The sequence below is a fragment of the Salvelinus fontinalis genome, chromosome 5 (genome assembly GCF_029448725.1).
Source record: "Salvelinus fontinalis isolate EN_2023a chromosome 5, ASM2944872v1, whole genome shotgun sequence".
Taxonomy (NCBI): Eukaryota; Metazoa; Chordata; class Actinopteri; order Salmoniformes; family Salmonidae; genus Salvelinus; species Salvelinus fontinalis.
In genome coordinates, this window is record NC_074669.1 from 5134535 (window position 1) to 5278713 (window position 144179).

Genomic DNA, 144179 nt, shown 5'->3' on the forward strand with positions numbered 1-144179 from the left:
TCTAATAAAACCCAGTCAGATCTCTAATAAAACCCAGTCAGATCTCTAATAAAACCCAGTCAGATCTCTAATAAAACCCAGTCAGATCTCTACTAAAACCCAGTCAGATCTCTAGTAAAACCCAGTCAGATCTCTAATAAAACCCAGTCAGATCTCTAATAAAACCCAGTCAGATCTTTAATAAAACCCAGTCAGATCTCTAGTAAAACCCAGTCAGATCTCTAGTAAAACCCAGTCAGATCTCTAATAAAACCCAGTCAGATCTTTAATAAACCCAGTCAGATCTTTAATGAAACCCAGTCAGATCTCTAATAAAACCCAGTCAGATCATTAATAAAACCCAGTCAGATCTCTAATAAAACCCAGTCAGATCTCTAGTAAAACCCAGTCAGATCTCTAGTAAAACCCAGTCAGATCTCTAATGAAACCCAGTCAGATCTTTAATAAAACCCAGTCAGATCTCTAGTAAAACCCAGTCAGATCTCTAATGAAACCCAGTCAGATCTCTAATAAAACCCAGTCAGATCTCTAATGAAACCCAGTCAGATCATTAATAAAACCCAGTCAGATCTCTAATGAAACCCAGTCAGATCTCTAATAAACCCAGTCAGATCTTTAATAAAACCCAGTCAGATCTCTAGTAAAACCCAGTCAGATCTCTAATGAAACCCAGTCAGATCTCTAATAAAACCCAGTCAGATCTTTAATAAAACCCAGTCAGATCTCTAGTAAAAACCCAGTCAGATCTCTAATAAAACCCAGTCAGATCTCTAATGAAACCCAGTCAGATCTCTAATTAAACACATTCAGATCTCTAGTAAAACACAGTCAGATCTCTAATATAACATTGCGTGTGCGTGTGAGCTTGTCTAGGAGTGTGATGTATGTGTATATGACCTCGAGACATCAACATTGTTTGCTGTTGTGTCTACAGAGTCGAAAACACAAGCATTTCGCTACACCCGCAATAACATCTGCTAAATATGTCTCCCAGGAAAATCCAGACGGAAAATATTTACACAAGAAGCCACCTAACATCACACAGTGAAACTCTATATACAATTTGATCTGATTGGGTGGAATGACCTTTGAACTTTGGAGACTGACTTTAGTGGGCTCTGATTTACTCTGACCTCCCTGTAGACTTTAACTATCCTCAGCGTCGTGTCACTTTCCTCAGGGTTGTGAATATTATCCTCAGGGTTGTGGTCATTATCCTCAGGGTCGTCGTTATTATCCTCAGGGTCGTCGTTATTATCCTCAGGGTTGCAGTTATTATCCTCAGGGTCGTGAATATTATACTCAGGGTGGTAGTCATAATCCCCAGGGTCGTAACAGCAGTAAGGATACTGGACGTAAAAGAAGTAAGGATACTGGACGTAACAGCAGTAAGGATACTGGACGTAACAGCAGAAAGGATACTGGACGTAACAGCAGTAAGGATACTGGACGTAACAGCAGTCAGGATCCTGGACGTAACAGCAGTAAGGATACTGGACGTAACAGAAGTAAGGAAACTGGACGTAACATCAGTAAGGATACTGGACGTAACAGCAGTAAGGATACTGGACGTAACAGAAGTAAGGATACTGGACGTAACAGCAGTAAGGATACTGGACGCAACAGCAGTAAGGAAACTGGACGTAACAGCAGTAAGGATACTGGACGTAACAGCAGTCAGGAAACTGGACATCACAGCAGTAAGGATACTGGACGTAACAGCAGTAAGGATACTGGACGTAACAGCAGTAAGGATACTGGACGTAACAGCAGTAAGGAAACTGGACGTAACAGCAGTAAGGATACTGGACGTAACAGCAGTAAGGATACTGGACGTAACAGCTGTAAGGATACTGGACGTAACAGCAGTAAGGATACTGGACGTAACAGCAGTAAGGAAACTGGACATCACAGCAGTAAGGATACTGGACGTAACAGCAGTAAGGATACTGGACGTAACAGCAGTCAGGAAACTGGACGTAACAGCAGTAAGGATACTGGACGTAACAGAAGTAAGGATACTGGACGTAAATGGCACAAAAGATTCACAAAGTAGCTTGGGAGTTAAAACCTATTTAGTATCCACTCTCAGCCCGCACATTTTGTGGAAGGTTGTCCTCTATCCTATCTCCACCCTGGACATACAATAGGCAGGGTCACATATGAAGACCTCGTATGATGTATAAATTCAAGAAAAATATATATTTTTCCCCCGAGAACCTTTCCTGTGCCAGGGACAGAGGGGTTTTATTCATTGATGAACATGTGTGTGGTATTTGAGAATGGGAGAGTGACTTTTGACATCATGTTTCCACTTTGCGCAAGGGGCTGGTATCACACAGTACACAACCAGTCTATACTGATTTACAAGGGGCTGGTATCACACAGTACATAACCAGCCTATACTGATTTACAAGGGGCTGGTATCACACAGTACACAACCAGTCTATACTGATTTACAAGGGGCTGGTATCACACAGTACACAACCAGCCTATACTGATTTACAAGGGGCTGGTATCACACAGTACACAACCAATCTATACTGATTTACAAGGGGCTGGTATCACACAGTACACAACCAGCCTATACTGATTTACAAGGGGCTGGTATCACACAGTACATAACCAGCCTATACTGATTTACAAGGGGCTGGTATCACACAGTACACAACCAGCCTATACTGATTTACAAGGGGCTGGTATCACACAGTACACAACCAGTCTATACTGATTTACAAGGGGCTGGTATCACACAGTACACAACCAGCCTACCTCTCCCGAGTGGCGCAGCAGTCTAAGGCACTGCTATCTCAGTGCAAGAGGCGTCACTACAGTCCCTGGTTCGATTTCAGGTTGTGTCACATCCAGCAGTGATTGGGAGTCCCATAGAGCGGCGCACAATTGGCCCAGCGTCGTCCAGGGTTTGGCCGGTGTAGGCCATCATTGTAAATAAGAATTTGTTCATAACTGACTTGCCTAGTTAATTAAAGGTTACTTTAAAAAAAAAATACTGATATACAATGGGTTGGTATCACACAGTACACATCCAGCCTATACTGATAGACTGGTAGACTTTTGCCTGTGTGAATAGGGTGGGACTAAGGGGGGAAAGGAGCTGTGGTGTATGGGAGCATGAATAGTCTCTGCTAAAACTCTTCCCACCAGACCAGCTGGAATCATTCAAACACAGAACAGCAAGTGTTTGTTGTCTAATTAAGATTTTTACACACCTTTGAAACCCATCAAAAAAATATCTAGCCATTCGCAAATTAATAATATTTTCTTTATAGTAAATGTGTAAGGTTTTGTCATTTGGTCACAATCAAATCAAATCAAATGTATTTATAAAGCTTTTTTTACATCAGCTGATGTCACAAAGTGCGATACAGAAACCCAGCCTGAAACACCAAACAGCAAGCAATGCAGATGTAGAAGCACCCAGTGGCCAAGAAAAAACTCAAATGTTTTCATTAATTTGCTTCATTAATTTAAAAAAAAATTTCATTTCAGTCAACCAGTCAACCATTTCAGACAACCATTTGTTTTAGTGACAGTTCTTTCTTCCATAACAGGTCAACCATGATCACCTTGCTCCTGCTGTGTGTGTGTCTTCCCTTCATCACCTCAACTATATCATTTGAAGACCCCGGCGGTACGTGTAATCTGACATCACTATAATTGATCCCTGATCAAACACAGATAGATGGGTGTAAGAAAGGTTTCGCACTCCCACTGCTTTCATCCAATCAGATCCAATCCACATCCAGGAAGGACCAATGGAAGGATGCGTTGCATTCAAACAGGGGAAGGTTGCAGTTCTAGCTATTCAAGCGGAGCTCCTGTTATAAACTGTATGTGTACTGTCCACCACCGACGGTAAATGTAAAAGTAGCAAGGTTTTTAGTCTCTCCGGATAGGGTTTGGGATAATGTAGGCAGATGACATGACTCTGCTTTACTGAAAAGAAACAGCCACTACGTCCACCATATTATTATTATTATTATTATATTCACTTCGGCAAACATCTTCCTGCGTGAGCTACTCATGAGCAGTGTGACAGTTAGAAAGTATCTTCCATCCAAGTAGATGCAAAATATGTTGTAAAAAAAAAAAAGGTATCTCATACTCTCCTCCCCAGATCTGGACAGTAACCTGAGTGTCAGCATTCCCGTGGAGGTGCCGCTGCGCCCTCTGATGGGCGCCAAGGTGGCTGTGCCCTGCTACTTCCAGGACAACATGGTCAACGACCCCGGCGCACACACTGTCACCCCCCTGTCCCACCGCATCAAGTGGACCTACGTCACCAAGGGCAAGGCCACCCTCATACTGCTGGCGTCGGAGGGCAAAGTTCACGTGGAGACGGAGTACCTAGACCGGGTCACCATGCTCAACTACCCGCTGGTGCCCACCGACGTCACCATGGAGATCACAGAACTGCGTGCCAAGGACTCGGGCACTTATCGCTGTGAGGTCATGCACGGCATCGAGAATAACTATGACTGGGTGGACATCCAGGTTCAAGGTATGCACCCTAACCAAATATAAGGGTTATTGGGGTCAATTCTCTTTCGATTCAGTCCATTCTGGAAGTAAACAGAAATTCAAATTCCATGGTTTGCTTAATTTTTATTATTTTTTAAAATATTATATGGGGAAGAGTATTGTATAATTAAGCAATAAGGCATGAGGAGGTGTGATATATGGCCAAAGTACCATGGCTAAGGGCTTTTCCACGGCTGTCAGCCAATAAGCATTTATGGCTCAAACCACCAAGTGTATAATGTGCTATGAAAGTGTGTAAAACTCCTCCACAGTGAGTACACATCTTATGTAAATCAGTAGAAAAGGATTTTGACACGGTTGGGGGTCAATTCCATTTCGATTCAATCCATTCAGGAAGTAAACTGTTTCCAATTCCAAATCATTGAGAAAAATTTGAATTTCAGTTTACTTCCAGAATTGATTGAATCAACATGGAATTGATCCCAACTGTGTCAAACATCCTCTTACTCATCCTGTTATACACAAACCAATCCTCTGAAACGGAATAATACTCCGTATAATATGACGGTGAGGGCGATGTGTTCTCTCCTCTCCAGGTATTGTGTTCCACTACCGAGCCATCTCGACACGCTACACTCTGAACTTTGAGAGGGCCAAGGCTGCCTGTATCCAGAACAGTGCCACCATCGCTACCCCAGGACAACTACAGGCAGCCTTTGACGATGGCTTCCACCAATGTGACGCCGGGTGGCTCTCTGACCAAACAGTCAGGTAATTGTGATATACTAAATTGTGTACTGTCGTTACTGTTTTAGGGAAACCATCTTTGATGTGTTGGCGCCCAGGGTGGATATCCAGTACAGTAAAAATTAAGAAATGAGTTCAGCCCTGAAGGGTTTAACGGGGAATGTTATTCTAGAGCATGGGTTAGCATTAATAAGAAAAGACATGTTATAACCATTTGGGATTAAAAATAAACAAATTGACGGCGTGACGTGTATGCATTTTTTTTCTCTTTGCCATCTTACGCGATCTACTCAAGGTACCCCATCCATGAGCCACGTGAGGGTTGCTTCGGAGATAAAGAGGAGTTCCCGGGAGTGCGAACCTACGGCTTGAGAGAGGTCAACGAGACCTATGACGTGTACTGCTTTGCACAGAAGATGTCAGGTACAGTACATTACGCTGTAGCTGGTCATGGTCATTATACAAGCTGTTTTGTGGTGCACATAGATAAACATCACTATTAAAGTAGAACTGACAGCATTTTAGCAACATGAGATCTTATTAAATCTGTTCCTATACACCTCCAGGAAGAATATGACACCTTAAAAAAAAGAATCTAACAAGCAAGCACTTAGATAGTCATTTTTCATACTTTCATAGAATGCTTGGCAATGACATTTGCCAATGAAAATTCTAGCGCAACATAGTGTAGAAAAGCGGCCGTGCGTTTGGACAATTAATAGACACTGCAGTAAATAAAACCTAATAAAAACATCTGTCTTGTCCAGGATCGGAGTCTACGCAGACCGGTGTGCCATAGCCAATCAGAACTAGTAGGCCTATATGCACATTAACCATTATTAAAGGCCTACATGTTTCTCTGTTGCAGGTTTTATTTTATTTGATAAATTATGAATTAATTGTCAAGCTTTGAAAACCGAATCTAGACTGCAACATAGCCTATTAGCCACGTTATGACTAGCCTATTAGCCATGTTATGACTAGCCAATTATTACATAAGCTAGCCTATTAGCCATGTTATGACTAGCCTATTATTACATAAGCTAGCCTATTAGCCACGTTATGACTAGCCTATTATTACGTAAGCTAGCCTATTAGCCACGTTATGACTAGCCTATTATTACATTAGCTAGCCTATTAGCCACGTTATGACTAGCCTATTATTACGTAAGCTAGCCTATTAGCCACGTTATGACTAGCCTATCATTACGTAAGCTAGCCTATTAGCCATGTTATGACTAGCCTATTATTACGTAAGCTAGCCTATTAGCCACATTATGACTAGCCTATTATTACGTAAGATAGCCTATTAGCCACTTTATGACTGACTTGTGATCATTGTCCTTGCTATTTCGATTGTATTGACATTCCCAGCCTTAGTTAAACAGTTGTCCATTTTCGTTCAAAATATTGAGTCATTGAAACTGAAACTGTCAGGACCCGGTGCGAGAAACAGTCACTAATAATCTGCAGAACCCAGAAGATGAGGCAGACACAGCAGTACTAGAGATTGTGGTTTAATTAAAGAACAAAATCTTCAGGCAAAGAATCTAAATCCACAATGTCCAAAATAAAGCAAAGAGGCAAAAAATGGATATCTTCCAAAATACAAAGAAAATCCACAAAGTGGTAAGAACAGCAAGGGAAAAAACAAACCTCAAAAGACTAATCCAAAAAACACAAGAACAAAACCAGAGAACCTCTGGAAAATCCAACAAGAGAAAACATATGTTCAGAACAAGGCTTGGGCTGGGGCTGGGTGCTAACATACAAACACTGAGCAAAGAACTGAGGAACACACAGGGTTTAAATACTAACAAGGGAACGACACACAGGTGCAAACACTAATTAGAGCAAGGAAAAAACAAAAGGTACAAAAAAGGTGCAATGGGGACATCTAGTGACCAAAACCTGAACAGTCCTGGCCAAAAGCTGACAGAAACTGTGCATCCCGAATGGGTGATGGCAGCAAAGAATGTTCCAGGCCAGCTGTGATTTACAACCTGATAGCAATATTTTGGGACCAAGAAGAAATCTATTGGTGAATTATATTAATCATACATTGAACTGCATCCATCTATTCTGCCAACAATCACAGTATTTTTTGTCAAACCTCATAAAAGTTGGTTTTGAAAAATAAACTGGGAATTTGATATTTTTTACTGATATTATGAATAACTGATAGTTTCATATGTGCAAAGTAGTTAAAACCATGTCAGTTCCACTTTAAGGGATTTATAACAGCTGTATTCAATAGGTGGACCGCAGTCCGGCTCCGTACCCACAACAGGGTCAATACGAGAAAAATACAAAAACAATAGGACTGTTTCATATATACTGAACAAAAATATAAATGCAACATGTAAAGTGTTGATTTCATGTTTCATGAGCTGAAATAAAAGATCCCAGTAAATGTTCATACGCACAAAAAGCTTATTTTGCTCAAATTTTGTGCACACATTTGTTTACGTCCCTGTTAGTGGGCATAATCCATCCACCTGATAGGTGTGGCATATCAAGAAGCTGATTAAACAGCATGATCATTACATTCGCATGCGGACCACAGGAATGTCCACCAGAGGTCTTGCCAGAGAATTGAATGTTAATTTCTCTACCATAAGCCGCCTCCAAAGTTGTTTTAGAGAATTTGGCAGTAAGTCCAACCGGCCTCACAACCGCAAACCACATGTAACCACACCAGCGCAGGACCTCAACATCCGACTTCTTCACCTGCGGGATCGTCGGAGACCAGCCACACGGACAGCTAATAAAGCCAGACTAAAAAAACAAATTCTGATTGGCTGGCCTGGCTTCCCAGTAAGTGGGCCTATGCCCTCCCAGGCCCACCCATGGCTGCGCCCTGCCCAGTCATGTGAAATCCATAGATTAGGGCCGAATGAATTTATTTCAACTGACTGATTTCCTAATATCAGCTGCAACTCAGTAAAATCATTCAAATTGTTGCATGTTGCATTTATATTTTTGTTCAGTATAGTTGCTGTGTGTGCTGTGCTGTGGATGACTCTGCAGTTAAATAGGGATGAATTTTGCTTCTGCTCAGTGTCAAGACAGCTCCCTCAGCTTTGAAGAACAGAGTACAGTCTACTCTCCTCAATTAGTTATCTGTTTCTGAAATGATTTTACATTTACATTTTATTCCTTTAGCATATGCTCTTATCCAGAGCGATTTACAGGAGCAATTAGGATTAAGTGCCTTGCTCAAGTGCACCGATTTTAACCTCTTCCCCTATTAACAAGTATTTTTACTGGCATTAGTTACCGCAAGGACAATTGCTGCACTTTTATATCTGTCTGTTTGACCGCCTACGTCTGTGTTTCTCACTCTTTGCCTTCCCCAGGCAGAGTGTTCTACTCCATGTCCGTGGAGAAGTTTACCTTCTACCAGGCAATGGACCAGTGTGCCAAACTAGGGGCCAAGCTGGCCACCACTGGGCAGCTGTACCTGGCCTGGAAGTCTGGCATGGACGTGTGTAACGCGGGCTGGCTGGCAGACGGAAGCGTCCGCTACCCCATCAACATTGTCAGGCCCCAGTGTGGTGGAGGACTACTGGGAGTGAGGACCGTGTACCTGTTCCCTAACCAGACAGGCTACCCCTACCCGGACTCCCACTATGATGCTATCTGCTACCAAGGTAACCCAGTCACCAGATTATATCTGAAGACTGCATATCAAATCAAATCAAATGTATTTATATAGCCCTTCTTACATCAGCTGATATCTCAAAGTGCTGTACAGAAACCCAGCCTAAAACCCCAAACAGCAAGCAATGCAGGTGTAGAAGCACCTATCCCATAATACACCATCGTTGCTGTCGATCTCTTCAAGCTTGAACGACTGTACTTGGTCAAGGCACCAAAAATAGTTTAAAAAGAAGTCACAAATAAATTGTTGTAGTGTTAAAAAAGGAATCACTTCCTTATACAGCAAAAAGGCACTGTGGATTACATGTGGTGTGTTAAAAAGTTTCCAGTATGACAGAGTGTGGCTTTAACTTTAGCTGTTGCCAATGATCTAATTCATTAGAGGACGACGGTGCAGTCAAGACCACCCCGTTCCCAGAGGTGGTCACCATCACAGCCAGTCCTATGGTCTATCCAGGGCTAACCACCACCCCTGAAACTGAGGCAAGGGGGGAGGTGCTGACCCAAGCCCCCCTGGACACCATCACCATGGCACCGACCTTACCCATCCCACCCAGTGTGACTGACACGGTTACGAAGGTTACCCCGGTCGTGGGGGAAGAGATCATTAGCAGGGTGACAGCTAAACCTGATGTGGGCTTCGAGTTTCCTCATGACAAGGACACTGCCATGGCTCCTACAGGTTAGTGGATTGTGCCCCCCAGGTGCACGTTTTGGCTTTTTCCCTAGCACTACACAGCTGATTCAAATAACCAACTCATCATCAAGCTTTCATTATTTGAATCAGCTGTGTAGTTCTAGGGCAAAATCCAAAACAGGTCCCAGCTTATCAAGAGCAATTTATAAGTACAATTACAATTAAGTGCCTAGCTCAAGGGCACCTAGTCAGCTCTGGGGTTCAAACCAGCAACCTTTTGGTTATTGGCTTAACGCTTTTAACCACTAGGCTACCTGCCAGCAGTGGTTGCCATTTTCATTTTCAAGTGTAATAACTTAATTTCTGTCTTTGGTTCGGTCTGTCTCTTCCCTGCCTTCTCTCCCCCTCCCTCTCTCCGTACTCCTCCCTCCCTCCTTCCATCCCTCTCTGTAGGTGTGGTGTTCCACTACCGTGCTGACTCAAGTCGCTATGCCATGTCCTTCGTGGAAGCCCAGATGGCCTGTCAGAGTGTGGGTGCGGTCATCGCCAGCTCCCAGCAGCTACAGGCAGCCTACGAGGCAGGGCTCCACCACTGTGATGCAGGCTGGCTCAGGGACCAGACCGTCAGGTGAGATAGATAGTGTAAATATCAGTAGTCAAAACGTGGCCCTCTCAGTAGGGTTACAAAATTCTGCAAACTTTATTCAAGGTCCTTGGTTTTTCAGAAATCCCTGTTGGAGAAATCATTGGAGAAATCCTTGGAGAATTCCTTGGAGGATTCCTTGGAGAATTCCTTGGAGAATTCCTGCATATTCCCTTATGATTCCAGACATCTTCTGACTGGGATATCTGAGAAATGTTGGAACTTTGGGAACATTTCCTGAATGATTAAACTCTACTTCCAAGACTGCTTTTCTTAAAGAGGACAGAAGTGTAACTGTTTTCTAACCACACATTTACCACCAACCCTGACCTGCAGGTACCCCATCCTGTATCCCAGAGATAAGTGTTCAGGAAACCTGGAGAATGTCCCAGGGGTGAGGTCCTATGGCCTGAGACCTGCTACTGAGCAATACGACGTCTACTGCTATGTGGACCGCCTCAAGGGTGAGAGACATGGCCCCTCATGGACCCTTATTCTTCTGCTGCTTCTTCTTCTTCTGCTTCTTCTTCTTCTACAGACCTTAGCTGCAGATGTAAAGTGATTTATTCTTCTTCTACAGTCCTTAGCAGAAGATGTAAAGTGATTCCGTCTTCTTCTACAAACCTTAGCTGCAGATGTAAAGTGAACCATCACTCCTGAGTAAAACCACCTACTCTCTCTTCTCCCTCACTTCCCAGGGGAGCTGTTCTATTCCAGTGACTATGACAGCTTCTCCTATGAGGAGGCTGTAGCCCACTGCCAGAAGCTCAACACCACGCTAGCCACCACAGGGCAGCTCTATGCCGCCTGGAGACAGGGCTTCGACAAGTGCCGTCCAGGCTGGCTGCAGGATCGCAGCGTCCGCTACCCCATCCATGTCCCAAGGCCCCACTGTGGAGGCGGCAAGGCCGGGGTACACACCATCTACGCCTTCCCCAACCAGACAGAAAACCCAGACCAGCACTCCAGATACGATGCATACTGCTTCAGAGGTATGAGTTTGGATCTGTTCAGAGTCATGGAGAGAGTTGCGAAACGCACCAAAGTGTGTGATAATTACAATCTGTGACAATTAGAGGAATTCTTACCAGATTGTGTAATTTACTTAGAACTCTTGTTACCAAAATGGTTCCTGTTAAATCTCAACTGATTAAGCATACATTTATATAAGGCTTTGTGTCAATCCATTGAAAAATAATAGAGACAACCATTGAGCCATAAGCTTTAATAATGACAAATGCAGCCACTGTTAAAAGTGTGAAAATGATATTGTGTTGGTTTTCTTTGTTTTGTAGCTGAACGTGTGATTATTCACACTGAAACCAGACTCAACGTTACTCTAGTTGTCGAGGAGGAAATTATCAACATGACAACCAGAACAGACCAATTGACGCCTGGTAATATATATTTTTATTAAGAGGTCTACAGTATTTCTATTTCCCCACTAGTATTTCCTGTACATGTATCCTGCCGACTACAACAAATGTAACAGTTTTGGTAGCCTAGTGGTAGCCTAGTGGTAGAGTGTTGGCCCGGTAACCAAAAGGTTACTGGGCCAACGAATCCCTGAGTTGACAAGGTAAAAATCTGTCGTTCTGCCCCTGAGCGAGGCAGTTAACCCACTGTTCCTCAGGCGCTGAAGACGTGGATGTCGATTTTTTATTTTTATTTTTTATTTTTATTTCACCTTTATTTAACCAGGTAGGCTAGTTGAGAACAAGTTCTCATTTGCAACTGCGACCTGGCCAAGATAAAGCATAGCAGTGTGAACAGACAACAACACAGAGTTACACATGGAGTAAACAATAGACAAGTCAATAACATGGTAGAAAAAAGAGAATCTATATACAATGTGTGCAAAAGGCATGAGGTAGGCAATAAATCGAATAATTACAATTTAGCAGATTAACACTGGAGTGATAAATCATCAGATGATCATGTGCAAGAAGAGATACTGGTGTGCAAAAGCAGAAAAGTAAATAAATAAAAGCAGTATGGGGGTGAGGTAAGTAAGTTGGGTGGGTGGGTAGTTTACAGATGGACTATGTACAGCTGCAGCGATCGGTTAGCTGCTCGGATAGCAGATTTTTAAAGTTGTTGAGGGAGATAAAAGTCTCCAACTTCAGAGATTTTTGCAATTCGTTCCAGTCGCAGGAAGCAGAGAACTGGAAGGAAAGGCGTCCAAATGAGGTTTTGGCTTTAGGGATGATCAGTGAGATACACCTGCTGGAGCGCGTGCTACGGGTGGGTGTAGCCATCGTGACCAGTGAACTGAGATAAGGCGGCACTTTACCTAGCATAGCCTTGTAGATGACCTGGAGCCAGTGGGTCTGACGACGAACATGTAGCGAGGGCCAGCCGACTAGGGCATACAGGTCGCAGTGGTGGGTCGTATAAGGTGCTTTAGTAACAAAACGGATGGCACTGTGATAAACTGCATCCAGTTTGCTGAGTAGAGTATTGGAAGCTATTTTGTAGATGACATCGCCGAAGTCGAGGATCGGTAGGATAGTCAGTTTTACTAGGGTAAGTTTGGCGGCGTGAGTGAAGGAGGCTTTGTTCCGGAATAGAAAGCCGACTCTAGATTTGATTTTGGATTGGAGATGTTTGATATGAGTCTGGAAGGAGAGTTTGCAGTCTAGCCACACACCTAGGTACTTATAGATGTCCACATATTCTAGGTCGGAACCGTCCAGGGTGGTGATGCTAGTCGGGCGTGCGGGTGCAGGCAGCGAGCGGTTGAAAAGCATGCATTTGGTTTTACTAGCGTTTAAGAGCAGTTGGAGGCCACGGAAGGAGTGTTGTATGGCATTGAAGCTCGTTTGGAGGTTAGATAGCACAGTGTCCAGGGAAGGGCCGGAAGTATACAGAATGGTGTCGTCTGCGTAGAGGTGGATCAGGGAATCGCCCGCAGCAAGAGCAACATCATTGATGTATACAGAGAAAAGAGTCGGCCCGAGAATTGAACCCTGTGGTATCCCCATAGAGACTGCCAGAGGACCGGACAACATGCCCTCCGATTTGACACACTGAACTCTGTCTGCAAAGTAGTTGGTGAACCAGGCAAGGCAGTCATTAGAAAAACCGAGGCTATTGAGTCTGCCGATAAGAATATGGTGATTGACAGAGTCGAAAGCCTTGGCCAGGTCGATGAAGACGGCTGCACAGTAATGTCTTTTGTCGATGGCGGTTATGATATCGTTTAGTACCTTGAGCGTGGCTGAGGTGCACCCGTGACCGGCTCGGAAACCGGATTGCACAGCGGAGAAGGTACGGTGGGATTCGAGATGGTCAGTGATCTGTTTGTTGACTTGGCTTTCGAAGACCTTAGCTAGGCAGGGCAGGATGGATATAGGTCTGTAACAGTTTGAGTCCAGGGTGTCTCCCCCTTTGAAGAGGGGGATGACAGGGGCAGCTTTCCAATCCTTGGGGATCTCAGATGATACGAAGGAGAGGTTGAACAGGCTGGTAATAGGGGGTGCGACAATGGCGGCGGACAGTTTCAGAAATAGGGGGTCCAGATTGTCAAGCCCAGCTGATTTGTATGGGTCCAGGTTTTCCAGCTCTTTCAGAACATCTGCTATCTGGATATGGGTAAAGGAGAAGCTGGGGAGGCTTGGGCGAGTAGCAGCGGGGGGGGGGCGGGGCTGTTGGCCAAGGTTGGAGTCGCCAGGTGGAAGGCATGGCCAGCCATTGAGAAATGTTTGTTGAAGTTTTCGATTATCACGGACTTATCAGTGGTGACCGTGTTATCTAGCCTCAGTGCAGTGGGCAGCTGGGAGGAGGTGCTCTTGTTTTCCATGGACTTTACAGTATCCCAGAACTTTTTGGAGTTAGAGCTACAGGATGCAAATTTCTGCTTGAAAAAGCTGGCCTTTGCTTTCCTGACTGACTGCGTGTATTGGTTCCTGACTTCCCTGAACAGTTGCATATCACGGGGGCTCTTCGATGCTATTGCAGTTCGCCACAGGATGTTTTTGTGCTGGTCGAGGGCAGTCAGGTCTGGAGTGAACCAAGGGCTATATCTGTTCTTGGTTCTGCATTTTTTGAACGGAGCATGCTTGTCTAATATGGTGAGGAAGTAACTTTTAAAGAATGACCAGGCATCCTCAACTGACGGGATGAGGTCAATATCCTTCCAGGGTACCCGGGCCAGGTCGATTAGAAAGGCCTGCTCGCAGAAGTGTTTCAGGGAGCGTTTGACAGTGATGAGGGGTGGTCGTTTGACCGTGGACCCGTGGCGGATACAGGCAATGAGGCAGTGATCGCTGAGATCTTGATTGAAGACAGCAGAGGTGTATTTGGAGGGCAAGTTGGTCAGGATAATGTCTATTAGGGTGCCCATGTTTACGGATTTAGGGTTGTACCTGGTGGGTTCCTTGATGATTTGTGTGAGATTGAGGGCATCAAGCTTAGATTGTAGGACTGCCGGGGTGTTAAGCATATCCCAGTATAGGTCACCTAACAGAACAAACTCTGAAGCTAGATGGGGAGCGATCAATTCACAGATGGTGTCCAGGGCACAGCTGGGAGCTGAGGGTGGTCGGTAGCAGGCGGCAACAGTGAGAGACTTATTTCTGGAGAGATTAATTTTTAAAATTAGAAGTTCGAACTTTTTGGGCATAGACCTGGAAAGTATGACAGAACTTTGCAGGCTATCTCTGCAGTAGATTGCAACTCCTCCCCCTTTGGCAGTTCTATCTTGACGGAAAGTGTTATAGTTGGGTATAGAAATCTCAGAGTTTTTGGTGGCCTTCCTAAGCCAGGATTCAGACACGGCAAGGACATCAGGGTTGGCAGAGTGTGCTAAAGCGGTGAGTAAGGCAAACTTAGGGAGGAGGCTTCTGATGTTGACATGCATGAGGCCAAGGCTTTTTCGATCACAGAAGTCAACAAATGAGGGTGACTGGGGACATGCAGGGCCTGGGTTTACCTCCACATCACCCGAGGAACAGAGTAGTAGTAGGATGAGGGTGCGGCTAAAGGCTATCAAAACTGGTCGCCTAGAGCGTTGGGGACAAGGAATAAAAGGAGCAGATTTATGGGCGTGGTAGAATAGATTCTGGGCATAATGTGCAGACCAGGGTATGGTGGGGCACGGGTACAGCGGAGGCAAGCCCAGGCACTGGGTGATGATAAGAGAGGTTGTATCTCTGGACATGCTGGTCTCAATGGGTGAGGTCACCGCATGTGTGGGGGGTGGGACAAAGGAGGTATCAGAGGTACGGAGAGTGGAACTACGGGGTCCATTGCAAACCAAAACAATGATAACTAGCCTGAACAACAGTATGCAAGGCATATTGATATTTGAGAGAGACATACAATAAGGCATAAAGTGATTGCAGGTCATGATTGGGATAGCTAGCTAAAACAGCAGGTGAGATAACAGCAGCTAGTCAGCTAACACAGCAACAGAAGGTAAACATGGCGACGACTGGGCAGAGAGGGTCGGATTAACTACACACAGATCCTGAGTTAAGGCACAGAGCCGACAGATAAAACACAAATAAACAGAATGGAGTACCGTGAATTAATGGACAGTCAAGCAGGCATCAGCTATGTAGCCAAGTGATCATAGTGTCCAGGGGGCAGCCGTAGATGGAGTAGTGAGGCCTCCACTAAGCTAGCACGCGTTTAAAGTTAGTAGCCCGGGGGGGTGGTCTGCTCAGACGGAGGGGGTCTGCTCAGACGGAGGCCGGTTGAGGGCACCGGTTGAGGGCACGTCTGCAAACCAGACGTGGTCGTGTCGACAGAGAATCCAAGCCGGATAGCGATGGCGAAAGAGAGGTTGTGAATTGTAGAATTGTGTTTGCTAACTGGTGCTAGCTTCCTGGCTGCGCTAGCTGCAAGATAAGCTAGCAGTTAGCAGACCGGGGCAAGCAAGTTAGCCTTTGGGGGACGTCGCGATGGGGGGGAAGTCTGTTTTTGCCTCTTCGTGCGGTGACGTCGATAGACCAGTCGTGGAATTAGCAGGGTTCCAGGTAGCTCTAGGTAGCTAACAGGCCTAGTAGGTTAGCAGAATGGGCCTTCAGCGGGCGTCACGCCTGAGGGGCCTGTTGGAGTCCCCGGGCAGATTATGTCGGTATTCCAGTCATAGAGGATAGGCGGGGTTCCGTGCTCCGTACCGGCAGTAAATGGGTCCGGGTCTTGTAGCCCAGGAGTGGGCTTCAGTGGTAGCACAGGAGCCCTAGCCAATTAGCTTCAGGCTAATTGGTGCCTGCTCCGGTGCCTGCTCCGGGATGGAAACGCTAGCCAGGAGTGGTCACCCGGGATTGTGGTTAGCTAGTTGCGAAGATCCAGATGAAAATGTTCAGAGTTTGCGGTAGGAATCCGGGGATATGGAGAGAAATAGGTCCGTTATGCTCTGGTTTTAGTCACGTTGTTCGAACTAGCGAGAGCTTTCCGAGCTAAAGGTTAGCTGATGACCGCTAGCAATGGTTTGCTAACTGATAGCTAGTAGGCAGTTAGCTGGCTATCTTCAGTAGATGGATTCCAGATCAGAAGTAAATAGAAATACTTTAGAAAAAAGCAGATCCACGCCACATTGGGTGAGGCGGGTTGCAGGAGAGTATTTAGAAGTTGAGGTTTAAGAAAGTATTTTTAAAAGATATGCGAAGAAAAAGATGTAAAAAGATATATACAAGGGACACGGGACACGACAGGACAAAGACGTCTACACTGCTACGCCGTCTTGGAAGATTAAGGCAGCCCCCCGCACCTCTCTGATTCAGAGGGGTTGAGTTAAATGCGGACGACACATTTCAGTTGAAGGCCATTCAGTTGTACAACTGACTAGGTATCACCCGTTTCAGTTTCCTTTAGCCTCTATTTCAATCAGAATGCACAAGCTGTATTGTAGTCAGTGTGTAAGTATTACATGTTCTTCTTCCTCTGTGGTTTCTCAGGGAGCCCCATCGAGCCACCTGTCTCTGTGGTTGTGTCTGGTTCAGCCTCAGCTGATCATTCTGCCAGTGGTTGTGGCAGTGGAACTCCTGGCCATAGTGGATACACATCTGGTAGTGGAAGCGGCGAGGGCTCAGGGTCTGGCTTCCAAGTCACCTTCGAGGGCAGTGGACCCGTCTTGTCCGGCTCTGGCTCTGGAGATCCTCAGGAGGCGGGAGAGGGGAGTACCACTGTCACCTATCCCCCGAAAGTCGGGTCCGGGGATAGTGGGTCTGGGGTGGGAGAGTTCAGCGGGTCTGGGGATAGTGGGTCCGGGGTGGGAGAGTTCAGTGGGTCTGGGGATAGTGGGTCCGGGGTGGAGGTGGGAGAGTTCAGTGGGTCTGGGGTGGGAGAGTTCAGCGGGTCTGGGGATAATGGATCCGGGGTGGGAGAGTTCAGTGGGTCTGGGGATAGTGGTTCCGGGGCGGGAGAGTTCAGTGGGTCTGGGGATAGTGGTTCCGGGGTGGGAGAGTTCAGTGGGTCTGGGGATAGTGGGTCCGGGGTGGAGGTGGGAGAGTTCAGTGTGTCTGGGGATAGTGGGTCCGGGGTGGAGGTGGGAGAGTTCAGTGGGTCTGGGGATAGTGGGTCCGGGGTGGGAGAGTTCAGTGGGTCTGGGGATAGTGGGACCGGGGTGGAGGTGGGAGAGTTCAGTGGGTCTGGGGTGGGAGAGTTCAGTGGGTCTGGGGATAGTGGGTCCGGGGTGGGAGAGTTCAGCGGGTCTGGAGATAGTGGGTCTGGGGTGGGAGAGTTCAGCGAGTCTGGGGATAGTGGGTCTGGTGTGGGAGAGTTCAGCGAGTCTGGGGATAGTGGATCCGGGGTGGGGGTGGGAGAGTTCAGCGGTGGGCTACCGTCCAGTGTCCTTCCCCACTCGGGTAGTGGCAGCGGTGTATCTGGGGACCTGAGTGGTAGCGGGGACTCTGTCATCATCATTGTGGACAGAGAGATGGTGGACATCTCCAAACGGCAGCCCACCGGACAGGAGTTTGGACAAGGAGGTGTGGACATCAGTGGCTCCGGAGGAATGTCTGGATCGTATGGCCTCTTCAGCGGGGATGTTACCAGCACCTCTGGTTACGGAAGTCCTGACATATCTTTCACGCATTCAGGTCTTATCGACCTGACCGATCAGCCCACGGGAGAGCAGGAAGTCTCCGGCTACCAGACCTTCTCTTCTGGTTTTCCAAGCGGTTTCCCCTCCGGTTTTCACAGTGGCTCTGGATTCCCATCCATTAGGGACAAATCCCATTCAGACCACGAGGTCATCTTCCTGACAGATGACGGGATGATGGAGGTGACGGCACGTCAAGGGGAGCAGAGTCCGGAGCAGGGACGGGGTTACGTAGAGGTCAGTGGAGACAGCAGTAGCCAACATGAAGGGAGCACCTCGGCCAGTGGGCTCTCCCTGGGGGAGTCACCATTTGCAGAGGGCCTGTCTGTGGTGCTGCTGCCTGGTTCAACCATGACTTACCCAGAGAATATCGGCAGTCTTGGCAACACAGACCGAGGGGATGACCTGGATCTGGTGGAAGAAGGCCAAGAGCAGAAAGGGCTGGGAGGTTCCACGGAGACAATCTATGTCACGGCACCATCGGCAGTCTTCTCTAGCATGACGACAGCACCCGCCGTCTCGATGGTGACCCCTGCTGTGGTGGAGGAGCCTGCTGTAGTGTACGGTATGTTGCTTAAAGGGATAGTACAGCAATATTTTATCACTTGGTCATATCTTACTTTAGAGGTGTTCTATAGGTTAGTAGTTACAGCATGTATACTAAACAAAAATGTGACATGCAACAATTACCAAGACTTTACTGAGTTACAGTTCATATTAGGAAAGCAGTCAACTGAAATAAATAAATTAGGCCCTAATCTATGGATTTCACATGACTGGGCAGGGGTGCAGCCATGTGTGGGCCTTGGAGGGCATAGGCACACCCACTGGGGAGCTAGGCCAAGCCAATCAGAAAGGTTTTTCCCCACAAAAGGGCTTTATTACCGACAGAAATACTCCTCAGCACCCGACCCCCCCCCCCCCCCCTCAGACGATCCCGCAGTTGAAGAAGCCGGATGTGGAGGACCTGAGCTGGAGTGGTGACACGTGGTCTGCGGTTGTGAGGCCGGTTGCACATACTGCCAAATTCTCTAAAACGATGTTGGAGGCAGTTTATGGTAGAGAATTGAACATTAAATCATCTGGCAATAGCTCTGGTGGACATTCTTGCAGTCAGCATGCCAATTGCATGCTCCCTCAAATCTTGTGACGTCTGTGACATTGTGTTGGGTGACAAAACTGCACATTTTAGAGTGGCCTTTTATTGTCCCCAGCACAAGGTGTACCTGTGTAATTATCATGCTGTTTAATCAGCGTCTTGATATGCCACACCTGTCAGGTGGATGGATTATCTTGCCAAAGGAGAAATGCTCACTAACAGGGATGTAAACGAATTTCTGCACACAATATCAGTTCATGATAGATGGGACCAACACTTTACATGTTGTGTTTATATATTTTTTCAGGATACCTGAAATAGCACAGTCCTAATGTATATAATATGTCATGTAGTCTACATATTCTACCACAACCAGTTATTATTCTTATTACCATGATACTCCTTTTTCTTTTACTTGTTCTATTTTTGATTTGACATTTCTTTATTATTGATATATATTCTGCACTGTTAAGGAGAGCTAACAAGTAGGCATTTCACTGTACCGTTTATACCTGCTGTATCCTGGGTATGTGACAAATCAACTTTGATTTGATTCTCCCAGTAGGCTCCACTCTGTATAAACTCCATGAATAAAAAGACAGGGCGAGTGGCTGGCTCCTGAGACTGACTGGCCAGCGGCTGTATAATACTATTTAGCTATACGCCATTGTTTACTTTGCTTTATCCACCTCATGCTAACAGCTAGTAACTACTTCCCCCCCCCTGGTTAGCATATTTATCTAAATCAACCCATTATTTATTTGACCCTTGCCCTCTTTCTAGCTACTACTGAACCTTGTGAGCCTAACCCGTGTGGAGCAGGCACCTGCTCTGTGGAGGATGGCGTCGCTTTGTGCCAATGCCCACATGGATTGGCTGGAGAGGAAAACTGCAGCACACGTGAGTGCCACCGCCATGTGTTAAGAGATGTATTGACATGATTGTAAGCCCGCATATCTATTAAAGATGATCAAGTTATTCTTTTGTTCAGTGTTTGCATGCAAATTAAAGTTGCCATGTGCCACAACGTAAACCTTTGGGGGGGGGGGGGGAGTTGTATCAAAATCAACAAATGTAGAACATTCTAAAGTCAATTTGTTAATGCGTCGATCTATCTGTCCGTGTGTGCAGCGGTGCAGGGCTGCGCCGAGGGTTGGGTGGAATTCATGGGGAGCTGCTACCTGCACTTTGCTGAGAGAGACACCTGGCCTGACGCTGAGCAGCGCTGCCAAGAGCTGAACGCCCACCTGGTCAGCATCACCTCCCAACAGGAGCAGGAGTTTGTCAACTGTGAGTAAAGAGATAGGATGTGTGCGGGGAGGGGGGGGATTACTGTTGAGATTCAGAATAGTAGAATTCAACAATGTCGAAATGTGTTTGTGCCTCAGCAGTTTTCCCTCTTTTGTCAGTCACTCAATTAGCCATGTCAGCTAACATTTTAACATTAGTAAGTTAGTCTAGAAAAATCTACCGACCGGGCATGCAAGGCACAAGCCAAGAGGCCCTGACCTCCAGGCGCCCTGACCTCCAGGGGGCCCCCATTGATTTTGTTAGTCACTCTTACTCAGATATCATACTAACATGGCATAAGTCATGGAAAAATGTGTAGAATTGCAGGAAGTCATGGCAAAATGTGTAGAATTGCATGAAGTTAGTTATACAATTGCGAAATGTTCACTCAACATCTTGGCAAAATGTGTAGAATTGGAGAAAAGGGTCTACAAAACTGCAACATTTTCTCTACGCTCATGCATGGCAAAATGTGTAGAATTGCCGGAAATGTACGTAAAAACGTAAAAACTCTCCGCCATCGAGAGGGGCCACTAAAATGTTTTGCCTGCCAATCTCGCTTAGGGCCCCCAAAAGGCTAGGGCCGATCCTGTGTGTGTGTTTCAGTTATTTTAAGCACAGACATTAACATATCTGATACATACATGACAGTTCACTGCTCTCTTCACCATCTAGCTAACGCTCAGGACTATCAGTGGATTGGACTCAATGACAAGGACGTGCAGAATGAGTTCCGATGGACAGATGGCAGTCCATTGGTAAGTTTTTTGTTGTTGTCCAGTTCAGGTATCGCCCTACTCTTATCTCCTAGTTTACTTTGATTTTATGTGCATTGCAATGGGAAATGTTCTCTGCAAATGAAATAGAAGAAGAAGAAAGGAGGAAGAAGAAGAAGAAGAAGAAGAAGAAGAAGAAGAAGAAGAAGAAGAAAGGAAGAAGAAAGGAAGAAGAAGAAGAAGAAGAAGAAGAAGAAGAAGAAAGGAAGAAGAAGAAGAAAAAGAAAGGAAGAAGAAGAAGAAAGGAAGAAGAAAAAGAAAGGAAGAAGAAAAAGAAGAAGGAAGGAAGAGGAAAAAGTAGAAGAAGAAGAAAGGAAGAAGAAGAAGAAGAAAAAGAAGAATAAGAAGAAGAAAGGAAGAAGAAGAAAGGAAGAAGAAAAAGAAGAAGAAGAAGAAAGGAAGAAGAAAAAGAAAGGAAGAAGAAGAAGAAGAAGAAAAAGAAGAAGAAGAAGAAGAAGAAGAAGAAGAAGAAGAAAGGAAGAAGAAGAAAGGAAGAAGAAGAAGAAAAAGAAAGGAAGAAGAAGAAGAAAAAGAAAGGAAGAAGAAGAAGAAAGGAAGAAGAAAAAGAAAGGAAGAAGAAAAAGAAGAAGGAAGGAAGAGGAAAAAGTAGAAGAAGAAGAAAGGAAGAAGAAGAAGAAGAAGAAGAAGAAGAAGAAGAAAGGAAGAAGAAAAAGAAAGGAAGAAGAAGAAGAAGAAGAAAAAGAAGAAGAAGAAGAAAGGAAGAAGAAGAAGAAAAAGAAAGGAAGAAGAAAAAGAAGAAGAAAGGAAGAGGAAAAAGTAGAAGAAGAAGAAAGGAAGAAGAAGAAGAAAGGAAGAAGAAGAAAGGAAGAAGAAGAAGAAAAAGAAAGGAAGAAGAAGAAGAAAAAGAAAGGAAGAAGAAGAAGAAAGGAAGAAGAAAAAGAAAGGAAGAAGAAAAAGAAGAAGGAAGGAAGAGGAAAAAGTAGAAGAAGAAGAAAGGAAGAAGAAGAAGAAGAAGAAGAAGAATAAGAAGAAGAAAGGAAGAAGAAAAAGAAGAAGAAGAAGAAAGGAAGAAGAAAAAGAAAGGAAGAAGAAGAAGAAGAAGAAAAAGAAGAAGAAGAAGAAAGGAAGAAGAAGAAGAAAAAGAAAGGAAGAAGAAAAAGAAGAAGAAAGGAAGAGGAAAAAGTAGAAGAAGAAGAAAGGAAGAAGAAGAAGAAAGGAAGAAGAAGAAAAAGAAAGGAAGAAGAAGAAGAAGAAAGGAAGAAGAAAAAAAGAAGAAAAAGAAAGGAAGAAGAAGAAGAAGAAAGGAAGAAGAAGAAAAAGAAAGGAAGAAGAAGAAGAAGAAGAAGAAGAAGAAGAAAGGAAGAAGAAGAAGAAAAAGAAAGGAAGAAGAAGAAGAAAGGAAGAAGAAGAAGAAAAAGAAAGGAAGAAGAAAAAGAAGAAGAAAGGAAGAGGAAAAAGTAGAAGAAGAAGAAAGGAAGAAGAAGAAGAAGAAGAAAGGAAGAAGAAGAAAAAGAAAGGAAGAAGAAGAAAAAGAAAGGAAGAAGAAGAAAAAGAAAGGAAGAAGAAGAAGAAGAAGAAGAAGAAAAAGAAGGAAGAAGAAAAAGAAGATTGAAAGGAAGAAGAAAAGAAGAAGAATAAAGGAAGAAGAAAAAGAAGAAGAAGAAAGGAAGAAGAAGAAGAAAGGAAGAAGAAAAAGAAGAAGAAAGGAAGAAGAAAAAAAGAAGAAAAAGAAAGGAAGAAGAAGAAGAAGAAAGGAAGAAGAAGAAAAAGAAAGGAAGAAGAAGAAGAAGAAGAAGAAGAAGAAGAAGAAAGGAAGAAGAAGAAGAAAAAGAAAGGAAGAAGAAAGGAAGAAGAAGAAGAAAAAGAAAGGAAGAAGAAAAAGAAGAAGAAAGGAAGAGGAAAAAGTAGAAGAAGAAGAAAGGAAGAAGAAGAAGAAGAAGAAAGGAAGAAGAAGAAAAAGAAAGGAAGAAGAAGAAAAAGAAAGGAAGAAGAAGAAAAAGAAAGGAAGAAGAAGAAGAAGAAGAAGAAGAAGAAGAAGAAGAAGAAGAAGAAGAAGAAGAAGAAAAAGAAGGAAGAAGAAAAAGAAGATTGAAAGGAAGAAGAAAAAGAAGAAGAATAAAGGAAGAAGAAAAAGAAGAAGAAGAAAAAGAAGAAGAAGAAAGGAAGAAGAAGAAGAAAGAAGAAGAAAGGAAGAAGAAGAAAGGAAGAAGAAGAAGAAGAAGAAAGGAAGAAGAAGAAGAAGAAGAAGAAAGAAGAAGAAAGGAAGAAGAAGAAAGGAAGAAGAAGAAGAAAGGAAGAAGAAAAAGAAGAAGAAGAAAGGAAGAAGAAAGGAAGAAGAAAAAGAAGAAGAAAAAGAAGAAGAAGAAGAAGAAGAAGAAGAAGAAAAAGAAGAAGAAGAAGAAAGGAAGAAGAAGAAAAAGAAGAAGAAGAAGAAAGGAAGAAGAAGAAGAAACATTTTAATCAGCATTTGACTTGTTAATTCCATTTGATCCTACTTTCTAATCAAACAGTCCTATTTTGATGTGTTCACATGCAGGAATTTGAGAACTGGAGGCCCAACCAGCCGGATAACTACTTTAACTCCTGGGAGGACTGTGTGGTGATGATCTGGCACGAGAACGGCCAGTGGAACGACGTGCCCTGCAACTACCACCTGCCCTTCACCTGCAAGAGTGGACCAGGTAGGAGCAGGGATTAGGGGTTGAGGTTCAGAGGGCACAGCACATTCTTTGGGTCAGCTATCAGTCACTGAGCCAAAAGGACAGAGAAATAGCACTAGCCTTGATGCTTTTTTAAATATAGCGATGTCCGCAGGTGCTAGTCATCACTATGCACCAATCGGGGTTAATCAAGTGTTAAATGAAGTGTTATAGCTGCAATACAACCAAATTCACATAGAAATGCGAGTTATAGATTTGTAATTCTCGTTGAAAGCAAGTCTAAGAAGTGGTAGATCTGTTCTATGTGCTATATTTCTATGCTTCTCGTTCTTAAGTTTCGTTTTTGCATCTTTTGGTTTTGTACACCAGCTTCAAACTGTTGGAAATACAATATTTTTTGGGTTACTGAAAATATATTTCACAGCGGTTTGGATGGTACAGTGATTCTCTACACTAAACATTGCTTGTTTTGTCATATAAACTGTAATTAGGAGAACCATAAAAAAAATGCAACCAGGAAATGGCGGAGCAATTTCTGCATATTGCACCTTTAAACATGTTAAAACTGTGTGTTAAACATAATTGGTACTTGTAGGAAACACATGATGATGATCTTGGCATATTTTCTGGTTTCCCCTTTTCTTCCCAGTCATGTGCCACTCGCCCCCAGAGGTGGCCAACGCCAGGCCGATGGGCAGCAGAAAAGACCGTTACCCTGTCAACTCTATAGTCCGCTACCAGTGTGACGCAGGCTTCACACAGCGCCACCCGCCTGTTGTACGCTGCCGTCCCGACGGGCGGTGGGAGGAGCCCCAGGTGGAGTGTATAGAAGGTGAGTCTGACCTGCTCCTTGTTAAGTCACCGGTGTCTCGTCCACTTCCATCCGAGATCAGCATCTAATAACCATGCAGATGACATCACACATACTAACGGAGTAACAACACAGGAGACAAAACATCAACACGAGAAATATAGACATCATGAGAAATAACATCTCTAGGGAAACAAGTCGATAACATTACAGTAAAGTAGGTGAGTTGTGAGAAACTGTGAATACCCCATGCACTATTATTCATTTCTCTTTTATGGTTATTCAGCAATATTTTCATGATGTCATCAAAATTTGCCTCTCTCTCCCTCAGCCGGTGCCACACCCAGCAACAGACGACACAAGAGGACCATCAGGAGACGGTCTAAAGCAGCCAACAGTCAGTCACGGAGGAAGCTTCTCTAAGCAGGACTGAAGGGACACACTAAAAGAGAACCAAATGGAGCACTCTTGTAGATAAACGTTGCTACTCAACGCCATTTTGCATGACCAAAAAAAAAACACAACGTTCCCACCAGGGATGGAAATGGAAAACAAGTTACTTTTGGAATCCAAAAAATCCTTGAAATCACCTAAAGCACATTTTTGACATGTCAAAATGATTTAATTCCCCCAGTTCCACCCCTGATTCCTGTCACGCAGTCAAAAGTTTGAACACACCTACTCATTCAAGGGTTTTCTTTATTTTTACTATTTTCTACATTGTAGAATAAGAGTGAAAACATCAAAACTATGAAATAGCACATATGGAATCATGTAGTAACCAAAAAAATGTCAAACAAATCAAAATATATTTTAGATTCTTCAAATAGCCACCCTTTGCCTTGATGACGTTTGTGCACACTCTTAACCAGCTTCACCTGGAATGCTTTTCCAACAGTCTTGAAGGAGTTCATATGCTGAGCACTTGTTGGCTGTTTTTCCTTCACTCTGTGGTCCAACTCATCCTAAACCATCTCAACTGGGATTGTGGAGGCCATGTTATCTAATACAGCACTCCATCACTCTCCTTCTTGGTTAAATAGCCCTTACACAGCCTGGAGGTGTGTTTTGGGTCATTGTCTTGTTGAAAAACAAATGATAGTCCCACTAAGGGCAAACCAGATGGGATGGCGTATTGCTGCAGAATGCTGTGGTAGCCATGCTGGTTAAGTTTGCCTTGAATTCTAAATAAATCACTGACAGTGTCACCAGCAAAGCACCCCAACACCATCACATCTCTTCCTCCATGCTTCACGGTGGGAACCATATATGCAGAGATCATCCGTTCACCTACTCTGCATCTCACAAAGACATGGCGATTGGAACCAAAAATCGCAAATTTGGACTCATCAGACCAAAGGACAGATTTCCACCGGTATAATGTCCATCGTGTTTCTTGGCCCAAGCAAGTCTCTTCCTCTTTATTGATGTCCTTTAGTAGTGGTTTCTTTGCAGCAATTCGACCATGAAGGCCTGATTCACACGTCTCCTCTGAACAGTTAATGTTAAGATGTGTCTGTTACTTGAACTCTGTGAAGCATTTATTTGGGTTGCAATTTCTGAGGCTGGTAACTCGAATGAACTTATCCTCTGTAGCAGAGGTAACTCTGGGTCTTCCATTCCTGTGGCGGTCCTCATGAGAGCCAGTTTCATCATAGCGCTTGATGGTTTTTGCGACTGCACTTGAAGAAACATTCAAAGTTCTTGAAATTTTCCGTATTGACTGACCTTCATGTTTTAAAGTAATGATGGACTGTCGTTTCTCTTTGCCTATTTGAGCTGTTTTTGCCATAATATGGACTTGGTCTTTTACCAAATAGGGCTATCTTCTGTATACCCCCGCTACCTTGTCACAACACAACTGATTGGCTCAAACACATTAAGAAGGAAAGAAATTACACAAATATACTTTTAACAAGGCACACCTGTTAATTGAAATGCATTCCAGGTGACTACCTCATGAAGCTGGTTGAGAGAATGCCAAGAGTGTGCAAAGCTGTCATCAAGGCAAAGGGTGGCTATTTGAAGAATCTCAGATATAAAATATATTTTGATTTGTTTAACACTTTTTGGGTTACTACATGATTCCATACGTGTTATTTCATAGTTTTGATATATTCACTATTATTCTACAATGTAGAAAATAGTAAATATAAAGAAAACCCCTTGAATGAGTAGGTGTTCTAAAACTTTTGACCGGTAGTGTATATATAAACACCAAAGTGCATTCGACATGATTTTTTAGTCCGACTGACAAGGTTGATCTCTGAGTGTCACTCTGTGCCTTGGGAAGACTCGTGTAGGTCTAATTGAGGGGAGACATTGGGCAGAGCAAAAAAAGTGTTTGGGATTGCAGCTGGATACTCTGAAGTCAAGCACATTGTTAAATATCGTTTTTAATGATAATTCGGGTATTTTTTCTGTTGTTGTTAATGTTTGTTAATTAGCTTTTTTTCCCCTAGTGTTGGATCTTATGACCAAATAGGGAACAACTCCTGTATGTAAAGGAGAGCAACATTAGCCTGTTTCTGAATGTCCAACAGAGTTCCTCCAGCTCTATATCATAATGGCACAGTATTGTGCTGTCATCATGGATATTTTCCCCTAAAGAATTCAGAACATAGAGATAGATAGAGGGCTCATTAAGCCCAATTGTCCTACTTGAGTAAAAGTAAAGATACCTTAATAGAAAATGACTTAAGTAAAAGTGAAAGTCACCAAGTAAAATAATACTTGAGTGAAAGTCTAAAACTATTTGGTTTTAAACATACTTAAGTATCAAAATAAATGCATTTTCTAAAATATACGTATGTATCAAACGTAAAGGTATAAATCCTTTCAAATTCCTTATATTAAGCAAACCCGAATGGCACAATTTTCGTGTTTTTATTTTATTTTACGGATAGCCAGGGGCATGCTCCAACACTCAGACATAATTGACAGATTAAGCATTCATGTTTCGTGAGTCCGCCAGATAAGAGGCAGTAGGGATGACCAGGGATGTTCTCTCGATTAGTGCGTGAATTTGACCATTTTCCTGTCCTGCTAAGCATAAATAATTTAAGGAAAATGGGTGTCAGAGACAATTTATGGAGTAAAAAGTACATACTTTTCTTTAGGAATGTAGTGAAGTAAAAGTAGAAGTTGTAAAAAATAGTAAAGTACAGATACACCCAAAAAACTACTTAAGTAGTACTTTAAAGTAATTTTACTTAAGTACTTTACACCACCAACTAAGCCTTTTTTAGCATGACGAAGAAGAAATATTTCTCAACATCGATGCCCATGCTGTCACAGAAACAATCAGTGGCTAAGATAGGAGGTGTGCTCTCTTTCCATCTCTATGCTTCAGAACAATCTAGAGGTGAGAATGCCATGGACACAATTGTAGCTGCATTTTATTCCTATAGGTGGCGCCATTTCTATACAAAATTGCATTATCTGGTATAAGACTATAGCTGAGGATTTATGTATGTAATGACAGCAATAGAAGAGTTGACGACAGCACATGCAGTGTTGGAACAGGCTATTGTCCTACAAGCCATGTGACATTACAATTCATCCGCTAGTACACAGACGACCAGTCACTTTGGGGCCAATCCTTGAGTGCTACTCTTAGGGAATTAATTTGCCGATAGATTCTGGGTTTGAGTTTGTCTGTCTATTTCTCACTGAATTCTCTCAAACTACGCTTCTGATTTATGATTCATGAGTCCTATCAGATTAAAAATAAACATCAATTTATTTTATTCATAACCCTAAGTCCCTTTGTGTTCAGAAAGGGAATTATCTTGTTCAGAAAGGGAATTATCTTATTCACAACCCCATGTCCCTTTGTGTGTAGGAAGGGAATTACCTTATTCATAACCCAAAGTCCCTTTGTTTTCAGGAAGGGAATTATCTTGTTCACAACCCCAAGTCCCTTTGTGTTCAGGAAGGGAATTGTCTTATTCACAACCCCAAGTCCCTTTGTGTGTAGGAAGGGAATTATCTTATTCATAAACCGAAGTCCCTTTGTGTTCAGGAAAGGAATTATCTTGTTCACAACCCCAAGTCCCTTTGTGTGAAGGAAGGGAATTACCTTATTCATAACCCAAAGTCCCTTTGTGTGAAGGAAGATAATTATCTTATTCAAAACCCCTTTGAGTGCAAGAAGGGAATTATCTTATTCATAACCTAAAGTCCCTTTGTGTTCAGGAAGGAAATGATGAGGGGTTGAATGGGTACTGAAGAACTTGAAAATGAATTGACACCAGTTGCATAACAAGCTGTGAAGGCAAAAAGAGAAGTAGGAGTAAGATGATGTGATAGGTTGACGAGGATCCTTTTGGGCAGAGACATGTTCACCGTTTGGGGAGCAGGGTCTTACCCTCAACCCCCCCTCCCACCCGACTCATTCAACAAAACACACTCACAGAACAACACAACGCTCTCACATTGCAAAGTGATGTCAACGTCTGGTGAATGGTTGACTGGTTAATGGGTGTCTCAGTATAGAGGGAAGTCTCACACACACACACACACACACACACACACACACACACACACACACACACACACACACACACACCCACACCCACACCCACACCCACACCCACACCCACACCCACACCCACACCCACACCCACACACACACCAACACACACACTTACGGTACACCAACACCACTACGACACCTTTAAAATAAACAATACTGACACAAATATCACATAATTGCGTGTGTTTGTGTATGAGACATAATGTCCATGCACGTGAGTATGAACTTTGTATGTTTGATGAGTGTTTGAGCACAAACAGCTACTGTACATGTGATAAAGTTTCCTGCAGCGTATGACAACGTTCTGATGACGGATTCTGATGTCAACAAATATCAAATCAAATCTGAACGCCTCTTGGTCTGTTCAATAGTTATATTAGCGATTAAGAAAGTATATGTCCTGCAATTGTGACTGAATGAATCCAAGTTATCTTTCATTTAGGTATTGTATTTATATTTATTGCATTTTACACAGTATTATACTGGGTATATCACATGGCGATATTGCAAATACCTAAATCCAACAACTACCAACATTGACGAGGGGTTCAGATATCAAATACCTTAATCCAACATTTAGCAACATTGACAGTGTGGGTACAAACTCACTATTCAGTATAGTTGTAACCCCTCCTGGAATAGCAAAGTGAAAAAAGAAGTCAATATCTCTCTTAGGTCTCTACAGTGCATACCTTCATCGCCTGCAGGCTCGCCAAACAAGCATGGCCTGTGTGTGTGTGTGTGTATCTGTTTGCTTGTGTTTGTTAATGGGGTGTGTGTGGGGTGTGTGTGTGTGTGTGTGTGTGTGTGTGTGTGTGTGTGTGTGTGTGTGTGTGTGTGTGTGTGTGTGTGTGTGTGTGTGTGTGTGTGTGTGTGTGTGTGTGTGTGTGTGTGTGTGTGTGTGTGTGTGTGTGTGTGTGTGTGTGTGTGTGTGTGTTTGTGTTCCACTCATATTTTGGCAGCTGGTGTAAATAAAACATGCCTTTGAGGCACCAGGAATCATACAATTACAGGGACCTCTGTTTGCTACTCAAGAGAGAGAGGGAGGTTACCGGTGTAGTACTTCCTACTGCCTTTCACTCTGTTCAACTCTCACTCCCTCTATTCAAAATGCTATAGTTCAAATCTCTCCCTCCATTCAAAATGCTATGGTTCAACTCTCTCCCTCCATTCAAAATGCTATAGTTCAACTCTCTCTCCCCCCATTCAAAGTGCAATGGTTCAACTCTCTCCCTCCAAAATACTATGGTTCAACTCTCTCCCCCTCTATTCAAAATGCTATAGTTCAACTCTCTCTTCCTCCATTCAAAGTGCTATAGTTCAACTCTCCCCCTCCATTAAAAGTGCTATAGTTCAACTCTCTCCCTCCATTCAAAGTGCTATGGTTCAACTCTCTCCCTCCATTCAAAATGCTATAGTTCAACTCTCTCTTCCTCCATTCAAAATGCTATAGTTCAACTCTCTCTCCCTCCATTCAAAGTGCTATGGTTCAACTCTCTCTCCCTCCATTCAAAGTGCTATGGTTCAACTCTCTCCCCCTCCATTCAAAATGATATAGTTCAACTCTCTCTTCCTCCATTCAAAGTGCAATAGTTCAACTCTCTCTTTCTCCATTCAGTGCTATGGTTCAACTCTCCCCCCCTTCATTCAAAATGCTATAGTTCAACTCTCAACTCTCAGACTGTGGTGCATGCTGTTCACATGCGTACACACACACACACACACACACACACACACACACACACACACACACACACACACACACACACACACACACACACACACACACACACACACACACACACCTAGTTAAATAAAAGGTTAAAAGCAGGCACACAGAAGTGTTCAATATGTTTCTATATATGGCGTCTGGGTCAACTTCAGCAATTACAACATCTATTCAAATGTTGAAAGCAGTTTGGTGTCAGTAATGGACGACTACAAAAAATCTTCAGTAAAGACTTGACCATTGACATTATTTTATTCATTTGGTAGAACACTTAAAGTCAGACAACCTGATTTAAAGTAGCATGATTTAATTAGTCAGACAACCTGATTTAAAGTAGCACGATACAGATGGAAGCCTTTTAACACTGAGCTCCTCTACAAGGTCATAAAATACTGTCAAATCCCCTTCCAACATGACATAGTCTACAGTGCATTCGGAAAGTATTCAGAACCCTTGACTTTTTTGACATTTTGTTTTACGTTACAACGTTAATCATATTCCTTATTTTCCCCCTCATCAATCTACACACAAAACATCATAACAACAAAAGCAAAAACAGGGTTTTTAGATTTTTTTTGTTGTAAATGTAAAAAAAGATAAAGTATTCATTGTCATTAAGTTCATCATTCCATTCCAACCCTTATAAAAAAACAAGAAAAGATATTCTAACATAAAGAGGATCATCCAGAAATGTGCCTAAGACTATGAATGACATACATTGAACTGAAATGACTTCAGGAACAGGGAGATAGCAACACACAGTTCAACAAAACACCAAGGGAAAGACCTTGGTTGGACAACAAAATCACTGGCAAAGCATCACAAGGGCAATGCTGTGGGTTGAACACCTTCCCTGAGTTTACCGTGAGTCAAACCTGACAACACAACCCTAAATAGCCAGTATACAGTATGTGTATCAGTACTGGTTGGAGTCTCAGCAGGGAGTATGACTGATAGTATGTTCAATATAAGGAGATTAAGACAGTTCACTATGACTATACAGCGGACGCTGTGAGAGCAGAACTAGCTAATGCTAAGTAGCATGCAGGCTAGGGTTGTGTGACAGTGCACTGTCTGTGGTGAATAGAGAAGGTGACTAGTATAGGCTATCTGTCATACTGTAGTACTGCTTCATACTGATAAATGATGGTTATCGTTGAGGGGGGGGTTTACCGATAGCAGTAGACACTGTATTTCTGCTGCTGAGGAGGAAATCCGACATGACGCACCCCTGGCTCTGAGGGGCCGCAGTTAGGGTGGACCTTGGCGATGGGGTAACGGACGCTCCCATCGGCCAACCAGCCCGCGACGCAGAGGTCCAATCCCATGAACCTCCAGGCGGCGTAGAGTTGGCCCACCTTAGCGATGTGACCGCCGTCGTCAACGCACGCTGCCACCGCCTCGGTGAAGTTGAACTTCTGGGGTTGTTTCAGGAAGTATACTGTCCCTGTGACAGAAGAGACAGAACAGGAGATAGTAGTAGTAAACACGTGTAAGTAGGGGACCGCTTAAAACACATTTCAGTAGAGGACCGCTTAAAACACGTTTCAGTAGAGGACCGCTTAAAACACATTTCAGTAGAGGACCGCTTAAAACACGATTAAGTAGAGGACCGCTTAAAACACGATTAAGTAGAGGACCGCTTAAAACACATTTAGGTAGAGGACCGCTTAAAACACATTTCAGTAGAGGACCGCTTAAAACACGTTTCAGTAGAGGACCGCTTAAAACACATTTCAGTAGAGGACCGCTTAAAACACGATTAAGTAGAGGACCGCTTAAAACACGATTAAGTAGAGGACCGCTTAAAACACGATTAAGTAGAGGACCGCTTAAAACACATTTAAGTAGAGGACCGCTTAAAACACGATTAAGTAGAGGACCGCTTAAAACACGTTTCAGTAGAGGACCGCTTAAAACACGTTTCAGTAGGGGACCGCTTAAAACCCGTTTCAGGAGGGGACCGCTTAAACATGTTAGGAGGGGAACGCTTAAACATGTTAGGAGGGGACCGCTTAAACATGTTAGGAGGGGACCGCTTAAACATGTTAGGAGGGGAACGCTTAAACATGTTAGGAGGGGAACACTTAAACATGTAAGGAGGGGAACGCTTAAACATGTTAGGAGGGGAACACTTAAACATGTAAGGAGGGGAACGCTTAAACATGTAAGGAGGGGAACGCTTAAACATGTTAGGAGGGGAACGCTTAAACATGTTAGGAGGGGACCGCTTAAACATGTTAGGAGGGGAACGCTTAAAACCCGTTTCAGGAGGGGAACGCTTAAACATGTTAGGAGGGGAACGCTTAAACATGTTAGGAGGGGAACACTTAAACATGTAAGGAGGGGAACGCTTAAACATGTTAGGAGGGGACCGCTTAAACATGTAAGGAGGGGAACGCTTAAACATGTAAGGAGGGGAACGCTTAAACATGTAAGGAGGGGAACGCTTAAACATGTTAGGAGGGGAACGCTTAAAACCCGTTTCAGGAGGGGAACGCTTAAACATGTTAGGAGGGGAACGCTTAAACATGTTAGGAGGGGAACACTTAAACATGTTAGGAGGGGAACGCTTAAACATGTTAGGAGGGGAACGCTTAAAACCCGTTTCAGGAGGGGAACGCTTAAACATGTTAGGAGGGGACCGCTTAAACATGTTAGGAGGGGAACGCTTAAACATGTAAGGAGGGGAACGCTTAAACATGTTAGGAGGGGAACGCTTAAACATGTTAGGAGGGGAACGCTTAAACATGTTAGGAGGGGAACGCTTAAACATGTTAGGAGGGGACCGCTTAAACATGTTAGGAGGGGAACGCTTAAACATGTTAGGAGGGGAACACTTAAACATGTTAGGAGGGGAACGCTTAAACATGTTAGGAGGGGAACGCTTAAACATGTTAGGAGGGGAACGCTTAAACATGTTAGGAGGGGACCGCTTAAACATGTTAGGAGGGGAACGCTTAAACATGTTAGGAGGGGAACACTTAAACATGTTAGGAGGGGACCGCTTAAACATGTTAGGAGGGGAACGCTTAAACATGTTAGGAGGGGAACACTTAAACATGTTAGGAGGGGAACGCTTAAACATGTTAGGAGGGGAACGCTTAAACATGTTAGGAGGGGACCGCTTAAACATGTTAGGAGGGGAACGCTTAAACATGTTAGGAGGGGAACGCTTAAACATGTTAGGAGGGGAACGCTTAAACATGTTAGGAGGGGAACGCTTAAACATGTTAGGAGGGGAACACTTAAACATGTTAGGAGGGGAACACTTAAACATGTTAGGAGGGGAACGCTTAAAACCCGTTTCAGGAGGGGAACACTTAAACATGTTAGGAGGGGAACACTTAAACATGTTAGGAGGGGAACGCTTAAAACCCGTTTCAGGAGGGGAACACTTAAACATGTTAGGAGGGGAACACTTAAACATGTTAGGAGGGGAACACTTAAACATGTTAGGAGGGGAACGCTTAAACATGTTAGGAGGGGAACGCTTAAACATGTTAGGAGGGGAACGCTTAAACATGTTAGGAGGGGAACGCTTAAACATGTTAGGAGGGGAACGCTTAAACATGTTAGGAGGGGAACGCTTAAACATGTTAGGAGGGGAACGCTTAAACATGTTAGGAGGGGAACACTTAAACATGTTAGGAGGGGAACGCTTAAACATGTTAGGAGGGGAACACTTAAACATGTTAGGAGGGGAACGCTTAAACATGTTAGGAGGGGAACGCTTAAACATGTTAGGAGGGGAACACTTAAACATGTTAGGAGGGGAACGCTTAAACATGTTAGGAGGGGAACACTTAAACATGTTAGGAGGGGAACACTTAAACATGTTAGGAGGGGACCGCTTAAACATGTTAGGAGGGGAACGCTTAAACATGTTAGGAGGGGACCGCTTAAACATGTTAGGAGGGGACCGCTTAAACATGTTAGGAGGGGAACGCTTAAACATGTTAGGAGGGGAACACTTAAACATGTTAGGAGGGGAACGCTTAAACATGTTAGGAGGGGACCGCTTAAAAATGCAGAGAGGGGAACACTTAAACATGTTAGGAGGGGAACGCTTAAACATTAATTCGCATTTCTCAATTGTCTTGTAACACTTTTATTTTGCTGAAGCGTTTAGTCTGTGTTTTTGGAGACCAATATTGAGACACACACACACACACACACACACACACACACACACACACACACACACACACACACACACACACACACACTGACCCTTGGGGGCAGCTGAGAAACAGAAGGCATCAAAGTGGTGGAGGTGGCGGTGGCGTTGTCCATAACTACGGAGACCAGGGGCTAAGTCCACGCCCCCACAGGGCTCCCGCGGTGTGGTGATTGGGTACTGAGCCGTCCCATCAGCCAACCAGCCGGCGTTGCACCAGTCAAGCCCCTCCTCCCAGGCGGCAAAGAGCTGGTCGAAGGTGGCCAGGGTCGAATCCTGCTCCTCACACGCACGCTGGGCCCCCAGGAAGTTGAAATGGTAGCGGCCCTTCTGGGAGTGGTAGGGAAATACCACTCCTATAATGGGGAAAAAGTTTGAAATGTTCTATAGGGGTTAAATTGCTATAGGGGTTAAATCCACCAACTGTCTTTGCAGTGACTAATGCCAGGATAGACACTTGTAAGGACAATATGTTCAAGGTCATTTCAAAAACAGATTGAACGGAGTGGACTGTGTTCTGTTCAGAGCTGAGGGGGCTGTCTAGACACACACACACACACACACACACACACACACACACACACACACACACACACACACACACACACACACACACACACACACACACACACACACCTCGCAGCTCCAGCTCCACCGTCACGCTTTCGTCCTCCAGCCCGTCGATGACCTCACAGCGGTAGCGGCCCGTGTCGTTCAGGTGCAGCTCCTTGATCACCAGCGACATGTCCCCTGGAGCAGCCCGACGCAGGCGCACCCTCCCCTGGAAGCTGCCGTAGCTACGGTGACGGTTGCCCATGGCGACCATCACGTCGGTCTCATGGGTGGTCGTGCTGGCGCCGTTGGTGGGCAGCCAAGACCATTTGACCCGGGTCCGACGGGGGCCATTGATCTCGGGTTCATAGCGGTAGTGACAGGGCAGGGTAACATTACTACCCCTGGCCGCCGACACCGAGGGCTCGGGGGACTCCACGTGGAGACGCACCCCGTTGAAATAGACTGGAGAAGACGCAGTAGAGACAAGGACACAGGATAAAAAAGAGTTATACAGTAGAAACAGGCTAGACCTGAGTTATACAGGAGAAACAGGATAGATAACAGTTATACAGTAGAAACAGGATAGATAACAGTTATACAGTAGAAACAGGATAGATAAGAATCATACAGTAGAAACAGGATAGATAAGAGTCATACAGTTGAAACAGGATAGATACGAGTTATACAGTAGAAACAGGATAGATAAGAGTTATATCATACAGTAGATAGTGTATAGGGGACCAAGTATTTTTCCTGACCATGTGATTAGACCAGAGCCCCAAATACACCTGGGTCTGCCTCCAGAGTATTTGGGTCTTACCAGGTTACCAGGTTACCAGGTTACCAGACCCTATATGGAGCCCTTGTGAATGCTGTGCAGGTTTCTGTACATACGGTGCCTTCAGTAAGTATTCATACCCCTTGACTTATTCCACATTTTGTTACGTTACAGTCTGAATAAAAAATGGATTACATCTGGGGGGGGTTTTCCCTCAACCGTCTACACACAATATCCCATAATGACAAAGTGAAAACATGTTTTATTTTTCCTAATTTATTGAAAAAGAAATGCAGAAATATCTAATTTTACATAAGTACTCACACCCCTTAGTCAATACAAGCTAGAATCATCTTTGGCAGCGATTACAGCTGCGAGTCTTTCTGGGTAAGTCTCAATATTTGCATATTATTATATTTTTTATTCTTCAAACTCTGTCAAGTTGGTTGTTGATTATTGCTGATTATTATACACAGCCATTTTCTCAAGCTTAATTTAAGTCAAAACTGTAACTAGCCCACTCAGTAACATTCACTGTCTTCTTGGTAACATCTCCTGTGTATATTTGGCCTTGTGTTTTAGGTTATTGTCCTGCTGAAAGGTGAATTCATCTCCCAGTGTCTGTTGGAAAGCAGACTGAACCAGGTTTTCCTCTAGGATTCTGCCTGTGCTTAGCTCTATTCCATTTATTTGTATCCTAAAAAACTCCCTAGTCCTTGCTGATGACAAGCATACCCATTGCATGATGCAGCCACCATCATGCTTGAAAATATGAAGAGTGATACTCAGTGATGTGTTGGATTTGCCCCAAACATAACACTTTGTTTTCATGACAAAGCTAATTTCCTTGCCACATTTTTTGCAGTTTTACTTTAGTGCCTTGTTGCAAACAGTTTTACATGTTTTGGAATGTTTGTATTTTGTACAGACTTCCTTCTTTTCACTCTGTCATTTAGGTTAGTATTGTGGAGTAACTACAATGTTGTTGATTCATCCTCAGTCTTCTATCACAGCCATCAAACTCTGTCACTGTTTTAAAGTCACCATTGACCTCATGGTGAAGTGGTTTCCTTCCTCTCCGGCAACTGAGCTGGAAAGGACGCCTGTATCTTTGTAGTGACTGGGTGTTTAAATACACCACCCAACGTGTAATTAATAACTTCACCATGCTCAAAGGGATATCCAATGTCTGCTTTTTTCTTCTTTTTTTTACCCATCTACCAATAAGTGCCTTTCTTTGCAAGGCATCGGAAACCCCCCCTGGTCATTGTGGTTGAATCTGTGTTTGAAATTCATTGCAAGACTGAGGGATCATTAGAGATAATTGTATGTGTGGGTTACAGAGATGAAGTCGTCATTCAAAAATCATGTTAAACACTATTACTGCACACAGAGTCCATGCAACTTATGTAACTTGTTAAACTAAACTTATTTAGGCTTGTGATAACAAAGGAGTTGAATACTTATTGACTCAAGACATATCAGCTTTACATTTTTAATTACATTTGTAAAAAAAAAAAAAAAAATGATAAACATAACTCGACTTTGACATTATAGGGTATTGTGTGTAGGCCAGTGCAACAAAACCTCGATCGAATCCATTTTAACGTCAGGCTGTAAAACAACAAAATGTGGAAAAAGTCAAAAGGTGTGACATCTTTCTGAAGTCACTGCAACAAACTGTACAGCCGATATTGTAGAAGTTAATACCACTCCAGACTGTGTGCTGTCTGCTACACCTTGTGGCATGGACAGACTGCCCGCATTCTTCTGACGTAGACAATGGAATGGTATTTGATATTACATGTGGATGGGCCCCCCTTCAAGAACATTATACCATGTTCACACTACAGCGCCAATCCAAAACCATACTGTGCTGTGCTCTAATCATTAACTTTTTTCACATTCTCTGTTCGGGTTTCAGCAACTTTGGTGGATGTGTATTCAGGCCAGCCCTGTGCAGCGCTGCTCGGCTTGGCCCAGTAGTGTGAAAAATGTATTAACAACGTTCTCTCTTTATTTATGGCTGTATCTGTATGACCTACTCTCTCCGTTGCCATCGCCGTTCATGATGTCGTGGTAGAAAAAGCCGTTGTTGTATCTTGGGGCGGCGTGGCTGGAGACGAGGAGGTACATCCAGACGACCAGTAGAGGGCGTAGTAGGTTCAACATCCTCACCGCGGAACACTGCATCTGATTTATTCTATGAGGGATTCTTGTCATAAAGGCATCAAAAACACCATTTATGATTGGTTATTCCACTCAATTGTTCCCTATCAAATCACTTTTGTACATTTGTAAAGTTTGTATACATTTCCTTAATTCATAGGGGATTTAATGCAGATTTGATTATATTTCGGACATATGCTGTTGTAAATTAATCTCAATTTTAATTTGATTAAACTAGATTTGGCCTGTTATTAGTTTAACAACTGTGTTCAAATAATTTATATAATCATCAGTAGAGGTCGTTGAAACCTTATATTATAAATTAATTATGTGAAATTGAGTCGCCGACGCACTCTTGGTCTCTTTGTCAAATATACTTTAATCTGTGTTTGGAGGTTTATGTTTATGACATTCATACCTCATAGAACAACATAAAGTATAATATTTACAAAATAAAATGTATAAGTTAAAACGAATTACTATTAAAAGGTTTAATGTACATCTCGTATCACCCACAAATCATATGTCAAATAAATGTCAAAACAATCAATTGATGCGGTGAAACAGAATAAATACAGCACATGACAAAAAAAGTCAAGAAATCACGAAATCATTTGTCCTTTTATTTTGAAGTATTTGATTTCAGAAAATATAATTTTGCACAGTTTAACCAAAGGACAAATCAAGTGCTATGAATTAAAAACGGTCTTATAATTAAAAGGAACCGAAATACAGGCTATTGTTCAGTCAGAATATACATTTTTGTTACAAGTTTTTTGTTGTAAATATTTAACTAGACCATGCAGCCTATGGTTGTCTAATTCTCTCTAACAAATCTTCTCTAATCGTCCAGCTACTTTGATTGTTTTATCACTTTCAAGTTGTCGGTGGTAAAGTCATTTTTATTCAATTATCTATTTGGCATCACTCAAAACAGTTAAGTTTCGTTTATCTCGAACCATTCACAGGACACATTCCAATATCCCAAAGTCGTAAAAATAAGACTACTTACAGATGTAACGTCGTGTCAGTTCATGTTCCCCCTGATGTGTCTTTGTGAGATAGCTACACGCCTGGTCCCAATTCTTCCCATTGCCATTTTTAGGGAGAATAAGAGATCTGACGTCATCCAGAGCAATCCTCTTGAAATGAACGAAAGTGACCTCATCGTAAAAATAAAATAAAACGCCCATAAGACCATCAAAGCTGCAAGACGTTTAGCCTACTATTGCGTTTACAGTCATACGGATACAAACCGAAAAAAATTAAATGTACTTAATGATCTTTATAATATTTACTTTAGTAGCTTACATTACAGCTGCATTTGAAACGGCATTGTCTTGCAATTTTGATTCTTGCTTTCTTTTCCCATATTTATTTTAAAACATCAGGGCAACATCAATGAGAATATGTTCCTGGTGACTGAGCCTGTACATGAATACAGGCTCGCTTTGAGGACAATACAGTGCCACTGACACACCCGCTACCAAAACCTGCGGACTCTCCTTCACTGCAGCTGACCTGAGTAAAACATTTAAACGTGTTAACCCTCGCAAGGCTGCAGGCATCCCCGGCCACGTCCTCAGAGCATGCGCAGACCAGCTGGCTGGTGTGTTTACGGACATATTCAATCAATCCTTATCCCAGTCTGCTGTCCCCACATGCTTCAAGAGGGCCACCATTGTTCCTGTTCCCAAGAAAGCTAAGGTAACTGAGCTAAACGACTACCGCCTGTAGCACTGACTTCCGTCATCATGAAGTGCTTTGAGAGACTAGTCAAGGGCCATATCACCTCCACCCTACCTGACACCCTAGACCCACTCCAATTTGCTTACCGCACCAATAGGTCCACAGACGACGCAATCGCAACCACACTGCCCTAACCCATCTGGACAAGAGGAATACCTATGTGAGAATGCTGTTCATCGACTACAGCTCAGCATTTAACACCATAGTACCCTCCAAACTCGTCATCAAGCTCGAGACCCTGGGTCTCGACCCCACCCTGTGCAACTGGGTCCTGGACTTCCTGATGGGCCGCCCCCAGGTGGTGAGGGTAGGTAACAACATCTCCACCCCGCTGATCCTCAACACTGGGGCCCCACAAGGGTGCGTTCTGATCCCTCTCCTGTACTCCCTGTTCACCCATGACTACGTGGCCATGCACGCCTCCAACTCAATCATCAAGTTTGTAGACGACACTACAGTGGTAGGCTTGATTACCAACAACGACGAGACGGCCTACAGGGAGGTGGTGAGGGCCCTCGGATTGTGGTGTCAGGAAAATAACCTCACACTCAATGTCAACAAAACAAAGGAGATGATCGTGGACTTCAGGAAACAGCAGAGGGAGCAGCCCCCTATCCACATCAACAGGACAGTAGTGGAGAGGGTAGTAAATTTTAAGTTCCTCGGCGTACACATCACGGACAAACTGAATTGGTCCATCCACACTGACAGCGTGGTGAAGAAGGCGCAGCAGCGCCTCTTCAACCTCAGGAGGCTGAAGAAATTCGGCTTGTCACCAAAAGCACTCACAAACTTTTACAGATGCAATCGGGAGCATCCTGTCGGGCTATATCACCGCCTGGTACGGCAACTGCTCCGCCCACAACCGTAAGGCTCTCCAGAGGGTAGTGAGGTCTGCACAACGCATCACCCGGGGAAAACTACCTGCCCTCCAGGACACCTACACCACCCGATGTCACAGGAAGGCCATAAAGATCATCAAGGACGACGACAACAACCACCCGAGCCACTGCCTGTTCACCCCGCTATCATCCAGAAGGCGAGGTCAGTACAGGTGCATCAAAGCAGGGACCGAGAGACTGAAAAACAGCTTCTATCTCAAGGCCATCAGACTGTTAAACAGCCACCACTAATATTGAGTGGCTGCTGCCAACATACTGACTCAACTCCAGCCACTTTAATAATGGAAAAATGTATGTAAAAAATGTATCACTAGCCACTTTAAACAATGCCACTTAATATGTTTACATAGCCTACATTACTCATATCATATGTATATATTGTACTCTATACCATCTACTGCACCTTGCCTATGCCGTTCTGTACCATCACTCATTCATATAGTTTTATGTACATATTCTTTATCCCTTTACACTTGTGTGTATAAGGTAGTAGTTGTGGAATTGTTAGGTTAGATTACTCGTTGGTTATTACTGCATTGTCGGAACTAGAAGCACAAGCATTTCGCTACACTCGCATTAACATCTGCTAACCATGTGTATGTGACAAATAAAATTGGATTTGATTTATATGAAGTATTTTATCTCTTGAAATGAACCAACCTTATTTCATTACTTTGAAACACTATATGCCTATTCATATAAAAAAAATAATTTCCTAAATGAATTAACTCAACTTCCAGATTAGAGTAAATATTAGACCTACGCAAATCCTAGGCAAATATAAAATGAACTACAGTATCTGTATTCACGTGTTCTCTCAATGAGGCTTTGGTTCATGGGTATTCCCTGATGTTGAAGTGGTTAGCGAGCCTGTATTTTGGGTATGGTGATGAAGCATACTCCTTGATTCACATTGTTCCTCAACCTTGAATAACACTGACAACAGTATCACGAGGACTCATTTCAGTGAAGGCCTGAAATAACAGCAGCAGCCGTGGAAAACAAAGATAATTCCAGTTCTCAGAGACCTCTGGAACTTGTTGATTCTGTAAATAGTTGAGTGAAGTTTATGTATCACTGTGAAGATGTGGGACGTTTTCCCCCCCCCACTAAATTCACATGCTAAACCCCATAGGGAATTAGAGGGTATGCCCTCAAACCATCCTCAACATATACAACACAAATGCACGCACGCAGGTATGAACGTACACACACACACAAAGTCAAGAGCAATACCCTAAACACGCCACCCTCTGGAGAAAACCCTGTCTACATTCAGCTGTTATTTTTGAATTCCTGGTGCCTGAAACACTATACAGGAGGAAAAAGCTGCTCTGAGCCCTTTGAAACCAACAGGATGTCAGACTACCACCAACGCCCCCCCCCCCCCCCCCCATCCCCATCCCTATAGACAAACCCCTGACCATCTACATCCTAGACCCCCACCACACACATACAGAGACATGCACACACACACACGTACAGAGACACACACACACATACAGAGACATGCACACACACACATGTACAGAGACACACGCAGAGACATGCACACACAAACACAGCCCATCCTAGCCTGCCCCCCCCCCCCTTTATAACCCACAGCCGTCCCCCTCTGTGCTTGCCTGGGAGACACCCTTTCACCATCTCACTGACACAGCCATTACTGCTGTGTTTGAAGAGCCCTAGTCGCTGCTCTTCTCAAAGCCCAGATGAAAGCCTCTGCCTGGGGCTCTGAATACCAGGTCCCTGTGAACTGCAGGGGGTGACTGGATCCAGGGGTATAATCTACACCGTCAACAGCAAAGCCCGTTTGTGTTGGATGAGATGACACATACGCAGGCAGTCACAAAGACGTACGCACACACAGACACACAGAGCCCAAACGTGTGGTTTGACAATGACATAAGTAGCTCTGCTGTCACATTTGTTGAAACTAAGAGGAGACACTCAGACGGCAGGTTTGGTAACAAAAGGATGTGAGTGTTGAGTTAGAGGGTTTGAGTTTGAAGGCAGATAGCGACATGGGACGGTAACGGTGAGAAAGCCAATATTAAAACGCATGAAAGACGTGAAGATACAGACGAATGAGCAGGATTTCTTCCAGGTCGACCTAAACTATAGAGAATGGAATGAGTTATTTCTATCAAGGGTAAAGTCTTTCGCAATAACACCACCTAAATCGGATACACCTTTAGCTCCTCAGAACTGAAAACCTTACTTGTAACCTACTTTCCTTGCTTTACTCACATATTTGAGGTTAACTTGCACAGTTACACATGGTTATGGATGATTACAACATGAAGTTATACACGCAACTACACAGGAGGTTGGTGGCATTTTAATTGGGGAGGACGGGCTCGTGGTAACGGCTGGAGCGGAATAGGGGGAATGGTATCAAATACATCAAACACACGGTTTCCATGTGTTGGATGGCATTCCGTTTGGCCGTTCAAGTCATTGTTATGAGCCGTCCTCCCCTCAGCAGCATCCAATGCTATATAGCCATATCCTTCAGTAGAGTAAATCAGTTTAATATCACAAATATGATAAATCAGACGGTACAAAAATATCCACTCAAATCAGCAGTGTTTAAAAAATTATAATTAAACCTTCTACCGGGAAAAAATGACTCCAGGATCATTCTTCGAAAGACAAAACAAATGTGCTTTGGTGGCAGAACTGGTCAGAAATATCTGTTTTTCCAGGAGAGATTCCTTCCTGAAGAGCCCCCCCATCCTACCCCGCAGGCCCTTCATTCTTCCTGCCATTCTTCGGCCCTGCATTCCTCACTCTCTCTCCAGCCTCCCACTTGGGCACCAGGTAGTTCAGTAAAACCTCTTGGTGTAGGGCTGGGGCACAAGGTAGTACAGTAAAACCTCTTGGTGTAGGGCTGGGGCACCAGTTACAGTCAAACCTCTTGGTGTAGGGCTGGGGCACCAGGTACTAAAGGAAAACCTCTTGGTGTATGGCTGGGGCACCAGGTACTAAAGGAAAACCTCTTGGTGTATGGCTGGGGCACCAGGTACTAAAGGAAAACCTCTTGGTGTATGGCTGGGGCACCAGGTAGTAAAGTAAAACCTCTTGGTGTATGGCTGGGGCACCAGGTAGTAAAGTAAAACCTCTTGGTGTATAGCTGGGGCACCAGGTAGCACAGTAAAACCTCTTGGTGTAGGGCTGGGGCACCAGGTACTAAAGGAAAACCTCTTGGTGTATGGCTGGGGCACCAGGTAGTAAAGTAAAACCTCTTGGTGTATGGCTGGGGCACCAGGTAGTAAAGTAAAACCTCTTGGTGTACGGCTGGGGCACCAGGTAGTAAAGTAAAACCTCTTGGTGTACGGCTGGGGCACCAGGTAGTAAAGTAAAACCTCTTGGTGTATGGCTGGGGCACCAGGTAGTAAAGTAAAACCTCTTGGTGTATGGCTGGGGCACCAGGTAGTAAAGTAAAACCTCTTGGTGTAGGGCTGGGGCACCAGGTAGTAAAGTAAAACCTCGGTGTACGGCTGGGGCACCAGGTAGTAAAGTAAAACCTCTTGGTGTATGGCTGGGGCACCAGGTAGTAAAGTAAAACCTCTTGGTGTATGGCTGGGGCACCAGGTAGTAAAGTAAAACCTCTTGGTGTATGGCTGGGGCACCAGGTAGTAAAGTAAAACCTCTTGGTGTATGGCTGGGGCACCAGGTAGTACAGTAAAACCTCTTGGTGTATGGCTGGGGCACCAGGTAGTAAAGTAAAACCTCTTGGTGTACGGCTGGGGCACCAGGTAGTACAGTAAAACCTCTTGGTGTACGGCTGGGGCACCAGGTAGTAAAGTAAAACCTCTTGGTGTATGGCTGGGGCACCAGGTAGTAAAGTAAAACCTCTTGGTGTATGGCTGGGGCACCAGGTAGTAAAGTAAAACCTCTTGGTGTATAGCTGGGGCACCAGGTAGTACAGTAAAACCTCTTGGTGTAGGGCTGGGGCACCAGGTAGTACAGTAAAACCTCTTGGTGTATGGCTGGGGCACCAGGTAGTAAAGTAAAACCTCTTGGTGTATGGCTGGGGCACCAGGTAGTAAAGTAAAACCTCTTGGTGTATGGCTGGGGCACCAGGTAGTAAAGTAAAACCTCTTGGTGTATGGCTGGGGCACCAGGTAGTAAAGTAAAACCTCTTGGTGTACGGCTGGGGCACCAGTTACAGTCAAACCTTGGTGTATGTCTGGGGCACCAGTTACAGTCAAACCTCAGTGTATGTCTGGGGCACCAGTTACAGTAAAACCATGGTGTATGGCTGGTGCACTAGGTAGTAAAGTAAAACCTCTTGGTGGAGGGGCTGTATTTACCATATTAGGACCTGGCAAACTTCTGGGGCCGGGTGGATGGGAAGGTAAGAACCTCTCGACCCAGGGGTGTAGTCATTGATGTGAGACATTCTATATGTTGCAAATAGAATGAATAGAGCGGACGTGGATTTCCCATCTGACAGACATTCAGATCTGTTCTAAACAATAGATTTCTATCTGAATATTCTAACGACATCCTCCTGAAGAGACCCCTGGGGGTGCTCTATTAGGGATCGGTCTCCATCGTTTTTAAAAATCCGTCCTCTCCTCCCCTTCATCTGCTTTGATTGGAGACTTGACAGGTAAAAAACGTACGGCGGAAGCTTAATCATTAGGTTGAATATCACCTGGTCAGTTCTATCGGATTAGAACAGCGGAGGTGGTAAGGAGAGGATTCATTTTTAAAGGCAAATGGAAACTGAGCCTGAGTACACAAAGACACCAACCTGACAACCTTTACCCCAAATAGTGCAGGCAATGTTGACGGGCACACTTTTAGACAAGATCAAAACACCACACCCACAGTCTTCTTTTATCTGGTGGCTCCATCCATGTCATATCACTCTGTAGTCCGGGCTGTAAAACACAGAGACGGCCATAGGCACAATTAAGGCGAGAAGGACGTGGAATCACAAGTTTAGAAGAGGTGTGGTGGAGGGCTGGAGGCCAAGAGAAGTCATTAGACCTTTTCTCAACACAGCTGAAAACTGACTCCACAACCACAGTGTTTCATTTACCCTGTATTTACTCCAGTTAGTTGGGTGAATGTTAATTACCTAATAATTACTAATTTCTTTGGGGTTCGTTTAAACAAGAACCATTACATACTATTTGGTAACGTGTAGTTACCAATTGTGGTACCTTTAAAGCAACCAAACAAAAATATCCCTTATAAAATAAGTCATTTATTTTTTAATTAAAAGGTTAAACAGAACAATAAATGCTACAATTTGAGCATCTTGGAATAAGAGGTGTTTATGGAATTACTGCTGTGATATTGTCATGAAACCATCCTGGATGGGGAAGCGGTGTGAATCTCACTGTATTATAGTCAATGTGTGTCCATCCAGACAAAAGGATTCTACAGAGGACAACATTGGAGGGTTTTTGAAAGGTGCTGTGGGTAATGATTTAGATAACGCCGTCATATAGGAGGGAGAGCTTAGCCTTCAGGGCGTAAAAAAATGTTAAACAGGCAGATTGACCCAAAGATTTCAGCCCTTTTAATCTTCTCCTTTTGAAATGAAAATGTCTGTAATGGATTCAGGTCTAATGGATTCAGGTTACTGTAGGGTTAAATCTACAATATGGGATTTGTGTTTCTGCCCATGACGATTGACCAAAAATTGCAGCAGATATCCCAGATTGCACCTTTAACACAATACAGGTGAAATGGAGAAGGTCTGACATTTAAACTAGTTTATTTACTGTACGATATACAAGCTTTCTGCATTTAAGTCCTTTATTATTTATGTCTTGAGAGTTACAAAAAGGCCAAACATAAGGGAATTCTCTTAACAGAAACATGAACAAAATGAAATCAGATCCAGTCAGAATACTGTAAGATGTAAAGTACGTGTAACTAATAATATTGCATAAAAACACATCAATTGTATATTTTTTCATGACTCATAAAACCAGGACATTGTGGAATGAAAGAACCGGAAATAACTAGTCTGATAAACAATCTTTTTTTTTTTTTTAAGTGTACAGAAAAAAACAATATAAATCAAAACTTCTGTTGGAACTGAGAAATCATAGTCAATAGAATGCATGCAGACATCAGATAACCGTTTTGAAACAGTCTGCAAAAGATCATACATATTTGGACAGTGTTCGACACTACCATCCATCCATAGCTTTGAAAATGTGTCGTTGTCCGCGTGTATATCTATCATCAATATCTATGATTCAGATTCATTCATATCAAAACTAATAACTTATTGCACAAGCCCAAAGAGGGATCTTTACAACGTTAGCTATGACCTAGGAGTAATATGGAGATCGCCGGTCATGTCATACGTTCAGTGCAACCGTATAAATCTTATTTTTTAATGACATTTTTTCCATTTTCTATCTTATCAGTGTGGCCACAGCCTTCGATTTCTACGCATAAATTTTGGCCGTCGTGAGAAATGGATGGCATTTGATTAGTCTGCTGCTAAACATTCCATCTTCTAGGAACAATTTATAACAACAAGTATTTACACTAGGTAGGATAACCAGCTCGGAAATAAAACTGATGGAAATGTGGTTTTTGGCTGCTATTGCCGGTCAGAAATCTACAGAGAAATCTAAATTGCTTCCTGATAACTTATGGAAGCCATATATACTGTTCTCCTATGCAGTGAAACGACAGACGCCTAGTATCTTTATCTTCCAACACTCAATCTACATGTAGGGTCAATATGTATACTGTATTTCTTCAATGTAGAAAACTTTGGGTTTCACAATTTTCCACACCTCAGCAAAGAATAATTAAACTGACTCTGAAAGTGCCTTAAAAATATATATAATAAAAAAAACAATATCATAAAAAAAAAGAAAACATGGCTGAGTGATATTGAGTTGAGCTATGTATCATGGAGTGTTATAACGACATCAGTAGCACATACAAAAGGAATAGATCTACCTTGTCCCAGATCAGTTGTGCTGTCTTGACAACTCTTATGTGTTTAGCAAGACAGCACAAACAGATCTGGGATCAGGCTAGAATGGATCTGCCTTGACCTGAGAAAGACATTTGGCAGCATCATGAACTTGTTAACTCGATATTTTCTATATTTTTTTACTTTATAATACTTGTCAATTAGTAATAAATGCATTACATTGATTATGCACTGCGAGTTGTGATAATAAAACTATTCTTATAGGACAGACATCACAATCAAAGTACATTGAGTTATAATACACCACGTACTTAAGTTATAACACATGTTATAACACCATAGTGTACGGTAGTATTTCTGCACTTTTAGATTCTCTTTGGCAAAAAATAATCAACTAAAATAGAATTCAACTACTTTGGGGTTTTGGAATGTCACAAGATTACAGAATAAGAGTCTCTATGCTTTCTAAATGTTAAGTCTGCTACTAAGCTGAACAAAAATATAAAAGGCAACATGTAAAGTGTTGGTCCCATGTTTCATTAACTGAAATAACAGATCCCAGACATATTCCATATGCTTATAAAGCTTATTTCTTTAAAATTGAGAACAAATGTCTTTACATCCCCGTTAGTGATAATCCATCCACCTGACAGGTGTGGCATAACAAAAAGCTGATTAAACAGCATGATCATTACACAGGTGCACCTTGTGCTGGGGACAATAAAAGCCCACTAAAATATGCCGTTTTGTACACAGCACATGGATGCAATTGGCAAGATGAATGCAGGAATGGCCACCAGAGGTGTTTCCAGATAATTTAAATGTTAATTTATCTACCATAAACCGCCTCCAACATCGTTTTATAGAGTTAGCCAGTACATTCAACCGGCCTCACAACCGCAGACCATGTGTATGGCGTTGTGTTGGTAAGCGGTTTGCTGATGTCAACGTTGTGAACAGAGTGCTCCATGGTGGAGGTGGGGTTATGGTATGGGCAGGCGTAAGCTACCGACAACGAACACAATTACATTTTATCGATGGCCATTTGAATGTACAAAAATTACCGTGACGAGATCCTGAGGCCCATTGTGAGGCCCATTTTTTGTTTAAGGTATCTGCGACCAACAGATACCATATCTGTACTGCCAGACATATGAAATCCATAGATTAGGGCAATTGATTGATTTCCTCATTAAAATCTTTGAAATTGTTGCATGTTGCGTTTATATTTTTGTTCAGTATACTTACATGAAAATGTTAATTTAGTAAAAAACGCAAATAATAATGAATCATAGTGCATTTAGGACTAGTTAACTAAGACTATACACACGGCAACAAAGCAAAATACATTTGGTATACATTTCTTTAAAAAAATAACAAAAGAACAAAATTCGTATCAAGTCTATGGTCACACGAGGAGTCTTCATTAAGCAAACACAAACAAAGTTCTTCAAAACATCTTCCAAAGCATTGCAGAGTCACAGCTTGGAAGCGAACACTACAGACGAGTGTGTTCGATAATACTACTACTCACTTCAGGACGGTCAGGTGAAAACCCTCTATTGGGGAAAAACATCTCAGCTAAATGAGCTACTATTGTACATCGTCAATGGGGTTTCAGGTTCAGCCTTCGGCCCGTATACAGTAGCAGTGCTGATCTAGGATCAGTTTTGCCTTTCGAGAAAAGAAAAAAATCATAATAATGAATAAGATCAGCAGTCCTACTCTGAAACTGAACACAACACAGGCCCGATCTAGGAAGGACCGTTTCAGAGTCCATGCAGTTCCGTCTGACACAGCAGTAGTCGGTGTGCTCGAGGTACAAGTTGACCTTAAGCACAGATCTAGGATCAGATTACCCCTACCCAATTCTAGCAGTAACCATTAGGTGGTTTTGTACCTCCTCAGTCGGGGCAGGGTTGTGGTGGTGACGTGGTGTTTTACTGCCCTCTACAGATCTGAGCAAGGCAGTGCAAGTGTGGCTCAGGAGGTTTTTGGAAAGAAAGGAAGAGGAGGAGGGCGGGGGCGGGGAAAGAGGAGACTTGGGCGGGGCTACTCGTCACAGCCCAGCAGCTCCATTCGCAAGGTGATGCGCCCGTGCCACGCCCACGGCAGGATGCGGACGAATCGGGCGTAGAACGGAGGCTCGAACAGGTTCTTCTTGTGGACATTGTTGTCGCTGTTGCCAGGGAAGATCTGGAGGTTGGAGAGTCGAATCACACGCACAGAGACAGATGGGAGTTAATTACTTAGTTAGTTAGCTAGCTACTGAACATCCATCACAGAATCTATAGAACATCATGAAATCTATGACATATGTTGAAGTGTCTGTATCTCATGGCAACTGTTGTTTGAGGTTCCGTTTATTGTGTGAAAATAAAAAAGGAGTAAAGTAAAACTTGGGGAAAAAACACAAAAAATACCCTCTTAATTTAATAGCCAAGAAGTACTTTAATTGGTCCATTTTCCTACACAGCCACACATTGGGTAAATTCATGTTGGGCTTCACTTCTTTGGATGTCAAGATACAAAAAAACGGACCTTGTCTGTGCTGGTGACATCATCCTTGACTATGCTCCAGAATTGCCCATCGTCACTATAGGACACCTTGAAGGCAGAGACAAACTGGACCGCCCCAAAGTCCTTGGCCCCCTGGGTGATGATACCTGTGATTTTCTTAGGGGACTCCAGGTCCACCTATTACAGAAGGAGAACGTGTTAGAACAAGCAGGACCCCAGGTCCACCTGTTACAGAAGGAGAACGTGTCAGAAACAAGCAGGACCCCAGGTCCACCTGTTACAGAAGGAGAACGTGTTAGAACAAGCAGGACCCCAGGTCCACCTGTTACAGAAGGAGAACGTGTCAGAACAAGCAGGACCCCAGGTCCACCTGTTACAGAAGGAGAACGTGTCAGAACAAGCAGGACCCCAGGTCCACCTGTTACAGAAGGAGAACGTGTTAGAACAAGCAGGACCCCAGGTCCACCTGTTACAGAAGGAGAACGTGTCAGAAACAAGCAGGACTCCAGGTCCACCTGTTACAGAAACAGGGTTTCTCTAGTGGCAACGCTGCCGATGTTGAACTACACATCCCCGTAGCAGCAGCGGTTACTTGTCTCCCCACCACATTGTTCCACCATGAAAAATAAGCATCTTGGGCTAACCTAGATAAATCAAGTTCAAAAATTGTCAGTCATTTGTTGGTAAACAGTGAGAGAGAATCTTTGAAGGGCTAACCTGGTAAAGTAAAACAGGGAAAGTTAAGATTCTCTCTCACCAACACAAATCACACTCAACTATAGCCCCCCCCCCAAAAAAAAATAGAAACAGATGTTTTATTGTCACACACCAGATAGGTGAAGTGAAATGTGTTGTTTTACAGGGTCACACAGTAAATAAGGGTTAAGTGCCTTGCTCAAGGGGCTCAACGACAGATGTTTCACATTGTTGGCTCGGGTATTCGAACAAGCAAACTTTTGGTTACTGGTCCAATGCTAAAATCTCTAGGATATCTGCTGCCCACTAAGTGACCCCACCACCCACACCACTTCCCAAAATCCCCTCTGAACCCCCTGCAGTTACCTGCAGCCACTCAGAGCGCTTGGTGGTGTCCGCCGTCCAGGCGTTGGTCTTGCCCTGCTTGTCCAGCCGAGCGTAGTGTGGTTGCCAGGTGAACGGCTCAATGCCCCAGGTGCGGTAGACGCTGGAGGCCGAGATCTGGCGGTCGGCGAGCAGGCGCGACTTCATGCCCAGGGGCTCGGAGCAACCTGCCGTGTTTGAATACACTGTGAAGTGAGACCACAAGCAGCGGGAGAGAAAGAGAGAGAGAGAAGTATGATAGACAAGAGACGGACAGGAAAGGCCCAAGCCAGCCAGCCGGTGAACAGCACACTGAAAGCACATGGATGACGACAGCCAGTAACGACCAGAGTTGTGGTGAGGTGGACGGAGTAGTGAGAACACATAGCCGTACGGTACAGACATACAGACATAAGGAATACAGAGTTCGCCCAACTTACCTTCCACGTTGGCTCTCTGATGATAGAATGCAATTGTCTTGGGAGCTTTTTGGCGGTCATTTAAAATGCTACATTTTCAAACCGAGTTGGCCGAACTTTGTACAGCCCATGTTATGACCGATGAAGGGTTTCCTGAACTCGGTCCTGGTTTGTGTCCTAGAAATACACAGCTTGAGGACGAGTTGGTTACTTGATTTAGCTGTGTAGTGCTAGGGGGGAAAAAGGAAATTTGCAACCCTTGGAATCCCCAGGACAGAGTTTGGAAAATGCTGAGAGCGAGAGAGAGAGCGAGAGAGATGGACAACATATGGCAGCCAACTAGAGGAGCATGTAGGTTAGTTGGACTGAGACAGTGAGTCATACATCCACAGCAGTATCAGTACCATGTAGATTAGATGGACTGAGACAGTGAGTCATACATCCACAGCAATATCAGTACCATGTAGATTAGATGGACTGAGACACAGTGAGTCATACATCCACAGCAATATCAGTACCATGTAGATTAGATGGACTGAGATGCAGTGAGTCGTACATCCACAGCAGTATCAGTACCATGTAGATTAGATGGACTGAGATGCAGTGAGTCGTACATCCACAGCAGTATCAGTACCATGTAGGTTAGTTGGACTGAGATGCAGTGAGTCGTACACTTCACTTAGTCAGTGTGTGTTGCAGGATGTTGTTTGTAGCGTGCATGTGTGTGTGGTGGTGTGTGTGCGGTGATGTGTGTGTGGTGGTGAGTGTAGTACGAGGTACACGTGGAAACATTATAACCAATAACAATCTGCACTTTGACAGAGTCAAAGATGGACATTTCTGACCACTTTTAAGACAGACACATTTGTCCCCAGTAAATTAAACCAAGCCAGATAACCCATGGCATCAGGATACAACCAAGCCAGATAACCCATGGCATCAGGATACAACCAAGCCAGATAACCCATGGCATCAGGATACAACCAAGCCAGATAACCCATGGCATCAGGATACAACCAAGCCAGATAACCCATGGCATCAGGATACAACCAAGCCAGATAACCCATGGCATCAGGGTACAACCAAGCCAGATAACCCATGGCATCAGGGTACAACCAAGCCAGATAACCCATGGCATCAGGATACAACTAAGCCAGATAACCCATGGCATCAGGATACAACTAAGCCAGATAACCCATGGCATCAGGGTACAACCAAGCCAGATAACCCATGGCATCAGGATACAACTAAGCCAGATAACCCATGGCATCAGGATACAACTAAGCCAGATAACCCATGGCATCAGGATACAACTAAGCCAGATAACCCATGGCATCAGGGTACAACCAAGCCAGATAACCCATGGCATCAGGATACAACTAAGCCAGATAACCCATGGCATCAGGATACAACTAAGCCAGATAACCCATGGCATCAGGATACAACCAAGCCAGATAACCCATGGCATCAGGATACAACCAAGCCAGATAACCCATGGCATCAGGATAAATGCAGCAGAGGACATAAAGGCAGTCCAAAATATCTCGCTAGTTCTACTAGCGTGGATACAAGGTTGTGATGATCAATATGACTTGGTTACAACCCCCCCCCCCCCCCCCCAAAAAAACAGATTTATTTACACGATAGACGTCGTAGCCAATGTTTCCACTGCAAAAATGTCCATATGTTGTTGATAAATCACTTTTTCAGATGATTTTCATTTTTCAACCAGTCAGGACTGATGCAAAGTGGGCAGTATGAGTATCTTTACAGGTACCGAGTCAGACTGGATCAGACTTATTTCCCACAGTATCATTTCAGTCAGACGTCAACCAAAAACCTGCTGGTAAAACGCAAAACTCTCTGTACCATAGAACCATCCGACACGCTGAAACCAAAACCCCATTCAGTTTGAGTTTGTTAACATTGTTATCGGTATGTCCGCATGCGTCAGAGTGTGTGTGTGTGTGCGCACGTCTGTGTGTAAGTAAGCATGCACGTCTGTGTTTACCATTGAGCTCACAGCCCACCAGTTCCATGCGCAGGGTGCAGGCCTTGCGACAGACCACGGGGATGATGCGGAAGTACTGGCCGATGATGGGAGGGTCAAACAGGTTGGTCTTGGTGCTGTCGTTGTCCACGTTCCCCACAAACACCTGGAGAAGTAGAAGAAATTAAGAATATTACATTTGGTCTCAAGTGACTTAGTCATGCATCCATACATTTTTCATACGGGTGGCCCCGGCGTGACACTGTAAAAGGCAGAGCTCACCAACCCAAACAAATCTATGACTTTCATTCATATCCAGGGAAATTGCACCACATTCCCTGAATAGAATGTATAACCTATTCCCCTCAAACTCAACCCTGGATGTCGAAGTCAGTTAGTCCCTGATTAGAGGCGAACAGTGAAAATACTGATTTAGACCTGGGACACCAGGTGGGTGAAATTAATCAGGTAGAACAGAAACCCAGCAGACTCCGGAACTCGTAGGGTCAGAGTTCAAGAACCCTGCCCTACACCCTAAATAGAACTCTCAAAACATGCACTATATGTAGAAGATGGTGCAAATGCAGAAATCTGTCATAGTGTGTGCGTACACATCAGAGGATGTGAGTGTGTGTGTGTGTGTTTTCACTCACAGTGTCCTTTGTCTGTCTGTCCAGGCGGTACATAGTGTAGGTCCTCCCGTCCAGACTGGACGCCACTTTAAAGGCCTTGATGAACTCTGCTGACCCCATGCGGCTGGCGCCCTGCGTCACGATGCCCGTGAAACGCATCTTCCTCTGCATGTTAATCTGCACAAACACACCCATGGTTTACTATATACTAGTCCACATGGTTTACTATATACTAGTCAACATGGTTTACTATATACTAGTCAACATGGTTTACTATATACTAGTCAACATGGTTTACTATATACTAGTCAACATGGTTTACTATATACTAGTCAACATGGTTTACTATATACTAGTCAACATGGTTTACTATATACTAGTCAACATGGTTTACTATATACTAGTCAACATGGTTTACTATATACTAGTCAACATGGTTTACTGTCAGATCTATCACTATATACTAGTCAACATGGTTTACTATATACTAGTCAACATGGTTTACTGTCAGATCTATCACTATATACTAGTCAACATGGTTTACTATATACTAGTCAACATGGTTTACTGTCAGATCTATCACTATATACTAGTCAACATGGTTTACTGTATACTAGTCAACATGGTTTACTGTATACTAGTCAACATGGTTTACTGTATACTAGTCAACATGGTTTACTGTATACTAGTCAACATGGTTTACTATATACTAGTCAACATGGTTTACTATATACTAGTCAACATGGTTTACTATATACTAGTCAACATGGTTTACTATATACTAGTCAACATGGTTTACTATATACTAGTCAACATGGTTTACTATATACTAGTCAACATGGTTTACTATATACTAGTCAACATGGTTTACTGTATACTAGTCAACATGGTTTACTATATACTAGTCAACATGGTTTACTATATACTAGTCAACATGGTTTACTATATACTAGTCAACATGGTTTACTGTATACTAGTCAACATGGTTTACTATATACTAGTCAACATGGTTTACTATATACTAGTCAACATGGTTTACTATATACTAGTCAACACGGTTTACTATATACTAGTCAACACGGTTTACTACATACTAGTCAACACGGTTTACTACATACTAGTCAACACGGTTTACTATATACTAGTCAACACGGTTTACTATATACTAGTCAACACGGTTTACTATATACTAGTCAACACGGTTTACTATATACTAGTCAACACGGTTTACTATATACTAGTCAACATGGTTTACTATATACTAGTCAACATGGTTTACTATATACTAGTCAACATGGTTTATTATATACTAGTCAACATGGTTTACTGTCAGATCACTATATACTAGTCAACATGGTTTACTATATACTAGTCAACATGGTTTACTATATACTAGTCAACATGGTTTACTATATACTAGTCAACATGGTTTACTGTCAGATCACTATATACTAGTCAACATGGTTTACTATATACTAGTCAACATGGTTTACTATATACTAGTCAACATGGTTTACTGTCAGATCACTATATACTAGTCAACATGGTTTACTATATACTAGTCAACATGGTTTACTGTCAGATCACTATATACTAGTCAACATGGTTTACTATCAGATCACTATATACTAGTCAACATGGTTTACTGTCAGATCTATCACTATATACTAATCAACATCGTTTACTGTCAGATCTATCACTATATACTAGTCAACATGGTTAACTGTCAGATCTATCACTATATACTAGTCAACATGGTTTACTGTCAGATCTATCACTATATACTAGTCAACATGGTTAACTGTCGGATCACTATATACTAGTCAACATGGTTTACTGTCAGATCTATCACTATATACTAGTCAACATGGTTAACTGTCAGATCTATCACTATATACTAGTCAACATGGTTAACTGTCAGATCTATCACTATATACTAGTCAACATGGTTAACTGTCAGATCACTATATACTAGTCAACATGGTTAACTGTCAGATACAGTTGAAGTCAGAAGTTTACATACATTTCGGTTGGATTAATTAAAACTTGTTTTTCAACCACTCCATAAATTTCTTGTTAACAAACTATAGTTTTGGCAAGTCGGTTAGGACATCTACTTTGTGCATTTTTCCAACAATTGTTCACAGACAGATTATTTCACTGTATCTAAATTCCAGTGGGTCAGAAGTTTACATACACTAAGTTGACTCTGCCTTTAAACAGCTTGGAAAATCCCTGAAAATTATGACATGGCTTTAGAAGTTTGACAGGCTAATTGACATAATTTGAGTCAATTGGAGGTGTACCTGTGGATGTATTTCAAGGCCTACCTTCAAACTCAGTGCCTCTTTGCTTGACATCATGAGAAAATCAAAAGAAATCAGCCAAGACCGCAGAAAAAAATGGTAGACCTCCACAAGTCTGGTTCATCCTTGGGAGCAATTTCAAAACGCCTGAAGGTACCACGTTCATCTGTATAAACAATAGTACACAAGTATAAACACCATGGGACCACGCAGCCGTCATACCGCCCAGGAAGGAGACGTGTTCTATCGATTAGAGATGAACGTACTTTGGTGCGAAAAGTACAAGTCAATCCCAGAACAGCAGCAAAGGGCCTTGTGAAGATGCTGGAGGAAACAGGTACAAAAGTATCTATATCCACAGTAAAACGAGTGCTATATCGATATAACCTGAAAGGCCACTCAGCAAGGAAGAAGCCACTGCTCCAAAACCGCCATAAAAAGCCAGACTATGGATTGCAACTGCACATGGGAACAAAGATGGTAATTTTTGGAGAAATGTCCTCTGGTCTGATGAAACAAAAATAGAACTGTTTGGCCATAATGACCATCGTTATGTTTGGAGGAAAAAGGGGGAGGCTTGCAAGCCGAAGAACAGCATCCCAACCGTGAAGCACGGGGGTGGCAGCATCATGTTGTGGGGGTGCTTTGCTGCAGGAAGGACTGGTACACTTCACAAAATAGATGACAACATGAGGAAGGAAAATGTGGATATATTGAAGCAACATCTTAAGACATCAGTCAGGAAGTTAAAGCTTGGGTCTTCCAAATGGACAATGACACCAGGCATACCTCCAAAGTTGTAGCAAAATGGCTTAAGGACAACAAAGTCAAGGTATTGGAGCGGCCATCACAAAGCCCTGGCCTCAAACCTATAGAAAATCTGTGGGCAGAACTGAAAAAGTGTGTGCGAGCAAGGAGGCCTACAAACCTGACTCCGTTACACCAGCTCTTTCAGGATAACTTGGCCAAAATTCACCTAACTTATTGTGGGAAGCTTGTGGAAGGCTACCCGAAACGTTTGACCCAAGTTAAACAATTTCAAGGCAATGCTACCAAATACTAATTGAGTGTATGTAAACTTCTGACCCACCGGGAATGTGAAATAAATAAAAGCTGAAATAAATCACTCTACTATTATTCTAACATTTCACATTCTTAAAATAAAGTGGTGATTCTAACTGACCTAAAACAGGTAATATTTACTAGGATTAAATGCCAGGAATTATGAAAAACTGAGTTTAAATGTATTTGGCTAAGGTGTATGTAAACTTCCGACTTCAACTGTACTAGTCAACATGGTTTACTGTCAGATGTGCTACGATATACTAGTCAACATTAACAAAACAAATAATGTTTCGAATGACTGATCCTAGAGAGTCATGAAACTTTCACTGCACACGGAGGGGAATGACAGCGTTCAATCTGTATGTAAAAAAGGCAAAAGATGTGACAAGGTCCACGCCAACAACATTCATCAATGAGTCTCAGAGAATAAAACACCTTTTACATTGTCAGAATTAAAGTACGTCCCAGTCTTATCTGCACTGATATGAAAGAAAACAGACCGGTGAAAGTTATTCCCTTGTAGGCAGCCACAATATATTGCTTTGACCTATCCCCCATAATGATGTTGGACCTATCCCCCATAATGATGTTGGACCAATCCTCCATAAAGGGTCTCTTCCCTGCCCTGCTAGACTAGATCAGTAGATAAAGGAGAGATACTTTACTATGGAGACACCCTGTTAGACTATATCAGTAGACAAGGGAGAGATACCCTGCTAGACTAGATAAGGGAGAGATACCCTGCTAGACTAGATCAGTAGATAAGCGAGTTACCCTGCTAGACTAGATCAGTAGATAAGCGAGATATCTACTGATCTAGTTTAGCAGGGTAAGGGAGATACTCTGCTAGACTAGATCAGTAGATAATGGAGCGATACTCTGCTAGACTAGATCAGTAGATAAGCGAGATATCAGGGTCATGTTCATTAGGAACTGCACCAGATCATTGAGAAAAAGCCTTTCTCATTAGACAACACCAGGTAGTCTCTTGGCTTCAGTCAGTTTTCTTCTGTTTTTATGCATAAAGAACACGAGCCAGATAGTGGTATTGGAGCCTGACTGTTGTACTGTACTGACCTCTATCCAGGGGTTCCTGTCATAGGAGGCTGAGGTCCAGGCGTTAACCAGGCCCTTGTTGTGGAGGCGTGCCAGCTCAGACCCCCAGCGCTGCAGGCCCAGGAATCCGTAGTGCACCGACGAGGCCGAGATCTGAGACTCAGCAATGCCTCCGCCCTCCATTCCCAACAGAGAGATACAACCTGAGGGACGGACAGACAGAGACAGACGTCAGAAAAACACAGACAGACAGACAAGACAGATGCAATAGGAAGAGAAACTAAAAAGGTAACATGTGGTTAAGATAGTCTGGTTTATTATTTCATACAGTATGGACACGTACACGCCCCACAAAATCTGGCAGACTGCTTCCAACCCATGCGTAGTCCACTGACTGAACTACAGTAGCTCCTAACGCTGTCCTACACGGCCATGATTCAGGCTCACAGACACAAATATTGACCATCTACCTAAAGCATCACAACTCATTTTCCTTCAGAATATCAATTTAACTTCATTTAAAAACAAACCTGGGCCAGCTTTGGACGGTTCCCCAAATTACATTAATGTAACGTAGTTAATCACATTCTGGCTAATGCATTTTATTGCACTTAGAAATAACATGGCAGATTATGGCTAATAGAGAGACAGTGTGTGTGTGTGTGTGTGTGTGTGTGTGTGTGTGTGTGTGTGTGTGTGTGAGAGAGATAGAGAATGGTACTCACGCAGTTGGCAGTGCTTGCCCACGTAGGGAGACGGACAGCGGCAGTTGAAGTCTCCATTCAGGTCCCTACAGGAGCCACCGTTTTGGCACGGCTGGTTGGCACAGTCATTCACATCTGGAGAGAGACATCATGATCACTGTCAGTCACTGACATTCCATATGTACAATCAACAGAACAGAATAAAGTATGAGTTAGATTATATGGACAGAATAAGTACTCCTATTCCAACATAGGCTTTTCCTGAATCTAAAATATATTTATTCTTTATTTAACTAGGCAAGTCAGTTGAGAACAAATTCTTATTTACAATGACGGCCTAACGATGCTGGGCAAATTGTGCGCCGCCCTATGGGACTCCCAATCATGGCCGGTTTTGATACAGCCTGGAGTCGAACCAGGGTCTGTAGTGACGCCTCTTGCATTGAGATGCAGTCGTTAGATTATTTTTTTCCCATCTATGTTCTAAACCTGATAAATGTATTAATAACAGCAAAGACCTGTCTGAACAACGGCCGAATTGGCTCAGATGAGCAGTTGTGTGGTCCAATTCTCTGCAACTCCCTGAAATACCCCTAGATGGCGCGCTTTCCAACAGTATACAACCAGAAGTGTATGTTTTAGAGAGGGCGCTTGGCAACCGGCTGCACCCTAGGAGGACAGCGTGTATTCAGAAGAATAGAATGAGAATACACACTTTTTAATCTCTCGCCCAGCAAGATTTGATTAAACTTCCTTTGAACACAGCTCTAGATTGACAGTGTGTGTGTGTCCCCAAAATGGTAGCATATTCCACATAGGGCTCTGGTCAAAAGTAGTGCACTACATAGCACTCTATTCCCCATAGGGCTCTGAAAAAAAGTAGTGCACTACATAGCACTCTATTCCCCATAGGGCTCTGGTCAACAGTAGTGCACTACATAGCACCCTATTCCCCATAGGGATATGGTCAAAAGTAGTGCACTACATATGGAGCCGTTTCAGACACAACACGTTTTCCATGTCTGTGTAGAATATGAGCCAAATCTCACTAGTAGCCATCAGTGAAGAGTCTGATGTGTGAATCTGTGCCAGGCAGGCAGGCAGTCACCCACGAGTGAGGCACACACACCGTGGGTCACACACTGCCTCAATGTAGCCGGACCCCAGGAGCAGCTAATGGGGATCCATAACAAATACACACACTGTTACTCATAACCAGTGGTGAAAAAAAGTTGCCATACCTGAGTAAAAGTATAGATATCTTAATAGAAAATGACTAAAGTAAAAGTGAGTCACCCAGTAAAATACTACTTGAGTAAACGTCGAAAAGTATCTGGTTTAATATGTATTTAAGTACAGTGGTGGATAAAGTACGCAATTGTCATGCTTGGTTTGCTTATAAACTCAACAAAAAAAAGAAACGTCCTCACTGTCAACTGCATTTATTTTCAGCAAACTTAACATGTGTAAATATTTGTATGAACACAAGATTCAACAACTGAGACAAACTGAACAAGTTCCACAGACATGTGACTAATAGAAATTGAATAATGTGTCCCTGAACAAATGGGGGGGTCAAAATCAAAGGTAACAGTCAGTATCTGGTGTGGCGATCAGCTGCATTAAGTACTACAGTGCATCTCCTCCTCATGGACTGCACCAGATCTTTTGGTTCTTTCTGTGAGATGTTACCCCACTCTTCTACCAAGGCACCTGCACGTATGCAATCTTAAATTGACCCAGTTTATTCTCATTTTGTTGTTATGTAGTGTGATTGGTAAAAACAAAGTCAAATGTACTGTATGATTTGAAAATGATAGAGGAGCACAGGTCTATTCCTTTAGTGTCATGGAGGTCTATTCCTTTAGGGTCATGGAAGTCTATTCCTTTAGGGTCATGGAAGTCTATTCCTTTAGGGTCATGGAAGTCTATTCCTTTAGGGTCATGGAAGTCTATTCCTTTAGGGTCATGGAAGTCTATTCCTTTAGGGTCATGGAGGTCTATTCCTTTAGGGTCATGGAGGTCTATTCCTTTAGGGTCATGGAGGTCTATTCCTTTAGGGTCATGGAGGTCTATTCCTTTAGGGTCATGGAGGTCTATTCCTTTAGGGTCATGGAGGTCTATTCCTTTAGGGTCATGGAGGTCTATTCCTTTAGGGTCATGGAGGTCTATTCCTTTAGGGTCATGGAGGTCTATTCCTTTAGGGTCATGGAGGTCTATTCCTTTAGGGTCATGGAGGTCTATTCCTTTAGGGTCATGGAGGTCTATTCCTTTAGGGTCATGGAGGTCTATTCCTTTAGGGTCATGGAGGTCTATTCCTTTAGGGTCATGGAGGTCTATTCCTTTAGGGTCATGGAGGTCTATTCCTTTAGGGTCATGGAGGTCTATTCCTTTAGGGTCATGGAGGTCTATTCCTTTAGGGTCATGGAGGTCTATTCCTTTAGGGTCATGGAGGTCTATTCCTTTAGGGTCATGGAGGTCTATTCCTTTAGGGTCATGGAGGTCTATTCCTTTAGGGTCATGGAGGTCTATTCCTTTAGGGTCATGGAGGTCTATTCCTTTAGGGTCATGGAGGTCTATTCCTTTAGGGTCATGGAGGTCTATTCCTTTAGGGTCATGGAGGTCTATTCCTTTAGGGTCATGGAGGTCTATTCCTTTAGGGTCATGGAGGTCTATTCCTTTAGGGTCATGGAGGTCTATTCCTTTAGGGTCATGGAAGTCTATTCCTTTAGGGTCATGGAAGTCTATTCCTTTAGGGTCATGGAAGTCTATTCCTTTAGGGTTATGGAAGTCTATTCCTTTAGGGTTATGGAGGTCTATTCCTTTAGGGTTATGGAGGTCTATTCCTTTAGGGTTATGGAAGTCTATTCCTTTAGGGTTATGGAAGTCTATTCCTTTAGGGTTATGGAAGTCTATTCCTTTAGGGTTATGGAAGTCTATTCCTTTAGGGTTATGGAAGTCTATTCCTTTAGGGTTATGGAAGTCTATTCCTTTAGGGTTATGGAAGTCTATTCCTTTAGGGTTATGGAAGTCTATTCCTTTAGGGTTATGGAGGTCTATTCCTTTAGGGTCATGGAGGTCTATTCCTTTAGGGTTATGGAGGTCTATTCCTTTAGTGGTTATGGAGGTCTATTCCTTTAGTGGTTATGGAGGTCTATTCCTTTAGGGTTATGGAGGAGCACAGGTCTATTCCTTTAGTGTTATGGAGGTCCCTGAGTCATGGCTTGCTTATGTGATCCTATGCCCGCTGATAACGAGTTAAACTAGCCGTGCCATCCATCTGTATTTAAAAACGGGGAAATCTGGGATTTGTACATCCATTTTGTGACTTAAAATTCATGATATATAACCCATATATTCTTCAAGAACCAAACTTATAAATTCCTCGTGAGCTTAGATCAACTCAGTGTAGTCAATTCTCCAACACTATCCCTCAGCTGTTAACCAAAACAAATGACAGGGACAGTGCTTTATCCAATCCCAATAAATCCAGGTCCGAAAAGTTCCTGGCATGGGGGCACAGCTAGGGGGTGCCCCACTGGTAGTTTGCACAGCCAAGTCTAGCAACACAACCGCTAAATTAAAGTATATGAAGTTGTAATTTGCTTTGTGAAAGCCTTTTGGGAACTGACAAAAGACCTCAGAGGACCTATAAGAAAGTCCTAGAATAGCCCTGGCTCCAGACTTTGCCAGACCGTGGTGTGAGGCCATGTGTTGTATTTCATGGCCGAGGGTTTTAAAAATGTCCTAAAATTAAACATTGAGATTTGACAGTATATTGTAGGTCACAGAGATCCTATAATTCAGGGTTACAGGGTTCTATAAGTAATTATATGACCGTACTATTGTAGGTGGTCTGACCATAGACAACACTGTGTGACAGCGCACTACAATAACATTATAGCAACTGAAAAGTAATTGTGTTGATGCTTAGTGCAAATGACCTGAACTGACCTGGTGTGAGCAAATTCCTTTCCATTACCAATTTAGGAAAATGGCCTCCCTTGCTGAAAGGCTACCAGAAATGACTGTAAACAGAACAGTGTGACTTGCAGAAACTACTAAACAAAGCATTTGAATCACAAACATGCAAACACTCACACACCTCCCCAGGGGGTGCAGAGCATAATCTGTCCACTTTAGACTAGCCACATACTATGTGTGGTTGAGGCACCTCATAAAACAACCAGAAATATGCCTGCCACAAACTCATATTCTCACACTCAAATCCAAACCCCTAATTACCGACACACACAATAATCTGTTGACAAACATCTCAAAATAACCAACACAGAATAAATCAGAGGCGATCACGAGTTTAACGTCTAAGCTCCGAGACCACTTCAGTCTCAGCTGCAGTCGTCTGATCCGATTTAGGTGCTGATACTAAAGTGAGTTAACAGCATCAGACACGGCTTTCAGTATTGGTCACTGCCTCCCCATTGAAGCTTTCAGGCCAATTTCACACGGCCGGTAGAAGTGCTGGCGTCAGACCTGAGCGGAGGCTGTGACATTGTCAAGGCAGACTTCATTCACTTTTCTGCCTCCACTTCCCTCTTTACCCCGGCAACAGGGCAGCTGACGTCTTGGGAGTGCTGCGTTCGTGACCACTTTCCATTGGCTGGATGAGCATGAGAGAGTCCGATTTTCGTGTACGGAGGGTTTGCCATGTTTGTGTATGCCAGTGTGTTTAAGAGTGTGTGTGTGTGTGTGTGTGTGTGTGTGTGTGTGTGTGTGTGTGTGTGTGTGTGTGTGTGTGTGTGTGTGTGTGTGAGAGAGAGTGAGGATGTCAACCTGTTTAACAGCAGGGAAGATTTTGCTCCTACTGTACGCATCCGAGTTGGCTGCTTTCGAAAAGTCTTACCTTCACAGAGCCTCGGTCGCCTTGTTCCCACCACACACTCTGACCCCAGCCTGTAGGAGCTGCCGAGGATGCGCCTCACTCATTGCCCACATACACACTCTCTTTCTAGCACACACACAAAACACCCTCCCAAATACACACACTAATTACTGAGTAATACAATGAAATAAAAACAGGCATCAGGAGGTCTAAATGAGAAGTTTGGGGGCAGAGAAAGACAAGCCCAAGGAACCTCACATACATCTGCAGCCAAATAAATGATCTTTACAGTCCTCACAAAAACATTATTTAATTAGCGTAAAAAGCTAGCTAGCGCTTTAGCTTGTCTTTTCTGGGAGGTGGGTAATGTACTAAGGAGTCAGAGCTTGGTTAAGTACTCTTTTGTGGTGCACATGGATAAGCATTGCCGTGAACTTTTAAAATCATATTAAATTATTTATGGCATAAATAGGGGCATGAACATTGAGGAGAATGAATAGAATGGTGTCCCTGACAGAAAAACGAAGAAGAAATCCAAACTGACAGATTGAACTGCATAATGCCCAGTAGGCAGTACCACAGAATATTCACTTTGGTGTGAGAAGGGAGGGGGAAAACTGATGCGTTGTTGACATGATCAGACTGTTTCTAGTGTCTGTGACACGCTGCTGTGGACGACTCAGCAGATAAAAGGGATAAATAGTGCTGACAACGGCAGTCCTCTCTGTGCGTGTCCCTCTGCCCCACGGGTAGCATCAGCTAGCAGAAGGACTGAACACGTAGGAGCAAAGCGCCTGGGTCCAAACCGAGAACGAGAGAGGAAAAGTACATTCCCTGCCTGAAGGGGACTATTTCAGGGTTGCACGTTTTGTCACAATGCCCATGGAGCATTCTACTCAATGCTTTGTCAAATGTGCGCTGAAGAAGATTCCATAAAAAGTGCATTACAGTGGCATGGAAATAAAAGGACATTTCTAAAATGGAGATAAATAATAAGCAGTAAAACCTTTTGTCATTATTTTGATGTCACCAGGTTGACTATATATGCAGTATAACATTAGCTAGCAAAATAAGATTTGAGGGGAGACCATACTAACGTTAGCCAACTATGCTGGCTAATGACAACATTGCAGTCTGTCTAAAGCAAATTTGACGACATGATTTTGACGGCACACATTTGGGCACAAATATGGATAGCTGCGGCACCTGTAGAACATTCATAAGGTCCCGTGTAGCTCAGTTGATAGAGCATGGCACTTGCAGCGCCAGGGTTGTGGGTTCGATTCCCAGAGGGGACCAGTACAAAAAAAGTATTACAATTCAAATGTATTTCCTCACTACTGTAAATCGCTCTGGATTAGAGCGTCTGCTAAATTAAGTAAATGTAAATAACAATGGCAATGACGTGTGGCTACCAGAAACTACTGTAAACAGAGCAAGTGTGGCTAGCAGAAACTACTGTAAACAGAGCAAGTGTGGCTAGCAGAAACTACTGTAAACAGAGCAAGTGTGGCTAGCAGAAACTACTGTAAACAGAGCAAGTGTGGCTAGCAGAAACTACTGTAAACAGAGCATTTGAGTCACAGAAATGGGGGCACAGAGCTTAACCTGTCCACTTCAGACTAGCCATATCCTGTGTGGCTGAGGCACCTCCTAAAAACAACCAGAAATCTGCCTGTCACACATATTCTCTCTCACACAAACCCCTAATTACCGACAAACCACAACCACGGATAGCTCAACACATTGCATCATTGTGTTTGTCATAATCACCCACTTTTTAATCTGTAGACCTAATAAATGTTCACCATGCCTAATTTAAAACTAAACTTAGCTTGATTTGTTTTTTAAGCCATACATTTGGGAAAGTGCATGTATACGATTCCTTCCAAACTAAAAAGGAGCTTTTGGCATATTTTTGGTTGCTCCATTTTTCTGTTACATAGCAGCACACAGTCACCACCTGTCTCTTACGTGCAGTGCTTTAGGCTGCTCGGGGGCCCAGCGTATGCTGCCAGTTGGGAGTTGAACTTTGCCATATCCGGAGAGACGCTCCCGTAAGGACAACAGCTGCTTGGGTTGAAAACCCCACTTACTGCTGCCTCAGCTTCCTGTGCCTCTGTATCAACGCCATGTCAGAATAACAGTTTTTTCTGTATCAAATCCATGTCAGAACTGGTTTTCTTCAAATTAAACTGTGTCACATGCGCCGAATACAACAAGTGTATACTTTACCGTGAAATGCTTACTTACAAGCCCTTAAATCTTCTTGAACTGCACTGTTGGTTAAGACAATATTTACCAAGTAGACTAAAATAAAAAGTAATAATAAAAAGTAACACAATAAGAATAACGAGGCTATATACAGGGGGCACCGGTACCGAGTCAGTGTGCGGGTGTACAGGTTAGTTGAGGTCATTTGTACATGTAGGTAGGGGTGAATTGACTATGCATAGATAAACAGCGAGTAGCAGCAGTCCCGACGTGAGTGCTACGGGGCAGTAGTCATTTAGGCAGGTTACCTTCGCTTCCTTGGAGAAAGGGACTATGGTGGTCTGCTTGAAACATGTAGGTATTACAGACTCAGTCAGGGAGAGGTTGAAAATGTCAGTGAAGACACTTGCCAGTGTGTCCGCAGATGCTTTGAGTACACGTCCTGGTAATCCATCTGGCCCAGTGGACATAGGCCCTATGGAGTTGCCATTCTGTCTCTCTATATTCAGCGATTAATAGGCTACATTTGGTAATTATGACATGTATTAAAAGCTGTGTAATATAAGTTAGCAATGTAAGTCATGACTCTATTCTTTAGAATTACATTGTATTAATTGCATACATTTGTTTCTTGCTAAGATTTCTCAAAATAGGACGCTGTCCCTTTAAGACAAATGTTCCAAAAGACAGACCGTCATGGCTACAGTAGGCTAGGGAAGACAAATGCTAGTTGTCTTTTTGTAGCCATCTTTTAGCAGACTATCAACAGTAGCCAGGATATTGCTAGTATTTTAACTATTGAAGGTTTAACTTTTGTATTTCACTTTCCTGAAGAAAATCAATAGTAGATTGATGGGCACTTTTTTTTGCTTTGGACAGCTCGCGTGTGCTGTGTGAAAGCATCAACTCATGTAGGCTACTGCTGCAGAAGTTATGACCTGCAGGAGCGTGGTGGTGTTTGAACGGCCAATCATATTGCTCAAATACAAATAGCATGACTTTTCCGCGTGTATTCTTCAATGGTTTTCAATGGTAGACCGCGACAGAGCAGGTAAATGGTGAACTGACATGCAAAAATGCACTGAAAAGTGACTGGCCCGGTCGGCCGATGAGATCCACTAGTTCTTGCGAGTGCACCAGGTTTGAGTGTGTTGACGTGTCAGTTTTAATACACTTTTCAAATCAAAGTTTAATATATTTCAAATTGGAGTGTATAACAATATGGATAACCCACCATTCTGCCTAGAATAGATAACATGACAACATTGCATCCTCATGCAAAGTTTATAAATTCAACCATATGCTTCCATACTCAACAGCTTGGCCAATAGATTCTATTTGAATGTAAACGTTGAGTGACTCTTACTGCCCTGGCAGCGGACTCTTACTGCCCTGGCAGCGGACTCTTACTGCCCTGGCAGCGGACTCTTACTGCCCTGGCAGCGGACTCTTACTGCCCTGGCAGCGGACTCTTACTGCCCTGGCAGCGGACTCTTACTGCCCTGGCAGCGGACTCTTACTGCCCTGGCAGCGGACTCTTACTGCCCTGGCAGCGGACTCTTACTGCCCTGGCAGCGGACTCTTACTGCCCTGGCAGCGGACTCTTACTGCCCTGGCAGCGGACTCTTACTGCCCTGGCAGCGGACTCTTACTGCCCTGGCAGCGGACTCTTACTGTTCTGGCAGTGGACTCCATCAAAGCCATCCTGGCACTTGCAGATGTACTCGCTGAAGACGTCCCCTCTGCGTTTCTGGCCAGTCACGTCGCAGAAGGCATCGTTCTTGCAGGGGTTTGGGTTGCAGGGCCCTGGGAAGCAAATATAACTTATTATTAACTCTCATTGTACTACCGTTGTACCAGGTAGGTGGGACCGCGATCAAATTCTCTTTCTACAGCAACGACTTGGGTCAGAGAGAGGCAAGGGAGGAGGATAGGGAAGAATAGCATTAGGGCGATACCTTGTAGTACAGAGACAGCCTCTCAGAATCTTCCTCTAACCCTGCCCATGTACCATCTGTCGGAGTAACACCTTAATGAACCCTCAACACACCCATAGTGCTTTAGAAAGACTTACTATAGGCATTCATAAGAGCTTGGGACTCCTTATAACTGGCCTACAAATAACTTTACAATTTAATAACTATACATGATACTAATTAAAATACCTAGCTATAATGGGGCGGCAGGCAGCCTAGTGCTTAGAGTATTGGGCCAGTAACCGAAAGGTTGCTGAATCAAATCCCCGAGCTGACAAGGTAAAAATCTATCGTTCTGCCCCTGAACAAGGCAGTTAACCCACTGTTCCCCGGTAGGCCATCATTGTAAATATAAATGTGGTTAACCGACTTGCCTAGTTAAATAAATAAAAATTAAAAGTATGCTTTTGTGCAGATATATTGCTCTGTTGTCCTTACCAGTCTCGGTGTCATTGCATGTGTCCCCAGTATAGCCATCGGGGCAGATACAGATGAAGGAGGATCTGGGGCCAGTCACACAGCTCCCCCCATTACTGCAGACATTTATCTCACAGTAGTCACCTGGGAGAGAGGAACAGTGACCAATATTTAACCAGGAAGCCTAAGTCAGAAGACCCTCTTTCCAAAAAGGTAGAAAGGAAATTGGTTATTCAACAATGTATTCAATCGTTTACTCCGTAGTGGCACACAGATCAGCATTGACACACTGTTTTTAAATCGTGAAAATGTTTTGTAGCCTTGTAATTCCTACAAAGAGGCCTGGCATTTCCTGGTGACTCAGTAATAGAGTCATGACAGTCAGTGCTGTGTCATCTCTTGGCCTGTCCAAATCAAGTCCACTGGCCTAATAGGAGTAGACAGTGTGAAACACACTTTGACACCTACCACACTGTCTACTCCTATTAGGCCAGTGGACTTGATTTGGACAGGCCAAGAGATGACACAGCACCGACTGTCATGAGTGGCTTGTCTGATTGCGCTAGCCTGCTGACACAGCGTTTCAAGACACACAGATACTGGAGGTTTCCAGTCACTAGTGCGTCTGGCTCCAGCCTGGTCTGTTAGTCCACAGTGTTTCAAGCTTTTGGCATGAGGCTCACAGGGGGAATTCAGACTGTGCCTCCCAATAAATCTCTACTTTCTCCTGAAGTGTGCACTTGTACACTCCCCCCCCCCCCCACAGAAACCATTGGATTGGTGTAGACATGGTGGAAAGTCCCTGTAGCCTATATTTCTCCAAGAGGAAAAACAATGCCACTAGGGGAAAAGGAAGCAATGCGGGGGAATTTGTACTTAATGCTGATGTTAGATTAGACTGGAGAAAGCGCAAAGTCTAAATTTAGAACGAATTGACAAGTGGAAGAGTTATTTGTGAAGGAAGTGGGGAATAATAGCTGTGGACTGTCAACTGATCGCCGTGGACTATGTGAACCGATTGCTTTGAATTAGGGGGGTCTGCGGTGATGGCACGTTGGTGAGACTCAAAGCTTTCCATCTAAGTGTTTCCCTTCCTTCTCCGCCTCTGGCACCCAAACACACCACAACCTCTGGGCAAAGTTTATCCAGGGTGAACATGGCTCTAACCTGTGCCAGTGGAGCTTGCGTCTTCATATCCTGTTTTGGGAACAGACTATATAAAAAAAAAAGGTGGTTTCAGTAGTTCCCTCGAGCCAATCACAGATTAGAAGTGTTTGATTTCGATCGGATAAAGAAAACCTGCCACCTAATTGCCTTCCCCCAAACCAACCAATTTAGATCGGAATTCTTCAAGGAAGGAAGAATGCCTTTTCAAAGTACTCAAAGGCCATCCAATGATTTATATATCTACACACACACTAGATGATTAACACGGGGTGCTGTTTTGAAGCCACCGCGCCTCCATCTTGGCATTCCCCCACATTGTAAAAAATAAGCTATAAACACATTTATTAATGTCTACATTTGTTTTTGCCACGTTTATTCTGTTAGACATTGATGAATACTTAATATATATTTTGTGTGCTAAACACATATATATATATATACACACACACACACACACACAATTCCTTAAAATATATGTTTTAGAAAGTACTAATGCTACCGTCCCCAATACAAGCAAAAACTTTTAAAGACATGTAATTTGGTCCTTGAAACATTTAAAATCAAAAAACTGCAGAATTCCATTAATTCCTTCTTCTGCGGAGTGACAATATGGCTGACCATTGGCTTCAAAGCCTCTCATTGGCCAATACGTAGCATCAGCAATCCAGGATTTATATACAGTGCCTTCGGAAAGTATTCAGACACCTTGACTTTTTCCACATTAATTCCACGGATTAAATAGTTTTCCCCCTCAATCTACACACAATACCCGATAACGATAAAGCAAAAAAGGTTTCGAATTTGACAATTTATTAAAAATAAAAAACAGAAATATCACATTTACATAAGTATTCAGCCCCTTTACTCAGTACTTTGGATGCTGTCATCACTCCCAAAGGTGCTTCAGCAGTCTTCTTGGGTATGACGCTATAAGCTAGGCACACCTGTATTTGGGGAGTTTCTTCCCTTCTTCTCTGCAGATCCTCTCAAGCTGTCAGGTTGGATGGGGAGTGTGGCAGCACAGCTATTTTCAGGTCTCTCCAGATATGTTTGATCGGGTTCAAGTCCGGGCTCTGGCTGAGCCACTCAAGGACATTCAGAGTGTTCCCGGAGCCACTCGTGTGTTGGCTTGATTGTGTGCTTAGGGTCGTTGTCCTATTGGAAGGTGAATTTTCACCACGATTTGAGGTCCTGAACGCTCTGGAGCAGGTTTTCATCAAGGATCTCTGTACTTTACTCTGTTCATCTTTGCCTAGATCCTGACTAGTCTCTCAGTCCCTGCCGCTGAAAAACATCCCCACAGCATGATGCTGCCACCACCATGCTTCACCGTAGGAATGGCGCCAGGTTTCCTCCAGATGTGACGCTTGGCATTCAGGCCAAAGGAATTCAATCTTGGTTTCATCAGACCAGAGAATCTTATTTCTTATGGTCTAAGAGTCTTTAGGTGCCTTTTGGCAAACTCCAAGCGGGCTGTTATATGCCTTTTACTGAAGAGTGGCTTCCGTCTGGCCACTCTACCATAAAGGCCTGATTGGTGGAGTGCTGCAGAGATGGTTGTCCTTCTGGAAGGTTCTCCCATCTCCACAGAGGAACTCCGGGGCTCTGTCAGAGTGAGACCACCTCCCTGACCAAGGCCCTTCTCCCCCGATTGCTCAGTTTGGCCAGGCGGCCAGCTCTAGGAAGAGTCTTGATGGTTCCAAACATCTTCCATTTCAGGATGATGGAGGCCACTGTGTTTTTGGGGATCTTCAAAAGGTGCAGAAATGTTTTGGTACCCTTCCCCAAATCTGTGCCTTGTATCACAATCCTGTCTCGGAGCTCTACAGACAATTCCTTCGACCTCATGGCTTGGTTTCTGCTCTGACATGCACTGTCAACTGTGGGACCTTATATAGACAGGTGTGTGCATTTCCAAATCATGTCCAATCAATTGAATTTAGCACAGGTGGACTCCAATCAAGTTGTAGAAACATTTCAAGGATGATCAATGGAAACAGGATGCACCTGAGCTCAATTTCGAGTCTCATAGCAAAGGTCTGAATCCTTATTTTTTTTTTTTAAATGCATTATTTACATATTTAATAAATTAGCAAATATTTCTAAAACCCTGTTTTCACTTTGTCATTATGGGGTATTGTGTGTACATTGCTGAGAATTGTTTATAATCAATTTTAGAATAAGGCTGTAACGTAACAAAATTTGTAAAAAGTCGAGGGGTCTGAAAACTTTCCGAAGTACATCGTTCGAGACCTTTTGGTCTTCCTTTTCAGATCATTTTTCAGAGGGAATTTACACAGGGCATCCATCTTCTTTTTCACAACGTAGCCTTTCGCTATTTGGTAAGAACCTGCTAATAGAAATAGATACAGAATAGATGTGCACCTGTGCACGATCCATTTCACCAACATCCTGTTATGCAATGTATCCCAAAACCGAGTCATCAACATGTCTTTCCCAGGGGTATCGAGTGTTTTTAGTGGTGTCATGGCCTTGTTGAGAGCGGAGTCTCAGTCTCTGGGTGCAAAACTTTGGCAGCACCCACACGTCCTTATCTCAATATCTGTTTGTTTATCTTTAGGACGGAATGAAACCTCCCTCTTTCTACTAGTGAAAATCTATAGTTACATATCAGGATATTAGTTTGAATAAAACATAAAAATCGGCAATATTATTTTTGCGCTGAATGGCTGTACCTGTACCAAAATGGTTTCCTTCATAGCTTGTTAGTCATCTTTTTAAATCTTTTTAAAAGCTAGCCAATTCGTTTTCAGCACTTATATTTCCATGACTGATCAAATCTTGTTTTATCGTGGCTCTCTCTATCGTGGCTCACAGGTGGTGAGCAATATGTTTGGAAAAGCAAATCGCAATACACATAAAATCGGCACCTAAGTATTGTGATATTACTGTATCTTGAGGTCCCTGGCAATTCCCAGCCCTATTTCCTACTACGCAGCAGACGGCTCCTTCCGAAAAATCTTTAGTGCCAAGCAAAATGTAGCCCATGTTGAAAGAATGACTGTCAGAACAATGACCTAACTCATTAGTGTACACCGAAACAAAATGTTTGCAATTATTTATTTTTTTGAGTTTCCGAGTTCTCTTCCATTTCGTGCCCTACTGAACACAGCCGTGGTCTTCGAAACTCAAATGTGGATCATGTGCTACTTACTGGGTTTCTGTGAGTAAATTCAATTAGAGACACATTTGTCAAGGTGGTTGCAGCTTAAAAACGGTGGTCTAACCACCACGACTCCCTAGAAACGGCCTAAAGAAGCACACTGGGACTTTAATACGCACTGGGACATAAAATAGCTACTTAACTCATTCTCTTCTCCAATTAAAAACAGCACATTCAGTATTGCTGTTCAGCAGAAACTACCTAACAAACATCAAGTGATCATAGGGAAGTGGTTTATTACTTTCTATGTTGTCAACACATTTCAGTGATAACCTGTGGCTTTCCTTATAGCCAAAGTTTCACTTTCATTTATTGAGAAATTGTTGTTTCGCTTCTACAAATAGTTCCTGCCATTAAAAAAATTATCATAAATCCTGATGACATTTGTTGATAAAACAAAACTAAGTGGTGCACTCATTTATGTCTATTCAAAAAGTATTCAAGATGTGTTTGTAATGAACCTTTATTTAGGCATGGGGAGTCCAGCCACAGCAATTCATCATCTTTCTATCCTCAGTATTGAATAGGAATGGAGAAGGAGTTTAGACAGGGTGGAGTTTATAAGGGATTTTCTGACTCATTGGCAGTTGGTCATGGAATTGGAATTTCCGTATACTTCCTGAATTGACAAGAAATGAAATCGAGTTGGGCAGGCATGGGGAGTCCAGCCACAGCAATTTTTCATCTTTCGATCCTCAGTATTAAATGGGAATGGAGACCGAGCATAGCGTGGACGTTAGAAATACATTGCTGACTCATTGGCAGCAGTGGGGGTATCGACATGTTTGATCAGCCGATCTGGTTGATTAGTCTCCCTCTCTCAACAGCTGAAATTTGAGTCAAGTGTTAAGTCTGAGACTGTAGGCTAGAGACACTTGTATCACCGTCACCAATTAATATTCCGTCTCTGTGAGAGAATATAAAAAGAGGTCAATGATTAAGAGTTAATAGCAGTTGAATAAACATGCCCTGATAAGTGTCAGTGGCGGTTTTAAGTGTTGACCTCTGCTCACATTAACACCAACAGGGTCCCACCACACCCCACAACTACCACTAAATGTAAGTATTGTGTACTTGATATACTCTGAGTGGACAAAACATTAAGAGTGTCTTTCCGTGATAGACTGACCAGGTGAATCCAGGTGAAAGCTATGATCCCTTATTGATGTCACCTGTTAAATCCACTTCAATCAGTGTAGATGAAGGGGAGGAGACAGGTTAAAGAAGGATTTTTAAGCATTGAGATAACTGAGACAAGGATTGTGTATGTGTGCCATTCAGAGGGTGAATGGCCAAGACAAAACATAGAAGTGCCTTTGAATGGGGTATGGTAGTAAGTTCCAAGCTTTGTTTCAAGAACTACAATGCCGCTGGGTTTTCACACAAGAGTTTCCCCGTGTGTATCAAGAAATGGTCCACCAACCAAAGGACATCCAGCCAACTTGACAACTGTGGGAGTCAACATGGGCCAGCATCCCTGTGGAACACTTGACACCTTGTAGAGTCCATGCTCCGATGAATTGAAGCTGTTCTGAGGGCAAAAGGCGGGGTGCAACACAATATTGCGAAGGTGTTCCTAATGTTTAGTATACTGGTGTATGAGAAGGCATGTCCCCTCATTATAAGCCAAGCAGAGAGTCATTCAGCTCAGTGTGGCAGGCAGGGTTGGCAGGCCTTACATTGCAGTTTGTTACTGTTATTATAAAACTCTAGTGAGTAACAGCCCAGGCCTTTCAGGTATTTTTATGCCATTGTAACCCTTGGGCGGGCCGCCAAAGCGAATTTTCGGGTCACCAGAAAATACAAACAGTGTAAACAAATTTTTACAACATATTATTTTTTATTATTTTTTTACATTTGGGATGGAGTGTAAACTTAAAAATATTTAGAACCAGAAAAGATAATGGACCGATATATACTTAAGCAATAAGGCCCGAGGGGGCTTGTGGTATATGGCCAACATAACACAGCTAAGGTCTGTTCTTAAGCACGACGCAACACGGAGTGCCTGGATACAACCCTTAGCCGTGGTATATTGGCCATATACACACAAAAACAGAGGTACCTTATTGCTATTATAAACTGTTTACCAATGTAATTAGAGCAGCAAAAATAAATATTTTGTCATACCCATGATATACGGCCTAATATACCACGGCTCTCAGCCAATCAGCTTTCAGGGCTCGAACCACCCAGTTTATAATTATAAATAATATAATCTTTGAAAACCAACAATCACCAAAATAAAATATAGACAGTCAGGGAGAATTGAAATATCTAAAAACAATGAATATAGCAGTATTCATTTTGTTCTTATGTTTGAGCAAAATGACATGTCAAAATGCATGAATTAGCAGGAAACGACCTTTAAAATCTGCAAAGTTCTCTCAGCTGCATGGCAGAATATGTAGGATCGCATTAAAATTGGCTTAAAAATGCAAAACAGTTCTCTACCACCAAGATCGGGCCTCAAACTCTCTAAAATGTTGCCGTGCCAACGAGCTGACCGCGGTCATTACCACCCTGCCACCATCTAAGCCACTTTTTGATCCAAAAAGAAAACCTGCCTTTCCCCATGTCCCAGAACCCTGCTGGTCCAAATACCACAGAAAGGCTTCAGCCACATGACTCACCATCTAAATCAGGAGGTCCACAGACAGAGAGATTGGATTTGAGTTAGGACATGAGTTGACCACGTAAGTATTCGCCTCCTCCGGTATAGTCGGAGGAAATAAATTTCCCTGTATAGAGACCATCTGAAGTTTTTGGTTTAAGAGTTCCAGGAAATGAGGAGTCACTCCAGATTAATCTGCTGCTGAGAATCTCAGGCTGCTTGGACCAACAGGCCCACACCGACAAGGGTGACCAACAGGCCCACACCGACAAGGGTGAACAACAAGGGTGACCAACAGGCACCGACAAGGGTGAATGTTGAGTAAGGGTGCACACCCAATTACGCATCTAGAAGTAGGCCTAGGCTACCTGGCCTTTGCACAAATGTAGGTCTATAAAATGTGCCCATTTAGGGATGTCTGATAGTATTTCTGATTGTCCACCACTTATGAGCTGTGGAGCTTCTCAAAATCATTTTTCTTCACCTCAAACAGCAAGTAACAAAGTCTGTTGTTAGAATGACAATATTTCCTCAATGTATTGTACAAATATTTGTAATGCGTCATAAATACCTGATTACTTTTTCACATTTACATTTGAGTAATTTAGCAGAAGCTCTTATCCAGAGTGACTTACAGGAGCAATTAAGGTTAAGTGCTTTGCTCAAGGACACAGAGATTTTTTTCACCTTGTCAGCTCGGGGATTCGAACCAGTGACCTTTTAGTAGCTGGCCTAAAGCTCTTAACCGCTAAGCTACCTGCCGCCCCTACTTCTTATCGCTTGCACAAATAGCCTACAGCTGTGTCTGTCCCGAGTTCACTGAAGCAAGAAACTGTGTGCCCAGAATATTTTATAGAATGTTGCAAGTTTGCTAGCGGGAGCTTCTACTGGACACAGTTGATAGTTTACAGACAGGCCATGCATAGCCAATGTGATTTGTAGGATATTTATTTGTCAGGGTCTGAGACCTGTAGAGCGCCAGCCAAAGTCCAATGACTTACTGTCATAGGCGCCAAATGGGAACCGGGGGGGGGGGGAATTAAATCACCCTTCAGGGTCGATATTCATTAAGCACCAAAGAAGAAGAAAGCACACTGAAACAAAGGGAATATACCTGAACTTAATCTCAGAGGTATGCTAACTCACATAGGCTACAGTAGCTTCTATGAATTTCATGCTATACACTAGTATATTATTATTTTAACTAGGAAAGTCAGTTAAGTACAAATTCTTATTTACAATGATGGCTTACCGGGGAACAGTGAGTTAACTGCCTTGTTCAGTGGCAGAACAACAGATTTTTACCTTGTCAACTCAGCTCGTGATTCAATCAACAACCTTTTGGTCTCTGAATGACTACCATTTTTCTGTGTTACACTTCAGGTGGTGTATAACGAGCAGAAACGTATCTTGCAAAAACATCTCAACTGTGGAAGGTTTTAATCAAGTGAGTCTCTTTGGTGGCCACAAACTAACGCTGCGAAGTTTGAATTGCAGTTTGCCTACATGTATCAGATCATGGGATGGCGTTTAAAATATTTAACAGAGCAGATTGGAATGTGGGATGAGCGACAATGATTGAAGCCCGAATTAGAATGTTCCATACTGCGATGAAAGATTCATTAGCCGGTCGTTAATCAAAATTAATACGAGACCCAATCGGTTGACATTAAAAGTAAAGTCGTCAGAACAAAATGAGACAGGTCCCCAAAGGCTGGACCCTACTGGCACTGCAGATGGCAAGGGCTATAGCAGGCAGCAGCCTTTTGAATGGTTCATAGGACAAACACACACTAGAAATCGAGCAATTGGCCCTGCAGTCCAGCTATATTTAGCCTCGTCTCTCTCAGCTGACTGGAGTGGTCTTGTTGTGAGAAGAACTACGTCTCAGCATGGCACACAACATGGCTTTGCACTTCCCTCCCCACAAGTCTGAACACAGGGGACCAGTGACCCTAATTCCTACCATAGAACCAACCCAAACTACACTGGCTCTGATATTTTCCTTTGCAGCAACTATTATAGATGCATAACCAGGCCAGCTCAGCTCCTGTCAAATCAGGCACTGAATCTTACACTGAGCCTTCCCAGTCAAAGCTACCTATAACAAACTCCCTGCCTTTATTCCCAGACCCTTCAGTTCTTCCCTGGTCTTGTAGACATGTTATATGACACTGCTAGGGCAGGATGAAGACCAAAACAGTAGCCTTTCCTTGCCTCCCTGGTGCAGCAGGGCTGCTGGTGGTTCAGTAACATGGAACGGATTCAGTATGGAAAGTGTAGGGACATGTACAGTGCCTTCAGAAAGAATTCACACCCCTCGACTTTTTCCACATATTGTTATAGGCCGACTTTTTTACTGGCCTACACACAATACCCCATAATGTCGGTGGAATTATGTTTTTAGAAATGTTTACAGTTTAATTTTAAAAAATGTAAAGCTGAAATAAGTCAATAAGTATTCAACCCCTTTAATGGCAAGCATAAATAAGTTCAGGAGTAAAAACTCTTAACAAGTCACATGATAAGTTGCATGGACTGTGTGCAATAGTGTCTACCTCATCTCTGTACCCTACACATACAAGTGTCTGTCTGTAAGGTCTCTCAGTCAAGCAGTGAATTTCAAAACACAGATTCAACTACAAAAGACCAGGGAGGTTTTCCAATGCCTCGCAAAGAAGGGCACCTATCGGTGGATGGGTAAAGATAAACAAAACGACACTGAAGAAGCCTTTGAGCATGGTGAAGTTATTAATTACGCTTTGGATGGTGTATGAATACCCCCAGTCACTACAAAGATACAGGCGTCCTTCCTAATTCAGTTGCCGGAGAGAAAGGAAACCGCTCAGGGATTTCACCATGCAGCCAATGGTGACTTTAAAACAGTTACAGAGTTTAATGGCTGTGATAGGAGAAAACTGAGGATGGATCAACAACATTGTAGTTACTCCACAATACTAACCTAAATGACAGAGTGAAAAGAAAGCCTGTACAGAACACAAATATTTCAAAACATGTGTCCTGTTTGCCATAAGCTACTAAAGTAATACTGCAAAAAAATGTGACAAAGCAATTCACTTTTTGTCCTGAATACAAAGTATTGAATTTGCCCCAATCATATAACTGAGTACCACTCTCCATGTTTTCAAGCATAATGGTGGATGCATCATGTTATGGGTATGCTTGTAATCGTTAAGGACTGGGGAGTTTTTCAGGATAAAAAAAGGGAGAAAAAGCTAAGCACTGGCAAAATCCAGGAGCAAACGCTGGTTCAGTAAGCTTTCCACCAAGACAAGATGAATTCACCTTTCAGCAGGACAACAACCTAAAACACAAGGCCAAATCTACACTGGAGTTGATTACTAAGAATACATTGAATGTTCCAGACTGGCTGAGTTAGTTTTGACTTAAATCTACTTGAAAATCTATGGCAAGACCTGAAAATGGTTGTCTAGCAATGATCAACAACCAGAGCTTGAAGAACTTAGAAAACAATAAAATGGGAAAATGTTGCACAATCCAGGTGTGGAAAGCTCTTGAAGACTGCACTTATGTAAATTACATTTCTGTATTTCATTTTCAATAAATGTGCAAAAATGGAATTGATTTTGATCTCAGGCTGTAACACAAAATGTGGAATAGGCCAAGGGGTATGATGAATACTTTCTGCATGGCTTGGAGTGGTCATTAGTGGCAGGAAGTTCCCAGATTTTTGGCTGAACTCTGAATGCAACATCCAGAGAAGTGACTCAATGTTTGGGTTGCTGCAGCCGCCACACCTATTTACCGTGGCTAGTCTAATGCCCTTGAGAAGAAAATTTTGTTTGACTGTATTTTAGGGCAGGGACTTTCTCCTTTAAAGATGCAATCCGCAGCGGTGAAACTGCCACGTCTGTTTGCGATATTACAAATACATTACTTCACACAACTAACAAATAAAAACTATCGTTTTTTGCATGCACAATAATAGAGCAGAGTACAAAGATGTTCTTTTTTTTTTTTTTTACAACGATGCTGGATGCTCATTTCCTCAAAACAAAAAATGCGCCTGGGGGGGGGCGGCCTCTGTTTATAACATGAGCTTCTGTTTATAACATGAGCTGCTCAGTATGTGTAGATAATCCTTGCTACCGCTGCTTTTTTGAAAGATAACGTTAGCTATGGAGATATGCAAAAGTATTGCTACTGCTCAACATTGCTGCACAGAGTTTAGCAGGTGCTATCGACAAAGATCAGTGGGAAAATAGTTGTGATGGGACTACTTTTGCACAAGGTCATTGTGAACCGGTGTGACTTGACACAACAACGGGCCAAACAAGCTGCAGTAGCCTACAAAACAAACGAAAAAGACACGCTACCGTGAAGCGTTCATCCATGTATGGGTAAGAGTCTAATTACATTTTCAGATATTGTACATTTCTAATTTGGTCAGAAAGTTGTTTTCATGCAAGTTAACCTCTACCGAGCACCTACCCCGGGTCCGGGAGCACCCCCCCCCCCCCCCCCCCCCCCCCCACATTGTTTAGCATCGCTAGCATAGCGTCACAATTAAATAGTAGCATCTGAATATCATTAAATCACAAGTCCAAGACACCTAATGAAAGATACAGATCCTGTGAATAAAGCCACCATTTCAGATTTTTATAATGTTTTACAGGGAAGACACAATATGTAAATCTATTAGCTAAACACGTTAGCAAAAGACACCATTTTTTTACTCCAACAGTTTTTTCCTGCGTCAGTAGCTATCACTAATTCGACTAAATAAAAATATATATATAGCCACTAACCAAGAAACAAGTTCATAAGATGACAGTCTGATAACATATTTATGGTAAGCATAGTTTTTTTTGGAAAAATGTGCATTTTTCAGGTATAAATCACAGTTCTACATTGCAGCTGCAATCTGAAATAGTGCCGACGCAGCCAGAACAATTACAGAGACCAACGTCATATAACTAATTACTTGTCTTAAAACATTTCAGAAAAAATACACAGCGTACCGATATTGAAAGCCCAACATCTGGTGAATCCAAACAATATTTCTGATTTATTAAATGTTTTATAGCGAAAACAAAATGTAGCGCTAAATTAGCATAGCCACGCCAGCCAGAACCAGCTGGGCGCCCCCGACCAGTTCACATGCACGACAGATATATGAAATAACATCGTAAATTGGATCTTACTATTGCTGATCTTTCATCAGAATGTTGATCAAGGTGTCCTTAGTCCTGATGAGTCGTTCAATCCATTCATAATGGCAACTTTCCCTCTTCATTTAGCATATGTACTGGTCGACTGGCCAAAGAAAAAAAGTCACAGAACACGGCAAAACTCCCGAAAAAATTCAAATAATCTGATTAAACTATATTGAAAAAACATACATTAAGATGATATGGTCACATGTATCAAACAAACTTCGAGACGGAGATAGTTTTCATCCGTAACGGCAGCAAAACAGAAGACAATCACACCTACAAATCGCGCGATTTAGAGAACCGGAAGTTGTCGGTCACGCCAAAGAAATAGGTCTTATTTCACGTCAGTACAAGATAAACAAAAAAATTCTACTCTGACGTCCTCTTGACACCCAGAGGAAGACGAATGAAGTGTGTTTCGGGTCATAGGTGGCGTGACCATATATAGGCAGAGCGTTGAAGCGAGCATACACATCTTGCATTCTTCTTCTTGGTCAGGGAAAGTGCTGTCAAATGACTTCTGTTTCACTTAGAGACAAAATTGAAACGGTTTTAGAAACTATAGATTGTTTTCTATCCAATGGTATTAATTATATGCATATAGTAAGAGCAATAATTGAATAAGAGGCAGTTTAATCTGTAGAGGAAATTATGCTAATGCGAAAACAGCACCCCCTGTATTCTCAAGAAGTTAAAGCATACTGTTAGCTAGCTAGCGAACGTTAGCTTGCTGGCTCACTAGCTAACGTTTTGTGTATGATCCGTGTAGTAATATTATTTGTATCCATTTGCATTGCTAGTTATAGCCTAATGTAAGCTAGCTAACATTGAACCTAGTTGGTTAGCTTTAGCTACCTGCAGATTCATACTACAGCATTTCATGCACAGTGACTAGCTATGTCAATCCATTTGTACTGTAGCTATGGGTTGGGATTATGATTCATTGTTTAGCTAGATGTCTAAACAAAAGGCTCCACTTCACAAGAGAATGATTACATAATTCATCAAGTTAGCCAGGTTTGTCTGGGGGTGATTATGGCCATCAATTGTATTTCATGAACATGTGTAGATGTCTAGACAATAGTGACCCATCCACTTAGCTAGATGTGGCTGGGGAGGGGGTGGTTACAGCATTTATTTCACATGACATCAATTTAGACAAGTGTCTGGGTAAGCATCATCTAATAATAAAATATATATACAATATTTTTACCTGTACACTTTCAAAGTCAGATTAGGATATAGGCCAAGGACTAAATAAAGTGTATTTTTTACCTGTAATTTTTCCCGTATTGTAGGCTATTAGTTTCAGTACTTTGTCTTGAAATCTTTGGTTGTTTACTACACTACCTTACTCACTCTGTTAAGCACATGGCCTCACATGTGAATCCTTAGAGATGGGTGGGGCTAAGGCTTAAGAGGGTGTGAACAATGCTGAATAGGTGTAAACAGATAGCTCTCCAGTAGGTGCACTAAACTATTCAAGGGCCATTTTCTCAAAAGTGGGTTTACAAGTTTATCAACTTTCAAAGCAGGATTACTTTCCCATTGTTCTTCAACTGCTACCATTTTAAACCTGAGTCTATACTTTTATGCATTGTAAAAAAATTAATTAAAAAAAACACTTAAAATGTTGCTACCTAAGAACGATTTGAGGAGGTGGGTCACATATGGTCATTTCCATGTAAAAGGACCCATGAGCACCAACCATGTAAAGTACATAGAAGCATGTCAAATTAGTGTCAAATGAAAGCTAGGTCTCTATATTTTTCAGAAATTAAAGCATGTATATACACATTTTAACCATTTCCCCATCTTAAATATTAGGAATAAGGAAATGTTTTGATTTCTGGTCAAACAGATTGGAAATGGCTCTTAGAAAACATCAAGCAGAAAGAAGGTCTTAAGGTCTTCAAAATACAGCAAAACCCAAAGTAAAGACCCCTGTCAACTAATATCAACACATATTCTGCCTTCTGTAAGTTAAGAAACATTGCCTTGTGCCTTGAAATTATGTTACCAAAAAACACACATATCTACAATAATTTCTAATTTCTCTCCCTCATCAGGAGGAATCTGATAATAAAAGTTTACCGAAGTAACATGTAAATGGTAGACCTATCAATTGGTTAGCGCTTTTACTGATATCATTTTTGTTTATGAATTATTATGCGATTAAAACTGTAAATTCTGTTAGGAAATTGGTAATGTAATTTCTGCAATTAGATTGGCTACAAGGGGAAATCATAGTAGTCAACAAACCACAGTTGAGTTCACAAGTTTGTACAGCACAGTAGAGTTAAATACACTATAATGTACTCTACTGTACTTTGTTGTCCAAACTTGTGAAACAGACGTACATCTATGATTGGTTCAGATTTGATCCGGTCTGGACCAACCAAATTTGGTCTTGCTTGGGGGCAGAGGTCATTAAAAGAATAGTCAGTGTTAGGCTTGGGCAGTATCCAGATTTTAATAGTGTCATACCGTCCTTCTCTCATCCTGGGATTTACGGTATTACCAACATAGCACACAGGGTGGCGCTAAAACGCAAGACAAGTTAATTTGGCCTCTTACCAGAATGCTAACAAAATTAGCACAAAGTAACAATGAAAATCACAGACGCTGTTAGCTAAATGCTAACGAGCGAAAACTAACAAACTAATTGCAAAGACAGGCAAATCCAGCTCATAAAGTTATACAACCGTTGCTAGTAGCTACCGAATGTCATTTGCGATGAGTGTGGACATTTACGAGCGAAAGTGAACAAGGGAAATTGTGCAAAGTTCAGTAGCAGTGTTTTTCCTAAAGAAAGAGCAGCACATGGAGCAGATGGGAGAACAACGGACGAGGGGGAAAAAACGCTAGTAGGACGCACAGGGCAAAAAACGCTAGTAGGACGCACAGGGCAAAAAACGCTAGTAGGACGCACAGGGCAAAAAACGCTAGGACGCACAGGGCAAAAAACGCTAGTAGGACGCACAGGGCAAAAAACGCTAGGACGCACAGGGCAAAAAACGCTAGTAGGACGCACAGGGCAAAAAACGCTAGGACGCACAGGGCAAAAAACGCTAGTAGGACGCACAGGGCAAAAAACGCTAGTAGGACGCACAGGGCAAAAAACGCTAGTAGGACGCACAGGGCAAAAAACGCTAGTAGGACGCACAGGGCAAAAAACGCTAGTAGGACGCACAGGGAAAAAAACGCTAGTAGGACGCACAGGGCAAAAAATGGCAACTGTACAGAACTCAACCAGAGCTCGTTGACTTCTGGCATTAAAGCCATTATAAGATATCTGATGGCAAACATTTAGTAGTAAATTGTATACGTGTGTAACTTCATCACCTCCCATGGGTCACACAAAAGAGACCAGATGATATATAGAACGCTATGGACTCATCAGCTCTCGCATACCAAATAGCCCAGGATACGGTATACCACCCAAGCCTAGTCAGTGTGTAGAATAATACCCAAATATGCAAAAGAGGATATTGTTACATTTATACCTGTTAGAACCTATTTAGAATACATCACCATGAAGAGAATGACATTCATATCCCTAATTATGCCTTCCTGTGTAGTACAGATCAGGGACCCATAATGAAATTCAGTTATCAGGTGTAAATCCGCTTCACTTACTGTAGTTCAAAAACAAAAAGAGATTTTTTTCAAAGTCAGGGTGTCATGTCGTAGCTGACACCCCATTCTTACTGCAGACATCTTGAATCTTAATTAAGAGTAGATAATTAACAGAGTTTTTGGGAAACCTGGACAAATTCAAGAAAACTGGGAGACTTTACTTCAATTCCATCTGCAATTCTTCCAGTAAATGTGTTTTTGTAAAATGTTAAAATGTGTCCTTGTGCCTACAGTTGTATGGTGAGATAAACTTTGAAATCGAAGAGTCGGCGCAATTCCACTACTATGGAATTGCCCACATGCTTAGGCATATCAAACTGAAAAGTAGGCTACTGCTGGTCACAAAATGTCCACTTTTCTGACGACAGTTGAGGATGAAGGCAACAGAGTCTTGCATGTCCTTTCTATTCGTCCACATTTCCTGGGCGCAAACAAAGCAGTGCCAACGACATGCGGATGAGTTGGACAAACATAATGGACACTACTGTGAGCAGCACTTTGAACAGAATGCCCTTAGGTGTGAGTTCTTTCATACGGAGGTTTGTATACTTAACTACTTATGCCTTTAGATGTTTTGAATAGCTATTCAGAATAGGTTTCCTGGTTTGTGAGGCACTGTAACCAAGAAAGGCTTATGTTATCTTTAAACCTACATAGAATAGTAGTTGGTTGATAGTAGTTTAAGCACAATTGCTACCGCGTGAGTGATACAAATTAGATTAGCCACGTCAGACTTAACCAACCACTACTGTAGATAACAAGTGTGTTCAAAACTGTCCATTGCATATTGTTAGAGCAAATAAGGCATTTTTTTTACAGATTCAAAGCAAAACGTGCTCGATTCCATGCGGCAATGTGTTCCAATGACTCACTCATAACTCGCCAATTCCCAACACAGGAATGAGCGGTTGTTACATTGGGAAAGGAACTGAATTGGTATGGCCACTTATGCCAGGCTTGGAATGTCTACCTCTTACCCACACACTGTCGAAATATATAAATTGCACCACTTTCCGAAGAACAACACTCATGACACCACCGACTGATGTCAACCGACACACGGCGTGCTAAACGCATTATAAAGGTTTACTATAAACAAACAAAAAATACTTACCATTCACTGTGTAAATGGCACCAACCAGAAAACAAAGAGCAAATAGTTGTATGGAGAAGGTGAAACAAGTTTGGGTCTTCATTGTGGCCTCTTTCACTCTTTCTTTTAACTCTTGCGGACGTTTGGACGACTCCTCAGCTCTGACAAAAACACAGCTGCTCGGTGTAGTGTTGCCTGTGTTGAGATTGGGCGGGTTCGTTTTCCATGGCCCGGTGCTCCGGGTAGGTGGTAATTTATTTAAGGGCCCTAGACCGCTCACCCGGGGCACCGGGCCATGGAAAACGAACTCGCCCAATGAGCGCTAGCAGGCGTCAGAGGTAGCACGTGCATCTCTGCTTCCATCCAATTACATTATGTTGTATGATTGTAAGCTTTCCTCTGGGGTGGGATTTTAAAAAACGGCTGAATGTAAATATAGCGCTGTGAAAAGGCGTGGGCAGCAACTGTCAGAGTGAGAATGTTAAATTGATTGTAATGTATTGTTGATGCATAATTACGTATACTATCGAACAGTTTCGTGGCACAGCGGTCTAAGGCACTGCATGTCAGTGCTAGAGGTTTCACTACAGACCCTGGTTCGATCCCGGGCTGTATTACAACCGGCCGTGATCTCCCATATGGCGGTGCACAATTGACCCAGCGTTGTCCGGGATAGAGGAGGGTTTGGCCGGGTAGGCTGTCATTGTAAAATAATACTTTGTTCTTAACTGACTAAATAAATAAAGGTTAAATAAAAACATCTTCCACAATCTGTGTCTATAGTAAGGGGGGTTTACCTGATGGAAATTTGTTGGAATGATATTTCACTTCACACGTTAGAATAGAAAGAATAGGAGATAATATAATAGCATGGAATGGATGGAACACAATATAATAAGATACTTAGATACTTTACTGTCCACCTGGTTAGAACGGAAAAAGCTTATGGAAAAGTGATTATATTTTCATTATTTAAAAAATAAATAAAAAATGGTATTGTTTATGCAAAGCTTTTTAAATGTGTTTTATACCTGATAAGCCATGTGGCTTAACATTGCCACCAGATAAACTGGATAACTAACTACTGTACTCTCTCTCGTTGTCTCTCTCTCTCTGTGTCTCTCTCTTTCTCTGTGTCTCTCTCTCTCTCTGTGTCTCTCTCTCTCTCTCTCTCTCTGTGTCTCTCTCTCTCTCTCTCTCTGTGTCTCTCTCTCTCTCTGTGTGTGTCTCTCTCTCTCTCTGTGTGTGTCTCTCTCTCTCTGTGTGTGTGTCTCTCTCTCTCTCTCTGTGTGTCTCTCTCTCTCTCTCTGTGTGTCTCTCTCTCTCTCTGTGTCTCTCTCTGTCTCTCTCTCTCTCTGTCTCTCTCTCTGTGACTCTCTCTCTCTCTCTCTGTGTCTCTCTCTCTCTCTGTGTGTCTCTCTCTCTCTGTGTCTCTCTTTGTGTCTCTCTGTGTCTCTCTCTCTGTGTCTCTCTCTCTCGCTATAAGACTGAGTATGGGTGTTGTACGGGCTGAGATCTATCCGTGATGTCAGAGGTGATTTGTGTTGATTGAGTGAGTGGGTTGTAAGTAAACAGAAATCACTATGATCTCTCTTTAAAAAAAATGTTTTAGGTCAACTTAAAGGCTGTGTTCTGCTCTGTTCTAATATTGTGACACTTTGAGATACATGATAGTTCTTATCAGCTTTAGGGGCATTCCAAGTGACTACCTAATGAAGCTGGTTGAGAGAATGCCAGGAGTGTGGAAAGCTGTCATCAAGGCCAAGGGTGGCTACTTTGAAGAATGTCAAATATAAAATATATTTGGATTTGTTTAACACTTTTTTTGGTTGCTACATGATTTCATATGTGTTATTTCATAGTTTTGATGTCTTTACTATTATTCTACAATGTAAAAAATAAAATAAGAAAAACCCTTGAATGAGTATGAAATTGAATGAGCTTTTTCTGTCCAAACTTCTGACTGGTACTGTACATGAGATTCCATACCAGCTTTAGGACTCTCAGATAGCCTCACCAACATTGTTTTTAGAATGAGTTTATGTGGTTATAAGCAATAACCCACTGTAGCCATTAATTAAATTGTCCTTTTGATTGACGGACACATATTTTATATTCACTGTCACCATATTTACCGACGTCACATCGAAGGACGTCACCATTTACTGTAACTTAGTAACTGGTGGAGTTAGAATCTACAAATGGATCTCTGGAATGTGACCACTGTGGAAGGGATACAATGCATTTTCCAGAAGGGATCTTCTAGTAAGGAGCTCTTCAGATGGGATCTTCTAGTAAGGAGCTCTCCAGAAGGGATCTTCTAGTAAGGAGCTCTCCAGAAGGGATCTTCTAGTAAGGAGCTCTCCAGAAGGGATCTTCTAGTAAGGAGCTCTCCAGAAGGGATCTTCTAGTAAGGAGCTCTCCAGAAGGGATCTTCTAGTAGGGAGCTCTCCAGAAGGGATCTTCTAGTAAGGAGCTCTCCAGAAGGGATCTTCTAGTAGGGAGCTCTCCAGAAGGGATCTTCTAGTAAGGAGCTCTCCTGAAGGGATCTTCTAGTAAGGAGCTCTCCAGAAGGGATCTTCTAGTAGGGAGCTCTCCAGAAGGGATCTTCTAGTAGAGAGCTCTCCAGAAGGGATCTTCTAGTAGGGAGCTCTCCAGAAGGGATCTTCCAGTAGGGAGCTCTCCAGAAGGGATCTTCTAGTAGGGAGCTCTCCAGAAGGGATCTTCTAGTAGGGAGCTCTCCAGAAGGGATCTTCTAGTAGTGAGCTCTCCAGAAGGGATCTTCTAGTAAGGAGCTCTCCAGAAGGGATCTTCTAGTAAGGAGCTCTCCAGAAGGGATCTTCTAGTAGGGAGCTCTCCAGAAGGGATCTTCCAGTAGGGAGCTCTCCAGAAGGGATCTTCTAGTAGGGATCTTCCAGTAGGGAGCTCTCCAGAAGGGATCTTCTAGTAGGGATCTTCCAGTAGGGAGCTCTCCAGAAGAGATCTTCTAGTAGGGATCTTCCAGTAGGGAGCTCTCCAGAAGGGATCTTCTAGTAGGGAGCTCTCCAGAAGGGATCTTCTAGTAGGGAGCTCTTCAGTAAAGCTATTTGATGACCCCTTCTAAGAACTTCAAACACATATTTCCTGATCTCTCCAATAGTAGGCCTATGATATCAAAGCTCCATCTGCTCCTCATTAGCGTACAATACGCAGCAGGTGAGGGAGAGGGTCAGTATGTTAACTGCATGAGTCATCTGTAATGACTACTGTTTCTAACTGAGAAGTGAAGAGGTTTTGAAATGATAAACCCTTATTATATCTGTCACCATAGCCTACTGTGTTTATCATTATACTGAAGTTCCCTACTGTCATTGTGTTCAACTCTATTCTATTTATTTTTACTTTATTTTTAATATATTATCTTTTATAATTTTACCCCTAACCCTCTCTTAATTGGAGTAAACTAATGGACAACAATATTTGGACTTCGTCTTCCAGTTTATACATACTATATACATTTTACAGACACAGTATATTTTACAGTAGTTATCTTTTACATTATTGTATTTTAATCCTGGGGCGGTGTGTAAGAATTGCCCTGGCACATTTTGGGTCCCAGTTTATCCCTGGGGTTAATTGGTTCACTAAACGAATATCTATGATAATACCTGATTCCTTGGTCCAGTCTTATCTTGGTGGGTTTAAATGAATGAGAAGTGAAGCTTTATTGTAATGTTTGAGTTAATAATCTTGTGTCTGAATGTAAATGGCAATAGTTCATGTAAATAGTATTATATCATAGTATTTCCTATCTGTGTAAAACTTTTAAAGTATTTTTCCAGGCCCCTGATGTGCAGAGAAAAAATTATAATTTGTTTAGCAATATTTTCACAAATTTGTATTTATTATACAAATATTTATCAATTAAGATACATATTTTCTCAATAATAATAATGACTATATGCCATGGCAGAGCCAGGGTGAAATTTCCCTTTAAGGTTCAACTATTTATCATGGTTACAGTATTTCTGACTCTTTATTTGCTGCAGCAGATGTTGGTTGCCCTTGTTCTCATAAGCAATGGATGAATTCTCACATTGAGTGAATATCCTACTTTAGTAAATGTTGCCTCCCAGTGGTCAAATTGTATCGATTGGAAAGTCACCTCATTCCTAGACGCTTCAGCTCAAATGCGCTATTCAATGAAAGGCGCATTGTAAACAAAAGCACTGCACTTTATTTTTAAAGGCATTTTGCACTTGAGCAGACATCCGCAGCGTTTAACGTGAACGTGATCTCCGCACGGGTCAGGGAATTGCATTTAAAAAGGCGTACTGTCGACCAGTGCGGTGAGTTTTGTCGACAATGCGCCTTTGATTGAATTCCAGGTCTCTGTCTTCTTTTTATATTGTCACTACAGACCCTGGTTCGATTCCAGGCTGTATCACAACCGGCAGTGATTGGGAGTCCCATTGGGCGGCGCACAATTGGCCCAGGGTCGTCCGGGTTAGGGTTTGGCCGGGGTAGGCCGTCATTGTAAATAAGAATTTGTTCTTAACTGACACGCCTAGTTAAATAAAGGTTCAATTATTTAAAAAATATATATTTTGCTTCTCCGTATTCTATTCGATGGTAGAAAATTGACCAAATGTACCTGTGTGTTTATTGGGTTGGTGAGGGAAGAGTTGCGGGCCTGAGAGCCATGATGAGAGAACTAAGGCCTCCCGGGTGGCGCAGTGGTCTAGAGTCTCTGGGTTCGCGCCCAGGCTCTGTCGCAGCCGGCCGCAACCGGGAGGTTCGTGGGGCGACTCACAATTGGCATAGCGTCTTGTCTATATCCTTGTCTCAGTACCGTAATTTCCGGACTATAAGCCGCTACTTTTTTCCCACGCTATGAACCTTGCGCTTTATACAATGACTCGGCTAATTTATGGATTTTTCCCGCTTTCACAAATTCATGCCGCCAAAAAACTGAGCACTGTCACATAATGTGACGTAAATCGAGTGCGCTCAAACTTTCCATCATTCTGATTACGGTAGTCATTTTGTCACCCTCATCATGGCAAAGACACGGAGAAATGCATATGATGCAGCTTTCAATTTGAAGGCGATCGATCTGGCTGTTGGAAAAGGAAATAGTGCTGCTGCACAGGAGCCTTAATGAGTCGATGATAAGACGTTGGAAACAGCAGCGTGAGAAACTGACTTAGTGCAAAAAGACAACAAAAGTTTTCAGAGGAAAGAAAAGCAGATGGCCCGAACTAGAAAATGAGGCTTGGATGAGTTTGCCTCCGGATGAAAGTGAGGAGAGCGCAATGAAAACGATCCAACATCGGATGAAGCAATTCTGAGGCTATTCAACTCCGACACCAAAGGAGATGACTTCAGTGGTTTCAGTGCACAGGAGGAAGATAGTGACCAAGGACTTTCTTGGTAGGCTATTGTTTACTGCTATTTAAAAAAAAAAAAATGTTACTAGCCTGTTTCGTTAAAGCCTATTTATTTTTGTTACAAGCCGTGTTTCGTTAAAGCCTATTTATTTTTGTTACAAGCCGTGTTTCGTTTAAAGGCTGTGTAAAGTTCATTTGTTTCAATGTACCGGTAGGCACCTGCGGCTTATAGACACGTGCGGCTTATTTATGTACAAAAAAAAAAAAAAAATTAAATTCAGTGGGTGCGGCTTATTTTCAGGTGCGCTTAATAGTCCAGCAATTACGGTATGTAAAATGTAATAAAATGTATGCACTCTACTGTAAGTCACTCTGGATAAGAGCGTCTGCTAAATGACTAAAATGTAATGTAAATGTAACTAAGGTCATAACATAACTAGCCCCGCCCCCTCATCTTTCCCTATGGAATTATTCCTCTGTTTGTCTTTTTCCTTTGTTTTGTTTACAACACTTATAGATGTACAATGATGTCGTTAGAGTGTAGAATCCCAACTTGGCATGATGTATTAAGTCATCACATGTGTTTTTTGGTTAGGGTTAAATTAGGGTGAGCACAACACAATACAGTTATGGGTGGGGAGGGGGATTTTATTGTGTATGCCTTGCTAACCTGTGTTTGTGTGCTAATATCCTGCAAACCAAGGTGAACAGAAATGTTCATCCTTCATCGTTCGTTCCCCACAGTTTATTGTCCACATTGTGGTGACATGCTCATGCCTCTGCATTGATCCACAGAGGATAAAAGTGCTGATATTCATCTCTAAGCTCGGTCAAAAACAAACAGAGACAGGCACTTGTTTGATTCATGGCCTTGTATCACCCTGAGGATCAGCCTGGTCTCATAGATTGGATGTAACATAGTAAATGTAAATCCGCGAAGCTCAAATTTGTATGATATATATTAATATATATATATGTTAAGTTTGGTATGGTTACATAAGACAGAAGGTTACTGTAGGGCGATTGGTCAGAGTGGATGGGTGGCGTATGACGTGAACGTCTAGCAACCCACAGGTTGTATGTTCCAATCTCATCACGGACAACATTAGCATTTTAGCTAATTAGCATGTTACTTTGCAACTACTAAGCATATTAGCTAACCCTTCCCCTAACCCTATCCTTAACCCTTTAACCTAACTCCTAACCTTAACCCCTAGCCTAGCTAACGTTAGCCACCCAGCTAAATTTAGTGTTCGCCACCTAGCTAACGATAGCCACAACAAATTGGAATTCGTAACATATCATACAATTTGTAATTCGTAACATATCACACGAAATGTATGATGGACATCCACAAATTAATACATACCATACCATACGAATTGGAGAGTCCCATTTTTACATTTACTCTATGTTACCTCTACCCCTGAGTCCAGGTTGCAGACATGGGTTACACAGAGAAAAGCTCCATGGTTAGGGCTGTTAAGTGTCTCAGGTAAGGCCTGAGCCAAGGCTATATAGTCCTCTCTGTGCTGTTGGGAGGGCTTTGTTGGGTGTTTAATACTTAATAACTCTTGGAAAACAACAACAGTACAATACCACACCCATCTTTTACATTATTTTCTAATAAAGCCACACTCCTATGTTTTTCATAGTTTCTGTCTGTGTTTTGTGTGGAGGTCCCAGTCTGGTTGGAGGAGTGGCGGATGGTGAGGAGGGGGTGTTCAGTCGAACAGCTTGGCTGCTATGGCTTTGCCGTCGTACTTGGAGTTCTTGCCGTTGAACTCGGAAGGCAGGATGTCGGCGTCAAACTCCTTGTAGTAGTTGTCCAGCTCGTCTCCGTGGACAAACACCTGATTGGCAGACAGAATGTTGGACCTATGAACTAAAATGTTCTCACCAAATATGCTTTGTTATTTGTATTCATATATTTACCGTTACCTGTATATTACCGTTTGATTAAGAACCCATTCACCTTGTTATTTAGTTACATAAGGCAGGTAGACTAGTGGTTAGAGTGTAGAGGTGGGCAGGTAACCTCGTGGTTAGAGTGTAGAGGTGGCAGGTAGCCTAGTGGTTAGAGTGTAGAGGTTGGCAGGTAACCTAGTGGTTAGAGTGTAGAGGTTGGCAGGTAACCTAGTGGTTAGAGTGTAGAGGTGGCAGGTAACCTAGTGGTTAGAGTGTAGAGGTTGGCAGGTAACCTAGTGGTTAGAGTGTAGAGGTTGGCAGGTAACCTAGTGGTTAGAGTGTAGAGGTTGGCAGGTAACCTAGTGGTTAGAGTGTAGAGGTTGGCAGGTAGCCTAGTGGTTAGAGTGTAGAGGTTCGTAGGTGACCTAGTGGTTAGAGTGTAGAGGTTGGCAGGTAACCTAGTGGTTAGAGTGTAGAGGTGACAGGTGGCAGGTAGCCTAGTGGTTAGAGTGTAGAGGTTGGCAGGTAACCTAGTGGTTAGAGTGTAGAGGTTGGCAGGTAACCTAGTGGTTAGAGTGTAGAGGTTGGCAGGTAACCTAGTGGTTAGAGTGTAGAGGTTGGCAGGTAACCTAGTGGTTAGAGTGTAGAGGTTGGCAGGTAACCTAGTGGTTAGAGTGTAGAGGTTGGCTGGTAACCTAGTGGTTAGAGCGTTGGGCCAGTAACCGAAAGGTTGCTAGATCGAATCACCGCGCTGACAAGGTAAAAATCGGTCGTTCTGCCCCTGAACGACGCAGTTAACCCACTGTTCCTAGGCCGTCATTGTAAATAAGAATTTGTTGTTAACTGACTTGCCTAGTTAAATAAAGATAAATTAAAATAAAATGTGTATTTACCGTTACCTGTATATTACCGGTTGATTAGGAACCCATTCACCTTCATTATTTGTTGTTGATTCATATAGTTTTATGGTGTAACTCATGAGATATAAGACATTTCCCCCATCAAATCTCATGTTTTCCCCATTCTTTAACCACCACTGTCTCTCTCTGTCTCTCTGTCTCTGTCTCTCTCTAAAAAGGATTAATTCATTCTTTCATGTTCTCTCTCAGGGCCTGTTTCACTCACTCTCTCCAGCAGCTTGCCCTTCATGAGTGGCTTGACCACGTTGTAGGTGGTGGTGAAGTACCAGGGCTGGTGGATGAAATGGACCGCTTTGAAACGGGCAGGGAAGGAGTCCTGAAACACACAAGTGGAACAGAGGGTCAGAAGAGTTATAGATCTCACCACCACAAGCATCCTCATCGCGCGAGTAACGGAAAGGGAAAGTTTAAACTGTTGAACTTTGCCAAAAAGAGTTCAGCGCATTTAGGTCGAACAGATTGTCTGATATTTCTAAAAACAGCAACAACCACTTTTACCAGAGAGTAAATGAATGTCTGAAGGGAAAATGGTAAACATGTAAATTTAATGTGCTGCGTGAGTAGAATCAGATCCCACCTCTACCACCAATGGCGCAGGTAAAGTTTTCAGGCCCATAAAAATAGAATGCAGGCCATCATTGGGAAGACAATCCATTGGTTTAAAAATGATTAAATGGATTAAAAATCCATTATTTTGTATCCTAATAAGGTAATGTTCTGTTCAGTATTCCCTCGGCATGTGTTTGTGAAAGCGACCTGCAACATGTCCACCATCTTCTTGAGCTCAGTGGGTTTGATGCCGGAGGCCTGCTGCATGGTGAAGCCCTTGAAGTTCTCAATGATGCAGAAACCGTTGATCTGAGTCTCCTCGTTCTCTAGCAACTTCTCCAGGATTACACAGTAGGCACGGAGGATCTGGTGAACACACACACACACACACACACACATAGTCACATAGTCACACACATATAGACACACACACATAGTTACACACACACACATACAGTCACACACACACACACAGTTGTCAACATTTCAGAAGAATTTTAAAAAAACGACACCACTCTCTTGATTATGATTTTCAATAATCGAAGCTTTGTTTTAATTGTCTTTCACAGCAACATGACTTAATAGACCACACACTGGGTCATAGGTTTCAGGCCAGAAAGACAATTAAAACAAAGCTTCTATTAATGAAAATCATAATCAAGAGAGTGGTGTAATTTTTTTTATTTTACATTTTTATGTGATCTATTTTTGGTTCCAAGCACCCTTTTTACTTGTCTACACAAATGCATTTAGAGTTTTAAAAAAACGTATATTTTGAGCATGTTCCCCCACCTTTACTGAACGTGAGCGAGGCCTTTTGATAACCACAGATATTTCAATTTAAATTCAAGTTATTATTATCAAGTGCTTGTCCACCTGATTACAATTATCAATAACTCCCATTGCTGTTGTATGTCTATGAAAACATTGCTCTTGTCATGTTTTAGTGCCTTGTGGTGACCACCAATGTATTTCAAATGGGTGCATTGTGGGGACCCAGGCCCCCGCTAGACACCTCGTCGAAGGTGATCTCTTCGTAGTCCCAGTTCTCGATGTTGAAGAGCAGCACGATACGGCCGTACTTGTCTCTGCTGGACAGGATGCCTGGGTAGCCGGCCTCGATGGTGCTGCGGACAGCCTCGGGGGTCAGGTTCTCAAACAGCTCAGGGTAGTCTCTCCTGAAGCGCACGTAACCTGAACACGGACACAGGGTCATCAACATCAGATAGACTCCGTGCCATGTCAGGAGGAGTTAAGCAGACAGGAAGTTCAACACATATATGTTGCTTGTTTGGGTTTAATCAAACTGTATATTTCCTTCCAATGGCAATGTTTAAAATGATCATGTGCGTAGCTGACTTAGCCTGGTCCCAAATATTTGTGTGCTCTCTTGGCAACTCCAACAGTACTTGGCTATACAGCAACATATTGGGGTGGCAGGTAGCCTAGTGGTTAGAGCATTGGGCCAGTAACCGAAAGGTTGCTAGATTGAATCCCAGAGCTGACAAGGTAAAAATCTGTCTTTCTACCCCTGAACAAGGCAGTTAACCCACTGTTCCTAGGCTGTCATTGTAAATAAGAATTTGTTCTTAACTGACTTGCCTAGTTAAATAAAGGTAAAAAATATATATATATTTGGGACCAGGCTATAGCGGCCTGTCATTGAAAGATAAAGCAATTTTAACACAGTTTTAATGAAATAGACAGAAAACTTCACCACTGAGCTACACTGACATACAGTACAGTAGTTTGTAGGGACCCACCCTTCATGAGGTCAAAGGCTCGGGGCACGTCGTATTTCCTGGCGCGGATGAAGCGGACCAGCATGCCGTCAGGCTTCTCTCTGAAGGTTTCCAGCACCCCCTTGGCCAGGTCGTCCCCAGCATCCGCCGTTTTCTTGATTATTCCCCTCAGCTCCTTGACCGCCAACGCCCGCTTCTCGTCTGTCTCATTCAACTCATCCTTGGCCTGTAGGGAACCAACAACCAAGTCAACCTCAGAACCGGATGAGGTCTACAACCTCGGAACCGGATGAGGTCTACAACCTCGGAACCGGATGAGGTCTACAACCTCGGAACCGGATGAGGTCTACAACCTCGGAACCGGATGAGGTCTACAACCTCGGAACCGGATGAGGTCTACAACCTCGGAACCGGATGAGGTCTACAACCTCGGAACCGGATGAGGTCTACAACCTCGGAACCGGATGAGGTCTACAACCTCGGAACCGGATGAGGTCTACAACCTCGGAACCGGATGAGGTTTACAACCTCGGAACCGGATGAGGTCTACAACCTCGGAACCGGATGAGGTCTACAACCTCGGAACCGGATGAGGTCTACAACCTCGGAACCGGATGAGGTCTACAACCTCGGAACCGGATGAGGTTTACAACCTCAGAACACACATACCTTCACAGTCGTGAAGAGGGCACGGCAGTGCCTCTTCCCCCTCAGAAGACTGAAAAGATTTGGCATGGGCCCTCGGATCCTCAAAAAGTTCTACAGCTGCACCATCGAGAGCAGCGTGACTGGCTGCATCACCGCTTGGTATTGCAAATACATCTCCATTGACCGCAATGCGCTACAGAGGGTGGTGCGGACAGCCCGGTACATCATTGGGGCCGAGGTCCCTGCCATCCAATACCTCTATATCAGGTGTTGTCAGAGGAACGCCCGAAAAATTGCCCGACTCCAGCCAACCAAGCAATAAGACTGCTAAATAGCCAGACTGCTAACTAGTACCATTGATTGACTATCTGCACTGAGCCTACGCACACACTCACTAGACTATAGACAGTGCATTCGAAAAGTATTCAGACCCCTTGACATTTTGTTACGTTACAGCCTTATTCTAAAATGGATTAAATAAAACTATTTCCTCAGCAATCTACACACAATACCACAATACCACAATGACAAAGCGAAAACAGGTTTAGACATTTTTGCAAATTTATTAAATATAAAAAAACTGAAATACCTTATTTACATAAGTATTCAGACCCTTTGCTATGAGACTCGAAATTGAGCTCAGGTGCATCCTGTTTCCATTGATCATCCTTCAGATGTTTCTACAACTTGATTGGAGTCCACTTGTAAAAAATGTAATTGATTGGGCATGATTTGGAAAGGCGTATACCTGTCTATATAAGGTCCCACAGTTGACAGTGCATGTCAGAGCAAAAACCAAGCCATGAGGTCGAAGGAATTGTCCGTAGAGCTCCGAGACCGGATTGTGTCGAGGGACAGTACCGTGCAGTATCGAAGAGCCCTCACTGCTGCTCGATCATCCTACTTTTCCAACTTAATTGAGGAAAATAAGAACAATCCAAAATTTCTTTTTGATACTGTTGCAAAGCTAACTAAAAAGCAGCATTCCCCAAGAGAGGATGGCTTTCACTTCAGCAGTAATAAATTCATGAACTTCTTTGAGGAAAAGATCATGATCATTAGAAAGCAAATTACGAACTCCTCTTTAAATCTGCGTATTCCTCCAGGGCTTAGCTGTCCTGGATCTGCACAGCTCTGCCAGGGCCTGGGATCGGGAGAGACACTTAAGTGTTTTAGTACTATATCTCTTGACACAATGATGAAAATAATCATGGCCTCTAAACCTTCAAGCTGCATACTGGATCCTATTCCAACTAAACTACTGAAAGAGCTGCCTCATGTGCTTGGCCCTCCTATGTTGAACATAATAAACGTCTCTCTATCCACCGGATGTGTACCAAACTCACTAAAAGTGGCAGTAATAAAGCCTCTCTTGAAAAAGCCAAACCTTGACCCGGAAAATATAAAAAACTATCGGCCTATATCGAATCTTCCATTCCTCTAAAATAATTTAGAAAAAGCTGTTGCGCAGCAACTCACTGCCTTCCTGAAGACAAACAATGTATACGAAATGCTTCAGTCTGGTTTTAGACCCCATCATAGCACTGAGACTGCACTTAGCACTGAGGCTCTGCATCTGTCCTCGTGCTACTAGACCTTAGTGCTGCCTTTGACACCATCGATCACCACATTCTTTTGGAGAGACTGGAAACCCAAATTGGTCTACACGGACAAGTTCTGGCCTGGTTTAGATCTTATCTGTCGGAAAGATATCAGTTTGTCTCTGTGAATGGTTTGTCCTCTGACAAATCAACTGTACATTTCGGTGTTCCTCAAGGTTCCGTTTTAGGACCACTATTGTTTTCACTATATATTTTACCTCTTGGGGATGTTATTCGAAAACATAATGTTAACTTTCACTGCTATGCGGATGACACACAGCTGTACATTTCAATGAAACATGGGGAAGCCCCAAAATTGCCCTCGCTAGAAGCCTGTGTTTCAGACATAGGGAAGTGGATGGCTGAAGACTTTCTACTTTTAAACTTGGACAAAACAGAGATGCTTGTTCTAGGTCCCAAGAAACAAAGAGATCTTCTGTTAAATCTGACAATTAATCTTGATGGTTGTAAAGTCAATCTCAAATAAAACTGTGAAGGACCTCGGGGTTACTCTTGACCCTGATCTCTCTTTTGACGAACATATCAAGACTGTTTCAAGGACAGCTTTTTTCCATCTACGTAACATTGCAAAAATCAGAAATTTTCTGTCCAAAAATGATGCAGAACAATTAATCCATGCATTTGTTACTTCTAGGTTAGACTACTGCAATGCTTTCCTTTCCGGCATCCCGGATAAAGCACTAAATAAACTTCAGTTAGTGCTAAATACGGCTGCTAGAATCCTGACTAGAACCAAGAAATTTGATCATATTACTCCAGTGCTAGCTTCCCTACACTGGCTTCCTGTTAAGGCAAGGGCTGATTTCAAGGTTTTACTGTTAACCTATAAAGCGTTACATGGGCTTGCTCCTACCTATCTTTCCGAGTTGGTCCTGCCGTACATACCTACACGTATGCTACGGTCACAAGATGCAGGCCTCATAATTGTCCCTAGAATTTCTAAGCAAACAGCTGGAGGCAGGGCTTTCTCCTATCGATCTCCATTTTTATGGAACGGTCTGCCTACCCATGTGAGAGGCGCAGACTCGGTCTCAACCTTTAAGTCTTTACTGAAGACTTATCTCTTCAGTAGGTCATATGATTGAGTGTAGTCTGGCCCAGGAGTGTGAAGGTGAACGGAAAGGCTCTGGAGCAACGAACCGCCCTTGCTGTCTCTGCCTGGCCGGTTCCCCTCTCTCCACTGGGATTCTCTGCCTCTAACCCTATTACAGGGGCTGGCTTACTGGTGCTCTTTCATGCCGTCCCTAGGAGGGGTGCGTCACTTGAGTGGGTTGAGTTACTGACGTGATCTTCCTGTCTGGGTTGGCGCCCCCCCCCCCCCCCCCCCCCCCTTGGTTTGTGCTGTGGTGGAGATCTTTGTGGGCTATACTCGGCCTTGTCTCAGGATTGTAAGTTGCTGGTTGAAGATATCCCTCTAGTGGTGCGGGGGCTGTGCTTTGGCAAAGTGGGTGAGGTTATATCCTTCCTGTTTGGCCCTGTCCGGGGGTATCATCGGATGGGGCCACAGTGTCTCCTGACCCCTCCTGTCTCAGCCTCCAGTATTTATGCTGCAGTAGTTTATGTGTCGGGGGGCTAGGGTCAGTTGGTTATATCTGGAGTACTTCTCCTGTCTTATCCAGTGTCCTGTGTGAATTTAAGTATGCTCTCTCTAATTCTCTCCTCTCTTTCTTTCTCTCTCTCGGAGGACCTGAGCCCTAGGACCATACGTCAGGACTACCGGGCATGATGACTCCTTGCTGTCCCTAGTCCACCTGGCCTTGCTGCTTATCCAGTTTCAACTGTTCTGCCTCCGGTTATGGAACCCCTACCTGTCCCAGACCTGCTGTTTTCAACTCTTAATGATCGGCTATGAAAAGCCAACTGACATTTATTCCTGATTATTATGTGACCATGCTTGTCACTTATGAACATTTTGAACATCTTGGCCATGTTCTGTTATAATCTCCACCCGGCACAGCCAGAAGAGGACTGGCCACCCCTCATAGCCTGGTTCCTCTCTAGGTTTCTTCCTAGGTTTTGGCCTTTCTGGGGAGTTTTTCCTAGCCACCGTGCTTCTACACCTGCATTGCTTGCTGTTTGGGGTTTTAGGCTGGGTTTCTGTACAGCACTTCGAGATATTAGCTGATGTACGAAGGGCTATATAAAATAAACTTGATTGATTGATTGACAGATCTGGGGAAGGTTAACAAAACATTTCTGCAGCATTGAAGGTTCCCAAGAACACAGTGGCCTCCATCATTCTTAAATGGAAGAAGTTTGGAACCACCTAGACTCTTCCTAGAGCTGGCCGCCTGGCCAAACTGAGCAATCGGGGGAGAAGGGCCTTGGTCAGGGAGGTGACCAAGAACCCGGTGGTCAATCTGACAGAGCCCCAGAGGTCCTCTGTGAAGATAGGAGAACCTTCCAGAAGGACAACCATCTCTGCAGCACTCCACTAATCAGGCCTTTATGGTAGAGTGGCCAGACAGAAGCCACTCCTCAGTAAAAAACACATGACAGCCCGCTTGGAGTTTGCCAAAAGGTACCTAAAGGACTCTCAGACCATGTGAAACAAGATTCTCTGGTCTGATGAAACCAAGATTGAACTGTTTGTGTCACGTCTGGAGGAAACCTGGCAACATCCCTACAGTGAAGCATGGTGGTGGCAGCATCATGCTCTGGGGATGTTTTTCAGCGATAGGGACTGGCAGACTAGTAAGGATCGAGGGAAAGATGAACGGAGCAAAATGCAGAGAGATACTTGATGAAAACCTGCTCCAGAGCGCTCAGGACCTCAGACTGGGGCGAAGGTTCACCTTCCAACAGGACAACGAACCCGAAGCACACAGCCAAGACAAGGCAGAAGTGTGTGTAGATTGATGAGGGGGGAAAAAACAATTTAATCAATTTTAGAATAAGGCTGTAACGTTAAAAAAATGTGGAAAACGTCAAGGGGTCTGAATACTTTCCAAATGCACTGTATACAAACCATGTACACACTCACACACACTGCATTGACACTCCCACACAAAACCCACACACATTCACATACACACGCACACACATAACACACACCGACACAACACAAACACACATACACATTACACACACTCACACACACACTTTTACGCTCATCATTTGCTGCTGCTACTCTGTTCTTTATTTTACTCTTATTATTATCTATCCTGATGTCTAGTCACTTTACCCTGCCTTCATGTACATATCTACCTCAAATACCTTATTATTATCTATCCTGATGCCTAGTCACTTTACCCTGCCTTCAGGTACATATCTACCTCAAATACCTTATTATTATCTATCCTGTTGCCTAGTCACTTTACCCTGCCTTCATGTACATATCTACCTTATTATTATCTATCCTAATGCCTAGTCACTTTACCCTGCCTTCATGTACATATCTACCTCAAATACCTTATTATTATCTATACTGATGCCTAGTTACTTTCCCCTGCCTTCATGTACATATCTACCTCAAATACCTTATTATTATCTTATTATCTATCCTGTTGCCTAGTCACTTTACCCTGCCTTCATGTACATATCTACCTTATTATTATCTATCCTAATGCCTAGTCACTTTACCCTGCCTTCATGTACATATCTACCTCAAATACCTTATTATTATCTATCCTGATGCCTAGTCACTTTACCCTGCCTTCATGTACATATATACCTTATTATTATCTATCCTGATGCCTAGTCACTTTACCCTGCCTTCATGTACATATCTACCTTATTATTATCTATCCTAATGCCTAGTCACTTTACCCTGCCTTCATGTACATATCTACCTCAAATACCTTATTATTATCTATCCTGATGCCTAGTCACTTTACCCTGCCTTCATGTACATATATACCTTATTATTATCTATCCTGATGCCTAGTCACTTTACCCTGCCTTCATGTACATATCTACCTCAAATACCGTATTATTATCTATCCTGATGCCTAGTCACTTTACCCTGCCTTCAGGTACATTTCTACCTCAAATACCTTATTATTATCTATCCTGATGCCTAGTCACTTTACCCTGCCTTCATGTACATATCTACCTCAAATACTTTATTATCTATCCTGATGCCTAGTCACTTTACCCTGCCTTCATGTACATATCTACCTCAAATACCTTATTATTATCTATCCTGATGCCTAGTCACTTTACCCTGCCTTCAGGTACATATCTACCTCAAATACCTTATTATTATCTATCCTGATGCCTAGTCACTTTACCCTGCCTTCATGTACATATCTACCTCAAATACTTTATTATCTATCCTGATGCCTAGTCACTTTACCCTGCCTTCATGTACATATCTACCTCAAATACCTAACTATTATTATCTATCCTGATGTCTAGTCACTTTACCCTGCCTTCATGTACATATCTACCTCAAATACTTTATTATCTATCCTGATGCCTAGTCACTTTACCCTGCCTTCATGTACATATCTACCTCAAGTACCTTATTATTATCTATCCTGATGCCTAGTCACTTTACCCTGCCTTCAGGTACATATCTACCTCAAATACCTTATTATTATCTATCCTGATGCCTAGTCACTTTACCCTGCCTTCATGTACATATCTACCTCAAATACCTAACTATTATTATCTATCCTGATGTCTAGTCACTTTACCCTGCCTTCATGTACATATCTACCTCAAATACTTTATTATCTATCCTGATGCCTAGTCACTTTACCCTGCCTTCATGTACATATCTACCTCAAGTACCTTATTATTATCTATCCTGATGCCTAGTCACTTTACCCTGCCTTCAGGTACATATCTACCTCAAATACCTTATTATTATCTATCCTGATGCCTAGTCACTTTACCCTGCCTTCAGGTACATATCTACCTCAAGTACCTGGTACTGCTACTCCCTGTATAGATATATTTCCATTCTTTTGTATTTAATTTTATTCTTCTTGTGTCATTATTTCACGGTAATGTCTACACCAGTTGTATGTGATTTGATTTGTGGTTGCACTTGAGTTTGTAGTTGGGCTTAAGATGTGAAGTGAATCTACAGTGTGAGGCTTGTGAGAGAGTGACCACAGACCTTCTGCACTGTGTGGTCAGGCAGCTTGGCGCAGGGTCCGAACACGGGACCGTGGTCCTTGACCGTGAGGCGCTCAAGCTTGGCCCTGAGAGCCTGCTCCTCCTCTGACACCATACGGAACGTTCCACTCTGGGTAGAGAGGGGGGGGAGGCAACCATGACTTGCCAACAAAAACACCATTAGCTCACAAGACTACCTTACAAAAAGTAGGTTTAAACCTAGTTTAATCCAGGGCGTACGCCCAAAAACTCAATCCAAAAGGAGGCCTGTATCTATGGGCTTCAGTGTTAGCGTTGGCTAATCTCCCTCACATGAGCGCAGCAAGGCCTGGTAAACCTGTGACTGAGATCTGCGATTAGGGGTTAATGCTAGCGATTGACGGCATCCAGTGCTAATGTGCCTGAGAAATGTGGAACTGCCATTGTCCATGGCGTATGTCGTTATGTGGTGTTGGAGTCCTAGAAACACAATCTATAGAACAGATATCCCCATTCAAGTCAACGTTCCCTGACGGCCGGGCTGTCTGGCGGCCATATTGAGTGTCATTCTGTTTCTGCTGTTTGACTAACCATGATGTGAAACGCAAAGGAAGAATATAATGACAGAGTAAGAGTATCTATTGTGGATTACATCCTCCTAAGGACCTTGACGGTAGATTGTTTCTGCTCTGCAATGGATGAAAAATAACCACCTGAACAGAACTTGTCAGAACTGACTCTTAAGTTCAACATGTCTCTACATTCATCAGACTTGATACTTTTGACATTGATCTGCAATTACAAACACCACTGAATGTGTTTGAATTATTGCAGTGGGGCATGTAAGCCTGTTGCACACCAAGAGAGGAGATGTACTTACCACGACAGCCATTTCTTCAGTTGTTTAGAGCCGCTACGTACTCACTGGAAAAAAAGATGGATTTGATTATTCACGGTTGGAGAACATTGGATTCCAGGAAAACTTGAAAAAATAAAACAATGAATTTATTGTGCTCCAGGCTTACGCTCCATCTCAACCCCCTCAGCATTTGTTACTTCAGCTCCTACACATTTTTTTTTCATCTCATTCTCCTTCTATTTTTAGGTTACCTACATTTCAGGATAAATTCCCGGAAGTACATGTTTTGATCCAGCTGCCAACAAAACATATCTACGTTTTCTAATTCTATATGTCCCAAATGGCACCCTATTCCCTATATAGTGCACTACTTTTGACCAGAGACTTATGGGACTTGGTCAAAAATAGCTCACTACGTAGTGAATTGGGTGCAATTTGAGACGCAGGGCTGTTTGAAACAGTGATGACATTCATACAGTCCATTATCTTTTTTTACTACATTGTTTACAATTCTGTGTATTCTTTATATAGCAGGCTGTATCTAATACATCACCAGACTCTTATATAGCAGGCTGTATCTAATACAACACCAGACTCTTATATAGCAGGCTGTATCTAATACAACACCAGACTCTTATATAGCAGGCTGTATCTAATACAACACCAGACTCTTATATAGCAGGCTGTATCTAATACAACACCAGACTCTTATATAGCAGGCTGTATCTAATGCAACACCAGACTCTTATATAGCAGGCTGTATCTAATGCAACACCAGACTCTTATATAGCTAGCAGGCTGTATCTAATGCAACACCAGACTCTTATATAGCAGGCTGTATCTAATACAACACCAGACTCTTATATAGCTAGCAGGCTGTATCTAATACAACACCAGACTCTTATATAGCAGGCTGTATCTCATACAACACCAGACTCTTATATAGCAGGCTGTATCTAATACAAGACCAGACTCTTATATAGCAGGCTGTATCTCATACAACACCAGACTCTTATATAGCAGGCTGTATCTAATACAACACCAGACTCTTATATAGCAGGCTGTATCTCATACAACACCAGACTCTTATATAGCTAGCAGGCTGTATCTAATACAAGACCAGACTCTTATATAGCAGGCTGTATCTCATACATCACCAGACTCTTCGATAGCAGGCCGTATCTAATACAACACCAGACTCTTATATAGCAGGCTGTATCTCATACAACACCAGACTCTTATATAGCAGGCTGTATCTCATACAACACCAGACTCTTATATAGCTAGCAGGCTGTATCTAATACAAGACCAGACTCTTATATAGCTAGCAGGCTGTATCTCATACAACACCAGACTCTTATATAGCAGGCTGTATCTAATACAAGACCAGACTCTTATATAGCTAGCAGGCTGTATCTAATACATCACCAGACTCTTATATAGCAGGCTGTATCTCATACAACACCAGACTCTTATATAGCAGGCTGTATCTCATACAACACCAGACTCGATCATGATATCACTGACTCTGTAGCACATTTGTTGTATGAACAGTCTCAGGCAAAAAAGTCTGAAAAGCAGTCAAAGTGTGCAATTGATCTAGTCCATTCAGATAGACAAAGCTAGCATTAAAATCATCCAGAGCTTCACATGTAGCCAAAGCTTCCCTGGATTTGTGACTGAGCTTCACATGCAGCCAAAGCTTCCCTGGATTTGTGACTGAGCTTCACATGCTGCCAAAGCTTCCCTGGATTTGTGACTGAGCTTCACATGCTGCCAAAGCTTCCCTGGATTTGTGACTGAGCCAACTAGAGGGCTCCGCTACCAAAGCTCTGAAAGCACTGGAGTCAAATGCATCATTAGTCAGAGCTACAGCCAGTGGATTCCCAAGTCCTCAATCAGGCACAACAAGGAAGCTAAAACATTCCCACCTGTCCACGTTGAGATATGCACTATCAACCACAAAGTATTCAAAGCACTACTGTTTATCAAATTTAACCGTCAGCTTTCAACAATCGAACCTGCAGACAATGCACTGTTCTGCCTTTGTAAAATATGAGAGCAAGATTTAATGCAATACCAATCAATTTTCACTTCTTCCTCTGAGCAAAGAAACTTCCTCATCTGGGCTCCACTGGGTGGCAACACTCCACTGGGTCCATCAGAACTGCCAAAACCCCAGCAGGGTTTGGAATACACCACCCCCTAGGTGTCAGGGAGACGGGTCACAGTGGGTACCCCACATCGGAGGCTCCCCGATCGGGGAAGAGGTTGAGCCTTACCTGGGGATGGAAGAGGCCGGGCGCTGCCGAAAGTCACAGGAGTCCGTGTGTGGAGCAGGACGGCGGGGCCCTGAGATTGTTAACTTGGGGATTAGTGTCGTCACACTGGATTACGCCCATCAGATTTCTCTGATAATCAGCATAAAGTGGAAGGAGGGACAAGAAAGGAGGGCAATGACGATGGGCCAATAGAAGAGGTGAAGGAGGGGTTAGGGCAATGACGATGGGCCAATAGAAAAGGTAGGGGTTAGGGTGGACTATAGTTACATGTGGGTGAAGGTAGGGGTTAGGGTGGACTATGGTGACATGAGGGTGAAGGTAGGGGTTAGGGTGGACTATAGTGACATGTGGGTGAAGGTAGGGGTTAGGGTGGACTATGGTGACATGAGGGTGAAGGTAGGGGTTAGGGTGGACTATAGTGACATGTGGGTGAAGGTAGGCATTAGGGTGGACTATAGTGACATGTGGGTGAAGGTAGGGGTTAGGGTGGACTATAGTGACATGTGGGTGAAGGTAGGGGTTAGGGTGGACTATAGTGACATGTGGGTGAAGGTAGGGGTTAGGGTGGACTATAGTGACATGTGGGTGAAGGTAGGGGTTAGGGTGGACTATAGTGACATGTGGGTGAAGGTAGGGGTTAGGGTGGACTATGGTGACATGTGGGTGAAGGTAGGGGTTAGGGTGGACTATGGTGACATGAGGGTGAAGGTAGGGGTTAGGGTGGACTATAGTGACATGTGGATGAAGGTAGGGGTTAGGGTGGACTATAGTGACATGTGGGTGAAGGTAGGGGTTAGGGTGGACTATGGTGACATGTGGGTGAAGGTAGGGGTTAGGGTGGACTATAGTGACGTGGGTGAAGGTAGGGGTTAGGGTGGACTATAGTGACATGTGGGTGAAGGTAGGGGTTAGGGTGGACTATGGTGACATGTGGGTGAAGGTAGGGGTTAGGGTGGACTATAGTGACATGTGGGTGAAGGTAGGGGTTAGGGTGGACTATGGTGACATGTGGGTGAAGGTAGGGGTTACGGTGGACTATGGTGACATGAGGGTGAAGGTAGGGGTTAGGGTGGACTATAGTGACATGTGGATGAAGGTAGGGGTTAGGGTGGACTATAGTGACATGTGGGTGAAGGTAGGGGTTAGGGTGGACTATGGTGACATGAGGGTGAAGGTAGGGGTTAGGGTGGACTATAGTGACATGTGGGTGAAGGTAGGCATTAGGGTGGACTAGAGTGACATGTGGGTGAAGGTAGGGGTTAGGGTGGACTATAGTGACATGTGGGTGAAGGTAGGGGTTAGGGTGGACTATAGTGACATGTGGGTGAAGGTAGGGGTTAGGGTGGACTATAGTGACATGTGGGTGAAGGTAGGGGTTAGGGTGGACTATGGTGACATGAGGGTGAAGGTAGGGGTTAGGGTGGACTATAGTGACATGTGGGTGAAGGTAGGGGTTAGGGTGGACTATGGTGACATGAGGGTGAAGGTAGGGGTTAGGGTGGACTATAGTGACATGTGGGTGAAGGTAGGCATTAGGGTGGACTATGGTGACATGAGGGTGAAGGTAGGGGTTAGGGTGGACTATAGTGACATGTGGGTGAGGGTAGGCATTAGGGTGGACTATAGTGACATGTGGATGAAGGTAGGGGTTAGGGTGGACTATAGTGACATGTGGATGAAGGTAGGGGTTAGGGTGGACTATAGTGACATGTGGGTGAAGGTAGGGGTTAGGGTGGACTATAGTGACATGTGGGTGAAGGTAGAGGTTAGGGTGGACTATGGTGACATGTGGGTGAAGGTAGAGGTTAGGGTGGACTATAGTGACATGTGGATGAAGGTAGGGGTTAGGGTGGACTATAGTGACATGTGGATGAAGGTAGGGGTTAGGGTGGACTATAGTGACATGTGGATGAAGGTAGGGGTTAGGGTGGACTATGGTGACATGAGGGTGAAGGTAGGGGTTAGGGTGGACTATAGTGACATGAGGGTGAAGGTAGGGGTTAGGGTGGACTATGGTGACATGTGGATGAAGGTAGGGGTTAGGGTGGACTATGGTGACATGTGGATGAAGGTAGGGGTGAGGTGAGATGAGACGTTGTAATTGAAAGGATACACTTTTACATAAGCAGTGGTTTGAGGAGAGTTGAAAAAGGCGGGAGGCATTTAGAAGGTGAAGGGTAGTTGATTGCACTCCAATGCTTCATGGAACAAGTGAAATTGAGCTATTGTAAATAGTCTCTCTGTGGTCTGCAACGTGAACAGAGCTCTGGAGAGAGGGAGGTTCAGACCCACCCTTCACATGTAGCACCATATGTGTGACTGTGGGATCTGTCTATATAGGATCAGATCCCATCGCTGCCACCAATTGCACAGCCAGGTAAAGTGTTCAGGATATCAATAGAACTGGATTATCATATAAAGGAGGGATCATCACCTAGATTCAGCCGCGGGCTTGTTTTTTTCTTGTGCGAATAGCCGAGGGGCTGGAACATAATTTGAAATTATTTGTAGACTGCAAATTGACCACAAGAAGCCCTTATTTTCCACCATAATTTGCAAATAAATTCATAAAAAATCCTACAATGTGATTTTCTGGATTTTTTTTCTCCTCATTTTGTCTGTCATAGTTGAAGTGTACCTATGATGAAAATTACAGGCCTCTCTCATCTTTTTAAGTGGGAGAACTTGCACAATTGGTGCCTGACTAAATACTTTTTTGCCCCACTGTATATGTTTCACTAAAACACAATCATTTCAAACCTTCCTTACATTTGTATATGAGCACGTGTCTCTATTATGCGTGGGAATACTTGGGAACAGATTTATTAAATTAAATTCACTTGAAGCTGATTATCCGGTGTTCTACAGTCTATTATGCCCAACAATAAAAATGACACATTTATTTTTTGGGGGGCCAAATAAAACCACTCGCGGGCCATATTCGGCCCGCAGCCTGCTAGTTAGGGAACCCTGATATAAAGCAACAGCATATTTTCAGTTCTCATTAATTATTATAATTAAAATAACTTCATAGTAGAGCATTAGGAATCAATCGTTCTCAACCAGTTTGAGTTGACAATATTGTATCACTGACAATGAAAGGGAACTTGCAGTGAGAGGACTTGCTAAAGTCGCAAGCCTAGAAGGAAGTGTCTTCATGTATAGACAAAACCTCTTTTTCAAAGGTACACTTCACAGCTACACATATAAACTCACAGGGTACAGTTCAGTACCTTGTAGGTATGGAAGATTTTTCTATCTAATATTTAGAATATACGGTACGATCAACACTGTGCTTTAAAATATAGCTGGGGCAATGTACTGGTTAGGGCTTATTAGCATATTTGGGAGGGGTTTTAACCATATGTGTATTTGTGCCAACCATCAGTGGAAGTGTTGGAGCAGTTTAAATGTTTGATGTTTATGCCAATGCAAGTTGAGCAACTCATTTGACCCTGTTCTGCAAATATTGCAAGAAAATTAGTCAGTAATGAGCTGCACTGTAAAGAGGATATTGCGCATTTTCCAGAACCTTAATTGAACTTATTGTCAGAAGTTGCTGTGAATGTAATTTTTTAAAGTGGAAACTACTGTAGCAGCGTCAGCCTATCAGAAGATTGCAGGAGTGGCTTATTTGAGGCGTGGCTTTTTTAGTCTCCCATGAGAGGGAACGTTATCCCAGTTAATGTGCCATGTTGTATTCTGTTCATAAACATTAAGCTTGTATACTGTCAGTTCTGTAGCATTGTTAAATTGTTAGCATTGCCCCTAACTACATTTCAAAGTGTAGTAATGAATCCTGCGTTTGTAGCCAAGTGGGAAGTGGGAATTTATCACATACAACTGGAAAACAATCCACTTGAACGGCCCTACAACTGGTAATTACTAGTGGGAAATGCATCTATGATCACTGTAAAACCGTGTTTTTTTTTATACTTAATGTGAGATTAAACATGGAAAATCATGTGAAAATGTGTTTTTGGAACACTTTACAATGTGACATTTCACATTTGAAAATGCGTTTTTGAAACTTCACGTGATCACGTTTGGTTAAAATGTGACCCAACCTGGGATTTAAACTCACAACTTTTTGATTTGAAGTACACTGACCTTTTTGCTGAGCCACAAAGTCTGTAGTGTTCCCAATCATATTAATTACATATACTCTTTTAGTATTTAGCAAGAGTGCCATCTTTACTGCTATTTTAGTTACAGTGAGGCAAAAAAGTATTTAGTCAGCCACCAATTGTGCAAGTTCTCCCACTTAAAAAGATGACAGAGGCCTGTAATTTTCATCATAGGTACACTTCAACTATGGAAGACAAAATGAGAAAAATCCAGAAAATCACATTGTAGTATTTTTAATGAATTTATTTGCAAATTATGGTGGAAAATAAGTATTTGGTCAATAACAAAAGTTTATCTCAATACTTTGTTATATACCCTTTGTTGGCAATGACAGAGGTCAAATGTTTTCTGTAAGTCTTCACAAGGTTTTCACACACTGTTGCTGGTATTTTGGCCCATTCCTCCATGCAGATCTCCTCTAGAGCAGTGATGTTTTGGGGCTGTTGCTGGGCAACACGGACTTTCAACTCCCTCCAAAGATTTTCTATGGGGTTGAGATCTGGAGACTGGCTAGGTCACTCCAGGACCTTGAAATGCTTCTTACGAAGCCACTCCTTCGTTGCCCGGGCGGTGTGTTTGGGATCATTGTCATGCTGAAAGACCCAGCCACGTTTCATCTTCAATGCCCTTGCTGATGGAAGGAGGTTTTCACTCAAAATCTCACGATACATGGCCCCATTCATTCTTTCCTTTACACGGATCAGTCGTCCTGGTCCCTTTGCAGAAAAACAACCCCAAAGCATGATGTTTCCACCGCCATGCTTCACAGTAGGTATGGTGTTCTTTGGATGCAACTCAGCATTCTTTGTCCTCCAAACACGACAAGTTGAGTTTTTACCAAAAAGTTATATTTTGGTTTCATCTGACATATGACATTCTCCCAATCTTCTTCTGGATCATCCAAATGCTCTCTAGCAAACTTCAGACGGGCCTGGACATGTACTGCCTTAAGCAGGGGGACACGTCTGGCACTGCAGGATTTGAGTCCCTGGCGGCGTAGTGTGTTACTGATGGTAGGCTTTGTTACTTTGGTCCCAGCTCTCTGCAGGTCATTCACTAGGTCCCCCCGTGTGGTTCTGGGATTTTTGCTCACCGTTCTTGTGATCATTTTGACCCCACGGGGTGAGATCTTGCGTGGAGCCCCAGATCGAGGGAGATTATCAGTGGTCTTGTATGTCTTCCATTTCCTAATAATTGCTCCCACAGTTGATTTCTTCAAACCAAGCTGCTTACCTATTGCAGATTCAGTCTTCCCAGCCTGGTGCAGGTCTACAATTTTGTTTCTGGTGTCCTTTGACAGCTCGTTGGTCTTGGCCATAGTGGAGTTTGGAGTGTGACTGTTTGAGGTTGTGGACAGGTGTCTTTTATACTGATAACAAGTTCAAACAGGTGCCATTAATACAGGTAACGAGTGGAGGACAGAGGAGCCTCTTAAAGAAGAAGTTAAAGGTCTGTGAGAGCCAGAAATCTTGCTTGTTTGTAGGTGACCAAATACTTATTTTCCACCATAATTTGCAAATAAATTCATTAAAAATGTGATTTTCTGGAGAAAAAAAAATCTCATTTTGTCTGTCATAGTTGAAGTGTACCTATGATGAAAATTACAGGCCTCATCTTTTTAAGTGGGAGAACCTGCCCAATTGGTGGCTGACTAAATACTTTTTTGCCCCACTGTATCAGTTATTCTGTCTATTCTCTCATCATTGATTTAATTGAATTATTTCAGAAATTTGAGTGTTTTCTGTATAGTTGTCTGATGTTGGTGTGTTAAATTATTCTGTTTTAATGTTACTCCTGAATCACCATGATACATATAATTGTTTTCTAAATCTAATATTCGCTTTGAAGTCCAAAGTGTAGGAATATTGTGTAATATAATGTAGCTATCGACACAGACATGGTGGTGTAGCAGGTAGATTGGAATGTGGTGACCCAAGAGGTTGTGAGTTCAAATCCCAGGTAAGGACATGGTGTAATAATAATTACTCTATAAAATACACACAGTGTAGTCATACATGTCAAAGTGGGTAAAATATGTAAATTAGGAACTGGTATGTTAGAAGGACTGTGTGTATGACAGAGGGGGCATCACCTGTGAAATCTCATGTGAAAATGTGAATTCACATGTGTAAGGTTATGCGATCACATGTGGAAATCGTGAAAATGTGAAATCATGTGGTTTTTCCATAGGGAATATAAAATTCTTATGTTCTATAGGATCAAAATATTCCACACATGCTCTATGGTGACACAATGCAAAGTCTGGAGAATAGGGCTGCGTTTATATAATGTAGAGTTTGTTACATAGTCCCCTATTTTAACCATGATAAGAACGAGGATTAGAAAAAGTGAACGGGTGATTGAACTAAGAAGTGAAATGAATTGAGTGATTCAGCAATCCAGAGAGTTAAATACAAATCTAGGTATTAGTTGTGGTCTTTGGTTCTTAGCATGGGAAACATTGAGGAACAATGAAATTAGTGAGTGAGTCAGTGGGTGGGGAAATTAATGACGTAGGAAGTAAAAGAGAGAGAGCTACAGGTCGAAGCATGTGTGTTACAGTATAAAGCAGATGAAGGATATTTGGCAGTGAACCTTTTCACCCCCAAAATGTCACTGATGCAATGGTGGATAAGGAGTAATCTCTTAAACCAGGTCTGATCCGCTCAATGGGGGAGTCTGTGTGACGAAATCAACCCGAATGGCAGCACAATGCCAGGCTTCGTATTCCCATACTCAGGACTGGTGTGTGTGTGTGTGTGCGTGCGCAAACCGGCAGCACCACAGATAGTGGCACCATATATAGTCAAAGGTCTCAAAGTATTTTATACAGTAAAATTAGTAAACGATCGAAGACATCCAGCATCACGACTGTATATAATACACTTACTGTATATAATACACATAATACACATACTGTATATAATACACCTATATAATGCACCTACTGTATAATGCACCTATATAATACACCTACTGTATATAATGCACCTATATAATGCACCTATATAATACACCTACTGTATAATGCACCTATATAATACACCTACTGTATAATGCACCTATATAATACACCTACTGTATAATGCACCTATATAATACACCTACTGTATATAATGCACCTACTGTATAATGCACCTATATAATACACCTACTGTATAATGCACCTATATAATACACCTACTGTATAATGCACCTATATAATTCACCTACTGTATAATGCACCTATATAATACACCTACTGTATAATGCAACGACTGGATGAATCAGGCCTTCATGGTTAAATTGCTGTAAAAAAATATAAAAAAACACTAAAAGGACACCAATAGGAAGAATAGACTCGTTTGGGCCAAGAAACACAAGCAATGGACATTAGACTTTTGGAAATCTGTCCTTTGGTCTGATGAGCCCAAATTTGAGATTCTGGGTTCCAACAGCCATGTCTTTGTGAGACGCAGAGTATGTGAACGGATAATCTCTGCATGTGTGGTTCCCACTATGAAGCATGGAGGTGTGATGGTGCTTTGCTGGTGACACTATCAGTGATTTATTTAAAATTCAAGGAACTTAACCAGCATGGCTTCCACAGCATTCAGCAGAGATATACCATCCCATCTGGTTTGTGATTAGTTTTTCCAACAGGACAATGAACCAAAACACACCTCCAGGCTGTGTAAGGGCAATTTGACCAAGGAGAGTGATGGAGTGTTGCATCAATGACCTCGCCTCCACAATCACCCGACCTCAACCCAATTGAGATGGTTTGGGATGAGTTGGACCGCAGAGTGAAGGAAAAGCAGCCAACAAGTGCTCAGCATATATGGGATTTTCAAGACTGTTAGAAAAGCATTCCCCATTAAGCTGGTTGAGAGAATGCCAAGAGTGTGCCAAGCTGTCAAGGCAAAGGGTGGCTACTTGAAGACTCTCAAATATATTTTGATTTTATTAACTCTTTCCGTATGTGTTATTTCATAGTTTTGATGTCTTCACTATCATTCTACAGTGTAGAAAATTCAGATAAACCCTTGAGTAGGTGTCCAAACTTGACAGGTACCGTCGGTCTGACAAATCATGCCACAGCCAGAATGGGCACTGCAGCACCTGCCCAAGACCAGTCTGCTCGTCCGTTTAACATCAGTGGACATTTGATTTCCCATAGTGACTGCATCTGCAGTCGTGCCTTTCACCTGAACAACTTATAGGGTCTCTAGAGGAAAGCTGATTATATGGAAGAGGACATACATTTGACATGTCACCAAGGGTTTTGAAACCATTTATTTTTTAAGGCTTGCCACAGTTGCTTATATTTGAGGGTAAAAAAAAAATACAAAAACAAGGAGTCAGGAAGTCAGTATTAAAGACTGGAAAAAAACTATTTCCATGATAGGAAACAAAAGGCTTTCGAGACTGCGGACAAAGTATGTGTTCTGATGTGGAACATTTAGAATTCAGAAGACGTGCTAGTCGGTCAAGACTCCAAAAAAGAAAATGAAAGAGAAAAAACAACACATTTGCAGTTTAAGTACAGTGCGCAATACATTTAGTAGATTTGAATATATTGATATTCAATTAGGGCACAGCAGGACCTTCCTGGAGTAGCAGCAGAAAACATGAAGTAGGCAGTATTGTTCACTATTTGGTGATTGAAGTCAAACAACTTGAATAAGTTCAATATACAGCATTAACTCTAAAAGTACAAGACGTAACATTCTGTTTAACAACCTCTTCAAGAAAGTCATTCAGGACCACAGGAGGTTGGTGGCACCTTCATTGGGGAGGACAGGCTCGTGGTAACGGCTGGAGCGGCATGGTATCAAAAATACGTCAAACACATGGTTTCCATGTTTTTGATGCCATTCCGTTGGCACCAGTCCAGCCATTACTGAGCCGTCCTCCCCTCAACAACCTCCATTGTTTTGGACTGAGTGCACGTCCAGACAGAACCATGATTTCACCTTGCATAACACCCAAGTCCAGAACATTGCATGTGCATTTAAAGTTAAAAGCATTGTTTAACAGCAGCAATTTCACTAAAATGCAACTCCTACATTTCGTTCCACAAAATGAACACAATCGTGTCCGCAACATGATTATTCAAATCACAACTTCAAACTCCATGCAAATATTTTCACAACACAAGATGCTGTTTGATACTTCCAAACCACGTTTAAAATAAAGTTACAACGTTTCATATCTGATTAGCACTAGTATTTTTATTTATTTTTTCACCTTTATTTAACCAGGTAGGCTAGTTGAGAACAAGTTCTCATTTGCAACTGCGACCTGGCCAAGATAAAGCATAGCAGTGTGAACAGACAACAACACAGAGTTACACATGGAGTAAACAATAGACAAGTCAATAACATGGTAGAAAAAAGAGAATCTATATACAATGTGTGCAAAAGGCATGAGGTAGGCAATAAATCGAATAATTACAATTTAGCAGATTAACACTGGAATGATAAATCATCAGATGATCATGTGCAAGAAGAGATACTGGTGTGCAAAAGAGCAGAAAAGTAAATAAATAAAAGCAGTATGGGGGTGAGGTAGGTAAATTGGGTGGGTAGTTTACAGATGGACTATGTACAGCTGCAGCGATCGGTTAGCTGCTCGGATAGCAGATTTTTAAAGTTGTTGAGGGAGATAAAAGTCTCCAACTTCAGAGATTTTTGCAATTCGTTCCAGTCGCAGGCAGCAGAGAACTGGAAAGAAAGGCGTCCAAATGAGGTTTTGGCTTTAGGGATGATCAGTGAGATACACCTGCTGGAGCGCGTGCTACGGGTGGGTGTAGCCATCGTGACCAGTGAACTGAGATAATGCGGCACTTTGCCTAGCATAGCCTTGTAGATGACCTGGAGCCAGTGGGTCTGACGACGAACATGTAGCGAGGGCCAGCCAACTAGGGCATACAGGTCGCAGTGGTGGGTCGTATAAGGTGCTTTAGTAACAAAACGGATGACACTGTGATAAACTGCATCCAGTTTGCTGAGTAGAGTATTGGAAGCTATTTTGTAGATGACATCGCCGAAGTCGAGGATCGGTAGGATAGTCAGTTTTACTAGGGTAAGTTTGGCGGCGTGAGTGAAGGAGGCTTTGTTCCGGAATAGAAAGCCGACTCTAGATTTGATTTTGGATTGGAGATGTTTGATATGAGTCTGGAAGGAGAGTTTGCAGTCTAGCCAGACACCTAGGTACTTATAGATGTCCACATATTCTAGGTCGGAACCGTCCAGGGTGGTGATGCTAGTCGGGCGTGCGGGTGCAGGCAGCGAACGGTTGAAAAGCATGCATTTGGTTTTACTAGCGTTTAAGAGCAGTTGGAGGCCACGGAAGGAGTGTTGTATGGCATTGAAGCTCGTTTGGAGGTTAGATAGCACAGTGTCCAGGGAAGGGCCGGAAGTATACAGAATGGTGTCGTCTGCGTAGAGGTGGATCAGGGAATTGCCCGCAGCAAGAGCAACATCATTGATGTATACAGAGAAAAGAGTCGGCCCGAGAATTGAACCCTGTGGTACCCCCATAGAGACTGCCAGAGGACCGGACAACATGCCCTCCGATTTGACACACTGAACTCTGTCTGCAAAGTAGTTGGTGAACCAGGCAAGGCAGTCATTAGAAAAACCGAGGCTATTGAGTCTGCCGATAAGAATATGGTGATTGACAGAGTCGAAAGCCTTGGCCAGGTCGATGAAGACGGCTGCACAGTAATGTCTTTTATCGATGGCGGTTATGATATCGTTTAGTACCTTGAGCGTGGCTGAGGTGCACCCGTGACCGGCTCGGAAACCGGATTGCACAGCGGAGAAGGTACGGTGGGATTCGAGATGGTCAGTGATCTGTTTGTTGACTTGGCTTTCGAAGACCTTAGCTAGGCAGGGCAGGATGGGTATAGGTCTGTAACAGTTTGGGTCCAGGGTGTCTCCCCCTTTGAAGAGGGGGATGACAGCGGCAGCTTTCCAATCCTTGGGGATCTCAGATGATACGAAGGAGAGGTTGAACAGGCTGGTAATAGGGGGTGCGACAATGGCAGCGGACAGTTTCAGAAATAGGGGGCCCAGATTGTCAAGCCCAGCTGATTTGTATGGGTCCAGGTTTTCCAGCTCTTTCAGAACATCTGCTATCTGGATATGGGTAAAGGAGAAGCTGGGGAGGCTTGGGCGAGTAGCAGCGGGGGGGGGGGGGCGGGGCTGTTGGCCAAGGTTGGAGTCGCCAGGTGGAAGGCATGGCCAGCCATTGAGAAATGTTTGTTGAAGTTTTCGATTATCACGGACTTATCAGTGGTGACCGTGTTATCTAGCCTCAGTGCAGTGGGCAGCTGGGAGGAGGTGCTCTTGTTTTCCATGGACTTTACAGTATCCCAGAACTTTTTGGAGTTAGAGCTACAGGATGCAAATTTCTGCTTGAAAAAGCTGGCCTTTGCTTTCCTGACTGACTGCGTGTATTGGTTCCTGACTTCCCTGAACAGTTGCATATCACGGGGGCTCTTCGATGCTATTGCAGTTCGCCACAGGATGTTTTTGTGCTGGTCGAGGGCAGTCAGGTCTGGAGTGAACCAAGGGCTATATCTGTTCTTGGTTCTGCATTTTTTGAACGGAGCATGCTTGTCTAATATGGTGAGGAAGTAACTTTTAAAGAATGACCAGGCATCCTCAACTGACGGGATGAGGTCAATATCCTTCCAGGGTACCCGGGCCAGGTCGATTAGAAAGGCCTGCTCGCAGAAGTGTTTCAGGGAGCGTTTGACAGTGATGAGGGGTGGTCGTTTGACCGTGGACCCGTGGCGGATACAGGCAATGAGGCAGTGATCGCTGAGATCTTGATTGAAGACAGCAGAGGTGTATTTGGAGGGCAAGTTGGTCAGGATAATGTCTATTAGGGTGCCCATGTTTACGGATTTAGGGTTGTACCTGGTGGGTTCCTTGATGATTTGTGTGAGATTGAGGGCATCAAGCTTAGATTGTAGATTGGCCGGGGTGTTAAGCATATCCCAGTTTAGGTCACCTAACAGAACAAACTCTGAAGCTAGATGGGGAGCGATCAATTCACAGATGGTGTCCAGGGCACAGCTGGGAGCTGAGGGGGGTCGGTAGCAGGCGGCAACAGTGAGAGACTTATTTCTGGAGAGATTAATTTTTAAAATTAGAAGTTCGAACTGTTTGGGCATAGACTTGGAAAGTATGACAGAACTTTGCAGGCTATCTCTGCAGTAGATTGCAACTCCTCCCCCTTTGGCAGTTCTATCTTGACGGAAAGTGTTATAGTTGGGTATGGAAATCTCAGAGTTTTTGGTGGCCTTCCTAAGCCAGGATTCAGACACGGCAAGGACATCAGGGTTGGCAGAGTGTGCTAAAGCGGTGAGTAAGGCAAACTTGGGGAGGAGGCTTCTGATGTTGACATGCATGAGGCCAAGGCTTTTTCGATCACAGAAGTCAACAAATGAGGGTGACTGGGGACATGCAGGGCCTGGGTTTACCTCCACATCACCCGAGGAACAGAGGAGTAGTAGGATGAGGGTGCGGCTAAAGGCTATCAAAACTGGTCGCCTAGAGCGTTGGGGACAAGGAATAAAAGGAGCAGATTTATGGGCGTGGTAGAATAGATTCTGGGCATAATGTGCAGACCAGGGTATGGTGGGGCACGGGTACAGCGGAGGCAAGCCCAGGCACTGGGTGATGATAAGAGAGGTTGTATCTCTGGACATGCTGGTCTCAATGGGTGAGGTCACCGCATGTGTGGGGGGGTGGGACAAAGGAGGTATCAGAGGTACGGAGAGTGGAACTACGGGGTCCATTGCAAACCAAAACAATGATAACTAGCCTGAACAACAGTATGTAAGGCATATTGATATTAGAGAGAGACATACAATAAGGCATAAAGTGATTGCAGGTCATGATTGGGAGAGCTAGCTAAAACAGCAGGTGAAATAACAGCAGCTAGTCAGCTAACACAGCAACAGAAGGTAAAAATGGCGACGACTGGGCAGAGAGGGTCGGATTAACTACACACAGATCCTGAGTTAAGGCACAGAGCCGACAGATAAAACACAAATAAACAGAATGGAGTACCGTGAATTAATGGACAGTCAAGCAGGCATCAGCTATGTAGCCAAGTGATCATAGTGTCCAGGGGGCAGCCGTAGATGGAGTAGTGAGGCCTCCACTAAGCTAGCACGCGTTTAAAGTTAGTAGCCCGGGGGGGTGGTCTGCTCAGACGGAGGGGGTCTGCTCAGACGGAGGCCGGTTGAGGGCACCGGTTGAGGGCACGTCTGCAAACCAGACGTGGTCGTGTCGACAGAGAATCCAAGCCGGATAGCGATGGCGAAAGAGAGGTTGTGAATTGTAGAATTGTGTTTGCTAACTGGTGCTAGCTTCCTGGCTGCGCTAGCTGCAAGATAAGCTAGCAGTTAGCAGACCGGGGCAGGCAAGTTAGCCTTTGGGGGACGTCGCGATGGGGGGGGAAGTCTGTTTTTGCCTCTTCGTGCGGTGACGTCGATAGACCAGTCGTGGAATTAGTAGGGTTCCAGGTAGCTCTAGGTAGCTAACAGGCCTAGTAGGTTAGCAGAATGGGCCTTCAGCGGGCGTCACGCCTGAGGGGCCTGTTGGAGTCCCCGGGCAGATTATGTCGGTATTCCAGTCGTAGAGGATAGGCGGGGTTCCGTGCTCCGTACCGGCAGTAAATGGGTCCGGGTCTTGTAGCCCAGGAGTGGGCTTCAGTGGTAGCACAGGAGCCCTAGCCAATTAGCTTCAGGCTAATTGATGCCTGCTCCGGTGCCTGCTCCGGGATGGAAACGCTAGCCAGGAGTGGTCACCCGGGATTGTGGTTAGCTAGTTGCGAAGATCCAGATGAAAATGTTCAGAGTTTGCGGTAGGAATCCGGGGATATGGAGAGAAATAGGTCCGTTATGCTCTGGTTTTAGTCACGTTGTTCGAACTAGCGAGAGCTTTCCGAGCTAAAGGTTAGCTGATGACCGCTAGCAATGGTTTGCTAACTGATAGCTGGTAGGCAGTTAGCTGGCTATCTTCAGTAGATGGATTCCAGATCAGAAGTAAATAGAAATACTTTAGAAAAAAAGCAGATCCACGCCACATTGGGTGAGGCGGGTTGCAGGAGAGTATTTAGAAGTTGAGGTTTAAGAAAGTATTTTTAAAAGATATGCGAAGAAAAAGATGTAAAAAGATATATACAAGGGACACGGGACACGACAGGACAAAGACGTCTACACTGCTACGCCGTCTTGGAAGATAGTATCTGCAAGTTACGTCAAACTCAACACACAGGCTGAATTCCCAATTATCATCAAGCCTGCTTCTTAATTCCTCCCACTTTCCCAGTTCAAATCATTGATAGAGATGAACAATTTTCCTCATAAAGCCAATTTCCTAATATATGTATTTACCATAGACAACCTCGTGAAAGGATAAGATGCATAGCTTACATTTTACCAACATATTTCAGTTTCAAGTGCAAAAACCATCAATAACATCCATTTTAGCAAAAAGGTGTGCAACCACCTGCATGTCCGTTGCCCACATTCAAACTGAGAGGAGTTGTTGTGCCTTTGTGGGCATAAAAGTCGACGTGTGCGCGTCCATTTGAATTCACACGGCAAAATTCATTCAGCTGCAAGTGTGACTGGGGCTATGTAGGTAGAGCATTGTTAGGCCACTCATTTTGAAAATCAATGAAACCGTACCCATTCTTGACATTGAACCACTTGACTCTACCCCAGACCTTTGTTGCAATGACCCACTGATTCTGTATGGTTTGGTACAGCATGGTGCTTGTAATGCCAGGATTGTGGGTTTGATTCCCAGGGCCACTCATACACAAAAATGTACGCACTTGACTAAGTCGCTTTGGATAAAAGCGTCTGCTAAAGGGTACGTACACACACCTCGTCCCCAGCGGCTGCCGGGCTGAATGCTGCAGGCTACACCAAATGGATGAAGAGACAACCCCTCCCAGCTTGGATGATTGAGTTAATAACCATAGTCAGAAAAACACTTACTGACTAAACCATACTGCCAGGCTTGGCAACTTTAATCTTTTGACTTAGTACTAGGCCAGGGGTAATATCCCCACCGACTGTCCCACAGCCTTCTCACAGACTGTCCCACAGCCTTCTCACAGACTGTCCCACAGCCTTCTCACAGACTGTCCCACAGCCTTCTCACCGACTGTCCCACAGCCTTCTCACCGACTGTCCCACAGCCTTCTCACCGACTGTCCCACAGCCTTCTCACCGACTGTCCCACAGCCTTCTCACCGACTGTCCTACAGCCTTCTCACCGACTGTCCTACAGCCTTCTCACCGACTGTCCTACAGCCTTCTCACCGACTGTCCTACAGCCTTCTCACCGACTGTCCTACAGCCTTCTCACCGACTGTCCTACAGCCTTCTCACCGACTGTCCTACAGCCTTCTCACCGACTGTCCTACAGCCTTCTCACCGACTGTCCTACAGCCTTCTCACCGACTGTCCTACAGCCTTCTCACCGACTGTCCTACAGCCTTCTCACCGACTGTCCTACAGCCTTCTCACCGACTGTCCTACAGCCTTCTCACCGACTGTCCTCAGTCAAGTCCTCTGGCCAGTATTGGTCCTGCATGTAGTGGTTTGAGATAGCGGGGTCTGGGAGAGTGCCTACGTCCCAGTCCCTCATTCTCTCTCGCATGTCCTGTTCCCACTCCCTCTCCACTAGTTTATACAGGTCCAAAGAAGCCAGAGCATCCTCCACTGAACTGTGGCCCTTTCTTCCAACCTGTTAGGGAAGAGAAAGATCATTGGTCATCATAGAGTCAAATGACAAAGTTTGACACCCGCTGACCAACCCAAACACTGTCAAGGCTGTTATGATCTATCCATCTATTCAGATCTCTAACCTCAAGATGCTTTAAAAAAAAGTGGTCACCAAAAAACACCTAGACGGCAGGGAACACTCACCTGTATTTTCCTGTTTAGGAGGCTGTTTGTCAGGATCTTGAGTGAGACGCAGCGCTTTGTGGGGAAGCCAGCCAGTTGTCTGAGCAGACGCGTGCCACTGGTGTCCCTGATCATGTGACCTGGGTGTGTCAAGTCTAAGGCCTGGAAGTCATTATACAGAGCGTGGCCGATCACTACTTTCCCCTCCAGTATTCGTAGTATCTGGACAAGGAAAGCAGACTGTTTAGTATTGGTGTCCATTACCATTGGGGCGGCACGTAGCCTGGAAATCTGTAATTCTGCCCCTGAACAAGGCAGTTAACCCACTGTTCCTAGGCCGTCATTGTAAATAAGAATTTGTTCTTAACTGACTTGCCTTGTTAAATAAAGGTTCAATTTAAAAAATAATTACCAACGAGAGTATGCACACAAAATAACCAAATCATAAATGGCTGCCTTTGCACACATCCTTTCCTTTGAGACCAACAGTTGAAACCTCTATCCATTACATTACATTTACATTTAAGTCATTTAGCAGACGCTCTTATCCAGAGCGACTTACAAATTGGAAAGTTCATACATATTCATCCTGGTCCCCCCCGTGGGAATTGAACCCTGGTCCCCCCATGGGAATTGAACCCACAACCCTGGCGTTGCAAGCACCATGCTCTACCAACTGAGCCACACGGGACCACTATCCAGTTGGGCTTTCTAGCATACAGACTGCTTTTTTCCCACAAAGTAAAGGACTCAAAAGAAGAGTTAATGCCAAAGCCAGGTGGTTATGGTCTCATTGCTCACCTCGGTCCTAGCCTCTGGGAAGGGCAGAGCGTTCTGTAAATGGTGCCTCTGGATGCCACTCCAACGGGTCCTGTAGTCGGTCACAGGCTGGCACGGACGGATGTACTTATCGTACAGGACGTTGCCATGGTAATCCACCAAACTACAGCGTGCCAATTCACTTGTGCGCCCACCTAGCCCAGTGCCAACCATCTCACAGTCTATAGCCACCACATTGGTCGGGCACGTGTTGTGGCAGGAAGAACGGTGTCCACTAGCTGGTGGGCTGGCCTCAGACAAGAACCCACTGTCCACTTCCCATCGTTCACTCAAAGCAGCCGCAACCAGCGTTTTGCTTACTGAAGTCTGCAGGTTGGCTACCCCGTTGTCCCCAGAAGCAGCTATCAGCGAACCCTGTACAATAGGGGTTTCTCCACATTTAACCAAATTAGTCCATGAGTCTGTGGGTTTTAGGGTGCTACCAACTTCTAGACAGGTGTGCCTCTCGGGTAATATGTCCAGCATTTCAATGTTTTCCTCTGTCCCTTTCCTCAGATTGCTGATTTTATTATTCTTTTGATGCTTCTTCCATGTTCTTGTGTTCTCTACAGTATGGAGGAGCATGGCGTCCCGGGTTAAATATCTATACTTGTAGATCAGTCCCCAATAATTGCGATGGGTTTTACTTCCAATTCAAGTCCCTGCTTCAAATATTGTTCTTGCCATGTAGTATCATATCTGCAACAAAGAAAATGTTGCCAACTCATGAATAAAATAATATTTAAAAACGCTAAAGAATAGATACGCAAGTAGAGAATCTGCAACTTTTACCTCACATCGTTACTTAAAAGGAAACCACAACAAAAAAACAGGAGTATTTGTTTCATTAGTCCACTGATGATACAGTCCCAAAATGTTTGCACCTCACTGTGACGCTTAACAGTTACTGTATTTTGAAAGTTCTACATCTTGAACATTTTCCGCCGATATGCAAAACATTTTGGGACTGTATCAGTGAACTACTGAAACAAATATTAAAATATAGTTTGAGTGGTATTTTCCTTTAAGAGTAGACATGCCAAAGATATGTTTGTGTTTTACCATGACCCGAACACTAGCAACATTGTATCTGTCATCATTGGCTGAGCTAACGCGAGTACTCTGACAACGTGTTACCAACGTGGCAAAATCACATGAACAACCAAAATTCCGTCAAACCACAACCATACGACACATGCTTAGCTAGCTTGATAAAGACATTGATTAACCAACACGCTTTGCAAACAAAAAAATATCCTAAAACATTGGTAGCATACCATACCTCTACTGACATGTGCGCCCGTCCGGAACACTCTACATATGTTAATAACTTGGCACTGATTGGCTTGTACACTGGTAAATCCCGCCTTTGGGGTTCGCACTCAACTCTGATTGTGTTATATAATATACATTTAATGTATTTCTACCAATCAAAGAAGAATACCAGCTCCTGACCCACTGTCCGTCATTTTACGGAAGAACATCCACGTCAACAAAATGTATTGAAAAACCGCAACAATGTTGCCCTCTACTGGAGAGGAAGAACAGTTAGTTAATTACTTTATCAATAATCCTCCACCATTCAAATCTGATTCAAACCGATTGAAACACTGAGTACGGTTACATGCACACAATGCGAATATTGTGGCTAGTCAGATTAATATAATAGTTTGGTTAAAACGTTTACATGCGTTGCAATTACCTTAAATACATGTTAAATAAAAAATAAATAAAAACAATTTCCTTAATAATCCTGTTTAAATGGACACATCTGAAATCAGGCTACCTGATGGCACTCGGATAAATGCAGAACATCGCAAATCAACTTTCTACCACGGCTACAGTACCATCTCAGGCTGTACCATCTCAGGCTGTACTAAGGCTGTCCCATCCCAGGCTATACCATTCCAAGCAGTATCATCTCAGGCTGTACCATCCCAGGCTGTACTAAGGCTGTCCCATCCCAGGCTATACCATCTCAGGCTGTACTAAGGCTGTCCCATCCCAGGCTATACCATTCCAAGCAGTATCATCTCAGGCTGTACCATCCCAGGCTGTACTAAGGCTGTCCCATCCCAGGCTATACCATCTCAGGCTGTACTAAGGCTGTCCCATCCCAGGCTGTACCAAGGCAGTACCATCTCAGGCTGTACCATCTCAGGCTGTACTAAAGCTGTCCCATCCCAGGCTGTCCCATGTCAGGCTATACCATTCCAAGCAGTATCATCTCAGGCTGTACCATCTAAGGAAGTACCATGTCAGGCTGTACCATCCCAGGTAGTACCACAAAAAGTGACGTTGGCTGGTGAAGAGTATCTCATAGAACAAAATATATAATATATCCTAAGCCTGTGTTTACCACCGACCTTATTTTCCGCGTTTATCCAAAAACGCTACAAAAACGCCATTCGTTTCCATGTAGGCTTTGTCCTACGAACCATGGCGGGAATAGTGCCTATAAAAGACGCCATTTCTATTTATCTCTATAGTAGTAGGCTCTATGTCCAGGGCATCAAATTAACACCAGCCAAATGCGGGTAAATGTAAGTATTGGCGGGTAAGAATGTCTTAATTTACCAGCCACGTTGGCAGGTGGTCAACTTGCATGGCTCTACAGTGCGAGCATCACATTTGCGAATAAAAATGGTCAACAGCCAAAAATGAGCCCATGTGCGAGTTGTGATTTATTGTAGAAAAATGCTGCAGTAGCTGTTTTCAAAGTATTTCTGCTGTGTTGCTTCATTGCTGCTAAGTGCACAAATAAATACGAATCCTATATCCCACCGCAGGCAGCAAACACCTCTCATTGTTCTATCTGTGGCAAAACTGCCTGGCAGGAGATTTAAAGGAGATCTATGTGCTCTTAGTGAAGTGCTGATAAATTCATTTTTGGGGGCGCAGTGCACAGACATAAACGTTGGTCTTATATACTCTAAAGTGTACAATGTGAGACTTTATCCGCTTGTTTCTTGGCTCTTTACATTGTTTTGTCGACAAGCTCGATTGTTTTTCAACGTTAGTTTGAGTCTGAGGCTTCAACTTACAGCGAAGAGATGTCCTAGCAGTCAAATCCCAAATCTCACAGACACACCTGACACGACTCAAGTGGCCCCGTTACCACGGTAACCTCCCGCCCTTAAAGGGGCAGCTGAACATTTTGTCTCATCTAATATTTTGGTTAAATGCACTGGTCATTTCTTGTTTTAGAAACATTACAAAGAATGGGCATCTGTTTTTTTGGGAATGTAATCTGAGTGGCCTGCAACAGTGGCTGGTGAAACAAAGTACATTTTTGCCCCTGTCCTGTGTTTGTATGAACCAGTGATGATTGGCTCACCCCCTACTGACCAGGTCAGTTAAGAACAAATTCTTATTTACAATGACGGCCTACCCTGGCCAAACCAAAACCACACTGGGTCAATTGTGCGTCGCCCTATCGGACTCCCAATCACAGCCGGTTGTGATACAGCCTGGAATCAAACCAGGGTCTGTAGTGACATCTCTAGTACTGAGATGCAGTGCCTTACACTGCTGCGCCACTGTCTGGAGGGTAAGATATAGTATATAGGTCTCTCCATGGGTGGGAGAGGGATATTTAAGCTTGTCAACATTCATTATTTTACTGACTTGTTGAATGATTGATCAATTCATCCCTCCTCAGCCTTCCTCTCCTCTGATGACCCAGTGAGGGTGGAGCTCATTCTGAGAACTGTTAAGGGACTGGTTAGGAAGAACACTTCTACAGCCAGTGAGGTGAGAGGTCACACATGGTTTAAAATGGTAAATAATTTGTCACCATAGCAAGTTGTCCACCGATATTCATGTAATTTCTCACCCCTTTGGGTTGTATAAAAGTTTATTTCCCATCAGACACACACACACATTTTCTTTGTTATTATGAAGGTAATTTGTGTAGAATGTGCTTTTCCCCACACCTCTGTACATTGCTTGTGCATATTCAGTGGCCTGATTGCATCCAGACTAAATTCCGAACGCAATGCCCGTCCTGGCAGATAACCTATTGTGAACACAATGTGACTTTCGTGTATCCAGACCTAATGCAGCTTGGAGTGATCGGATGACAGAAGTTGCATTTAAGTGCCCAGGTATAACCGAGGCCATAGATGCCACATATCCATTACTTTGAGTGTTTTATATACTAAGGCAAGTCGGTTAAGAAAAATAAAGTATTATTTACAATGATGGCCTACCATAGGGCAAAAAGCCTCCTGCAGGGACAGGGGCTGGGATAAAAAAATATATATATATATGACAAACATACATCACGAAGAGAGAGACAACACTACATAAAAGACAACATAGCAAGGCAGCAACACATGACAACACAGCATGGTGACAACACAACATGGTAGCGGCACAAAACAGGGTACAGACATTGGGCACAAACAACAGCACAAAGGGCAAGAAGGTAGAGACAACAATACATCACGCAAAGCAGCCACAACTGTCAGTAAAAGTGTCCATGATTGAGTCTTTGAATGAAGAGATTGAGATAAAACTGTCCAGTTTGAGTGTTTGTTGCAGCTCATTCCATTCCCTAGCTGCAGCGAACTGAAAGGACGAGCGACCCAGGAATGTGTGTGCTTTCAGGACCTTTAACAGATTGTGACTGGCAGAATGGGTGTAGTTTGTAGACGATGAGGGCTGCAGTAGATACCTCAGATAGGGGGGGAGTGAGGCCGAAGAGAGTTTTATAAATAAGCATCAACTAGTGAGTCTTGCGACGGGTATATAGAGATGACCAGTTTACAGAGGAGTATAGAGTGCAGTGATGTGTCCTATAAGGAGCATTGGTGGCAAATCTGATGGCTGAATGTTTTTTTATGTATTTTACCAGGTAGGCTAGTTGAGAACAAGTTCTCATTTACAACTGCGACCTGGCCAAGATAAAGCAAAGCGACACAGAGTTACACATGGAATAAACAAATATACAGTCAATAACACAATAGAAGAAAGTGTATTTACAGTGTGTGCAAATGAGGTAGGATAAGGGAGGTAAGGCAATAAATAGGCCATGGTGGCGAAATAATTACAAATTAGCAATTAAACACTGGAGTGATAGATGTGCAGAAGATGAATGTGCAAGTAGAGATACTGAGATGCAAAGGAGCAAAAAAATTATAATAACAGTATGCAGATGAGGTAGTTGGATGGGCTATTTACATACGGACTATGTACAGGTGCAGTGATCTGTGAGCTGCTCTGACAGCTGGTGCTTAAAGTTAGTGAGGGATATATGAGTCTCCAGCTTCAGTGAATTTTGCAATTCATTCCAGTCATTGGCAGCAGAGAACTGGAAGGAAAGGCAGCCAAAAGAGGACTTGACTTTGGGGGTGACCAGTTAAAAATACCTGCTGGAGCGCGTGCTACGGGTGGGTGCTGCTATGGTGACCAGTGAGCTGAGATAAGGCGGGACTATACCTAGCATAGACTTATAGATGACCTGGAGCCAGTGGGTTTAGCGACGAATATGAAGCGAGGGCCAGTCAACGAGAGCATACAGGTCGCAGTGGTGGGTAGTATATGGGGGCTTTGGTGTTAAAAAGGATGACACTGTGATAGACTACATCCAATTTGCTGAGTAGAGTGTTGGAGGCCCTTTTGTAAATTACGTCGCCAAAGTCGAGGATCAGCAGGATAGTCAGTTTTACGAGGGAATGTTTGGCAGCATGAGTGAAGGATGCTTTGTTGCGAAATAGGAAGCCGATTCTAGATTTAATGTTGGATTGGAGATACTTAATGTGAGTCTGGAAGGAGAGTGTACAGTCTAACCAGACACCTACGTATTTGTAGATGTCCACATATTCTAAGTCAGACCCATCCAGAGTAGTGATGCTGGACAGGCGGGCAGGTGTTGGTAGCGATCAGTTGAAGAGCATGCATTTAGTTTTACTTGCATTTAAGAGCAGTTGGAGGCCACGGAAGGAGAGTTCTATGGCATGGAAGCTCTTCTGGAGGTTAGTTAACACAGTGTCCAAAGAGGGGCCAGAATTATACAGAATGGTGTCGTCTGCGTAGAGGTGGATCAAAAAATCACCAGCAGCAAGAGCGACATCATTGATGTATACAGAGAAAAGAGTCGGCCCAAGAATTGAACCCTGTGGCACCCTTAGAGACTGCTAGAGGTCCGGACAACAGACCCTCCGATTTGACACACTGAACTCTGAGTTGTAGTTAGTGAACCAGGCGAGGCAGTCATTTGAGAAACCAAGGCTGTCGAGTCTGCCGATAAGAATGTGGTGATAGACCTGGCTAAGGCTTTCGACTGTCAATGAATACAGCTGCACAGTATTGTCTCTTTATCGATGGAGGTTATGTAGGACCTTGAGCGTGGCTGAGGTGCCCCCGTGACCAGCTCGGAAACCAGGTTGCATAGCGGAGAATGTACGGTGGGATTCGAAGTGGTCGGTAATCTGTTTGTTGACTTGGCTTTCGAAGACCTTAGAAGGCAGGGTAGGATAGATATAGGTCTGTAGCAGTTTGGGTCTAGAGTGTCTCCCCTTTGAAGATGGGGATGACCGCGGCCGCTTTCCAATCTTTGGGGATCTCAGACGATACAAAAGAGAAGTTGAGCAGGCTAGTAATAGGGGTTGCATCAATTTCGGCAGATAATTTTAGAACGAGCAAGTCCAGATTGTCTAGTCCTGCTGATTTGTAGGGGTCCAGATTTTGCCGCTCTTTCAGCACATCAGCTGTATTGGTTTGGGTGAAGGAGAAGCTGGGGAGGCTTAGGAAAGTTGCTGTGGTGGGTGCAGGGCTGTTGACCAGGGTAGGGGTGGCCAGGTGGAAAGCATGGCAAGCCATAGAAAAATGCTTATTGAAAATCTCAATTATCGTGGATTTATCAGTGGTGACAGTGTTTCCTGTCCTCAGTGCAGTGGGCAGCTGGGAGGAGGTGCTCTTATTCTCCATGGACTTTACAGTGTCACAGAACTTTTTGGAATTAGTGCTGGAGGATGCAAATTTGCTAGCCTTTGCTTTCCTAACTGCCTGTGTATATTGGTCCCCAACTTCCCTGAAAAGTTGCATATCTCGGGGGCTATTCGATTCTAATGCCGTACGCCACAGGATGTTTTTGTGCTGGTCAAGGGCAGTCAGGTCTGGAGTGAACGAAGGGCTATATCTGTTCCTGGTTCTACATTTTTTGAACGGGGCATGCTATTTAAGATTGTGAAGAAAGCACTTTTAAAGAATAACCAGGCATCTTCTACTGACGGAATGAGGTCAATATCATTCCAGGATACCCGGGCCAGGTCGATTAGAAAGGCCTGCTCGCTGAAGTATTTTAGGGAGCGTTTGACAGTGATGAGGGATGGTCGTTTGACCGCAGACCCATTACGCACACAAGCAATGAGGTAGTGAACGCTGAGATCCTGGTTGAAGACAGCAGACGTGTATTTGGAGGGCAGGTTGGTTAGGATGATATCTGTGACGATGCCTGTGTTTACGGATTTGGGGTTGTACCTGGTAGGTTCATTGATAATTTGTGTGAGATTGAGAGTATCAAGCTTAGATTGTAGGATGGCTGGGGTGTTAAACGTGTCCCAGTTTAGGTCACCTAACAGCACGAGCTCTGAAGATAGATGGGGGGCAATCAATTCACAGAGTGTCCAGGGCACAGCTGGGGGCAGAAGGTGGTCTACAGCAAGCAGCAATGGTGAGAGACTTGTTTCTGGAAAGGTGGATTTTTAAAGTAGAAGCTCAAATTGTTTGGGCACAGATCTGGATAAGACAGAACTCTGCAGGCTATGGTAAAGAACATCTAGCCCCTCGAGAGCACCCTTACCTGCCGATCTATAAATGGCATCTCTGTAATCTAGCATGGGTAGGATGGTCATCTGAATCAGGGTTAGTTTGGCAGCTGGGGTGAAAGAGGAGCGATCACGATAAAGGAAACCAAGTTTCGATTTATCTTTATCCTGCAACTTTGATATGTGCTGAGAGAAAGACAGTGTACCGTCTAGCCATACTCCCAAGTACTTGTATGAGGTGACTACCTCAAGCTTTAAACCCTCAGATGTAGTAATCACACCTGTGGGGAGAGGGGCATTCTTCTTACCAAACCACATGACCTTTGTTTTGGAGGTGTTCAGAACAAGGTTAAGGGCAGAGAAAGCTTGTTGGACACTAAGAAAGCTTTGTTGTAGAGCATTTAACACAAAATCCAGAGGGGCCAGCTGAGTATAAGACTGTATCATCCGCATATGAATGGATGAGAGAGCTTTCTACTGCCTGAGCCATGTTGTTGATGTAAATTGTGAAGAAACGTAGGGCCTAGGATTGAGCCTTGGGGTACTCCCTTAGTGACAGGCAGTGGCTGAGACAGCTGATTTTCTGACTTTATACACTGTACTCTTTGAGAGAGGTAGGTAGCAAACCAGGCCAAAGACCCCTCAGAGACACCAATACTCCTTAGCCGGCCCACAAGAATGGAATGGTCTACCGTATCAAAAGCTTTGGCCAAGTCAATAAAAATAGCAGCACAACATTGCTTAGAATCAAGGGCAATGGTGACAGAGTACCTTTAAGGTTGCAGTGACACATCCATAACCTGAGCAGAAACCAGATTGCATACTGAATACTATAGACATCAAGACATTTTCCAACACTCTTGATAAACAGGGCAAAATAGAAATAAGCTAGGATCAGCTTGATTGCCCCCTTTAAATAAAGGACAAACCGTGGCTGCCTTCCAAGCAAGCTTTTGTTGAGCGATGGGTAACAATGGGTGTGGGTGTCAGTTGATGTGTGCAGAGGGTCCCTGGTTCGAGCCCAGGTAGGGGCGGAAGCTATACTGTTACATGTGTAAATACTTGAGTGATGGTGGCCTCTTACAAGCAAGGCCAGTTTCCTGGAAACAAGCCTATACCAGGACCAAAACATCCTTTCAGTAGCTCTGTTGAGCATGCATTTCAGTCCAGTAGTAAGCTTACGCTGCGTCCAGGAAACAGGTCCGTTAAAAGTGCAACACTACATTTATAGAATCGGTCCAGTGTTATTTAATGTATCCTTTAACTAGGCAAGTCAGTTACATTCTTATTTACAATGACAGCCTACCCCGGCCAAACCCTAACCTGGACGACGCTGGGACAATTGTGTGCTGCCCTATGCGACTCCCAATCACGGCCGGTTGATACAGCCTGGAATCGAACCAGGGTCTTTAGTGACGCCTCTAACATAGATGCAGTGCCTTAGACCGCTGCACCAATCAGGAAGAATATGGTTTAGAAATACCAGATTTTTTTCTTTAGATCACAACCCCCCCCCAATCCTCAAGGAATTCAGAAACCATCCACATTTCATAAATTCAAACAAAACATATTGGTTTTGTGGGCCTTTTTATTTCACAATCCTTTCAAATGTACAAAAACAAAGACATCGTACAAAATAAAAGGAATTCACCATAACTCCCCTCTTCCAGAAATAATAAACTAATAGATGACCGGAAATTGGTATTGTACCAAAGTGCATCAGAGGTACAGACAGACCAGGGGAAATAATCTCAATTTCATTGAGACAAAAACAAAAAAATATTCAGGCAGGCCATGGACACCACCGCCACTTTCCACAGTGTTCGCAGAGCGGCAGGACCCTCATCTCAACTGGGCTCAGAGCATTCTGTAAGTTCACTAAAGATTGGAATATAATTTAGTTGTCAGTGTTTTCCCTCCTCGGAATGTTGGCGCCAGTTGAGCTTCTATAGCTCAATCTTCTTCTTCTTGGTCGTCTCCTCTTCCTGAACCACCAGGGGGTTGGTGGCCTCCTTCTTCAGGTAGGAGATTAAGTCACTGACCTCGCGACCTCCCTGAAAGAAAAAAAAAACATTGACAAGCCAGGTTAGCTGTAGCATCAATGTGACACAGTAAGTCCTACATGTGAGTGAGAGTATCCTTGGAATCTTCTATGAGCCAGAAATTATAACGCATTCATTTATATCAAAGATTTTTTTTTACAACTAAACCAAGCTAGACCAAAGCAGTTGTTTCAAATGGGAACAAATGAGTAGTAGTGGGCATCCTATTTGCATATTCTAGTCTACATTTGCATATTTACATTAGGGAACGCCTACTCTGAAGTGCATGTGTGCAATAACTCAATTAGCCTTTTCACTCCTAAACAATTAATATTTTTTGGTTTGTTTTTTATTTTGGCAAAGAGTGAAGTCTACAAAAATAATTATATATATTCAAAAAATTGTCCACTCGGTTCATAGCAGATACTAGTTTTGGGAACAGAAAAAAACAGTATTGAGATCAAACGTTGTTTCACCGATGAGAAAATTAGCAGAGTGTCAACCAAAATCCATCTCGTTCCATCTTCTCCCACTGGCAACCAACGGGCTTCCTCTCATCACCATATTTGGTAGTGAGTGGAAACGCCAAGCGGATGCTTCACATTTATACATCCGGTGAAATATCTGGCTCATTGTTCTATCTGGGGTTGTGTGTATACTCGGGACAAACCTCGTATTTCTTCGGGCTCATTTTCTGTCCAGCTTGAGCGAAGAAGATGGTGGGGAATCTGAAACAGGGAAATTAAAAGCATGATTATTAGGGTGCAACAGACATGACATGTAAACCGCCTGCATGTCAAACACTCACTAAATAGTTAGGACTGTTGGAGATTAATCACTCACCCTCTGACTTCGTATTGGGATGGCACGTCATTGGCGGTGGCATCCATCTTTGCGATGACAATGTTGGGATCACTGGACAGCTGCGAGGTAGAAGTGGGGGGGGGTTAGTCTCACATGCCAATGTAGAATGGCCATAATCACATAATTTCAAATCAGTAGCCCTTACCTTCTCTCCCAGCTCTTTCCACTTGGGCTCCAGGCTCTTGCAGTGGCCACACCAGGGGGCATAGAACTCAATCAGCACGTCCTTGTCCTCCTCGTTCACAACGGCGTCAAAGTTCTCAGCCACCACAGTCTGGAGGACAACAAAGGATGGAAAGGGTTGGCCTTGGTGAGAATGGTTTACACAGACAAACCTTGAAAAGCCATGCCTCTTCATGGAGTAAAACAGGGACATCTGTCAGACAGCGCAACAAACATAGATCCTCCCTCAAACACACCGCTCCAATTGGAAACCATCGAGTTGCTGCTTCGATTACACATTTTGTCCGATTTGAGAGCGCCCAACCGCTTGCAATGTCAGTCTCAAGCGCCGACTCACCTTGACTGGGCCGTCGTTGTTCTCAGGGATGGGCTCAGACTTGAGGTAACGCTTTAGCTTGCCGTCAAAGTAGTCCTGCAGGAAACGCTCCAGGGCCTTGCCGTCACGTCTGTGTAAAAACCCAAGACATTGTACTGAATCAGTAGAGAAATAAAACCCAGACACAGGAAGTTTCTACCTGTAGGAGGGCACCATAACCTGTTAGAGCTGCTATATTCAGTGGAAAGTGTACATTTAACTTGCTGGTATTAAGACATTACATGTGTATCAATCTTTGTCTGCTTCTAAACTGTGGTCCTGGCTGATATCCTTTGTTGCAGAGAGTTTAAAATGTCAAACTTGGCGACAAAGCCCCAAGAGCTTTTTAACATTTTTCAAGGGATGCTTGAAAAATGTTACTTGAGTTCTATGGCAGATTAGACCGAGTGAGTGAGAGGACACTCAAACAGTAAGTGAATTCCTTTGTTAAATAACAGGTAGCACTTGTATGATCAATAAACTCTTAACCAGTAAATTCTCAACCAATGTCCATCACCCTATCCTAAGGGATACCATGTCCGAAGTGCCATTTGGAGTTGCGTGGTGATAAGTGACACTTACGAGAACTCCTCGGTCATGACGTATTTGTCTCCCTTGGCGGTGCGGATACCGACCACAGGAAGCTCCCCGGAGCTGGCGTCCAGGCCCATCTCAGCGATGTCTTGGCTAAAGCTGTTCTTGCTGGCCACGGCAAAGTTCAGCTTGTTCCCCTGGTCCAGAAAACCCTTGGCCACCTTCATTACACTGTAGACAGTGAGAGAGGAAGTTGGGTTCATGCATATAACACGTTGGAACATTTATCATGCATCCCAAATAGGCCACTGAAATGCAAATCTGTTGCAAATCTCCATTGAACATGCTTTACCATCTGTGTCTAGGAAACCAGCCTTCAGAGTACACAAAATGAGGTACAAGTTGAGTCTTCGGGACTGACAGCTGGAGAGATTACACTTTAACAAAACATAGCACACGAGGCAAAAAAAGGGTTCCCTCCTGGGAATAAGTGTTATTTATTAGGGACCCTACCGGTTCCTCCAGTAGTTGGAGCCCTTGGGGTTCTTCTCATAGTCCACATCATAGTAGGCCACCAGCAGATCCTTGCCCTTCATTTGGTCCTTGTTGTCGTCAGTCATGTGGGGGCACATTCCAAAGCTGACGGGGAAAGAGAAAAATGCAGTGTAAGAGGTACAACTTGTTTCATAAATGTCAGCATGCAAAACGCAGTAGACTAGAGGTACAACTTGTCAAGAAAAAAAAAACAGTCCCTCATTCTAGACAGTGGGATTGAACAAAAAATTTAAAAAAAGGCTGCTCTTGACAGAGAAACTGGTCCATGCGTCTCCCAAGAATTCATTCAATAAGAATCCCTTAACTGCCTAAATGGTTCATCACTGCCAAAAGGGAGAAAATATTGAGGTAAAACTCACATGTTGTCCTGGATGAACTGCTTGATCTTGGCGTTGGTGAACGTCTCCTCGCTGAACTTGACACTGCTCTCTTCAAATTTGTTGTTGAGGCGTGATGGACGGAACAGAATGATTCCCCTGCAATAAAACAGAACACAAGATAATACTGGCGTCAGATAACACATCAAACAAGAAAACGTAAACATAATGAGCATTATTAAAGGGACACAAAAAGGTGACACTTAATTTTTGCACTGAAACATGCAAATAAATTCCTGCTGGGGGGGTGCAGGTTAACTAATTAAACAACAAAGACTATAATCTACATGATCAGTCTCTGTGTGTAAAATAAAAAAAGTGGTTCATGTGAACCCAACTCACAGCTAAAAAATAAAATATGTTATTTGTTGCCCAGACTTTACTGCAAGTGACAAGTCTTGCGAAAAAAAAACTGACTAATATTGCAATTAGCCACGACAGCCTTTATAATAGAATGCTTGTGACCACACACACACACATCTAAATATTGCACTTGTAAAATGTTTATTAATCTTAAAGTAGAAATAGAATTGCTCTATTATAGTGGCCACTATAGTAGACATCTATCAAGTGCACAAGGCTACATGTGTGCAAAAATATAAAGTTCAGAGTAAAAAATGAACCACCCCCTCACTCACACAAAAGTTCAACACAACAAAAGCAATATCTGTGTGCTACACTGCACGTTATTACATTGTACACTGTCTGCCTGTGGACATCTGTTTTACAATGTGCCAGCAGAGCATGATACCCTTTGTTGTCATAATTTATCTCTCAGGCAGAGAGTACACCTGGCCTACCTCTTTTTATCCACTGTATTGAAAGAGGGAAAGTGTGTGGTGTTCCTTTCACCTCTATTGGCTTCCAGCTTAAGCCAGGCCCAGCTCCAGCTACACTTGATCCCTGAATCCACTTGTTTAACAAGCAACACCTCATTTACACTTAATTCCCTCATTCTGAAAATGAACTACATACTGTACAGGGAAAACATTAGATCACAGATAGTAGTTAGCAAGTTAACATTTCACACAGATTGCCAGGGTCCAGTAAGTGTAACGGATGTGAAATGGCTAGCTAGTTAGCGGTGGTGCGCGCTAATAGCGTTTCAATTGGTTACGTCACTCGCTTTGAGACCTTGAAGTAGTGGTTCCCCTTGCTCTGCAAGGGCCGCGGCTTTTGTGGAGCGATGGGTAACAATGCTTCGTGGGTGACTGTTGTTGATGTGTGCAGAGGGTCCCTGGTTCGCGCCCGGGTTGGGGCGAGGGGACGGACTTAAAGGTAAACTGTTACATAAGCAACTAACGCGCTATAACTTGAGGAATGGCTAGGAGTCGTATCCCAGTTAATACTATAGCGAATTGGTTAGGTTCCTAACGTTAGCTCATCTGATATTGTAAAGTTAGCTAGCTAGCTGTCTGACTTTGTTAGCCAGCTAATTTTAAAACAATAGAATGAATTATTTGATCAGCTAAGTTAGCTAATGTTGCTCAACATTTCTCTGGCTAGCTTACAGAGAATTCGATCCAGCTAACAAGATACTTAACAATGCTAATACTTGTTCCACCACACTTTCTCCCTCATCTCAAACTTTCCAAATGCCAGGTGTTTTTCAGTTACAGCTCATGAAGTAAGCTCCATCACCCCTTACCAGTACAGTGGAGAAAACATGTTAGTATTTTGAGTGAACCATCCATTACAGGGATAAACAAGCCAATAATCAGAGAACACTCACTCTCCCTCTACGCCATGTTTCTGGAGAAGCTCCTCTGAGTTGGTGTGTGCAAAGCGGAAGGACTCTCGGAGGGCACTGGCCGACTTCAGGAACTCTGCTTTGGCTGGGTTTCCACCGTCGGCAAAGAAACCTGGACAAGACAGACACAGGAAACACAGCATACAGTCAAATATCAGACGACAAAAGGCAAAAAGTAGACATTTTACTCAGTCATTTGGTTTTGTTTATTCATGCAGAACTCAACTTTAAGGCAAAACCTACCCACAACACTTGCGTCACGGTCTCCGACATACTTTGTGAAATCTGCCTCGCTCTTGAGCTCCACGGAAGCTGGGCCGGCCTGCTTTTTAAGATGGCTGACAATTCCATCTGACAGAGAAACCATTGAAATACAGGGTCATAAACATGCAATATGTGGCTGCCAGGCAGTGACTCGTCTATTAGGACAAGACGACATTGAATGTTAAGGCTAAATACCTGCATTTCTGGGTCCATCGTAGGCACCAGCGTCCTCTCCGTCTCTGAAGATCTTCAGTGTTGGGTAACCGCTGACTCCGTATTTCTGGCATACATTGTTGTGGACCGTGCAGTCGACCTAAAGCAAGATGTCAGGTGGCCATTACTTAGTGTGACCTAGAGCACAAACTGTGCAACTAGCTCAGTTTATAGAAACCTTATGGACATGGCTATCTTTACAGGAGTGTGGGGTATTACACACACAACATTTTAAGACCAAAAGGTTCAAATGTAAGGTGCATTAAGTGACTGAAGTACCTTGGCCAATCCGACGATGCCTTTCAGACGTGTGGCTGCCACCTCATACTCCGGAGCTAGTTTTTTACAATGGCCACACCTACAGGACAAACAAGTGAGGTAAACTGATAATCTGTAAAACAATAAAATCTTGGCCCTTGTGTTGCCTTCCCAGGCAGTGATCCGTTCAGGCCTGAGCTTGAAATCTAGAGGAATGGGAGTTAAAAGCAGGTGGAATTTGATACCACCGTGACATATCAAATTGACGTGTAAATGGACGTTGAACTAAATGCAGCCGCAATGGTTTGAGAATAAAGGAAATCCACATAGTGCTTGGAAAATACAAACCTGAATGAAGTCATCAAATCTGATCAACCATCTTGAAAATGATAGATTGCTCTGATTATCTGAGGAAGCCCTGCTCAACTTTGACAGCATTGTTGAACTATGTAAAGGTTTTGGGGACCAATCGGGACTAGCCACCCAAGCTTCACTGGCCAATCATAAGGTTACAACTAAACTAATATTGTCACTGAGGTATAGAACCTAGCAGGGTCATAGCCAGAAGAGATCCATCATTTGTCAAATTAACGACAGGTTAGAAAAATGTATGCAGCAGTTTAGGATAATTAGGTTAAGGTTAGGACTAGCTTTAAATAAAATGCAAAAAAATATATTTTGATAAACGCTGGATCCTTCTAGCATTGACCACGTAGCAGGCGTAAAAAAAAAAACGCCTGAGCAGAAGCCACATTCAGTTAAGTTGTATCCTTGAAATCCGGATGCATCAGAATTTTGCAAACTCTGCTAAGGGTGGATCGTCACTCGTTATTATAGCCACAGTCATAAATAATTATGGCTAAACCCCGCCCATTTCTATAATTTATCTTTTTAAAATCTGATTATAAATCTAACCCTACATGTTGTGTTATCATCCATTTTTAAGATGGCCAATTTTTACTTTGTGTCTGCGTTAACTCGTGACAACCCAAAAGAGAGGGTTACAACAGTGGCAGGCCAAGCCCCCGACGTTCTTATTGTTAACTTCATTGTAAGGTCATTTCCAATAGTAATAGCTAGTAATTTAGCCTTAAAGCTAAGTCTGAGAGGTAGACAATATAACTTAGTAAACTAATGATCAAACAAACTACGAATTAGGCCATTTATTATTAAACATGAAACGTTCTGGATAGCAAGGCTCAACTAGTTAGCCAACAAACCAGCAATGTCCATCAGACACCTAACTTAACTAGTTAGCGAACACATTTAATAACGCGTAGCAAAGTGCATTTAACAAATGGGAGCAGAAACGAGTCACGAAGCTAGGCTGTGGCAAATTAGATAGCCATGCACTTCCTAACTTATGAGCTAACCATTATCAGCTAGGTAACAGTACCTAGCTAGATAGAAAATTGTTTCCCCAACTGTGCATCGAACGTTAATACACGTTTATATACACATTCTAAAAGGAGCATTAACCTTTTGGACAAGCCAATGTTATTCCTCTTGCGTGAGTAACAGTATAAACAAAGTAACGATAGTCAACGAGCTAACGGCGTCTGTTCACTGGAGATAAAATTGTAACCATTTACCTTCAGAATGTAGCTAAGCTAGCCAGTAGCTAGCTATGCGTTTCTGTAGAACTTACCATGGCGCAAAGAATTCCACGAGAATCATCCCGTGGTCTCCAATTTTACTGTCAAAATCGTCATCCGTGAATTCAATCACATCACTCGCCAGGGCAGCCCCGGCGAGAACAACAAAGAAAAACAATTTCAACATTGTAAAACGCGCCAACGTCTTCAATCCTGCAAAAAAAGGAGCAATTTGAAATGTAAAGCTTGTTTTTAATGGGGAAACCTCCTAATGTACAAGGCTTTCTCGCTAGGCCCAATGTTGGAGGCACTGTTCGAAAGAGAACGGGCTTTAGTGGTGAGGATATGTATTACCGGGGCTTCTCAAAGTAACCCAAGTGTGGCATCTTACCATTGGAGTTTGAACAGCGTCATACTATCTTAATCAGCCAATAAGAGTCCGGCACACATTATTTCCTTGTTCACGACCAATCTCCATTCATCTCCTTGGCTTTATCGTGAATAATTGCATTGAAGATGTCATACTGATATTGATCACTTAGCTCAATTCATCAAAATACAGTAAAACAAACGTTATTTGTTTGAAAAATAACATACAATCACAGATATTAAAATAGTCTTTATTATATTAATTGCCTATTCATATCTGTTCATAACAGTCTATGACTTGGGTGACTGGAGTCTGACAATTTTATGGGCTTTCCTCTGACACCACCTATTATATAGGTCCTGGATTGCAGGAAGCTTGGCCCCAGTGATGTACTGGGCCAAACGCACTACCCTCTGTAGCGCCTAGCGGTCTGATGCCGAGCAGTTGCCATACCAGGCGGTGATGCAACCGGTTAGGATGCTCTCGAGGATCTGGGGACCCATGCCAAATCTTTTCAGTCTCCTGAGGGGGAAAAGGTTTTGTCGTGCCCTCTTCACAACTGTCTTAGTGTGTTTGGACCATGATTGAGCGTTGGTGATGTGGACACCAAGAAATGTGACACTCTCGACCCGCTCCACTACAGCCGTTGATGTTACTGGGGGCCTGTTCGGCCTGCCTTTTCCTGTAGTCCACGATCAGCTTCTTTGTCTTCCTCACTTTGAGGGAGAGGTTGTTGTCCTGTCACCACACGGCCAGTTCTCTGACCTCCTCCCTATAGGCTTTCTCATTGTTATCGGTGATCAGGCGTTGTGTCGTCAGCAAACTTAATGATGGTGTTGGAGTCGTGTTTGGCCATGCAGTCATGGGTGAACAGGGAGTAGAGGAGGGAACTAAAAACACACCCCTGAGGGGCCCCAGTGTGTTTAGGATCAGCGTGACAGACGAGTTATTGCCTACCCTTACCAACTGGGGGCGGCCCGTCAGGAAGTCCAGGATCCAGTTGCAGGTGTTTAGTCCCAGAGTCCTTAGCTTAGTGATGAGCTTTGTGGGCACTGTGGTGTTGAACGCTGAGCTGTAGTCAATGAACAGCATTTTCACATAGGTATTATTTTTGTCCAGGTGGGAAAGGGCAGTGTGGAGTGCGATTGAGATTGTCATCTGTGGATCTGTTCGGGCGGTATGTGAATTGGAGTGTGTCTAGGGTGTCCGGGAGGATGCTGTTGATGTGAGCCATGACCAGCCTTTCAAAGCACTTCATGGCTATCGACGTGAGTGCTACGGGGCGGTAATAATTTAGGCAGGTTACCTTCGCTTCCTTGGGCACATGGACTATGGTGGTCTGCTTGAAACGTAGGTATTACAGACTCAGTCAGGGAGAAGTTGAAAATGTCAGGGAAGACAGTTGCCAGTTGGTCCGCGCATGCTCTGAGTACACATCCTGGTAATCCATCTGGCCCAGCGGCTTTGTGAATGTTGACCTGTTTAAAGGTCTTGCTCACATCGGCTACCAAGAGCGTTATCACACAGTCATCCAGAACACCTGGTGCTCTCGTGCATGCTTTAGTGTTGCTTCCCTCGAAGCGAGCATCAAAACCATTTAGCTCGTCTGGTAGGCTTCCGTCACTCGGCTGCTTGCGTCTGGGTTTCCCTTTGTATTTCGTAATAGTTTTCAAGCCCTGCCATATCCGACGAGTGTCAGAGCTGGTGTAGTAGGATTCAATCTTAATTCTGTATTGACGCTTTGCTTGTTTGATGGTTCGTCTGAGGGCATAGTGGAATTTCTTATAGGCATCCGGATTAGTGTCCTTCTCCTTGAAAGTGGCAGCTCTAGCCTTTAGCTCAATGTGGATGTTGCCTGTAATCCATGGCTTCTGGTTGGGATATGTACATATGGTCACTGTGGGGACGACGCCGTCGATGCACTTATTGATGAAGCCAATGACTGAGGTGGTATACTCCTCAATGCCATTGGATGAATCCCGGAACATATTCCAGTCTGTATTGGCAAAACAGTCCTGTAGCGTAGCATCCGCGTCATCTGACCACTTCCGTATTGAGCGAGTCTCTGGTACTTCCTGCTTTAGTTTTGGCTTGTAAGCAGGAATCAGGAGGATATAATTATGTTCAGATTTGCCAAATGGAGGGCGAGGGAGAGCTTTGTATGCATCTCTGTGTGTGGAGTAAAGGTAGTCTAGAGTTTTTTTCCCCTCTGGTTGCACATGTGACATGCTGGTAAATATTTGGTTAAACTGATTTAAGTTTGCCTGCATTAAAGTCCCCGGCCACTAGGAGCGCCGCTTCTGGGTGAGCATTTTCTTGTTTGCTTATGGCCTTATAGAGTTGGTTGAGTGCGGTCTTAGTGCCAGCATCGGTCTGTGGTGGTAAATAGACGGCTAGGAATAATATAGATGAGAACTCTCTTAGTAGAGAGGTATACAGCTTATCATAAGGTACTCTACCTCAGGCGAGCAATACCTCGATACTTCTTTAATATTAGATATCGCGCACCAGCTGTTATTGACAAAAAGACACACACCCCCACCCCTCGTCTTACCAGACGTAGCTTCTCTGTTCTGCCGATGCATGGAAAATCCCTCCAGCTCTATATTATCCGTGTCGTCGTTCAGCCACGACTCAGTGAAACATAAGATATTACAGTTCTTAATGTTCCGTTGGTATGATAATAGTAATCGTAGGTCATCCATTTTATTTTCCAATGATTGCATGTTAGCAAGTAGAATGGATGGCAGTGGGAGTTTACTCGCT

The 144179-nt window shown here is 43.3% G+C and overlaps 6 protein-coding genes across 11 annotated transcripts; 1 reads left to right on the forward strand and 5 right to left on the reverse strand.

Moving 5' to 3' along the window:
• Positions 1–3579: 3579 nt before the first annotated feature.
• Positions 3580–25460, forward strand: LOC129854939 (aggrecan core protein-like). The gene is made up of 18 exons (XM_055922140.1): positions 3580–3652; positions 4139–4522; positions 5100–5274; positions 5546–5673; positions 8610–8903; positions 9296–9595; positions 10004–10178; positions 10530–10657; positions 10892–11185; positions 11489–11590; positions 17099–17373; positions 17932–18808; positions 20126–20242; positions 20474–20632; positions 21308–21390; positions 23906–24050; positions 24679–24861; positions 25172–25460. Exons 1-18 carry the CDS (start codon positions 3580–3582, stop codon positions 25261–25263), a joined length of 3984 nt encoding a protein of 1327 aa, XP_055778115.1. The 3' UTR covers positions 25264–25460.
• A 5879-nt stretch (positions 25461–31339) lies between these two features.
• Positions 31340–40239, reverse strand: LOC129854940 (hyaluronan and proteoglycan link protein 3-like). The gene is made up of 5 exons (XM_055922141.1): positions 39801–40239; positions 38665–38834; positions 35923–36303; positions 35340–35642; positions 31340–32553 (listed from the first exon to the last, which is right to left on the reverse strand). The coding sequence occupies exons 2-5, from the start codon at positions 38810–38812 to the stop codon at positions 32276–32278; spliced, it is 1110 nt and encodes a 369-aa protein (XP_055778116.1). The 5' UTR covers positions 38813–38834; positions 39801–40239; the 3' UTR covers positions 31340–32275.
• Positions 40240–47202: 6963 nt separating this feature from the next.
• LOC129854941 (EGF-like repeat and discoidin I-like domain-containing protein 3) lies at positions 47203–86695 on the reverse strand. Of its 2 annotated transcripts, none has more exons than XM_055922143.1 (10): positions 86485–86695; positions 69590–69712; positions 68850–68981; positions 60140–60253; positions 59436–59617; positions 55009–55164; positions 54377–54521; positions 51950–52152; positions 50909–51064; positions 47203–50563 (listed from the first exon to the last, which is right to left on the reverse strand). In XM_055922143.1, the coding sequence occupies exons 1-10, from the start codon at positions 86564–86566 to the stop codon at positions 50420–50422; spliced, it is 1437 nt and encodes a 478-aa protein (XP_055778118.1). In that variant the 5' UTR covers positions 86567–86695; the 3' UTR covers positions 47203–50419. The 2 variants fall into 2 exon arrangements, with proteins under 2 accessions (XP_055778118.1, XP_055778117.1); XM_055922142.1 differs by having other exon boundaries at positions 51950–52134; positions 86485–86662.
• A 4588-nt stretch (positions 86696–91283) lies between these two features.
• LOC129854942 (retinaldehyde-binding protein 1-like) lies at positions 91284–107819 on the reverse strand. Of its 4 annotated transcripts, XM_055922144.1 has the most exons (8): positions 107409–107815; positions 105148–105191; positions 104290–104418; positions 96973–97177; positions 96225–96403; positions 95417–95575; positions 94866–94976; positions 91284–93685 (listed from the first exon to the last, which is right to left on the reverse strand). In XM_055922144.1, the coding sequence occupies exons 2-8, from the start codon at positions 105157–105159 to the stop codon at positions 93557–93559; spliced, it is 924 nt and encodes a 307-aa protein (XP_055778119.1). In that variant the 5' UTR covers positions 105160–105191; positions 107409–107815; the 3' UTR covers positions 91284–93556. The 4 variants fall into 4 exon arrangements, with proteins under 4 accessions (XP_055778119.1, XP_055778120.1, XP_055778121.1 ...); XM_055922145.1 differs by lacking the exon at positions 107409–107815 and having other exon boundaries at positions 105148–107378; XM_055922147.1 differs by lacking the exon at positions 91284–93685 and having other exon boundaries at positions 94775–94976; positions 107409–107819.
• Positions 107820–119866: 12047 nt separating this feature from the next.
• On the reverse strand, positions 119867–126376 carry LOC129854944 (apoptosis-enhancing nuclease-like). 2 transcript variants are annotated; one of them, XM_055922148.1, is made up of 4 exons: positions 125564–126376; positions 124264–124980; positions 123484–123684; positions 119867–123301 (listed from the first exon to the last, which is right to left on the reverse strand). In XM_055922148.1, exons 2-4 carry the CDS (start codon positions 124864–124866, stop codon positions 123101–123103), a joined length of 1005 nt encoding a protein of 334 aa, XP_055778123.1. In that variant the 5' UTR covers positions 124867–124980; positions 125564–126376; the 3' UTR covers positions 119867–123100. The 2 variants fall into 2 exon arrangements, with proteins under 2 accessions (XP_055778123.1, XP_055778124.1); XM_055922149.1 differs by lacking the exon at positions 125564–126376 and having other exon boundaries at positions 124264–125556.
• Positions 126377–133623: 7247 nt separating this feature from the next.
• LOC129854945 (protein disulfide-isomerase A3-like) lies at positions 133624–141363 on the reverse strand. Its single transcript, XM_055922150.1, has 13 exons — positions 141097–141363; positions 139470–139548; positions 139173–139290; positions 138957–139064; positions 138696–138825; positions 136946–137062; positions 136545–136670; positions 136080–136262; positions 135480–135588; positions 135105–135233; positions 134939–135018; positions 134766–134823; positions 133624–134107 (listed from the first exon to the last, which is right to left on the reverse strand). Exons 1-13 carry the CDS (start codon positions 141228–141230, stop codon positions 134000–134002), a joined length of 1479 nt encoding a protein of 492 aa, XP_055778125.1. The 5' UTR covers positions 141231–141363; the 3' UTR covers positions 133624–133999.
• Between the last annotated feature and the right edge of the window lie 2816 nt (positions 141364–144179).

Bases quoted from the DNA above. Each gene is read 5' to 3' on its own strand.
- LOC129854945 (XM_055922150.1), bottom strand. From the start codon at position 141,230: ATGTTGAAATTGTTTTTCTTTGTTGTTCTCGCCGGGGCTGCCCTGGCG. The intron at 137,063-138,695 runs GTGAGTGTTCTC...GTTTTATTGCAG, and splicing joins AAACATGGCGTAGAGGGAGA to GGGAATCATTCTGTTCCGTC. The intron at 136,671-136,945 runs GTGAGTTTTACC...TTTCCCCGTCAG, and splicing joins CAGTTCATCCAGGACAACAT to CTTTGGAATGTGCCCCCACA.
- LOC129854942 (XM_055922144.1), bottom strand. The intron at 96,404-96,972 runs GTGGGTCCCTAC...GTCCGTGTTCAG, and splicing joins AGCCTTTGACCTCATGAAGG to GTTACGTGCGCTTCAGGAGA. The intron at 95,576-96,224 runs GTGTCTAGCGGG...TGTGTTCACCAG, and splicing joins AAGAGATCACCTTCGACGAG to ATCCTCCGTGCCTACTGTGT.
- LOC129854941 (XM_055922143.1), bottom strand. From the start codon at position 86,566: ATGAAGACCCAAACTTGTTTCACCTTCTCCATACAACTATTTGCTCTT. The intron at 69,713-86,484 runs GTAAGTATTTTT...CCTCTCTCCCAG, and splicing joins TGCCATTTACACAGTGAATG to GTGACTACTGTGAGATAAAT. The intron at 52,153-54,376 runs GTAAACACAGAC...CTCACTTCACAG, and splicing joins GGTGGGCTGTGAGCTCAATG to TGTATTCAAACACGGCAGGT.
- LOC129854940 (XM_055922141.1), bottom strand. From the start codon at position 38,812: ATGCAGTGTTCCGCGGTGAGGATGTTGAACCTACTACGCCCTCTACTG. The intron at 36,304-38,664 runs GTAGGTCATACA...CGTCTTCTCCAG, and splicing joins CGGCGATGGCAACGGAGAGA to TCTATTTCAACGGGGTGCGT. The intron at 35,643-35,922 runs GTGTGTGTGTGT...TCCCCATTATAG, and splicing joins GGTGGAGCTGGAGCTGCGAG to GAGTGGTATTTCCCTACCAC.
- LOC129854944 (XM_055922148.1), bottom strand. From the start codon at position 124,866: ATGCTCCTCCATACTGTAGAGAACACAAGAACATGGAAGAAGCATCAA. The intron at 123,685-124,263 runs GTGAGCAATGAG...TTCCTTGTCCAG, and splicing joins TCCCAGAGGCTAGGACCGAG to ATACTACGAATACTGGAGGG. The intron at 123,302-123,483 runs GTGAGTGTTCCC...CTTCCCTAACAG, and splicing joins TCCTAAACAGGAAAATACAG to GTTGGAAGAAAGGGCCACAG.
- LOC129854939 (XM_055922140.1), top strand. From the start codon at position 3,580: ATGATCACCTTGCTCCTGCTGTGTGTGTGTCTTCCCTTCATCACCTCA. The intron at 9,596-10,003 runs GTTAGTGGATTG...CCCTCTCTGTAG, and splicing joins CACTGCCATGGCTCCTACAG to GTGTGGTGTTCCACTACCGT. The intron at 11,591-17,098 runs GTAATATATATT...GTGGTTTCTCAG, and splicing joins AACAGACCAATTGACGCCTG to GGAGCCCCATCGAGCCACCT.